Below are 124,584 nucleotides of genomic sequence, written 5' to 3' on the forward strand. Positions count from 1 at the left end.
CTACTTAATGGGATAGCAGGAAACACCAAAGAAGACTGTGCTGGAAATTCTGTTTCCTGAAAAGCCTCTGACGCTTCAGGGAAATAGATTTGGAACAGAAAACCGTCTGTTGGCTTAAAAAAATAAGTTATTTTCCTTAGAAAGACAAAAACTTGCTGCCTTGCATTTATTATCAATACTTAAAATAGATCTTTACTCAGGCAGGTTTTCTGCTTCAAGGCAAAAACAAAGAGGAAATAAATGAGCTTTTTCAAAAAGCGCAGCTTGAGCTCTTACAAGAAGAGATCTCAAGGCTCTGTAGGATCCTCTGTAAGATCTCAGGGAAGGGAAATTGCTGGGGACTTAAATTGCCTCCATTTTGCATTTCTTCTTTTTCCCTATTAAAGAAATAAGAACTATCATATGAGATCACACCGACAAAACATACCTAGGTCTCTATCTTGCTGCTCTTCAAAACAACGGTCTGTCAAAAACAAACTAAGAAGAGGATGGTGTATCCTGGTGGTCCTTACCAGTGTCAGGTGGGATGGACATTCTCAGTTTAAAGTAATTTCTTCAACAGCATCTTAAATAGTGATCAATGCATCTTTCCTTCCTAAATTCATGTCGTACCTTCTGAATCCATTCCATCATCTTTTTAGATAACTTAATCTGGCAACTAGCTTCATTTTCTATTTTTGTGAAAAAGTGTTCACTGCTTTAGTGATGAGCCTGATCTTTTCCCTATTTCCTTTATCATGTGATGTACTGGAAAATCATTCTCCATGTAATTTTGCCTCATATTAAAAGTCCTCCCTTTTCATACCTTGAGAGTGCCAGTCAATTTGTTTTACTCTTGCAGCAGAAGTGCTATGTACCTACGATATCCTGACTGCTCTTTTAGGGAACTTATTTGCTGTTATATCATTTCAGTCACTGGTGACTAAAATTACATTCAGTGCACGAGATAAGGACATGTTGCATCAGTTTAATAACATTTCCTGTTTTGTTCTCTATTCTTTTTCTAATAACTCATCACAATGTTTGCTCTCTTGGCAGCTGCTGAACATTACACTGTTCTCAGAATAAATCCAAAACTACAGCAAGATATCCTTCCCAGTTACTGAAAACTGATCAGTTTCTGCGTGTTTTTCCAAGAATAGAGCTTTATCTACATCAATGGCCAACAGCACCAAGCACTATAAAGCTAGGAACACCTATTTTAATAGTGAAAGGAATTTCCCAAATATCTTGCAAACCATGTACATCCACTTACACGATAACGAGCCAGATCACTGATATGTTCTAAGCTAATTTCCATGTAAGTAGCTGTTGGGTGCCAGAGAAGATTTTACCACTCGGAACCTTTTCTATGTTGATAGGTGGTCTAAGGAGTGGAGATGAATTTCTGAACTATAGCTGAGGATGTTCACCCAACTGCTTCATTTAAAAATAATAATAATAATAATTGAATAATTAAAAAAAAAGATTCTGGTGTTGTTTTTTGTTGTTGTTGTTGTTTGTTTGTTTGTCTGTTTTAATTCCAGAAGAAAAGGAGTTCTTGACATTTCTTTTTCACAAGAAATGTTCGGAACTTTTTTTTTTTTTTTTTTTTTTTTTTAATTGATTTCTTTCCAAAAACACTTAGAAATTTTGGAGACTGCAAACTCCAGGTTGCTGCCGGATCTGATGGTAAACTCAGAGAGCTAATTCTCATGAAAAATGTTCTTCTGAAAACTCAGTTCAACCCATAGACAAAACGTTTTGTTAAATAGTGATATTATAAATAATATAAATAGTTATTAAGACAACCTCTGCTCCTACATGCTGTCAATATGTCATGATCCTCTTTTATCAGTGAGATATTCACTTCCAGTAATTCATATACATTGGGGAACCAACAAGGCTGTTTAGTACAAAGTCACTATAAACTATATCCTCTGTCAGCAAATTATCTTGCATGGCTCTTCAGAGAATCTTATTTTGTCTTAGTCCTGTAAATTAACAAGAATTGTGTCTTTCCCATCCAAGTTATGATTTCAAGAATGTTAGGTATTTATAGAAGTTTATTCCTAAGAAATAGTAGAAAAACTTCTTGTTCCCAGTGAAGTAGTCAAACATAAACAACAATTTATGAATAATGTTTGATTTCAGTAATGCGAAATAGAATGAGTGCTGCACAGAAGGTTAGCTTTGCTGTTATACCAAGCAATGACCTCTTGCGTATAAAGATCTTTAACTTAACATTGGAAACTTTGACTTGGGCATGTGTAGTCTTTCCTTTGGACATGTTTTCTGAAATTATTTGGACACAGGATGGAGGATTTATTCCTCTTTTCTTTTGTAGATAAGCTTTAGATAGGTTTCTTGCCCAAAGATGTTTGTCTGCTCAGTCTCACTTTTATCTCTGTCCTGTCTGGCATCCAAGGCAGGTTGACAAGATTGCCAGTGGGAATGGAAGATCCCAGGGGCTCAGTGAAGTGTTTTTATTTCCATAAAAGCAACATATGTATGGAGCAGCACTCTGTCCAGTTTGTGGTCATGTACGGCAATCCTGCTGGTGGCCTGGTCACATTCAGAACATCTGCTGCTACTTTCATTCTGACTTTGCTGTATTCAGCCTCTTTAGGATGACAGCTCAACTGCTTTCCTTTTAGGGCAAAGCACGTAGCAGAGGAATTGAGTACTTTGCTGGAAAGGGAATCTGTTTTTAAGGTGCTGAGATTTTGGTGTTGGTGTTAAGAATTTTGTTTGAATAATGTCATCATGGCCTGACAAGTATATCTTGACTACCATAGTCAAGATATTCTAGAAACAATAGGTGAGGAAAGGACTTTCCAAGTAACTTATCGTCATGCAACCCAATAGCAAATACATGTCAGCATTACAAAGGGTACATTTAATTATTGGACAATTGCCTCCTTCAAGATACTCTCACCTGCATTTTGTATCCTTTGAATTTTGATACACAATCTAGGTCCCAGGAAAGAAGAACCCACAGTGGGGCAGAAGGGCTGGGGGAGCTGCTGCCCACACAGGCCCATGTGGAGCAATGCTAGGGTTGGTCCCTCTGTATGGAGCCGTGGTGGGGCGGTTCTGGGAGAACTGTAGCCTGTGGGAAGCCCACAAAATTCAGTTCAGGAAAGACAGCATTGTGGGAGGGACCCACATGGAGCAAGGACAGAGAGTGTCAGTGGAGGAGCAGCAGAATGAAGCATTATGGTCTCATTGCAGATCCCATTCTCCTGTTCAGGGGAAGGACACAGAGGAGGATGGATGAGCAGAAGGTATTTTTAGTTTGCTTTTAGTTTTTCTCTGTTCTGGTCTGTTAGTAATAGGCAATAAATGACATTAATATCCCTATACTGAGTCTGTTTAGCCTGTGACACTAATTGATGAGCAATCTTCCTGTCTTTAACTCAACCCATGGTCCTTTTTCCATTTTATTTCCCCCCACCCTGTTCTTTTGGCAAGAGGGAGTGTGAAAGCGATGTGGCAGAGTCCAACTGTCCAGCAGGGTAGAACAACCACATGCACATGCTAACCTCAACACACAGGCACAGGAAGGATGCTGCACCCTCCATAAGGTGTATTCCCACCAGCCTAGAGACATTAGACTCACTGTGGGCATGGTCAAACCTGTTACTGGTTTCCCTTGCTGTTTAGTCATTTATTGACTCCACTAGAGCTTCCTGGGTTGGCCTCAAGAACTGCGTGTAGTGAAACTTTCTCTGCCAGAGTCACTTCTATCCACACTCTACAGTGTGCACTGACAGTCTGCTAGCAAGATGTAAAAAAAAAAAAAAACAGCAACAAATGAACAGCTATTATTTCCTGGTGAATAGGGACAGGTATAAGACTAAGCTGCTTGTCTAAGCACTCTTTCTTGGCACAAAACAAATGTTGATGTTGCTGAGTTGCTGTTTACCTATCTCTGCTTTTTATCTCAGTATTTTATTTTTCTCATGTCAGTGCTTTTTTCCTTTTGACCTCTTGAGCTCCTAACTTTTTCTACTCATCTCAAAAATGTAACTTCAACTGTATTTTCACTTTTCTTATCTAGAGTGGCATTAGCTTGTGAACTTTACACAGCTCAGGAGTAATTTTGATGCACAACTGAGTTAAGTTCATCCAGCACAAAACCAACTATTGGATCATGGACATCTGAGTCTCTGGGCCATTGACTACTGGAGCTGGTAGAGACCTGTGGGCCATACACAACCAGATCCGTGTTACCAGTCCCAGATTTTTCTTTATGGAAGGTCTTCTACTGGTGGCATCTCCACTGGTTTCCCAACAAGATACTCCAGAGTGTTACTACCTTTCATGTTACTTTTTTTTACTCTGCTGTCTTGCCTATTTCCTGCTTCATATTAAGACCATTACTTCTTGATTTGTTTTCTTGGAACACTGATTACTCTCTTATTCACTGGACTGCTATGCATACAGCCTACTAAGGGAGTGCAGTGCAGCTAACTCATCAAGCAAATTTCTTGCCATTATTCTGTAAGAGCACTTTTTTTTATATGCTTATCGAATTGGAATTTTTCAGAGATTGTGTGTTGTAGTTTGACCTGGCAGGCATCTCAGCACCACGTAGCATCTTGCTCACATCCCACTCACGTCAGCGGGATGGGAGAGAGAATTGAAAAAAATAAAAAAAATGTGGTTTGAGATCATGGAATCATAGACTCATGAGGATTGAGTCCAACTCCCGGCTCCACACAGGACTACCCAAAATAGAATCATAGAACACTTTGAGTTGGAAAGAACCCATCTGGATCATTGAGATAGTTTAATAAGAAGGAAAGCAAAACAAAACAAGTGATGCACAACATAATTGCTTACCACAAGCTGACTGATGTCCAGCTTGTCCTTGATCAGCAACCACCACCTCCCATGTGTCCAGCTGCTCTCTTTGCCCGGTTTGGCTTGAAGATCTTGAGCACAAGCCTTATGAGTATTGGTGGAAGGAACTGGGATTGTCCGGTCTGGAGAAGAGGAGGCTCAGGGGAGACCACATTGCTCTCTAAAATGACATGAAAGGAAATTGTGGTCAGGTTGGGGTCTGCCTCTTCTCTCAGGTAACAGCAACAGGACAGGAGGTAATGGCCTCATGTTGTGATAGGGGAGGTTCAGGTTGGACATTCAAGGCCGGGCTGGATGTGGTTCTGGGCAGCCTGGTTTAGTGGTTGGTGACCCTGCAACTAGCATGGGGGTTGAAACTTGATGATCATTGTGGTCCTTTTCAACCCAGGCCACTCTATGATTCTATGACGTTAGGAAAGATCTTTTTTCAGAAGGAGTGGTGAAGTAATGGCACAAGCTGCCCAGGGAGGTGGTGCAGTCACTGTCCCTGGAGGTGTTCAAGGACCGTGTGGATGTGGCACTGAGGGACGTGGTCAGTGGGCATGGTGAGGATGGGCTGACTGTTGAGCTACATGATCTTAGATGTCTTAATGGTTCTATGGTTCTGTGCTCCTTACTGGCAGGACAGCATGAGGAGCAGAGAAGTCCTTGAATCTTCAACTGAATGTAGATGGTGTACCCCACATTTCTTGCCTGTCTCTGGAGAATAGCTTCAGGAAATGACGAAGGCCTTCATGCTGATGAAACTTCTTGAACCTTAGCAGGGTTCACATATTGCTGAGTGTTTGCTGTGTGCTGACTCCTGCAACTGCAGCTCATAGCAGGTTCCCAGAAACGCTGAAAGTAGCTAAGAGTATCAGCAACTCTGTCAAGGAAGACTGAAGCACTGATTCTCAGAGTGTTTTTAGGAATAGTTCTATGATGTACAAAGCTGATTCATCCTCAGGAATTTTGCTTTTTCACTGCAGAGGTCGCCCCTGTGGGCTGATGAACAGCACCGCTGGGGACCTTTGGTGGTTGAACTCAATGATCTCCAGAGTTCCCTTCCAACCACTACGATTCTGTGATTCTATGATTGGCACAGATTTGGTGCTGATGCTTGGAAGGCTGCTGAGCAGTCCTTCACAGTGCTCTTAAAATATCTCTCTGATATTTGATGGCCTGTACACCTGCTTATGGCAGGCACAGTACATTGAGCCACTGTCATCCCTGCAGAGACTTCTCCCACTCCTGCATCCTTTTCCAGTGAAACGTCTCTGCTCTTCGAGCCTTCTTTCCCTCGGAGACCTAATCTATCTGTTGGTGCAGACATCTGCTTTCTCGGGGCCCTTCTTTTATCAGTTTAGCTTCAGTGAGACAGTGTCCATCACTAAAAACTATTTCCAGTGCCTCAGCGATGTGTACAGCTGTTCCGCAGGAGTGCTACCCCAGCAAAGCCGTCACTTTTTTTCAGGCAAAACCTGTTTCAAAGCACCCTCTGCTGGCTGAGGATTCCTGCTTTGCTCTCTCCAGGCATGTGAGAAAGCCAGGAACTAGTCAGCGGGCTTATTGCAGTACAATCAAGATAAAATGGCATAGTTTGCGATTAACAGAAAACCGATGCCTTTGGCAAAAGACATCTTATTGATAGGAACTAGGAGATCCCCTCTCTGATATGCACTGAAAGCTACTACAGTCATTTGCAAGTTCTGTTCAGTGGGAGGTGTCTCAAGTGCTGCTATAAATTCTGCTCCTCCAGATATGCATTGCAGAAGCCAGTTAAAAGGCATTCCCAGTAATCTGGTACAAGCAAAGGACTCAGCCCAGAGCAAAGCACTTCTCTACTGTGTGAATTTCCAGAGGGTAGGTCAAATATTTTATTATTCAGCCAATAATAACTGATGCTGCTGGAAACTGTGTCTAGAATTTTGTAAGAAACTTTATTTCTGTTCACTTTTGCTCCTCTTTATCTCAAGAAAAATTATTAGATTCAAAATATACGATATGCTGATGTGATAGACAAATAATTTTGGGACCAACATAAACAACATATGGACTTATCCATAATGAAGGTTTATTTAGAAATGTGTTTGTCTTCAGTTTTCTGGCAGATAATTTTGTTAGTTATTCAAAAACTGAAAATAGTTGCTATGCAATTTAGTATATTTATGTAATTTCTTCCTTGAAAATATTTTCTAAAAATAATTTATATATGAATTCAACCATTTCTGTATTTTAATACTGAATTTCCTAAATTTTATGCTCATAGTTTTAATTGTTGTAGGTGTCAACTGTTGTGACTGTTCTGCAATCACATCAGAGTTACTGTTACTATTTTAGTGGTTCATTTTCAGTCAGAATGTGTTCTCTGGTTTGATGAGAGATGAAATATCTCTCAAAGTATGAATGAGGGAAGTCTCTGTGAATGTATCATCCCACACAGTCATTATTTCATGGTATTTTTATGTTGTAAAGCATGTCAAACTTTCTAAATTAGAAATTGCAAAAGCATTTTCAATTTTTCTTGGTATGCTTGGACATGGTACTTTAGTCATGTCCACAGACTTACATGAACAGCATTACAAACAGTTTGTTGGCAAATCTACTTTTGGAAAAAAATATCATGAAATGTTTCTAGAGCAGTTCCCTCTGGAGAAGCAAGGAGCTAAGCCTGATAGACTGCTACCTCTAACACAACAAGGTGGTTCTTCATCCTCCTTTAAAACTGGATTATTAGGGGCTGTTTGGTTATACTTGAGATCAACAGAACTATTGGCAAAAATTTATTTGCTTAATAAATCCCGATCCTGGCTTATAATAATCAGGATACATGAAAATCAGCTTCCTGTTCCCACTTGCCAGTCTAGTTTGCTCCTTGGTAGCGTGAGAAATAAGTTCTCAAAACAAAACTTCTGCTTGTAAATGCTTTACTGTGCTCTTGCTGTGAGCTTTCCTGTGTGCTAATTTTCTCTGTATCCTGGGTCACACAAAAGCCCAGCTCACGCTGAACCCTCTCCTGGGCCAACTCGTTAATTCCTTCCAGGGCAAAGCTGCTGATGTTTGTTATGTTGAAAAGTAATTCCAAATATCTATGAAGCTGGTCTAAGATTTTCTTAAGATTAAATAAGTCGGTAGCCCGCACATTTTTGGATGCAGTGCTTTACTCCAGCTCCAATGGAAATGAGCAGATATTCACACAGATTGTTTCTTGGAGGTCCTGGGTGGTCATTCACTTCCCGTGTCAACAACCTTGCTGGGATGCTGGATTTTTCAGGTCTGAACTTCACATTTTCCATGAACCCTGCAAATACCTACACTGAAACACTCATGCTTTTCTCTTCCAACATTAAGTTTTATTAGAGGATGTTTATTAAACCTTCTAAAAGAAGAAGCTTTCCAAATCACTACAAAGTGAATGATGTTTCAGAAAGCACAAATTTAAGTTTGTTCTGAATTTCAGACTTGGCACAGATGTAGACTTGTCAGTGTTTATTTAGTCTAGAAATCTTTGGCACCGAAATAAAATTCCTTGCAGTGTGACGGCAGTAGTTATCCTGCCTGCACATTTTTTTATGTATTTTTCACAATTCCTCCCGTGCTTGCTATCTATAGAACAGAGAACAATTCTCTTCTAACTTGCTTCCTCTTGACAACTTATTTGCTGTCTGTTGCACTGTGGGATCACTCCTTCCTCCTCTGATAGCAACAGACATTGCTCTGTAATCTGCAAGCAAAGACATCATTTAGGAGAAGGCTCTATTGATGGTAAATAAAGTGTTTAGGACTCCCTAATATATTTGTATTGCTTATCTACTATCTCTTGACATATTCACAGAATACATCCAGACCAATGTCCATAAATCAATAGCTCGTAGCCTTGATACAGTGGCTTGCTGGAGTGTGCCTGAGCCACAGCAGGTGCACGTCAATTAGACACACAAGAAAACATCAATGGGTCCTAGAATCTGTCCTACTACTACTGTATGAGGGCAATGTATATTCCTTTACCTACCCTTCAGTCCATTTCTTCACTTTCCCCTTTGGGTTTGCACTGTTGATGATGCTCATCTGCTTCCATTCTTGCCACTAAGCACTTACCTGTGAGGAGCTGTCATTGAAGGTACCTCCACTTCCACTTTCCAAAAGAAAGAAGGTGGTATGTACCCACACACTAGATTGGATGAAAGCTTAATTCACAGCCAAGGTATGTATTTTGAAATCCAAAATATGTCCTTTCCTCGATTAAGGTACAATTTTTCATTCTTGACAGTGAAGAGAATGTCATAATACATTTACCTTCCTGAAAAACAAAACAAAGAGAAACAACCAAGAAAGAAGAGGCTTCTATCTGAGGCCCACCATGGCAGAAAAATTTCCCCACCCTTAAATCAATTGAAGGCATAGCACTAGTTTTAATGTTGCATCAGTTATTGCATTGACCATGGAACAAGGAGCATCACCTCAAAGCTGCAGAAGGGTTGCCGCTTACCCACACATACATTCTGTACAGAGCAGCCCACATGACTTAGCTTATCTCTGCATGATGTTGTTGTCTGCTCATAGATGTACATCAGTAGTATATTTTGATAGTCTTTTTTTTTTTTTTTTTCCACTTAGAAATATGATGATGTATGTACATTTGATCTTCCTATCTATCTTCCTCCCGGCTTCTGTGATATCAGAATCATGTAAGTCAGATTTAAAATATTCTTTCTGATAGATTTTATTCAGCAAACTATTCCTGATTTTTTTTTTTTTAACTAAAATTGGCTAGTTTATCTCAAGGCATATATCACAGCTTAGAAGTTGGCTCTGTGTTGCTGTTTCTCCTTGTATTAAAATGCACTGAGTGCCGTCTATTTTTTAGACATTAAATCCAGGCTCTGCTTCTGCTCTAGGCATCTCTGCAGGCAGAAGGAAAAGCCTCTTTGAGGGGATTTGGGAGTAGCTTTTGTTCCTGGCTCCAGCTGGGCAAAATCCCCAGGAGCGAGCATACTTAAATTGCATTGAGCAGGGTGGTTCACATGAGCACTTTGTTGCAGCAGCTCTGCTGGCCCTGCAATCATTTCCTACCAGTGACACTGCATTATACAGCACTCATGTAGTACTAGTTTCCAGATGAGCTGTGTTGTCTGAGAAATATAGAAAGATGTTATCTCTAAATATTTCCTTGTACTCCCAGTTTTATGGAATGAATGCTAATTTTTACAAACAAAATTGATTTATTGAGAGGCTAAATTCTGCTGAAGAATTCACCAAGATAACTTTCACTGACATTGCTATGTTTAGATTAGGCCTCTCATCTTCCTGTGTTCCTCCTCCTCTTCTCTTTTTTCCTGAAGAGTACTGTATTTCCATTGCGTTGCTCCTTTGGGGCAATGCAGGACTCATGGATGGGAATTCTGTTAGAACGGTGAGTTCATGCATACTTATACCTGATGTGGGCAGTTTAGAGGGGTCTGTAAGGCCATCTGAAATGTCAGTGGAGAAGGATCTCTTCAGAAAGAACCAGGACCAGGAGACAAGCGTTAATCATGCAGAAATACTCACCACCTAATCTGCATGCCACATGTCTGAAGCCAGGTGGTGGCAATGTGCCCCCAAATATCATTTTTTGATGGAGATTCTCTGTTTCCATTGCCTATTTGGTTATCTGGTCTCATTTTTTATTGCCTTATCTTTTGTAACTCCTGTGCTGTCCTATCCAGTTTTCATCCTCATCAGTTTTCTCTTTTTTAATCTTCTCCAAAATGGAATTTGACTTTCAGACTGAAGTTTCTATTTTCAGCAGCCAGTTTACTGCTCAGGTACCACAACACTTAAATCTCTGTCAAAATTTCCTCAAGTTGCCAAGTCAAACTGTTTCAAGTTTCTCCAGATCATTTCAGTATTACATTCACTTATATTTAAAAAAAAAAAAAAAAAAAAGTTTTAATTCCTTTCTCTCAACTCCATCCTTTCTTTTCCTTTTGTGTGTGTGATTTGATTTTCTAAGTCACTGATTTCTCTCATTCCTTTTTGATGGCTTTTCAACTTTCCACCAGATCCTTCCTTTTAGTTTTTTGTTTTGCTTTGCATTGAACACTAGAGACAAGATCTTCTGGACCTCCTTTATAACAATCTTATCTACACCCTTCCTCCTGCCAGTTGTTCTTTTCTTCCATTAAAAATAAATAAAAATTCTCTATATTCCCTTTTTCTGCATTGAAAACAGAGCAAAATCTCCCTGAAAAACAAAACAAAACAAAACAAAAAACAAACACAAAAACAACAAAACAAAACAAACCGAATATACCAGGAATCAATTTGCTTTACGTTTTCTTTGAAAGCTTGAGGATGATAGATAGAGGCAAATGATCTAGAAATGCCAAGTTCTTCTCTATCTTCAGTGAGTCTAAGGCTTAATTCTCCTGAGATTTTTATCTTTTGGTCGTTTGCAGATGATGCAATTGAAGGTGAGGCTTTAGTTGTAAGATGTCCTGAAAATGATTTATCTGCAAAAGTCACCTGGTATCACACAGACACAAGGAAAAGAATTCCTGAAGAGGAAGAGGGATCACGAGTATTTTCAAAAGAACTGTTTCTTTGGTTTCTGCCAACTTCTTTAGAGGATTCTGGAAACTACACTTGTCTTATAAATTAGTAAGTGCAATATAGGAAAGAGAAAAAAATTAAGAGTTGGAAAAAAAATCATGTTTTAAAAATGCATTTTAATTGTTATCTGTGGAAATGATGTCATTTGGTGTACACCCATTTATTTAGCTTCCATTCTGCAATTGCTATTTTTGTAGCAGACCTTTAAAACAAAATGTAACTGAAATAAGCAATCATCCAGTTGCTTTTAAAACAAGACTCACATTTGCTGCAAGTATTCATTTTAGTCCCTATAATAATGCTGTCATTGAATCATCTTTATTCAATTTCTAAAGTCCAGATGGGAGCAAAAAAGAGCGCAAAATGAATGTTCAGGTGCATCCATACAAACGAGGAATGTGTTTCCCAAGCCGGATACTTTATGCAAATGAAACTAGAAAAGGAAAAATTTCTTGTCCTACATTTAAGAATTATGAGAATGCTACTATCATCCAGTGGTATAAGGTAAGTAAAGCAATGACGGTGCCAGCTGTAGGTCAGATTACTGTGGGAGCTATTTGCAACGAGCCAAAGAGAGCTTTGTTTTCCAGGACTGCAGACCTCTACAGGGAGAGAGATATTTCATGCATGATCCTTATATTTTTATTGAAAACCTGAATAAGGAGGATGATGGTTATTATACTTGTCAGTTTACTTATACTCACAGAGGAAAGGTGTTCAATGTATCAGCAACAAGGATCTTTATAAGTGAAGGTAAGACTTGCTAAAATAACAAAGACTTATGTCCCCTTAAAAAAAAGGAAATTTTTGTACATTAAAAAGAAAAATATTTTTGTTAACCTATTGTATTTTGATGAAACTTTAGATCAACATTTTTTTAGGTGAATTTTGTGGGTGGGGATCCAAATAGAGCAAGATGGCACTACATTCAGACCCAACCACATTCAGGCTTTCAGTAATAGTCTCCAATGACCCTGGTTGCATATTGTAGTTGGTAGGGCTAACTGATAGCGTGTATTGTTGACGTGAAGGGGCTCTTTCAAAGCATGCTACAAAAATTCATTTTCTATTGCTTTGATGAGGCAAGGGCCTGTAGGATCTTCTGGTAATCACTGGATTGCTGATATGCAGATGGCATGCAACTCAACACCTGCTGGTCCATCTTGGTTAAAAAAACTTTTGGATTTCTGTTGTCTGAGACAAAGATGAACACAAATGATAAATGAATGGAGCCCACAAATCACTGTAAATTTCGTTCGTGTGAAAGTGGCCAGCATGGCTGAGATGTCTGGATTTTGGGCTGCTTCTGGGATTCAGTGTCCTCAGGGAGGCCTTGTCTTTTGGTATCAGTCAGGGCAAGAACATGCCAGTAATCATCAGTTCTGGATTGTATCAATTTACCAGACTTCAAAATGTTCTTCAGTTGTGCAATCAGGTCAACAGAAAAAACAGTTTGTTCATATTTTTGTTTGCTTTCTTTGAAAAATAGATGTAGTTCATTCATGGTCTGACATCAGAACATTTTGCTGTGGAAAACTGTGCCCAGATCTGTGGAGCCTCAATTACAGTTTTTGCCTTGATCCTCAGTAGAAAAGAACGTACTTGCTATTCTGAGCTGGAGAGAATTGAGATTTGAAGTGAGAACTAGTACATTAGCTTAGGAGATATCGTGCCTTTCTTCCCCCAGTTCCATCTGATAAATACCCTGTTGGTCAATCTCTTCTTCACATTGCATTTTTCTTTGAATGTACTTTCATAAAAATTTTTCTTACTAGTCCAAAATTTTTTTCTCTCTGGTTTATAATGGAAATAGCTCTTATTTACTTGGCACACAGCTATACAAAAATACAGAAATCTTTTTGCATCCAGGCAGATTACTTCATTTCAACGCTAATTTGATTATTTTTCAATCGTTACACAGAAAGAAAGGATTGCAACATAGCATGTGAAATATCAAGTGGGTGAATTGAGTCAGCACCAGTTTTTAGCACTCAGAATACCTAACAATAACTTCTTTGAGATTTCATTAGCCTTTAAAATAAGTTTGCTGGATGAATAAACTGTTACGTGTTGTCAATATTGGCTTATGTGTGCCCCTGCTGGTCTGCAAATCCACACCAATTTAGAGGACATTCCGCATCTGCATGCTGGCAGCTAAAATCATAGCACTGTCAGCTAGCTAGAAAATTACTGTCTTTCTCTGGCTTTTTTTTTTCTTCAAGATACAGCTTGAATGAAAATTAGACACAGGATAGATAAAAAGAGTGTATTTTATAGCAGCCTGGGAAATGGGAATTAAATAAGTTCCTGCATATTTTATAGGGAAATGTGGTTACGAGATTCACAGAAGTGCCTTGATGGGAAGGATAGCAAGCAATGTGCTTTGACTGGGAAATGAGAGTTTGTCTGAATAGCAAGGAAAGATGCAACAAGGGGAATAGATCCTTCAGTTAAACCAAGTGTTTCAGTGTAGCTTGGACCTGTCCGTATCAATAATTACCAGAGATGAAATACAAATATATTGAAGGAGAAATTCCTTCTGAACGCTAATGACAAGGGATGTTCGCTGTTATAGCAAACTGATATAATTCCATTACTTCATAAAATGTATTTTCACAATTTTCTAATACATCCTTCTTTTCTCTCCTTAATCTCTAAAGCAAAGCACTCATCTCTACCTGTTGAAATTTTATTTCCAAAAGATGAAGATGTAAAAGAAGTGGAGCTTGGTAAGTAAAGACTTTCCACTGTTTTTAAACCAGCATTTTGTGGTGACCTAACGAACATCAGCAGCTTCAGGGAGAAGGTTAATTACATTTTTGCACTACAATTTTTACCAGATTTAATTCATTCCAGGCATAACGATATTAAGTTATATCTAAATGATAGGCTATATAGAAATTAAGCAGCAATTTAAAAGTTTAAATAACCTATTCTACTTTGACGAGGATAGACTAGGATTAGTCACATGGTCAATTATAACATATCAGCTGAATGCATGACAGCTTCCATCCACTTCAAAGAGGGCTGTAACTAAATCCTTTGAAACTTCCTGATGATACACTTAAGAGGGAAGAATGGACTATTCTTGCAACTAGAAATACTTCTTGCTTGTGATTTTGGTCCTGACACAACACCTGCATCTCTGTTGATGAATGAAGGAAAGCAAAGGACTGGTTGCTGGTCCTGCCTGTGCTGGCTAGGGCTGAGTGGATTGCTCTGGTTGGAAGATACTGGTTGGAATGAAAGGATAGGGAATGAAGCAACAAATAGAGGGTTGGACGGCCCTTTGTGTTCTGGAACATGCACCTAGCTTCCTTTCGTTTAAGACTGGATGTTCTCAGAGGTTCAGATTTATTCCTCATAACTTGTAGCATCAGACTCCAGGCCCAAACACTTCTACGTGGAAACTTATTCCTGTTCTTTTTTTTCTTTCCTCCAGTTTCTCTATCACTCAGAATTAGAGTGCCAGGCACCTCTCTCCTTAATGAGCTAGCTAGAATTTAATGCCCTACCTTTCTGGAAAAGTAATTAATCTCAAAATGCATGGTGCAAATGTACTTTAACTTTAGAAAACACTGTATCATTTCTATTGTCTTCTGTTTGCAGAATTGAAGGGATTTCTCCACACTCCCTAATACCAATTCAGGATGTAAATCATAAGATTTTTTAACTTTACCTAAGCCCTGTTTTGATGCGTATTAATGTGGAAACCTTTAAATTGTTTTAATTATATTTACTTCACTGCAACAGTAACTCTTATTTCTGGAATAAGTATTTCCCCATAACAAATGCATAAGAAGATATTTCCTGTTTTAATTTTATCCCATTTTTCTCTAGTTTTTCCAGCTTGAATAAAATCCAAGATAAGAATCTGCAAATAAAATTTATGATAAATACTGTATATTGAAAATTACTATTTCCATGTATGCCTATATGTAAGACAGCATTTATTTCCCATATTCCTCAATAGCTATTACATGGGTTAAGCATCACAACTAATGTCTATTTTCCTTCAGAGCGTCATATATAAGTAATTTATTTTGTAGTCTCTGTTAATGTATTAGATATTTTGTTCAAATATCCTTTTAGTATTTCTTTTCAAGACACTCCTGTAAATCATGTTCTGTGCTTTAGCTCAGGAAATGCCTAAATTGCTAAGGCAAAACTTAAAAGTGGTATGAAGATTTGTAGAAAAAGATGTTATGAGGAAAATAAATTTATTCTTATTTTTCATCAATCTTCATTAGGTACTGCTTTTTCTCTGAAATGTCAGGCCCGGTTGGGGATTAAGAAACAGCCTATAGCTGTTGTCACATGGGATGTGAATAAGATACCAGCAGAATATGCAGATGAAGAAAAAATTCATCAAGAAATTATTTAGTAAGTGCATATAATATGTAATAATCTTTTCTCTCTATGCAAATTATTCTTAACAGCAACCAGTACCACCTCTTTTTCTCTCACTGTTAGTTTTGAAGGACAGCACCAAGAGTACTATGGAGAGGCAACTTTGACCATTAGTAACATAGAACATACGGACTTGCAGTCCAGTTTCACATGTGTAGCAATGAATGAAATGGGAAACACAAGGAGCACGGTGACGTTACGACTCAAAGAAAAATGTAAGGATAAATTTTGTTTCATAGTGTCTCTTGCATACTTCACTGTTAGAAAGTTGTTGGTGATTTTATTTTTTCCCGCTTATTTCACCCTATTTTTCTTTCATTTCTTTCATTTTATTTATTATTTTCTGGTAGTATGAAAGTTTCTTCCAAAAAGAAGGAAAAAACAATCTCCCTATGTATTGAAGTCAGTGGCAAAAATCTTGTGGCTTCATTCCTTGTGAAAAGCCTTGGGGTAAATGCAGCTTTGAGGATGGTATCTTGCTGGGAGAGGGCAAAATTTCAACATGAGAGTAAATATGAATAGCAGGATGGTGCACTGTGACAAGCATGCCCCGATTCTAGGATATTCCTGTTCATTCCCCATGAACATCACTGTGCCTACTGTGTGCCACACAGTGTGTGAGTAACGCTTTGAAAGCTTCCTCTCAGCTTCAATTTTAAATTCATTGTCCCAGTCATTTCTGACAGAGAAAGAAAATTTAAGTTCAGTAAATGGTGGGGTCTGAGATGGTCTTTATCTGTTATAGGACTCTTTAATGGGGATGGTCAGATCCCCAAAAAGCACTGTTGCTGCACCACAGCATTTGAATCTTCTGGCAGAAATGGTGGTCAGTGGTTTCCTTTGTTATCCCTTTAAATGTGCAGAGCCACCAAAGATCTTGAGAGTCAACCACAAAGCCCTTAAAGAGGGATTCATTTTCTATGAGGGAATGATTCTAAGAGTAAAATAAAGTTTATTCTGATCACAGGATTTGCGTAGCTACAGATCTTACAGTATTTTTCACTGTTCATAACTGCCTTCAAGTAGAAACACATTTCCTTGTAGCCGAGATTAGAAGGGATGTAGGTGGATTATAGCAGAGGAGAGGGCATCACTGAGGAGGACAACCCAGAATTCCTGAAAGGAGTGTGAGAGGGAATGTTTTGGTTGCATGTTGCCAGGTGAGTGAGAGTTTAGCACCTCTCTGGAAGCTCAGAGAACATCAGCACTGTGATGAATTATCTGAGGGAATGTTCTTGCAAAGAAGGGGAAGGAAACTAAGTAACACTTCCTGTTAGCCATAGAGCAGGCAGTGGAAAACACTTACTGGCCCCATATTGCAAACTAGATGAGGGAAAGGAATGAGTATACTTGATATTTTGTGTTCATGAAATGATTCATTAAACCTGATTTCTGCTTCACACAAACCTTATTTTGTTTTTATCCATAGGTCCTCAGTAAATGTTCAGGAAAGCTCTTTGTTGCTGCCTGTGTTGTGTGGATGTCTATCCCCTTCTCCCTGTTGCTGCTACTGTCAAGATGCCTGCTTCTGCTGCTCGTCACTGTTGATGTGAGCAAGGCTAAACCCAGAAATGGCAGTGCTCTGCTTTAGTTGTCTTTATTTGTTCCTCTCACAGACCAGCAATTTTTGTGCTAAAACAATGATAGCTTGCCTCTGAGTAAAATAAAAATGCCTCAGGGATTCCTTATGCCTCACATCTTGTAAATGTGTAATAAAAATGTGTACTCTTCTTTTTTGCTTCTTTTTGTTTTCAATGAAAAAAAAAAAAAAACACACAGATTTTTATTTTTTAAAATATGTCTATGGTTGTTCCTTTGTTTTTCCCACAGCGTAACTCACGTCTCCTAGCTGCTGTCCATCAGTGTGCTTTTCACACATTCCTGCTTTATGTTCTGATAATTTTTCGCCAAAGCATTTAGTTTGGATTGCATTATTATTCTTTGTAGCACAAGCCTGTGATAGGAAGTAAGAGATCTGTATATGTTGTTCCATTTGCTACTGAAATTAATCTCTTTCAGGGGCATTTTATAAACTAGCTAAATAGCAGCAGAGATGACAGGGTAAGGGAAGAAACAAAGATGCTGTAGGCAACTGTATCAGAGTTGCTCTATTTGAATTGCTTCAGTCTTACAGTCATCAAAAACGTGCTGAATGAATGATTTGGCTCACAAAACATTTTCCAAGGAAGCCAGCGATTAAATCTAACATTGAGTCATAATCAAGTACTGCAAGTACCAGCTCATTGTTAGCAGTATCTTTGATTTTGTTAGATTGCTTCGATACAATTGTCATCCACATAAGAATGAAAAATTGCCAGAGAGGAGTGAAAAGCTTCTATCACAGCCAAGGGTGGTGAGAGCTGTTTGCTTTTATCTCTATGACAAACAAAAACATTCCTTAATATTGCCAGGAAAGAACGTCACTGACAAAGCACAGGGGAAAATGTGCATGTTCGATTCAGGATGTGTGCTGTGCACTTATGTGTATGTTCATATATGTGTGTGAAGAGAAGCGCAGTATGGTGAAAAAAGAGTATATCCCAAGGTTGTTTTTTTGTTGTTTGTTGTTGTTGTTGTTGTTTTTACTTGTGTTTTTAAATAGGAGATAAGTGCTGCTAAGAGAAGTTCTTGACGATCTTGGTGATTTTTTCCAGCCTTACTGCTTCTATGTTCATGTGATTCTTTGGAAATGAGCAGCATGACCCAAGTACCTCAGTTTTCAGGAGTGACACAGCGCCTGGTGTGATTTGGTGGTATTCAAACTACAGACTGTTACACTGAGAGGCTGCTGCTTCTCCTGCTGAGGAAAAGCTTTCTCTGCTTTTTCTCATCCAGCCTCTGCATGGACTTCGACCATCCCTGGTCAATACGAAACTCTTCCTTCAAGGTTATTTCCCATCCTTTCTCTCTTCTCTTTTCCTAAGTCTGCTTGGTATCTTTTGATTCCTTCGCCAACACTTTAAAAAAAAAACAAAAAACAAAAAACAAAAAACCCCATATTTTTTATATTTCATAATACTTCTGGAGGCAAACTTAAAGAATTAGCTAATGAAACAGGCTGTTATACTTCCCCCAGCTCTTTTAGTTTTATGCTCCCATATTTAATTCCAGAGATGGTGATCATCCCATATTTTACATTCCATCTTTGCCACAAGACACACCATCTCATGATCTCAGAGACCATCTGCACAACTTCTTACGTGGTGTCAGTCTCTGGTCAGCATAAGGAATTTGTGATGTCTTTTCATTACATTTTCTTCCTCTTTTCCTGGTGAGGATATAGCAAGTCTTTCTGAACACCAGGCAACAGGCATAGACTCTGATAGTGAGTTCATAGCAAGTGGAAAAACACTGGAAATGTTAACTCCTTCTACCAGCAAACAGGAACAGGAACCTGCCTTCAGCATTACCTTTATCTGCCTTCTCAGAGATACAGGGGCTGTCAGAATATCTCCCAAATGCCACTTTTTTATTAATATCTAAACCACCAGCAGCTTCTAGTTCCTCATCTTCACTCAGGGCTATTTAAATAGCTGAATATTGTGTTTCATAGGTCTGACTTACAAGCATTGTCTTATTTCAGTTCTCATCTGCAAGAAAGTGAAAAGTGCTCAGGGGACCACAAATACTTTCAGAGTGAACACTGTTCTGTAGAATGCCCCAAATTCCAGTCATTCTAACCCAGTTCAGCCCAGCACACCAGACCTCTTCTTCCTCAAAGTTATTTCTTGCTGACGTTATAGCTCATCTTCAGTAGACAGGTGTGGGCAGGAATTCCACACCCAGATCTATACTTTTACTGTCTCAAAGTGTGTTCCCTTTAGAAGCCAAAGAACTTACAAAAAGGTGCAGTTCTCCCTGCATCTGTCAGGAGAAGCCTTCAAATGTTCTTTTCTGGGTTGTTTTCCCTAGCGTCTCAAATATTGTTTCCTGAGAGCTGGTGGTTCTGTGTTCTCATTGCACTTGAATTTAAATAAACAGTACTAAATGACAGTCAGCTTGTGAACTCTCTGCCACTAAACATTGCAGTGAAGTTAAATGGAACAGCAGGATCTGATCACCCTTGTTCAAGGCCTCCAAAAGTTGCTTCTGGCCATTGCCCCCATTATGCTGAATATATCTGATTTATTCCAGAGAAATGAGAGGCTGAGTCAGCCGTACTGGGAACTGAACCTGCTCTTCCAGGAAGGCTCCAGTGGAGGTTTTGATCTGAAGCGATACAAGTTATACAAGCACAGGAAGTTTATCACTTTTTTTCAGAATTGGTCTAATCAGTGTAAAGCCAAATATAAACGGCTCCTTTTAGGTTCATTATTGCCGAAGTTGTTGTTGGAACCTGTTTACTTTTATGTTTGCTTTCTAAATGCTTGATATATTAGAACAGTATTTGTAAGGTTGTGGCAAGCCCAGGGTCAACAACTGAAACAATAAGAAAAAAAATGACCGTCTCTGTCCCTTGGATAATCCTCAGTAGGTCATGGAAGAGGTTTTCCGAGTTTATGGATCAAACCATACATTTGAACACGGACAAAGTTCCTTTGTAGGCATCATGTGATGCAGTCACAACTACAAAATAGCCAACTTTGCTATGAAGGAAACTGGTTGGTTTTCTTGTCTACTTTGATCTTATTGGAATGTATTTTTTCCTGATCTCTTAATTCTGGTGAGAGTATTCTTCATCAGATAGATACCTCACGGTTGGATGTTTCTTTCTCCCATTAAATGGGAAAGAAAGAAATAGAAAGAGTCTAAAAACACTGTTGGAGTTGCCTCATTTCCTGCTAAGTGAAGTAGTAAATACACTTGTAAGCCTTTTGTTTATCTAGCTTTTCAGTGTCATTTCTCAGAGTCTATTTCTTTAAGGTTATCTCCACCACAGTGCACTCTTTTATTCATCATTGTCCCTGAAGATGATCAAGAAATGAGTAGATGTGGTACTTCGGGACATGCTTTAGTGGACAATATTGGTGGAAGGTGAATGTTTGGGCAAAAATGATCTTAGAGATCTTTTCCAACTTTGATGATTCTATGACTTCTTGCAAAACTCAGGAACCTGTTAATTTCAATACAAGAGGCTCTTCACTGTCAAACATTTTATCTTATTTCATTCAATCAGGGCAAGTCCAAGAGAAGCTCTAGAATTGCTTTTTGGTTGTAAAGGTCAGTGCCTTCCACTGGAGTTTGCTGGCTGCACACAGTCTGCCAGCAGTTCCAATTCATCTTGTTGCCTTTTTTGTAGAGGAAATGGACTTGGCTCTTGGGGATGCTGTAACATGTAGCTCCTCAGTGGCCAGTGAATGGCCTGCTGCTGCTGCAGCCATGTGTATTTTGTCCGTTTTACAGACAGAGGGAGGTAAAGACCTGGAAGTCTGATTCCAGATCTGAAGACATAAGGCTCGTCTGGGTTGAGCTGCTACCAGTACATGTAAGCATACTCCATTAGTTGAGATGTTGTGAAGCGTGCCAAAAACTCCACTGTAATGCTGAAGGATACGTGGTTCTACTAATACTCAGAAGCAGGGTATCGCATCAGGCAATTGCTATGTGAATTGCTACACTGATCTAAAATAAAAATATAGGTGGGGCTCCCTTATGCAGATATGATGCACAACCTGTTCTTTCTCACGTGCATTTCTTTGGGATTAAACTCCATCATCCACTCTGATTCTTCTGAGGCCACGTATTATTTTAATCCAAGCTAATTCAGTGATCTGAATACAGAAAAGTCTCCAAATCACTTGTTACTGCAACTATAGGACGATGAATTACCATGATGGACTGGAATAAGTAGATAAATAAGGTGGGCTACAAATGGAATTATCTTAACTGGTTTATCAGTCAGAGAAAAACTATATGGAACTGCTCGGAATTTACATGTTAAAATCACAAGGAATCAAATTAGATATCTCTCATTTGCTTTGGGGTAGACTTCTGTAAAGCAAATAACTTTAATCTTCCATCCAAAGGAATAATGCATCCTGTATGCGTAACTGCTATTAAATTCTTTGATATATCAATTTCAAACTTGGTTATCTGGAATTCATAGTGTTTTCAATACTGAGTCTGGGTGACTTCAATACGTCCAGAACACAAGTCAAAAATTTCTTCAGCTCTGTGGCTGTAATAATCTGTGGATCAATACAGCTTTCTGTTTTCTAGGCTGGAGAGGGTACAAAATGACCTTGCTTCTGCCTCCCATCATCTCTTACTGCGCCAGAACTAGATGACATCCAGAGGCTATGCGTATCTAGATTGACTTCTGCTATATGTACCACAGAACAAGAGGGCAAATGTGCAAATATAGGAAGCCCTCTGGGCTGCTACAGAAATGTAGCTCTTTCTCAAAGGGTGATAATCACAATCTTATCCTAAACTGTAAGCATATGATAGCTCAGAGCTGATGATGGCTGTCCCTGATAGTCTTCACCTCTGAGTCTGAGGTGATCAGGTTCAAGAGCTCTTCCATGAGGGAAGGTGAAATCACAATGGGTGACTCCTTTCTTCCCAGTTTTCTTTATTTGTCATTGATGCTTTATGCTCCTTGTCCCTGAAAGGACCCTCCTCTGCTTCTGGTGTAGTTTATCTTATTTTTATGGCCAGATTCACTCTGTTTTCCTGCGTTCTTTTTGCATACTCTGATCTTATCTTGCAGATTTTATAATTTGCACAAGTTTCTTTGCACTCTCTTTGTGCAACTACGCTCAAGCCTCTGCTTGCCCCTGTGTGGATGTTTCCTATTGTCAGGCTTGGGCTCAGCTGCCTCGCAAAATGCTTTAACATCATAGCTGGTCATGTTACAAAATACAGATATCACCGCCAGCTGCGGTATTCAGTGCACTTAGGTTCAACACACGTGGATATTCAGTATGTATTGCCTAGTATGCTTCTACTTCAGGGCTGCAACAGCCCTCTGTGCTGGATACACCAGCTGGGGAAGGAAGGAGTTTCATCAGGGTGAACTCCTTAAAGCCACAGCAGAAGATAACAGAAGCTAAGACTTCAGCTAACACTTCATTTCTCTGTTTTTGTTTTGTTTTGTTTTGTTTTTTGCAGCAGGTCCTAGTGTCCTCATGATTGCTGGATTTCTAGTTCTGCTAATGTCAGTAGCAGTCTCTGTTGTACTGTATCAGTCCTTTCGAGTAGATATCATCCTGTTGTATCGGGACTTGTTTCAGGCCTATTCGGTCAAGGATGGTGAGTAAGCATTGGACAAGAAAGTTTAAATAAAAGGATAAAACAAATCATATGGAAACAGATAAATCTGATAGCTATTTACTAACTCACATGCCAGTTGAGCCCAATCCTTCCTTTTTCATTACTTCTTCAATCATTATATAAGAAGGAACAAACAGCTCTGGTAGTGCTTTGTATTCAACTTTTGCCTTGGTTCTATAGTGAGGTGTTACATATACAATAAATTCAATATTGTTTTCACTTTTAAAAACAAACAAATGCACACAAAATTGTTTGCAAAGAAACATTGAATGACGTTGAAAATCTGATTTAAGAGCCTTGTTATATTGCTGAAATAACAGATGGTGATACTCATCTCCACTTCACTGAGTCCTTACTCTATGTGCTTGGAGATACATCTTTCATGTTGCGATGGTCAAATTCTCCGAAGTGGCGAGTGCATAGGACATAACAGTTGACCGTGGAAATATGTGAACACTCTCTAATTTCCAAAGATGTATTCAGTGATGTACCTCGTTATGATTAGCAGCAAGATCTACTTAGATCTATTTCAATCTTCTTAGATCTGTTTTGCAATAGACAGCTCTAATTCATGTTAACTTAATATACTTTCCTCTTGTTCTGCCTTGCAGATGGGAAGATATATGATGCCTATGTTATTTACCCCCAGAGCCACACCAATGAAGCTACTTTTGTAGAATATTTTGTTTACCAAATGATGCCAGATATTCTGGAAAATAAATGTGGCTATAAATTATGCATTTATGGCAGAGATACATATCCTGGAGAAGGTAAGTTTCAAATTAAATAATCCACTGCATTATTTATTGCGTTGGAGCAAGCTGTGTTTCTAGACCCTCAAGGTGGGGGGAGGAGGAAAGGAGGTACCTTTGCATTCCTGAGCGGGTTGCTCATCCCAGCAGCTACTGTGCCTGATGTGTCAGGCAGGGTGACATAATGGCACTTTGTTGTTGTTGAAGTTCTAAGAAAAGCAAGCCATAGGGTTCAGCACAAGTTGTTTATCACATTCTTGGGTGATGCAGGAAATGTGACCCAGAGAGTGATTCTTTCAGATGTACACCTGCTCTTCGGATAGTGCAAGTCCGCACTGCCACTATCTGGACAAAGCATGCATGAGTAGGTCTGCAAGACACTAAAGAGAAGAGAAGAAAATCACAAATTAAGTTGAGTAATTAATCTTGCTGTTATCACTTATGTTTTTTCAACCTGTGGCAATGGTGCTAAAATTACAGGAAGTTCAGCTTCTGTATACCAAGGTGACCTACTTTCACTTCATACAATTCCCAGTGCTAATTCAAGAGACATTCTGTGTTTTTTACATCAAGTTCCTTGTTTTCTGAAGTGGAATCTTGTTAATTAATCAGTGTTAATTTTCATGTGGACATCTCTATGCTATCTCTCTCATCAGCTGTAATCTAGGTGCTATCTGCTTTCTGCTAGAGCCGACTTGTGTGTCTTGTGCTCTGGTGTTCTATGGACCAGATGTTCTTTTTTATCAGAAAAGAGGTATGAAGCCACAGGTATCTCATTTTGAGTTAAACATACCCAAAATCATCTGCATTGGGCCAGATGTGATTCATCTGCTCAGAGCTGAGCCAAGATCACTGATGTTATTCTTTTCTGGAGAGTAAGAAAAGTTCTGCCTGGACTTGAGAAAAGCCACTGCAATGAGAATGAAGACAGCTGCAAGCGTTGCTGAGGCAGACTATACCTCACTCACCTGATCCAGAACAATGAAACTCACAAATATGGCAATGGCAAAACAATATGCCATTGTTTGTTCAGGTGATTACAGGACGGTATTTTCTTATGGGACACTACTCTCAAATCTTCCTGGAGAAAACAGAGCATAGCATGCAAATGAAGTAGAAACTGCGTGACTAACAGGGGCTCTACTATGCTGGCTGAAAACCAAGACGTTTTCAGTCAGCAAATGCATTAGTGTATGCTTGTAACCCAAACACAGTGAAGACTCACCAAGCCTGCCTAGGACAATAAGTTTATATATATATATTTTTTTTTTCCCATTTGATTTTATCAGATTTTTTTATAATTTTGAAATTTAAAATTTCTTAACAATTACAGAATTGCAACTACCATAAAGTTAGTGTCAATTATATCAACAAAACTAATTTTGACAACAATGAAAAGGATGAATGATTTTTATTTTTTTTACAGTATTAACCACCAATGCATAGATATCCCAGCACAAGCCTGAGGGACATTGCTGTCTGGCACCACAGAGATCTCCCTTTCCTCTCTTCAGTCCTAGGTACTGGCAGATAGGGGACCTGGTTCTTCTGGCTACCAACATGTGAGCTCTGGGCCAAGGCAGCTCTTGCTCTTCTTAACTTGATAAGGGAGAGTATTGCTGGTGTCAACTGCCAGACCAAGTTCACTCACAGCCATCAAAGCAGCAGACATGAGCATCCCTCCTTGTCTGGCACTGACCATTGTCCTTTTCCTTTCCATGCTTACATTCCCTGCCTTCTGCAGTTGCCTTTCTTGTCCACTTTCATGCCTCAAAATGTTTCCAGCTGTGTGGAAAAGCTGTTCAGAATCAGTCTGTCACGGAGAGTGCTTAAAAACTCTCTGATTTCAGACAGATTTACTTTACCAAATACTCCCTGCTCTTGATTACTGTCTGTTCTTAAGCCTTTTGTTACCAGATTTCCAAATCACAAACCTTATAATTAAAATATGCTAACCACAGAGTAAATCAGGAGTATTTACAGCAAATGCCACTTGGAGGTACTGTGATCCTTCCTGAAAATGTAAATTACCATTTGGTGAATCATATTTTTTTCCCAGTAAAACTATGTGTATTTCCAGAAAAAAAAAATACAGTGAGGATGTAAAATGGAAGTATTATTTCAAGAATTGTTTATGACTCTAGGTTCCAGAGGAGAGCTTTAATTTTGTGCTATTCTAATAATGAAAACCAATACAAGGAATTCAAGTGATGAACAGTGCTGTATAGCTGTTGGACTCCCACTGGTTTTCCTTAATTTACATTATTTTTGTTTTTTAGTTTTATAGATTTAGGGAATTTTTTACAACTTAACAGATGCCCATGGAAATACAAACACAAGTTTGCAAAAAAACACAAGAGGTTTCACCAACATTACCTTCTGTTCCATTCTTTTCACAGTCTCATTGTCTTGTCAGCCACTTTCCTTGACACAGAATCTGACTAAACACAGAGCTGCTGTATCAGTAATAGACAGAAACATGAGAAAATAACATAAGAATGATCATACTTCACTGGATGAATGCTTTATGCAACCAAGTGTCTTACCATCAGCAGTGACCATTGGCAAATGACTGGAAAAAACCTTAAGAACAGGGCAGGTTTATAATAATACTTCATCTAGTGTACTTTCCCAGCAGTCTGTGGACTTCAGATGCTGGAATTTCTATTTGTAACAGCTGATGTTTTTCTTTCTTTTTCTTTTTTTTTTTTTTTTTTAATTCCACACTGCTTTCTGCCACTTTCTAAATTCATATGAACTTTTGATATCCACAAAATATGTTATAATGATTTCTACTGCTGAAGTATTTGCAGTCCCATCCTCAACATTGCCATAAGTGTGGCATCAGAAATCCAAATGCAGAACTAAATACCTCCCCAGGTTGCATCATCTTTCAGTCCTGAGCTCAGTGAACTGTACTTCAAAGCCGATATACATATTTTTTAAACCCGTACAGTTGTGGAAACTAAATATATACAAATAGCTGCTGATCTAAGTTTTTCTCATCTTCCAAATGACCTATTATTAGGGTTCTAATACTATGGAAATCTAATGAAAAAAAAAGAAAATGAAAGGAATTAGAAACAGTGAACTTCACAGAAAGGCAAATTGTTAGCAGAGAATGCTCTCATCATGAATAAATAGGTCAGAGAAGAGTTATCTTCCTTACCCTTCCTTATCTAGAACTTTCTCCCACAGTGTGCCAGCTCTTGAGGTTTCTAAGTACAACACCCAACACCACAGTTCTAATTGTGACTGATCAGCTGTCTCTAACATTGCAGAGGGAAAGCAAAACACCTTTAGTCATGTTGATGTATGAATGTTGAGCAGATGCCAGTCCACTGCACAGGCTTGCATATAAATTAGCATTCTATAGCTCAGGGATATTAGCACACCCTCTAAAGGAAAATAAGCTTCTTAGAAGTAAGTCACCGAAATCACAGAATCCTAGAATCATAGAACGGCCTGGGTTGAAAAGGACCACAATGATCATCTAGTTTCAACCCCTGCTATGTGCAGGGTCACCAACCACCAGACCAGGCTGCCCAGAGCCACATCCAGCCTGGCCTTGAATGCATCCGGGGATGGGGCATCCACAACCTCCTTGGGCAACCTGTTCCAGTGTGTCACCACCCTCTGTGTGAAAAACTTCCTCCTAAACTTCCTCCTAATATCTAACCTAAACCTCCCCTGTCTCCATTTAAAACTATTCCTCCTTGTCCTATCATTATCCACCCTTGAAAACAGCCATTCCTCCTCCTGTTTATATGCTTCCTTAAATAACTGGAAGGCCACAGTGAGGTCTCCAAAAGGCCAGTTTTCATGTGTAAGTACTGCAGGATCAATCCATAAAGCCTAAAACTTAAGAATATACTTTCTTACATGGAAATTACGGTTCAAGCACAAATATGGTGCAAGATCTACTAAACTTGACCAGATGAATTAGAAATTCCATACAGTTCTTAAGAGCAATGCAAACATTAAGATTTCAACTAAAGAAAACACCTGAAAGGAAACTTTGATTACTGTGAGATTTTTAAGCCTTTTTTTTTTTTTTTTTTCTAATGAATAAACTGTACCTGACTGAAGTGGTATGAAGGTTATTTCTAATTACAAAATAAAAGAAATGAAACGCCTATACAAAAGAGTCTATGAAAGAAATTTCATAGTCTTGTTGTTTTTTTGTGTGCATTGCTAGATAAAGCGAATGCAATTGAGAAGAGGATACAGAAGAGCAGACGGTTGATCATCCTTCTCACACAGCAGCTGATTAACTGTCAAGAACTTAACTACGATCAACATATTGCTTTATACAATGCCCTCATTCAAAATGATACAAAGGTGATCCTACTGGAAATGGAGAAGATGGGGACTTATGAGAATCTTCAGGAATCTCTTAGGTACATAATCAAGCAGCAAGGTACTGTCAAATGGAAAGAGCAGCACACTGTGCACCCACAGTCATCCAATTCGAAGTTCTGGAAACACGTGAGGTACCACATGCCAGTGACATTCAGGTCCTCAGACCCAGCTAATGCTGGGTGAGCAGTCTGCCCAAGAAAATGCTGGTACTTCATCAAGTTGAACCATCACCGTATGATTCTCTTTTTGCTATCAGTAGGTACATTATTTTGCAGCCTGGACATATGCCTGCATTTTTTCCCCACATCTTTCAGCCACTCAGTTGAGTAATGATAAGGGAAATGAATGGAGCAGGTCTAGGAGCTGAGGAAACTTTGTTGAAGTTCGAGAATTCAGTAAATGAATCATTCCAGGCAGACAACAGAATTTTGCAGTCACAGGAAACAGAATCTACCCATGCCCTTCCTATATATACTTGTACATATTACTGAATTTTTTGGTTCTGAATATTCTGTAGATTTACTTTATCTTTCTAATACAGTTGATTAAACATAAATGCCTTCTGTACTATTTGACTGGAAAGTATCATGTGGTGTTCTTCACTTTATCCACCATGTGTTCCTTTTTGATTCAGTAGTATTACTCATACCATGAAATTTAATCTTTCCTTAGCAGGGATGCTTCAAGAGAGGCTCTTTGGAGACTAATGTGAACACAGCATTTATTAGAAATGAAGTCTAAAGGAAAATGTATACATTCTGATCAACCAATACATATTAAATATATTCATACATAAAAGTGAAACTCAGAAAAGGAGAAATTATTTTATAGAGACATCAAAAGTGATTTTGTTTTCAAAGCTGCTACATATTTAAATTCTTATAAGTAGTAGTATTTTAGATCTATCAAGTATGATTGCCCGTGCTATAACTATTGTTACTATTTTGTACATTGATAGCATTAATTTAAGCTACTGATATAGACTCACTGCAATTTTATAATTGCCAATATTCCTCTTCTTCCCCCTTCTTTGATCTTATTCCTGGTTATTATTTGTTCTGACAGAGAATATCCTGAGATGCAAAGGTCAGAATGAAATCTCTTCTGAGTGCAGGAATGTATGAACAAAGCGTGTTTTAGTGCATATATCCTTGGGAAATCTAATCTTTTTAGCTTCTTAAATACAGATTATTACTTTTAGTCAGAGAAGACCTGGTTTTGAGCTTCAGTTAACTATAGAGATGGACTCGAAAAGTGAAAATTAGAATGTCTTATGCCACCACATCCTTTTATTGTACAGTGTAGATATTTATTGAGTATGGAATTTCAGATTCATGGATGGCTGTTGGAGTAGGAAGACTATATATGAAATACATGTGTTGATATTTTTTCAACATGACATTAAAAAGTGGAAACAAACCAGCTTTTCTCTGATTTATTATATTTTCAAGTGCCCATGTATTGATTATTCACCACAACTGTAAAACATTTAATGCTGTATTTTATCACTCTCTCATTAGATCATATTCAGTACTAGGACTCGTTCTTAAAGATCCCTCCATATACATGTCACCATCTCTTTCGAAGCTCCACAGAATGGATTTGTGCCCACCAAAGAGATTTGGTTTATTACAGACTTAGGTCAAGATTTAAATGGTTGCCACAATACAATTTCTTCCCATGGAAAGAATACTAGTACTAAGGCATGTATAAAGGCAGGATGGCCAGCTGCTTTTCACTATGAAATCTTTTACAGCAACTTCCGATGAGGACAAAATATTCCCTTTCAAGACGAAGACAAAATCAGTTTTTAATAGAATGTGTGTTCTGAGCACTTACAAGGAAGGAAGAAAGGATGATAAGTGGGAAGGAAGGAATGATGATACCTGAACTTCGGAGCTGAGAAATGGAAGAGAAGGTACAATGGGGAAATGCAGGGTGATAACAAAGAACTGGGCTGTTCTAAAATCAGGGGATATCTTACTGATACTTCTGTACACCAGCTGTGTGAGCGGGATGGTGAAAAATAAACCCACTAATCAGCTCTTGTGGTGGCAATTCTTTTGCATCAAACTTCATGGCTAACAAAAAGAAAATATAAGGAAATAATACCAGAAGTGCTCAAGAACTCTAAATGTGGTTTACCTGCCCTTAAAGAAAGAAAAGGGGTAAATTCTGAGGGTAGCAAAAACCTTTTACTGAGCCTAGAGATGAGTATGTGACTGTAGTAATGGCAGAGAAATGCAGAAGTTGTCACTGCTTTTTATATTCCTTGGTGGTTAGTGGAAAGATCAGAGATACTCACTCAGTATCTTTCTACAAATATTATCACAGTTGTAGAACTGTGGTATTCTTTTATAACACACACAACTTAGTGAGTACCTAAATTGTTTTTTTATATTTCATATTGTCTTGGATACATAGAAACTACTCCAGGCAATCTGGAATAATGAAAAGGAAGTGTGTCCTGTGTAAAAATCTCTTATGTCTCTATAAAAAGCTTACAAATCTTCAGATGCTCAAAACTTAAACTAAACAGAAAAAAAAAAAAAAATTGCTGTAGATTTAGAACTTTCATCTAGAGATTTAATGCCCTTTAACTTCTGCCCTATGCTTCCCTATTCTTGGTACCACTGAAAAAGTGAATCAGGAAACCAATTTGCTTTCACTAATTAATAGAGAAGAGTCAGTGTGGCATCTAGTGGATGAACAGCTACCAAAAGATTGTGGACAACTAGAAATAAATTAAAGAATACTGTTAGAAATAAACACAGTGAAATTTTCAGGGTGTACATACATAATCTCCTGGTACCCATACCGCAGCTCAGAATCTGACACTGAGAATTCAGTGCTGACCTTCTTATGTTTTAAAGGAACAGAAGAATCTTCTTGGCATGTGATGTGAGAGTAAGGAATGAGCTTTGATTTTGTTCACTTCTTGATGTCAGTGGTGAAGATCTTGGTAACTTCCATGGTATGATACCTAGCTCCTGTCAATATAAACTATGATAACTGTGTGGTGACTGAGCACCAGCATAGAATGCCCTGAGTGGCTGCTGAAATTCCCTTTTTGGAGATAATTCAGTTTGGACGTGGTCATGGGCCTCCTGTTCTGGCTGGCCTTGTTTGAGCAGGGGTTGGACCAGATGGACCCAGAAGTCCCTGCTAGCCTCAGCCACACTGTGATTCTGCCCTCTGCAATCTGCAGACAGCAATTAGGATGTAATTACATATACATATACATATACACTTGTCCTTTGTGTGAAGTGTTCAGACAAAATTATATTTGGATGATAATATTTTTTACTGAGAGAGTGAAACTGGGAAATTTTTCACTGAGAGAGTGGTGAGGCGCTGGCACAGACTGCCCAGGGAAGTTGTGGATGCCCTGTCCTTGGAGATACTCAATACCAGGATGAATGAGGCCTTGAGCAACCTGATCTGGAGCCTGATTTAGTGGCTGGCAACCTTGCCCACAGCAGGGGCTTGGAAGTAGATGATCTTTGAGGTCTCTTCCAACCCAAGACATTCTATGATTCTATGCATTTGTAAAACTGATATATTCTGTTGAAAAATTATACTTGTACAACCGCATGTTCCTGATCCTTTAGAGTGTCAGAAATAGAGCTATTCCATAAAACTATTTCTAGTCTTTACAGATCTCAGCCTGTTATGAAGCAATATTCCTTTCAAAATACATGAAACAGAAGATCTCAAGGAACAGAGAGTATGGATTTAGGGGATAACATACATCTCCAGCCACATTTTGAGCAATGGCAGTAAATGGGATGCTGCTCTCTTGAGTTGTGAAAGGCCTTTGACATGTTCTCAGTTTGTGATACACAGGTAAGTGGACAGTGAGTGGAAAAAGAGCGGGATGAAAGCTTATGCTGGATCAAGAGATTGTGATCAGCACACAAACTTCAGCTCACATTAAATTACTAGTGACATCCTTTGGGACCTAATTTTGGTACGAATACTCTTGAGTATCCTTATAAATGACCTTGGAAATGTGACAGATCATCATATAAACAGATTTTCAGACATAAAACGAATCCAAGAAGAGATTATTGACCCATTGGAGAGCAGGTTGAGCATTACAACAGAACAGTGATATCAACAAGGTTCAACTCAAGACACACGCAAAGTGCTGTGTCTGTGTTGAAAAATTCCCACTCAGCAATACAGCCTAGAGATCAATTCAGTACAAAACAGCTTTGCTGTAAAGACTGTACATCCCGGTGGACACTGAAGTGAGTTTGAGTCAGTAGTGTGCTTTGTGACAAAGAAGGACAACTGCTGACATACTGGAGCGAGTGCTGGGAAACACCTCCAAGAGCACAGGACGTTGAGGGTGAGAACAAGATCTCATATTTCTGTTTACAGGAATCCGTATGAAAGGTAGAGAAAAATGATGGAGCCAGATCTTCTCAAAGGACCATAGGAATGGGTTAAGAAAAAGCAAGTGATAACTTACAACATGGGAAATTTCTATAGAAATTAGGAGAAAGTTTTCACTGACAGATGGTCAAATGCTGTCCATAGAAGCTGTCAAGTTTGAAAAACATGCAGCCTGCATATTCTAAAACTTCTGAAAAACTTCTGAGGCTTCTGCAGACATATTATCAGTTGGGAACCTGCTTTTTGACATCAGAGATAGGTAATGATAAAAAAAATGTTGGAATATAACTTAATGCTTAGCTAAGAACTAATGTAGCTCATGTGTAGAGATAGTAGAAGTAAACTTAAAAGTACTACCAGTTAGAAGAAAGAACAATCATAGTCTGGGGTTACAAGAGCTGGATGTGTTGCTCTTTATCAAAGAATCAGTTTCACAGTTTCAGTTAGCACCTCCGTAATGTGTGGTGGATGGAAAAGGGTAATCAGCTAGGGCTGACTCGCTGGTGGAGCTTCACAGAAAAATCTATTTTCAATATCAGCATGAACTTCCATTTTCATCATGGCATTTTCACCCTGCCACACTGAGCTGTAGTTATTTTCACAGCTGAGTTACTTTGCTATTACAAACCTATTACTTCTCCATTAAAAATTGTATTGAAAAACTGTAGACTTGATTCTGTGTACATTCACAAAACACAAAAAGCTAGCTATGACATTAGCTGAAATGCACAGCTTTCCACAATGCAGCTGAAAGTTCAGAAACTTCAGAGTATTTCAAAAGCAAATGAATATGAGAACAACTCATGGAAAATACTGTTGTAAAAGTGAATAAAAGAGAAGTATCTGTACAGTTAGTATCAAGTCTTATCCTGTCAAAGTAAATAGCTGATGACATTTAACTTTACCAGTTCCTTGTCTGCTAAACTGCTTTCAGACTCGTGTAAAATCATTATCAGTATATAATGTAAAATGTAAAATTGTTACAGTATATGTATGCTTTCTTTTAAGTTTTAAAATCAAGCACTGAGCCTTAAGAACAATAAACACCGTGAAATATTGTGTACACATTTAAAAGCAGTTACAGTGGGCCAGATTCTCAGTTGACTTTCCTGAAGTTCTGATTTACATTGTCTAACAGCCCAATTGTGTTTATATATAGATTGTCTTAATCTCTGATGAGGAAAACTGATGACGTTTCAGCTTCACCTCAGCAGCAAAATCTGCAAAATGCCAGCTCTGTGGAATCCCTCCCTGTTTAGAGTAACTTGCCCCTTTCACCTTCACAGTGACATCTCCTGTCATTACTGGGAAATTCTGTAAAAAGGCTTAAAAGTAATAAAAACAGAAATAGGTTGACTGTTACAAGTTTCTGAAGATGAGCAGTGTAATATGAAAAATAAAGGAAATCCCAATGGGATAAATTTGTTTCTGCTGTTACCAAAATGAATTCATTTAGAAGCAGATCAGTACCTATCAGACAAACTATTGGTGTGAAGTAAACAGTGGCAGACACTCACGCAGGAACAGCACTTAAACATGAAACACAGCTCTCAGAAATCCTCGATGGAACCATAGTTTCAACAGATGAGCATTTGGCCTAGAACCAGTCAGCTGTTGGGAGGCTTGCTTAGGGGTGAATGCTCCTTTCAGAGGAATGGAATTATGAGATGTTTTGTGTCTCAAAACCTTGCGTCAATCCACCCCCAAAGGGGACATCGAGACAGAAATACAACTCTGAAATCAGGAGAATCTTGTACAGGAGCACATTTTGCCTTTTCCTGCAGATTGTAATTTGTCAGGCTTCGTGGTTTTTTATATCATTTTGCAGCATATCAGCTTTATTGTTTATCTCTTAGCACACTCTCATCCTCAAAGAGCCACTGAGGGGGGACGGAAGTCATAGCAGAGATAAAAGTTGCTATTTTTAGCCTGATATGCACACTCCTGAAGCTCCATCCTACTTTCATCACACTTCTCAGAACACAGTCCCGCCACAAGCCTTCAGCAGAAGAGCAGAGGAAGAGGTGTTTTCATCCAAAAGTACCGAAGCCATCACCTTGCACCCTCCTCTCCAGTGAGGCTGTGAGAGGGAGTCCCCTCTCTTCCTGATACCGCCCCTCTCGCCCCAAATGCAGACAGGGCCCACCGCCAGGTTTCACCTCGCAGCAACTTATAGCCGGGAGCACTCTCCAAGCAAGGTAACCCCCAACCCACAGCCCACAGCCCCTGCCCGGGCCGCTGCCTTCCAACTCAACCGGGAAGCGCCCGCCCCCTGCCGGGCTCCGCTGCCTCACGCAGGAAGGGGCGGTGCTGCGCGGGCTCCTGGCGGGTAGGGTGAGTCTCTCAAATGCTTCCTTTAGAAGAGTTCACATTCAGAAATTGCTGTTACTTTTCCGAGCGATACAAGTAAAAGTGAAAATCTCACTTCTGCCTTTTCCATTCTCCTCCCTGTGTTCAACAGTTTAAAAAAAAAAAAAAAGTGATAATTCCACTCTTGCTTTTTCGGGAGGTTTCTCAGTCTGGGCTGTTTTCGTATTGACTCACTTCGAGATCGCTGTGTTTCAGTGCTGAATTCAGAAAGTTTGTGAGTGCAGCCTGTAACTGCCTGCCGTTTGGAAGGTTCCCTCTGCATCCACTGTCAACCTGCGTTGTGAGTAAACACTTACCTTGTTTGGAAATTTAGGTGGATTTTTGTTTTAACCGATGTCTTGTTTTCCTGACAGGATGGTGTTTAGACCTACCAAGGTTCTGATAACTGCTTGCTAGATCCTTTCTCTTCATGAATCCTACATGAATTGTGGTACTATATAGTCCTGCATGAAAGAGACTGACATTCCCCAAAATGCCTTCCTGAAAGAGGTGAGGTTAGTGGCTTTCTCACTGATATTCCAGACATTTGTTCAAACAGTCTGAGGTTCAGAAGTATCTATTGTTGTTTGTTTTGCTTTGTTTTAAAGAATGCCACAATCCCTTGGGTTATGAATTCCAGTTTCCAAAAGTGCTTATCAAAATGAGTTACATGACCAAAACATCTCAGTGTATCAGCCTGTGTACTTCATAACCTAGAGTTAGTGCAGTTTGCACAATTTGAAATGCTCAAGTTTGCTTTAAGATTTCACTGTGTTAGAGATGGTACAGTAATTCTAAGAACTGTTTTTATAATTGGAAGTCCAGCTGTAGCTTTAAGCGTGTGGGAAATTTGAAAAACATGCTTGAAGCTGCTGCTCCTTTAGATACCTTACAGACAGCTTTGTGTCATTTTTGTTAACTTTTGTCTTTGAATCTCTCATCCTCTGCTATTTTGCCCTTTGAATATTTTTGTACTCCTTCTGAGAATCATTGTCCTTATATTATCTCCCCATTCCTTTCAGAAAATTAAAGACCTTATTCTGTTCTTTGAACAATATTTATTGTAGCTGAATTTTACCTAAATTATTTCATTTTTTTTTCCTCCCTGGTGTTCCACTGAAGAGTACTGCCAACCATATGGCTCAAATAAAAATACTTGTAGCCTGGACAAACTCATCAGGTCCAACAGCAGCATAAGATGAAGACTAAGGCGGTATATTTTACTTGTTATTTGTTGTCAGATATCTCAAACCGGGCTATTACTCAGTAGTTCGAATCAGACTTTGTTCTTTAATCCCTGTTCCAAGAATCAAGGGCTATACTGTGCTTTCATCAAAACATCAATTTTGTGCTGATGTGATGTGCCAATAAAGAATGGGATTTAGAATTAAAATCTGATGATATGTGATTTTATCTTAATATAGTGGATCATGGTTTCATTGTCTGTGACAATTGTATTTGTTGTAGATGTGAAAGGATGAAAATGAAAATTCAAGACAGAGAGACCCTTCTTTTTTCCCTATAAAATATAATAGTTTGATTCTCCATGTACAGAAGGGAACCAAAACCAGGTCTGAGTGCATGGCCACTTGAAGTTGCTTGTTGCAGTATTCAGCCCCCAACTTTCTGCTGCTTTCTAAATAGGGATCTGTCTACCAGTCAGTCTGAAAAAAGGGATGTGAAATAGTTCTTTCATTTTCTTACAGTTATTTATGGGATGATCGCATACTTGTAATGAGTTGATGGGAGAGCAGATACATGTCTTGATGTCATTCTGGAGTATTACTTGAAATGCAGTAGTTGACTTCATCCTGCTTGTTTATATCACAGGAAGTTTCTGGCTGTAAATTTCAGACAGGTGTCTTTCAGCAGTAAGTATGTATCTTCTCAAATTGCAAAAGTTTTAGGTTGAAAAGACAAATAAATGAGATGCTCAAAGAGATTACTTTTGATAGCTGTGTGTGAAAAATCTCTCTTGACTATGTTATATTTGTACATGCATGTTCAGGTTGATGACTAGGTTAATGACTAAGGGCATTTGTATTGGCAAAATCAGCATCTATGCTTTCTGCCTTGTTAGCAGAACTAGAGAATGGTCGTAGGACTGGCTCTGGTCTTGTTTGCCCCGAGATGAAAACATTAGCATCTCAGCTGGTACGTATTTGGTCAACAGATTAAAATGTAAGACAAAATTACAGACTTCGCTGTTTTCCAGCAGTCTAAAAAGACACCTGAGTGTCTGATCTATCTGCGCTATTCTCCTGGAAAATAAGGGAACTTATTAGCTGTGTTTCTGTAAGGTCTTGTCTTGCAAATACCATACTCTTTGTAGGAAAAAAAAACACCATCACAAAGCACTGGTACTGGATTGGAATCCAAGTGTAGATGTTCCTCAAAGACTGTCAGTTTAATCAGGAATACAAAGGACATTAAGTGGTCTTGAAAATGAAGGAAGGAAACGCGTCATTGTTTTCTGAATTTGAAATAAAATTTGAAATAAAACTTGCCAAGGAAAACCTAGGTACATTACCTGATACATACCTGTTATGGTAAAAATGAGTAACTTTCCATTTGAAAGGCCCTCTTCAATAATGGGCATTAGTTGTGCTTCTCACAATGCTCTAAGAGGTCTGTATCACTGCACTTGTCATGAACTGTGAGTATATTTTCCTTAGGCTTTCAGTGTGACCAAGAAGAACTCAGTTTCTTTTTTTTTGGAGAAAAAGTGAGAAGTAACTCAAGGAAATGAATCTCATGTTTTTTTTGTTAATTTTTATCACTGAAACAGCCACGGGTAAGTATAAATTCTCATTTCAACAGTAGAATTTTCAAAATATTTGCCAAATATAGGACATCTTGACAGTTTTTCAGACTGAAGTTTTTGTACTTTGCATTTAAGAACAACATCTTAAATTTTTTTCAGTTTCAGCCTAGCTCCAGACTTTGGAAATTTCATTTATAGTAACAAAATTATGAAGTAAGTTCACTAGAGGTGAAGATGGCTAGAGACCCCTGATTCTACTGAATGGGAGCATGGCTGTATGGAGAGCTGCAGCAAAGAGGAAAATGATCCTGACTCTGTGGCATTCACAAGTGTAGTCTCAATAATAGCTAGAGAAAGACAATCTCTAGGACAAATAGGGGTTGAAAGCTAATTTATTCTTGACTATTTGTGCTAGACCAGGGTTGCTTTTCTGTATTTCATATGACTTTCACATGCAAAATTACATTTGGAAAATTTAACTAGAAAAGCAGACTTTGAGATTAGATTTTTCACACAGAACCCTCTTTGGAGAGAAATTTTCTAAAGGTACGAAGTTTTAAAGAAATCTTAGCATGTAAGTACTGGTAAGTAATTAAGACGGAAATGTACACCTTAATTCATAGACTCTGCTTTTATGGCAGTTGATCAGTTCTGAGGATTAGCCATCTTTGTCGAGTCCAACCATATGAAGAAGTTTTCTGTTTGTCGCAGCTGCTTTATTATAAAGCCAAATTCTGCCATCTGTGCCCATTTTGGACCTGCATGAAAGAGTTTTAGGGAAATGTCCATTTTTTTATCCTTATATGTCTTCTAGTTTTGGTTCAGTAAGATAGAGTGAAATAGATTTTATTGGAACAAATAAATTATGTCAGTCTACTCTGCTAAAAAAAAAAAAAAAATTTTATAAAAGACCTGCTATGCAGCAGATCACTTTAAAGTCAAGCTGATATTATTTTCTGAAAGAGTATTGAGCCTTTTTCCCTCTTTCTCTGAAGAGAAGCTGTGTCCTCTTCGTGCCTCCATTGATGTACTAGAAGGGGAGTATTTTTACCTTTGTTTTCCTGAGTCAAAACTACAACATTCTTGGAAAGAAGAATACGCAATAAACTGGTACAAAGAAAGTGCTGGAAGGCAGAAGCGAATAAAGGAGACACACAGAATTGTATCCCAAATGAATTTTCTGGAATTTTGGCCAGCTGAACTTGGTGACTCTGGGAATTACTTTGTCACTCAAAGGTGGGTACACAGCGAGTGGATGAGCATCCTGCCTTTGCCATTATCTATGAATGTGGTAATTTCTTTGTCTTGCTTTGTATCGTTTGTGGTATCCACACAAAGGAAGTGTGGAGAACTACATTAATTGTGGTGTCACAGTTTCTCGGTCACCACCCAGAGGGACCTATGGTACATGCATATAGCTGTAGGCAGACACTGCCTTTCAAAGATTGGATAAAACAGGTAGCGTTTTTGCTGTTTTATGGCTTATTCCCTAAGCATAAGGAGAGACAGACACTCCTGTCAACTGCCAAGTAAAAGAAAATGTTTTTAGGAAATAATTCTTCACTATGAGGATAGTGAGGCAATGGAAGAGATTGCTCAGAGAAGTGGTGGTTGTCTTATCTTTGAAAGTGGTTTAAGCCAGGTCAGATGGGGCTTTGAGCAGCCCCCCTTTTATAGTATTTTGCATTTCATGCTGTTGCTGAAGTAATCTTTTCAAGATTCTTTCCTGGCTCATAAAGATTGCTGTTTCATTATAGAGCTGCAAATACTGTGAAATGCTACCCACATTTCGCCAGCAGCATCGCAGACAGACATTTGATAGCATAATGTAATATAGATTTCGTCCTGGTGGACGACAGGTTGGCCATGAGCCAGCAGTGTGCCCTCGTGGCCAAAAAGGCCAATGGCATTCTGGGGTGCATTAAGAAGAGCGCGTCCAGCAGGTCGAGGGAGGTGATCCTCCCCCTCTACTCTGCCCTGGTAAGGCCTCATCTGGAGTACTGTGTCCAGTTCTGGGCTCCCCAGTACAAAAAAGACAGGGATCTCTTGGAAAGAGTCCAGCGGAGGGCCACAAAGATGGTGAAGGGCCTGGAGCATCTCCCCTATGAAGAAAGGCTAAGTGAACTGGGTCTATTTAGCCTTGAGAAAAGAAGACTGAGAGGGGACCTGATCCAGGTTTATAAATATCTGAGGTGTGGCGGCCATAGTGGTGAGGCCAGTCTCTTTTCAGTGGTACGTGGAGACAGGACGAGGGGAAACGGACATAAGCTGCAGCATAGGAAGTTTCGCACGAATGTGCGTAAGAACTTCTTTATGGTGAGGTGACGGAGCACTGGAACAGGCTGCCCAGGGAGGTTGTGGAGTCTCCTTCTCTGGAGATATTCAAGTCTCGCCTGGACACCTACCTGTGCGAGCTGGTGTAGGGAACCTGCTTTGGCAGGGGGGTTGGTCTCGATGATCTCTAGAGGTCCCTTCCAACCCCTACAATTCTGTGATTCTGTGATTCTGTGATTTTAATTGTTAACTTGTTACTTAGTTAAGGTTCAAGTTAACATAGAAGATGAAAATTTCATGTTATACTTTTCCATGTACGGCTATTTTTTTTATTGAGTCACCATATCTGAAATGCTGAATATTGTAAATGAGAAGTCTGTAAGTAGAGCGAATATACACATGAATATTATTTTTGTTTTTAAGAGATTTCCTTTTAATGGCAAGCTGTTCTTTCTCCAACTAGTAGGTAAAGTTTGAGAAATATTTTCCTAGTGTGTGTTGAACCCAGTCTGAAGAGAATTGGCTTTAGGGATGATGACAGTGGTAATCTGGCTACTTTGTTCTTCAAAGTAGTACATATTTAGCATGTTACTGAGTACAGGTATATGTCTAAATTAGCAGAGGTAAAAAGCAAACTGATCAGTTGTGGTATACAGAGATGAGATACTGCTTGGCTTGCTGGTAGACCTATACTTTTCATATCAAATCTGGACTTGCCACAAAATTTTATTACTTTATTAATGGCCTTGAGCAGTCATCCATACAGTAACTTCACTAAATATGATTCTAAAATGTTATTAAAATCTAACAGCTTGCTCTACAGCCAGTACCTAAATAATGCTGAAAAATGCATGCTCTGGCTTGTTTTGGCATGGAATTAGCAGCATACCTGAACCACAGTACTACCAAAGGAGATTTTCATAATAAGCCCTTTGAGAGGAAATCTGTGGTAACACAGCTGCAAAAGCTTTGAGGAGTTAGAGTAATGATAGTAAACCTACAGTACATTACATCAATTGTATAAAATGAATACATGTATGAGATGGAAGTGATGGAAAAAGATCCTGAATAAAATTATTAGGATAGAGTTTGTTAAAATGATTATTTGTTCAAAAACACAGAAGTGATCCTTTGTAAAATGTTGTGATTAACTGATGTATCTAAGAAGGAAACTCAGAAGAAAGTTTTTGATTTTATCAAAGTATTCATTTGCAATTGAATTTTGATTCTGTTACGAAACCCTTTTTCGTTTTCTAAAACGCTGTATTATGATACTACCTTTGAAAAATGTGTTATAGAAGAAAGCATTTTTATTTAGAAAAAAAGTTTCTGAATCAAAAGAAAATATTTTGGCCACCCTGAAACAATGTTTAAGTTATTTATTTATTTATTTAGAATTTCTCCATGTTAGACCCATGCAGATATTTAGGGTTTTTTTTTGTTTGTTCGTTTTTAAGGTTAGAATGAAGGCTATTGGAACAATAAGTTTTGTGGTTTTTCTTTTTTTCTTTTTTTTTTTTAATAGGAATTTCATTGTATCTTGGGATTAGTTTTTCTGATGGTTCTCAGTATAGGAAAGCATACTAAGAGCAGTTGAAGACTACTTGCAGAATCAGTTTTCTGCGGTGAAGGAGGACTTTTAGGAATAAATTGACATTGAAGAACTGTGGATTATTGTGGGCTACTGAATTGGTTTAAGATTTAATAAGATTGACAGAATGAAGTTTGTTTCAGAACATTTATATTAGGCTAAAATTTTGGTTTAAAAGTAAACAAGCTAAGCATATTTTCACTTATTTGTTTGATAATTAATAATTCGTAATAATTAATTTAGATATGAGAATGTGTAAGGTATACGGGAAATGATTTTTTAGCTGCATAGGTAAACAGTTTTAATTAACCAAAGTGTCAATCAAATTTACTGTAGGATTTCAGGAACTATATGACAGCACAGTATACATATTTTGCAAGCTAATTAATTATTTCCTGCTCTGTTGCAACTGACAATGTGCAAGGAGAGAGAGGTGAAAATGTTGTAACAGTGTATGTATATTGTGTTATTCGTTTATTTTTGACTTAAAGAATAATCAGAAGTTTTCTAGTTCAACAGAATTGTTCTGCTGAGACATAGCATATATAGCCAAAGATGTATATGTTGATGTGTTTGCACATTTATTAGTGCAGTAGGCTGAGGACATAATTTCAGGAATTAATGGACATCACCTGAAAGTCTGAATGTGTCCATCTTCAGCAACATCTCTTGAACATAAAGGATTTCATAGACACTGGGTGTGGGAGTGGTAAGCAGAAATCTGTGTCACAAATTTTTGGCAGGATATCTAATTTGTGTATTTTTTATACCTATTTCCTGTGGTTGGCAGAGAAAAAAATAACAACAAAGAAACCAACGAGAAAGCAGGTCATCTTGTGGCTCTGTACTGGTGACCTTGAAATAAAGGGTTCCTGAAAAAAATTAGTGTGTGGAGATTCATGGCGGACACCTGAAATGTAATAAGTTCCTAATACTGCTTATTCTTAAGGTGCTTAGAGCTGTTGAAAGCAGTGGGAATGCACACAAGTAGAGATAATATTGTATTGAAGGCTGAGTGTCAGCTTTGTTTTGTAGGTTGAAATACTGATATAACACTGGATTGTTGCACTGAAATAGCTTAGAACTGTGTATTTATGCAGTCTCTATGGTAAACTTGGATTATATGCCCTAAGGGCTTTCACTTCCCTGTATACTTTCCTGAGTCAAGCTGGTTTTTGTTCCTTTTTTGTGGGTTTGGTGGGTGAGGTGGAAAGTTTGTTAAGCCAGAAGTTGTTGTGTATGCCCAAAAACTATCACAAAAGAATCACAAGTGATAGAAATGTAACAGCTCAGCAAGGAATATTACAGCTATAATCTTTAGAGAAAAATGCAAGTAGAATATAGTAGATATCTAGATGGTCATGATCTGCTTCTAGAGATTTAGAAGAGGCATTTTTACAGCATATTTACATTTCCTTTTATGGATATAAGATGTAATGAAATTGCTCTTCTATCCACCTGTGCTGGCCAGCAAACTGTAGAGCTCTGTTCAGTGGAGACTATGTGAAAACGAGATTAATCCTTTCCAAAATGCTTTCTTTTGCAGGCATGCTTAAATTTGTAAGTGATTCAGTAATTCATGAGACTTGCAGAGTTCAGAAACATTTCCAAAAATTTGGTGATTATCTCCACAGTATTAAATAATGAAAAAAATGGGACTTTGTGAACAAAATGAGAGTTGCCTATTTTATTTTTAATATTTTTATAATAAATAGATTTCTCAGTTACTACTTTGGACCTTATCAAAGCATGGGAAATGAAACCTGCAAGATCAGTAGCTGGTTCAAGCTACTTAAACTCTTTTATTTCCATGTTTAACTATGTATGATGCCACAGATATTTGATTTCTTGTTCTGGTAGATGTAGCTATGAAGTGTTGTCACATTTCATAGACATAATTTTATTGTCAAATGCGTTATGATAGGTAATTTAGTTTAGATAACTTCTTTTACTGTGGGAAATAACACATTTGAGATAGAAGAGTAATAAAGGGAATGTAGATAATCAGTTCACAGTACGTGTATTTTTACCTATTAGAGCTTAAAGGACTTACTTTTATTTTGTTGCATAGCTTGCTAAGCTGAATTCCTTTAAAAAGCTCTTAAAACTGGTTTTGCAAATCTTTTTTTCACAGCAGTGGAAAACGAAATTTCACAATTCAAAAGTGGACTTTGAATGTACTTGAAAGGAATAGAAGCAGCTGTTTCAATCAAAATCATTTAACAACTGAAATTCAAAATGCTGGAACTGGTCATTCATTGAAATGCAATGATCTGTCTGTCAATGCAAATGACAGCATAACATGGTATAAGGTAATCAAAAAATCAAAGCATTGGCTATAGATAGAACAGCTATTGATAGAACGTCTAATTGCAGGAAAAGTGAATTATAGAGATTTTCAGAACCATCAAAAACCCAATAATGCTTTAATTTTTCAAATTATTGTGGAAATAAGCCTTCAGAGAGATACACAGAATAAAGTTTCTCTCTGCTCTCAAGTTTGTTAGAAATAATACCTGTAATCAGAAATTACTGGTAGTTTAGAATGGAAGAAGATCTGATGTGCATGTCTGTTAGCCTGTTTATCTGTTTTGCCAATATAGGTGTCATCCTGACACTAAATGAATTGCCAAGGTATTTGTTTAACAGTTGACATGTGCTTGTAAAGTTACTGAGAGGCTTTAAAATTTTACTGTTTCTGACCATGTTTTACAGAATGTGTATCAGACCCAGTTCTGGTCGCTTTAGGCAAATCTGATCTTTGGAACAGTTTTGCTGGTGCACAGACAACAGATGAGGCACCTGTAACTGTGGAGCGTTGGTATAATCAGCCATTAGATTTAGGAAGCCCCCTGCTTGCCACTTTGACCATTCATAATGTAAGGTAATTCAGGCAGTGCTCTCAACTTTTAGTGGATTGGATGTTCAGATATTGCCTTTAAATGACTAATTGGAAATTGGGGCCCTACCTCCTTTGGGTCAGGTAAATGCTGTTGAGATAGTAAGAGTGATTCTTCATTCTGAAGATTGTTTTTGTCTTTTTTAAGGTGTTGAATATATGTTTCATACATTATAATATTTTCTTGCTTCATTGATGCAGGACTGTAAGAACTATGAAAATGAAAGGGGACGGGAACTGGATTTTAAAACCTTGTCAGTTCAGCACTCTGGTATATATACCTGCAAAATTTCCATCAGTCATGAAGGAAAGATCTACCACAGCACCAATACAATTAGGCTGGTAGTAGAAGAAGGTAAGAAAACTTGAAACTGAAGCATATTTTCTGTTTACTTCACTGTGGGAAATTTCTCTACTAAATCTGTTTGTGATTGGATGTCATTCATCATCTCTTAATTACAATTCTTTCTTGATAAGTATTTCGATGTAATTAGATCTGGAAATCTGATATACCTTGCAATAATTCAAAAATAAAAAGCAGAAATTCATGTATTACCAAGTTTGGAAAATTTAGTAAGTTTTCCCTGCAGTTTTAGGTGGTTATTTATTTATTTATTTATTTATTTTTTAATTGCTGTAAGTCATACAAACTTACGAATTTTGGGGAAGGAGCCCTTCCAACCATTGTAAACTATCTGCTCTGTACGTATTGAAATGCAGAAAATTTGTCAGGAAATACTGCTTTTTTACTGCTCGATAATGATGGGTCGAGATATTTCTCTTTGAATTAGGAATCTATGTGATTAGTTCCAGAAATGTGTCATTTTTACTGTTGTAGAATGTAAGAAAGCTTCAACAGCAAAACTTCTTTATATATATATATATTTTTTTTAGATGCACCAGAGACTGTAACTTTGGAGATAGTTGGACGCAATGAAGAAATTCAAACAGAAATAGGTATCAAATTAATATGAGTATTTTTATACATGTTCATATACATGTTTTAGTCCTGAGCTCTTTATGGCTGATGGTCTGGTTAAGTTTAACTGAAATAGTTGTCTGTACACCCTGCTGGATCTAATACATCTTCACAAATGGTTATGTTTTCACTAGTGAATTCCATGACCTATCTACAAGTACACTAAATTCACCCTTGCAGAGGTAGAAGAGGAGGTTGTTGCTATGACCATCAAGAAAAAGTGGCGGTAATGACAAACCAGCCCTCTATGGCTTTATTTTTAGACAGCAAACAACACAAAACAATGTGGTTCTGGTTGTTTTTTTTTCAGTGAGCAACAATAATAAGTAATCCCTTTCATATCTGCACGTTGCTCTGCAGTGCAGTGTGAAATTTGAGGGATGACAGTCCTATCAATGAAAGCATGCAGATCTCTTACTGCTGCAAAGAATCCATGACTATGTTCCTAGCTGGGGGTTAGATAACATGGTCTGTAGGACTCACACAGTATTGGAAACCGTCCGAGATTTTCCTGTTGAGACTGTATATAATTCTCAAGAACATAAATTTGTCTGTCTGTTTCCTGTCCTGTGTCAGAGGGCTTCTCCCATTCCATTACCCAGTCTTCCCTTGCACCATTTTCCAAATTCAACACCTCTGTTGCTCATATGTGAATCTCATTTGCTCAGCCAAGGCACCAGATGTTGGTTTACCTTCAGCATGATGGCATGGTGGAGAATGAAGGGAATTTGGGATGAATTTGGTGCATGGACTTTCAAAACTTGTGTTGTTTAGAGAGTGTTCTATAAAATTTTCCTGAAAATAGCAGTTATGCACAGTAAGGCTCGAGTTGCAAAGTAGTTGAAACATAGATCTAAACGTTTATTATCAAACTGTGATTTGGATTCAGATGGTCTAAATTTAAAGCTGGCATACTTTCAGCTAGACTTGCTTTAGAGATTCTTGAACTGTTCAACTGGAAGAGAAGACAGCTTCTTCTGTGAGAGGTCATCACAAGCCATAGCAGGTTTTGTTATTTCTTTGTGTTGTTGTATACAGTTTAGTTAGCCCCGTGAGTTGGTTTAATTCCCCTTACCTGGCCCTGGGGTACTGGTGAGTTGTCCTTTTCTCTTCCAGCAGCATGCAGTTTAGTTCACTAAAGTCTTTGACCTATTTAAACTTTTCTGCCTGTTACAGAGTTAATCTGACAAAAGATCCTCACTATGCAATGGAGTGCAACAGTGCAGATGGAACATGTATAAAACTTTGTGCTAGGACTACTAGGTCCAGAAAGGAGGATAGCAACTTGGATATCTGACCTGTAAAGCTCATACTTTGCTGCACTGTAAATCTGAATGCTGCTTTTGATTAGATCTTCTTATGTTATGCTTTGTTTAGGTAAAGAAGAGACGCTCAACTGCACAGGTTTCTTGGGTTATTATATACAAGAAGATGCCAACCTCTACTGGTGGTTTAATGATACATTTCCAAAAGAATGTTCAGGTATTCCCGAGGCTGACCCACCAATATGTGAAGAAGATTTAAAAAAATCACAGTAGGTTTCCAAAAAATACTGATCTTCTGTCATATGCTGTGGACTGCAAATTAATTAAAATGCCTGAGGCTCTTCTACAACCTTTTCCTCAAATTCTGCTTCTCAACTTATTGTAGATTTCTATGCAGATAGTGTTGCTAACATCATTCCTTATTGCAGCTTGGGAAACAAGTTTTATATCACAAGACTTCTACGGATTAAAAAAGTAAGAGAGGAGGACTTGCATCACAATTTCACCTGCACACTGCAAGCTGATGAAATAACGCACGTAAAAGTAGTGAAACTGAAAAAAGGTACAGTATAATCTATGAATCATGTTTCTCATTTTTAATTATTATTTGTGCCAGCCCCCTTTGCAATGGTGGCACAGCACTGATTTCAGAATATCAGTCCAGACACACATGCATGCTTGTGAAGGCCTTGGCCCCTCTAATGCTGGACTTAACATACCACCAGGTGATTCCTTCTGCACTGAGCTGGGGCAGTAGGGATTGTAGCAGCTGTCTGGGGCTCCCTGGGTAAACCACTGCTGCCATGTGTACATCTTGAGGAGGCAGAGCTGAGCTCTGGCTGACAAATCCTTTGTAGTAGTTTGTTAGAAAGGGCAGTCTTTGATATTCCCACTAATGCCTCAGGCATTCTGGTCGAAGATCTCTCTCGTCAGGGATTTTCTCTCTCTAGCACTGGAAAACTGACTTCTACCTTACAGTAACGCTATATATGTATTGTTTAGACAGCTTGGAGATTCCTGAAAAATGGACATTCCCCTCTTTTTTTCCATCTCAAACCTTTCCAATCTTTATTTGGAGGAAATATTTAACGTTAAGTGTGTAGATAAACTAGTTGATATTAAAATACGCAGCAGATAATAGAGCAAATGAAGTACAGACTACAGTGAGCATGACATGACAGTGCTTTCACAAAGGACTTCACAAACATTTAATCCATATTTGGAATTCAAATACATATTTGGAATTTAAAATAAGAGTGTAACAATAAACTAAAAAAAAAAAAAGCTTGAAAGAGTAAAGACAACAACAAAAAAAAAAGACTAAAAAGGACATTAAGTGCTGTTATTGATGAGCTGAGAAAGGAGTAGCAAATAAGAGGGAACAATAAAGATCCTGAAGAGAACTCATCATAAAAGCAGTTGACCTAGTATAGCTCTCCAATTTGAGATGTACATTTTTGATGAGTTTTATGTGTATCTAGGGTGTGTGCGCAAAACAAATTTGTTTTTAGAGTAATCTATGTTCTTCAGTTCTTTTCCATCTCAGGATTAATGGTGTACATGTCTGCCTGAAATATTAGCAGGAAAGGATTCACATCAACATTTCAGTTTGGGTGATTTTAAGATGTCACGAGTATTTACTATCATAATTTTATCGTATAATACTCTTTGTTAAGGCTGTAATTGCCTGGGTTTCTCTTTTACAGGAAACACCCGAGATCTGCCTATGCACATATTTACAACTGGAATGATCCTTGCTGTACTGTTTCCATGTGTTGCTATGGCTGTGGTAGTTGTCTGTGTGGTGTTCAGGGTAGACTTAGTTCTATTCTACAGGAACATAAGCCAAAAAGATGACACTGCTGGAGGTAGGACTTGGCTAATGCTGACATTGAAGTAGAGCATTAATTGAAAAATAGCTACTGATAGGTTCTATAAAATGGCCATCTTTGAGGAAGTGGCAAAATAAATGCAGGAGTTCTGTGAGTAGAAAGAAGAAAGAGTACATAAAAGATAATGATAGGTGCTAAAATGATGTCATCCTCTTAGGGTAGTAAAGCAGATAAGTACAGAGAAGCTGCCTCTAGAGCAGGCAGTAGGAGGGATGTAATTGGGTGCTGTTCAAGTATGCTTTATTTTGTAGTGATCTCCATCACAAAAGTTGGAGAGTTGTTGGTATAGGTGGAGAAATGTACAAGTATCTATCCACAGTGAGCATTCTGCAGTTGTCAAAGTGATAGATCGATAGAAATTTGTTTTCACCTCAGTGGTGCCCTTCTGCTTGCTATTAAAATGCTTCTTTATCTGTAGCAGTCTAGACTCTAAATCAACTTGACTATAGTTTGAATAAACTGCAGTGGTTGGAGATTTTTCAGTAATGGGTAAATGTCATCGTTTCCTGTGAGAGTTATTTATCTTTTTGTTAATGCTAAGGAAGAAGTATAGTTGATGCAAAGCTATGTGTTTTGTATCAATCCAGATAACTGTTTGTGGCAAGGTTCAATTAGGGATTAATCAATGTGGTAAATCTAGTTTTGGAATTGGTCTTTTTTGAGTTTTATGCTTATAGATTGCTTCCTGGTATATGACCAAATGTGGTATATTCTTGTAACTCTTAACTCGTTAAAATAATAAATTGGCTTATTTTATTGTTCAACAGACCTACACGGTAGCACTAGACAAAGAGTAAAATAAGTGTGACTTATTTAATATTCTCATCAAGTTATAAACATGTTTTTTCTATTAGTTTCTAGTAAGATGCTTCTTTTTTCTGATCATCGTAAGTATCACATTGACTGGTTAAATTAATCTGATTTAAAAATATAATGGGGAGAGGATATATTATTTTCAAATATTTGCAAAAATGCAAACAAAATCAAATACAAATTTTTGAAGTATCTATTGTCAAGAAAAAAAGAGCAGAAGCTTCTAAATGCTTTGCAACTAAAACAGTAATTTTGTAAACCAGAATGATGGATCAGATAGGTTTTTTTTTTTTTCGAATCATTGCCAACAAGACAAAAATGGGTGTTTCTTTCCAGATGGAAAAGAATATGATGCTTTTGTATCTTACCTGAAAGATTGTGTTTCTACTAGTAAAGAAGAGAGAGAATTTGCTTTGAGGATATTACCAATGATATTAGAAGAAAACTTTGGGTACAAGTTATGTATATTTGAGAGAGATGTATCTCCTGGAGGAGGTAAGTGTATTGAATATTCTTGTCATTAAATGAACACATCCTTTTCATGCAAAGCTAAAGAAAGGATTCTATCAAAAGTTCTTTACATTGAAGTGGTACTTTTTCATTTTATATAGGCTATGTTTGCTCACAGAGGCAGCACAAAGACATTTTATTGATTTTATGTAATGTTATGAATTCATATACATGCATATATACCCTTAATTATGCAGTCAAGATAAATAGGTGGAAAAGCTGCCGTGGAGAAAGGGTGAGAACAGAGAATATAAGGTGCTTCATGATTGTAGAGCTCTTTCTCTGCTTTTGCTGAGGGCAGCTGTCTGTGAATTAACTTACATTTATTGCACAGAGAAATTGATGGTTCTGGTATTAAGTATTTTCAGGTAACACATATGTTTCTATCCTTGTTTCAGCAGTTGATAGCTTTTTTTTTTTTTTTTTAATCCAATAGATGACAAATGGGTAGGAAAATATACATGAGAACATGACATTTTGTTTCTTTAAATGACCTATGAGCAGATAGCTTTTTACAGATGATTGCAAAAAAATTCATTTCATTAATTTGAAGGCCTGTTTGGGGAGTAGGATTCATGTTAAAATCTCAAAACAGTAAGCTCTCTCATCTTCCTTTTCAAGGCCGGATCTTCTGTCCACATATCCTTTCCTGACATATTTTTCAGATCTGTGAGAAATACCACAAATTTCCCAATAAGTTCTGAGTATTATAAAAAAGGCTTTCCTGTGTGCTCAATTTGAAGTGTTGTAGTTTATTTCATTTTCTCTGGTGTGATCTATTGTGAATATAGAAAACAGATGGTTTGCTTCTATTTACAGGAGCCTTCTATTTGCAGTACCCTTGCCAGTCTCCTTCTCCTTTCAGTTTTCTCTTCTTTTGGTTACTTCTGCAGTTTGCTTTCTCTTTCCCTATGAGGCATGTTTTCTAGATTTGTAGTTTCTGTAGACCTTGTTGTCTCATAGTTGTGGAGATCATGCTGGAACTCATTCTACCATCTCATCATGCTAGCCTTCTCAGCCTTGAATTACCAGCAGTAGATTTGGATTCCAGTGGAAGAAAAGGAGTGAGCTGGTGTTTATTGAATAATCGGGGAGAGGTGACTGTTGGTGACTTTGGGTGGAATCACTCTAATGGCATCAGTGGATGAAAAATAAATTTTACTGTCACCTTCTGTACGTATGATTACAGATAGATAGCTGGAGATTGTATGTAGATTTTTATCTGCTGCAGAGATTAAGCTTTGACTATAGGAGAGCTTATTTTCACAAATTCATTATCTGTAATGAATATTAATCTATTCTTAAGGACAGGATGATTCTTCACAAGAATATTTTGGTACATGTGCAATTGTTAAAGGAGAAGTCAGCTCAGTGCCTGCCCTTTCAATTTAGTTTAATAACATATTTATTTTTTAATTTGCAGCTGTTGTTGATGATATCCATTCATTCATTGACAAAAGCCGAAGATTAATCATTATACTGAGTCAGAACTACATTTCTGACAGAGCCATATATGAACTTGAGAGTGGACTGCATAAAGCTCTAGTAGAAAAGAAAACAAAGATTATATTAATTGAGTATATGCCTATACGTGACTACAATTTCTTGCCAGAATCACTGTCTCTTTTGCCATCAAAGAGGGTAGTGAAGTGGAAAAAAGATAAATCTCTCCCTGTGAATTCCAGATTTTGGAAGAACCTTCGGTACCTCATGCCAGCAAAACCTACCAAGTCAAACACCAAAGGACACTGTCTGAATCTAGATCTAGGTTCAGAAGGGACTCAACCATGGAGTGGAGGCTGTGACTTTAATACAGTCATATAGGAATTCTGGAGATGGAATTTGCTGCAGAAAGCTACCAGCTTCAATAAATTCAAATAGAAAACACAAACTGCAATTACTTTTGAGAAACACTGTTCATAGCAGTCTGAGATTTGAGAAGAATGTAAGAATCATCACATTGGCTAGAATCATGTTAACTCCAATACTAAATTATATCCCAAAGGATGTTTCCTCAGCAGTCTGCATAAGGAGCTGAACTCTTATTCCACAACAACTTAATTGTGTAAACTTTTGATATTACATTTTCCTACTTGCAGAATGACGTTGGTTAAACTTGCATTTTTCCAATATTTAGGTGCTTTTGGTTTTGTGTTTTGGTATTTTCTAAGGATCCTGCTTGGAAGTAAAAACAAATGGCTCCTACTCTGGAAAGTTTGGCAGACAGGCCTTGGGCAGCACTGAGCAGGGAAGTGAAAATGGAGAAAGGCAGAGACGGAAAGAGTCAGATGTAATCAGGCTGGCTGTATTCACTGCTGAGTAGTGTGCCGTGGTAAAAGGAGACAAGGGAAAATAGGACTATGCATACTTAAATTAACATCAGTTCTTATCACTCTTGGATCCCAAATTGCTGACTTTAACCAAGGCTTAGAAATGCCTACTTTCTGTTTGCCACTCTCTAGGGAAATGAGGCTACTAGTAAGGCTTTTATAGACTTTAGTTCTTTTGGTTTTCCTGATGATGTTTGTGTCAATTAATGTGTGCATTGACATGATTGTTGTTTTGAGATCATTTCAGTGATTCCTTTAACATTTTTGTACCATTTTTTGCACTTAATAAAAATTTATTTTCCCCTCTGTACAACAATGGCTTCTGTTTTTGCTGCAGTTACTCAACAGTAAGTGGCAAAAATCAAACTTTGAGTAAGGAAAAAATATGCAAGAATAAGCAGGAGTGTTGTTAGACCTATTCTACACAAGCAGTAAGTGTTATACTGTAAAATAGGTAAATAAACCAAGCTGAATCAGAACAAGCTTCTGGAATAAATAATTTTCCAGAGAATGCAGAGGGGATCAGTAAGGAGACAGCTGTTGTGAGATAGCAGTCTTTAAGATCCTTGTCTCATCAGTACTGACTGTGAAACCATAGTCTCTGTGTTTTTTACCATTCCTTCCTATACCTGACTCCTGCTGTACAATGTAGGGAAGAAAAAAAAAAAAAAAAAAGGGTGCCAAAATCTTCTTGTCTACTGAACATAAGTGTTGGGAAGTGTTGGTACTGTCCTATATAGTATCAGTATAATAGTGTGTAAGGGCTTGCAAATGTAGAAGGTTTATGACTGTTTGTTGTCAATGAATTTTACCCTGTATGGCTATCATCAATGTCTGCACCAAATCTGCAGAAATTTGAGTCTGCAGAGAAAAGAGATCCTTCTAAATCAACACCACATTTAATACCATATCCAGAAATATATTTTCCTGTAAGCATTTCTGTTCTTCCATTGCCTTCTGCATTCTTTACAGAGACAGAAGGAGAGGTATAACTTGAAAAGCAGGGATGAATGAGGAGGTATGTGAGCCTGTATCCAAGCTTCAAGACAAATACTGTCTCTTCCACTAGTCTCAGATCGAAGGACTGGAGGACAGAAGAAAGATTTGCAGGTTATGTTGCAGATAAACTGAAGATGTGTGCAGAAACAAGCTGTCAGTAGCACGTTTACAAAACAAGAAGCTAAAATGAAATTTTGAAGTCAGCCCCAAATTGAGATCTCCAATGCTTGGGCACATGCCTATCATGTGTGCAGACCAAGGGTATTTTATGCTGGTCTTGTCAAACCTAGAAGCAATTTGCAGCTGATTTGTGCATTATGGTCCAATATTCTAAGTATCACATCCAGAAAATAGTAGATTCATGCCTTGTGTCATTAAAGACCATAAAAACTGGAAGAAAGTGAAGACTGACAGGTATGAAGATAGATCATAGAATCAATCATTAAGGTTGGAGGAGACCTCTAAGAACAGCTAGTCCAACCATCGACCCATCACCATCATGCCCACTAATCCATGTCCCTCAAGTGATGTGTGAGAAGGTTACTCTAGAACCAGTAGATGTTTAAATTACTTTTTCTATCATGTTCTCTCGGAGAATTTGAAAAAAGAAGACTTAAAAAAGACTTTGTTCTACCTTGCATGGAAGGGGCAAATTTTACCTCATTAAATCTTTTGTATGTTTAATAAAATGTTTGCACTGTTACCCTCTTAGTGAGATGCTTGTGGTATATCTGAAGAGCATTCTGTATTTTAAAAGAAAAAATGTGATTGGGATTTTTCTGAAAGGGTTTTCTGATTTAGTAGCTATATTTAGATAAAATGCCTGTGTGAAACAATATTTATCAAGCTTTCTGCAACAGCCACAAGCTACATTGGGTACAATATTGAAAGACACTGCACGAATCTGTTCCAGTTTTGACCAACTCGTGACAATTTTCTGTGGTTCAGTATACCAAATTTCCTGAACTTCAGAGAAAACAGGTGCAAATAGAGCTCAGCAGTCTCATTTTTGAGTTTGCTAGATATGCCATCAACTCATCAGGGGGATTTGTCTCTTATATTGCATTGTTTCATCTTCCTTTTGGCCTCTGTTACTGGGGTATAGTATGTAAAACAAGTGAGATACACTGCAGACCAGTGTAATATATTTATTGTGTATTATTCATCAAATTCAGAGGTGAAAGTACAGTTACCTTGATGGCCTAAGTTATTCGTGACACAGATTTACATTTCATAGCTCTAATTATTTTGGCAACTACCATAGTTAAGTCAGTTCCAGTCATGTGCTGGAGACGTTTAAGATGTGGTTAGAAAATATTGACTATACAGTGCAGGAAAAATGTAGCTGTTTGTGATTTTCTGACTGTGGTAAAGGAATGCTGTTCTACAAGTGTATTTAAAACTATTTGTGAAGCTGTACAAATCTAAAAAAAGGCAAATTTACAAGTGACTGGTGCTGTTCACGAAGACATGTAATTATATACTAGGAGCAGTCTGAATCTCCTTTGCGAAGACAGCTCTTGTAGGATATTGTATTATGGGGTACTCCTCATTTCTGTAGCTACTTATTCACTTGGAGATTAAAGCCTAAATACCCAGCTCAGCTGTGAAAGCAATGTCTCTGTGTGTTGTGACTTATAATGTAGTATATCAAGAATAATTACATTTATAGTACTTAAAGAAGATACTGCTCTTGGGAATAACAACAAAAATCAGCTACAAGGAAGAAACTCATACTTTGGAAATGAAAATGAGAAGAATGCATTTGCTGATTGTTGCCAGCTGCCAGTATGATGAAAGGAAGTCAAATGATGCAGTGCAAATCTTGATGAAATGCCGTCACCAAAGTGAGACCTTGAGAGATGCAAGGCAGAGAATCACTGGGTGAAGCATGTGAAAGGGCTCAGGAAGAATTTAAATTGTTCAAGCTGATTGAATGAATGGGAAAAGGAATAGGAGCATTGTAAAGAAATCTATCCAGGAAGAGAAAAACAAAACAAAACGCTAAAAGAAAAAGAATTGCTGTTGAGTGTTAAAGCCATCATAATAGTAAAATCTCCTGTAGGACTAACAAAGAAATTATGCTGACCTATTTCAGTGCTAGAACACAGTGAGTTTCTGCATGAAAACGCTGAATGCAGTGGTGGACATCTTGCACTTCTTGGTTTCCAGAGGGTGGGATACACTATCAAGAAAGGTTTGCTGTCAAATTTGAGGTACTAAGCAATCCTTTCTGATTAACAGTGTGAAAAGTTATGAGAAAAAAGATTTTAAAGGCCTGGTTCATAAGTATACGCTTTGCATTTTTCTTTGCCTACAGGTGATCTGTTCAGTTGTTATTTCATCAGTGTGACACTAGTCTTACTGCACTCTAATGACTAAGGAAAACTGTGTTGTAGTGCAACAGATCTAGGTAGATAACAAGACTTTCCCTTATTTCACAGGGAAGTAATAGGTGAATTACGCCACTGCTCCATAAGCCACTCTTGACTTATGCCATTCCACTGGCCATATAATCCAGTACAAGGTGAACAGAAGTTCATGTTCAGATATTGTTCAGACATCTGTGACAGCAGAACCAACACCACTGACACAGTGTAGAAGATAGTCAGAGTGGAAAATATCTTACACAGTCAGTGTTAACCATAGCTAGGGAGGCAAGGATGTGGTGTATGAATGTGTCAAGCCAGAATAGTACAAGAATGGTAAAGAGACTTAATTCTTCCTACTAGCATAAGATTACATGCTGAGATGGTGAGATGATGATGAGAAGTACATTTTCCCCTCTGCTTCTTATCTGTCAGAAGGCTTGAGCAGATGTGAGATGAACAAGGTAGGATATGGACTGTTGCCTTGACTTTCCATGGGGATGGAGAGGTACTACTGAGTGTGGAGCCTGCAGTTTCCTATGGCCATAGCCTAAAATATGCTGAGTGAGTGAGTGGAGAGGAAGCAGAGAGGGAATTCTGGATCAGTTCCTTTGTAAACATGCTCTAGCAAAGGGAAAGGAGGAGCCTGATAAGTAGTGTGTGAGACTGGTTTTTAGAATATATATTACTTTTACAGAAGAGGATGGGTGAGTCTGGGCAGAAGCTGAGCCAAATAGTTGGTACTATTTGACAAGATTTTCATCCATCTGGCCTCATTCAAAACTCTGGGTGACTGGTGTTTTATCAAGTGATTGGACTACTTCATTTTTTATTATTATTTATTTTAATCAACCTGTTAGTACTTGAAAAGGCTGACGTATATTTTATGTCTGGAAGATTTGTATTTGGAAAACAGCCCTCTTCCTGATTGTCTGAGCAATGGCTTTAGGTTAGTGAGCATGGTGGTGGTGGGTCTACAGTTGGACTAGACAATCTTAGATATCTTTTCCAATATTAATGATTCTATGATTTTGTGATTCTATGAAGGTAGCATGGGCTTTGTCTGTGTTGCACTCCATTATTCCTTAAAGGGAAAAGTGAACTGCTTTTTTTTCTCCCCCCAGTCAGAAAGGACAACTACAAAAGGCCTATAAAGAATCATTGGAGTCTCTTGTAACTTAGAAATCAAAAATATATTTTGCACTGGGGCTAAACACTGAAGATATTGGAGGAGACAACCACTAAGCTTAATCACCAGTTGTGGAATCTGAGAATACCCATCTTATATTTCCACATGCTCAGGACCCAACATAAACAAACATTAGTACTGGCTATTGCCTAAAAGAATGTGTCTATTTTTAGGTTGGATGGGGCTCTGAGCAACCTGACTGAGCTGCATATGTTCATTGCAGGGGAGTTGGACATGGTGACCTTTAACGTTTTCTTCCAACTGAAATGATTCTATGATTATCTGAGCAGAGGCAATATTACATTTACTTGCTCTACAGCAAAAAGCCTTTCTTATCTTCTTCTTGTGGAACCTGAATGAAATAGAATAATTGCCCCGAACTGCAGTAAAGAGAGTGAGTCTCATACAGGGGAAGGGCAAACAAGTTCTACTGCTCTTGAAATGTCTGGCATAAGCTTAGAGACCTGTATATCCCAATGACATCTATTGAAATGTTCATATGCTTTTACGTAGTCAGAGTCAATATGCAGCCTGTCTTTTAACGATTTCACATCCTTAAAGGAACCTTGGAAGAGGAGCTGGACCATGTGGGATTGTATATGCTGAAGTGCTCTGCCTGCCTAGCAGGTCCAGTGGGGATGTCACAGACAGCTCGTATTCATAAGAGCTACATTTTTCACTTTCTGCTAAGCCCCACTAGGATTGCCAACAAGTTTGAAGTGTGAGGGCACAGAAAGATAATAATAGTGTGTCACAGCCCTCATACAGTGCCTCTTCGCATCATGCAGAAAGTGACTAAGGACTTGATGATCTTGAAGGTCTTTTCCAACCTGAGCAATTCTATGATTCTATGATTCTACGGACAGTAAGAACTTGCCGGGTATAGTGAATATACTCCCAGTGTACTGGGAAGATGTATGGCTGGCTTACAGATTTTGGAAATTATGTACCCTTTTCACCCATCCAGTAGCAGCACTTAGGAAAAAAAAAAAAAAAAAAAAAAAAAAGATAGAGAGAGAAAAGAATATTCTACCATTCCTCCTCTTAAATGAAGCAAACTAAAAAGTCCAATGCATTTCTAAACGCAGTGCAAGTAAAGGATTTAAAGCTCAGAAAGCTTTGATCTTTTAGTAGAGGCAACCCTTTTTTCCCCTATCTTTTTACAAGAAAATTACCCGGAAACTTTGAACCTAAAGCAATTAAACCGAAAAAGGAAGGGATGATGACACTCAAGTAGAGGAAATTCCTGTAAAGGAAACAGTCTCAATAGCGTTCAGCTAAACCTTACCACAATTCGTACCACGTAGTGTAAGATGTGCAGGTAAGATTTTCAGATTCTCTCTCTTTTTTTAATTCTAGATTTTAGTCTGTTCCCCACCCTCTGCCCCCACCCCCACTAACAGGTGAGTTAGTTTTACTGTCTTTTAATATGCGTTTTAAAGTAAAGTATTCTTAATTACTTGAGCAAAAGAAAAAAAAAGCCTTAGTAAGTAGCTTCACTAGACTATATTTCACTTTATAGACTCGGTGAAGTTTTTTCTTCTCTTGTGTGACTATTTGTAATCTTACATTTAGAATCAGATTATCTTTGCATTTGTGATGTAAATCCATGACAACTGATAGAAACTGATAACTCCGAGGCTGAAGTGGCTTTCATCAATTTTATTTTTTTCTGAGAGTTTTACAGGAGTTAAAACACAGGCAAAAGTAAACAGCTCTTATTCTTCTCTTTTGCATTGTTTTACCACAGGAAATTACTTTAAAACCACATTAGCCTCCTTTGCATATATATTGATTTCCAGTGAAACGGCATCCTAAATTGCTGAATTAAGGATATGACAGTAGGTATGCACACATGGCTGGAGAAGACAAAGAGGCAGATAATGTTATCCAGGGAAAGACTGTCTTGATTTTTCTGGCAAATACTGACAAGATAAAAGCAAGTCACTGAATATTTTAAGTCACTGAATCACCTTGAATCTACCCACAGTGTAAACCAATGTAGACGGTCATTTAAGATTATCCTTTTTCAAGAACCCCCTTCTTTTGGTAACTGTTGTTTGCTTCAGCTGTGAATTTCCCTCTCCCTGTCTAGCACATTTACAAGATCGCACTTCTTACCCTCACGTGCTGTCATGATGGCACTTCTGTAATAAATGTTAACTCATATTTGGTGGCGATGTACCTTATTAAGGCTAGCAGAATGCAACAGTTATGCAAATTGCTGACCAAAGCTATTAAATTCATTAGTTAATCCTCCTTTTCCCACTTCTTCCCATTCACAGTGACCCTTTGAATGTGACCTGAGGGTTATTAGCATGGAATTAAACTGGAGAACATAGACATTATATGTCATTTGTATTACTCAATGCCTTGTATCACTTCATATGGTTTTGCTACATATAGCTTGCTTGTCCCTTTTTACAGACAAAGGAACAACTGGAAAATCAGCAGTCCCAGAGCTTATCAAATTGAACTGAGGCATGAAAGAGAACTGCAGCAGTCACCATAGAGGGGCTGGACCATTTGTTTAGGGTGAAGAGAGATGGGTGTGGTAGGACAGAGTGACAGATGAGACCACCTCTCTTTGGCAACAATGACCCATCAACTTTCCTGCTCAAGGGAGTTCAGTGCTGAATCACAAACAAGACTCTTGGGTTCTGCTAGTGACTGACAACAGTATGCTTTTGCCACATGGATTGGTGGGTGACATAACTCAGAGCACCGCCTTTGCTTTATACAAAGTTGCAGAACTAATGGATGTTTTGAGAGAGATCTTTATGACTGCCTTAAAATCAAATCCAAGAGTGTTGGGATCCATTCATCTTTATGCAGTGGATAAGATAGTCTTTCTAAAGTTTAGAAGGGCTTTCACCCAGTGAAACTCAGTCTCTTTATTCAGATTGACTTACTGGCTTGGAGTTTCAGTATGTTTTTAAGATGTATACAGGGTAATGACATTTGACAGTTGACAGTCTATAAGAAAGCACCAGGATGGGTTAAGGCAAACAAATGAGTCTTTATGACCTCTGAGTGTAAAAATAGATTGTTCCACTCACTTGTAGGGAATAGAGATGTGTTGAACAGAACAGTGACTAACGTGCTCCTCTCTATGTGGGGTAGCTTCCTGAAAAAATGTAGTGTGAGTTCTCCTCATCTAGCCTGCCAACTCATGGTGCCCTGGATGATCTCTTGATGCCCGCCTGTTTGAGTTGTGTCTAATTTGCATGAGATGCTCACAGACTAGGGACTAGCCCTTGCCTGACCTTTTTTTCCCTCAGGCTGACTCAGTATCTCTCTAGCCACTGCGTAAATGCAGAGTCACTTAACAGCCCAAGGAGCAAAGAAAAATCTTTGAGGTCTCAATTGCATAGTGTGAGCATCAGTAAAGGGTGTGTATTTACTTGCTGAGATCCTGAATGAGACACGTCAGTCACAGGTGTTGGAGATGTTCTAACTAAATATCCAAATTCATCTGGGGTTGTTGAATACGCATGCTGGATAGCTTGCCTTCTCTCTAGCCTCACAGCTGGTAAGGCTGTGGGACACAGCTCGAGCCTCTGTGTAGTAGAGGCAGAATAATTCCTACAACAGGGTTCGAGGTTTCACTTTGGTGAGGAGGCTGTAATGTAAGACTCTTGAGTGCTTTGTGGACCTACTCCCAGATCTCCTGGATGTTAGAAGCTCCCCACTTTATGCTCACAAATGGCACAGAACAGAGCTGCTACCTGACGATGGTGTGGATGTTGGCTTGTTCTGCAATTCTCTAAGGTCATTCAGGCAGCACAGCATCACGATGCAGAAGATATGTGTATATGTAATGCTTACCTGTACTGCATGTAAGATACATGATAAATATATCATTGGAAGATAAGATATTTTAAAGTTTTTCTGTATTCTTGTATACTATTTATCTTGCATTTGTATGAAATGATACAAGCAGGAAGAGCACTGCAAATCTCATTTTTAAAACACACTTTATCTACAAAATACTGTCTGCTAATGTTCATAGAGCTACACAATGAGTTATATATTTAACCTTCTGTCTTATCATTTTATCATTTGCCAAAAAAAGTCTGTTTTTCTCTTTTACAGAAAGCAAGATGGTTCTTAAAGAAAATATCTCAGAATACCAACCAAAATTAATAAAGACAATGATACTCACTTTTTACTGGATTCTAGTATTGTTTGGAACAGAAGTTAGTGGGATTAATTTGCCAGGTAAGAAATCTGCTTTGGTGGGTTTTGGTGGTCATAATACTTGCTGAAAACTTAGAGAGGCAAATCTACTTCTTGCCACGACTTCATGGGAGGTAAAGGAAAATTTCTGGTAACCTAATGGAACACATTAGTTGTTTTTATGACTCCTTGAAGTCTCCAGCAGCTGGTCCAACCAGGGGGGATGTGGAAAACAAGGTCAGGTGAGATCAATATATCAGAGCCTTCCATTCATCTGTCTATCTGGAAGAACTTAGTTAATTCCACTTGCAGAGAAACCAAAACTGCAAAGGATTTCTCATGGGGGCATGTGAGGAACCAAAGAGCTCATGTGTTCCCTTCTACTGGTATGAAATTCTGTCACCCTTCTTTCAGGGGTTGCTACATCTGATTCTACCAGGAGGTTGGTCAGCCTTTTGAGAATTTGGGGTTAGGATGTGTGACCACAGCATTCAGAATCTGAAAATTCATTTGATTTAGACATAGTAACTGAAATGTATGAGGGAAAAGATTTGAAAGCAATGAGATGATAATGAAATATTTGTCAGTCTTACTTTAATTAAGGAGTGAGGCATGCAGGCTCTACTTATTCAGGTTTATCTCACTCCCTTCACCGTTAATATGAGGGAAGCTAGGAGAGCTACACTGTTTTTTTTCTACAGAGCAGAGGTTTAACAGATTAGTATCCACATGAAAATCTTTGGTTCACTAAAAATCTTAAGCTATTTTCATGTTAAGCTTTTGAAAAAGGTCCGATAAACATTTGGCAACAACTTTTGAACAAGTCCTTGAGAACTCTGATCAATTCCATGTTTAAGAAAATTATTTTGTCAAAGTTGGTCATTAGTCCAAAGGTCGCATAAAGAAATTATTAGCATGAAGAAAGGGAAAACTATATATTTTTTAGTATTCTTATTTTTCTTTTTTTTTTTTTTTTTTTTTTTTTTTTAGACATGACTGCTGTGTGTGCTTTTCAGGTGGTACTGATATTATATTTTCCTGCTTTTCAGGATGTTCCCATGTAAAGCCTCAAGTACGGTATCGTGCAATTAGCGATGAAGAGTTTGTTTTACAATGTTCTTTGCCACATAAACATGCTACCAACATTTATAACAACTCAGTTCTAAAGCAACATGAGGTGAAATGGTTCTGGTGTCAGAAAGACAAAGGACATCTTAAAGCTGTCGAGGAAAGCTCTAACATTACTCTGCAAGGGGATGCACTTTGGTTTAAACCAGTAAGGGAGAATGCTTCTGGAATCTACATCTGTATGATACAGTATGTAATGGGGGAAAGGGCTTCTATTTCTAGGTAAGAATTGATGTAGTTATTTTGCTTTTATATTAAAAGTTTAACTTTTTTTCTGTATCACTCAGTGAAAAAATTCCGTGTCTCAAAATTGTTCTGGAGGTTCAAACAAAGGCAGAGGCAAAATGTGCAGGCTATGGTACAAACACACTGCATCTTCTTGCTGGCAGTGGGAATTCAATAGCTTGTCCTGGGACAAAATGCTACAGCCATATAGATAAAGTGGATGTAAGATGGTACAAGGTAAGAATCAGTCTTTTAAGTATTCAGAAGTGCAGTGGAGGTATGGAATTTGGCATAGTTTCTTTTCAACTAGTTGTAGTAATTGAGAATCAAAATTGGTTATTTACAAAATTGACACTGATGAAATTTAAAATTTTAAAGTTTTGTTTTGATTTTAAATTTTGAAAATATCAAATGTATGAAAGAAAAAATTGGCTTTGTTAGAAACAAATTTATTTTAATATTAATATTACAAACTGTTCTTTCCAAGACATCTGTTTCTAATGAAACACCATCCCACAGAGAAATTATTGACTTAGTCTTTTTCAAATGACTGCTAAATTACCTTGAAGTTAAAATTTATCCCTACTTTGTCTGTAATAATTGTAATATGCTATAGAATCATAGAGTCATAGTATCACCAAGGTTGGAAAAGACCTTCAAGATCATCCCATTCAACCATCCACCTATCACCAATAGTTCTCACTAAAGTGAGATAATACTATTATCACTAATAGTTATATACTATACTCACTAATAGTTCCATCTAAGCTTGTACTATATAAGCAAACAAAAATGACTGAAAATTCAACGTTCATTTTACTACCTGGTACTATTTACAGTATTTATTCATCAAACAAAATGATCATCCAGTCAAAGTTACTCTTCACTTACTTCCAAGCTTTTATGAGGTATGTCTTTACCTCATTTTGCATTTATCTTAAGGAAAATTCCTTGTACCCCTAGAGATTTTACCTAAACAAAACTGTGAAAACTAGGTACGCTTTTCAAAAAGCAGCATTCATCCTTTTGAAAATAGTGACAATGTTATCAATCTCATACAATCCAAAACCATATTTTTTCCTGTAAAAGCTTGTGGAACTGGTTTCAAAATCATTTACTTATGAAAATAAAAATACCTAGTCAGTAAATGTTCAAAACAGCGATCCTTTTCTTTGACCTTTAGTAATGTGAATTAAATTTATACTTAGTTTCATTATTTTACGTATCTCTCAGCAGCCACAAAAGTTAAATTGTTGTTGTTGTTGTTGTTGTTTTTAACATGTACTGATATTCACATATTATAGCCCACAATTTTAAAAAATGTAAATAGCAAAAAGTTTTTGTTTTCAGTGAAAAAGTTTGGCTTAACCCTACTGTTATGGCAATTCCATCCGAATATCTTATATTATAGTTTCACAGCAGCAGTAACAACAACAATAAGGATACATTTAATTCTTTGATACTTTTTTATTGTTGTTAGGATGGCCGTCAGATAGAATACAGGAAAACGAGGAAAAGCCTAAAGTTTGTGGATAATGAAATCTACTTGAAAACGACTTATGTTCAAGACGCTGGAATATACGTATGCGATTACACCATATTTGACAACACTACTCGGTGGACAATGAGAACAGCAATTACAGTAGAAGTCATTGGTGAGTAATATTTTAACTATTATAAAATACTTCAAAAATATGTTATGTTTTCCCTATTCTTTAGTACTCTATCAATATATTTTGTTCAGGATCTTGTTCTGAAAAATTATAAACTAGACTAGCTACACTTTCATTAAAATTCACTTCCAAGTACTCTGAGGACATCTCTGGACAGTGTCTAGGACCTTCAGTGTTTAGTAATAAATTTAGTAATAGCATAGATGTCAAGATCTTATTCTGCCTTGATTCCTAACAGCGGTAATCAAATCTACACAAGGATTTAAATAACTTAATTTGAGAGTAGAATTCATGAAACCACCGCTGGTGCCAGTGTTCTCCATGAACTCTATGTGCAGTGTTAGAAAGATATTTAATACCAAGAGGAAAGAATGCTAATCTTGCTTGGCAGCCGTGGAGTATAACGCTGTATCTCAATCCTACACATGTCCCTGAAGTGGTGGCTTGAGTTAACGTACGAGTTATAGAGAATTCCCTTCTACAGTTGGATGACACGGTGTTTCGTTCTGCAATGCAGATCTTCATTTTTTCACTTAAAAATGGTGATGTGACATTTTGTGTCAGAGGGAATATGGGACTTGAGAGCAATCTTAACAGCAAAGACAACAACGCTCTTTGTTTTTGCATGCTATCTGGGGACAGCATCACTACCTGTATGACCTGTTGTTTCAGGCCTAGTCTTTTAGGCTGGAACACCAGCAATGTGGCACAGCTGCATCTATTTTGTATTCAGAAGTAGATGGGTTGCAGCTTTCTCTGCTTCAGCATAGTTCAACGTTTAAAAAAAAAAAAAAAAAAAAAAGTGTTTGTGTGGCAACATTTCAACATTTCCTGTAGTATGGGATTTCCCAAGAATATCAGAGCTGTGCATTTTAGGCCCTTCATGCTATGTTCTCACAGCCTGGGTATCTGTTTATCACATTGCGCAAACTAGGTGTCGTTATCCTTGCTCTTTGTCAACTCTTGCTTAGAAAAAAAATCTAACAACATGGTATTTTAATGCAAATACCTGTGTTGTGTATTTAAAGTGCGAATAAGGAGTTAGTGTGCTGAATGCATGCTTAGTGGATGTGGAATGGAGCTTGTCAGGGAACTCGTATGGGGATTGGGTACCGCAGGGGATTTTGCAAAGGGGATCCTTGTTTCTGAATCCTAAATTACCTCAGGTGCAGTGCTGATGCTGAGCTCCCCAGTTCAACTACTGACATAGCAGTTTAAGTAGCTATGTAAATTTTGTAGAGAAAGCTTTCATACTGTGAACTCTCAGACAGCTTAACAACCATAAATCATCCTCTTGGACCATGATGTCAAAATTCCACCTAACATCAGAGAAAGATAAACCTTTGAAATGTTTTCTCTAGCCTTTGGCATCGACAGTAGCACTTATTAATAGCAGTCCTGTTAATTGCAGCAAAAAACACTATCCATCCACCAAACATCTTGCATCCCAGTGGTGTGACGATTCTCGAAGCAGAACTTGGTAAGTTTATTCTTTCTCTGATACTAAAAGAAAATGAGCTAACTGTAGATGATGATAGACCTTGATAAAACAAAATAACTTTGCTCTCTTGGAGCAAAGCTCCAGAGAATTTTCTATAATTTTTTTTTCTTAATTAATATATTTGTGAATATTAAAATAAATATTTTATATTATATATATCCCAGTCTATTAAAGGGAAAAACATTCCAGTGACCTGCATGCATGCTTTTCCTGTATTAATTTGTTTCAGGAAAGCCCCTTGAACTGGAATGCCGTGTACAGTTTGGGTTTGAAAGAGGTACTCAGAAGAGAGTAATATGGAAAAGAGACAATGAAAATATAAATGAGAAATTGAACCAGGAAACAAGGTAAGAAAGCAGTACAATAGTAGTGTTATTATGCTGTTGGCAACTGTAAAAATCCTTCCACAAGAGCTTTACTTAATATGTAATTTTTCTGAAGGGAGCTCAGAACTATCTGTCCTTCAACATGTTATTGTGTCTGTCCATGAGCACATTTACATACAGAAGCACATGTTCAAAATATGATATGGCCATAAATTCAAGAATTCAGTATTTTTTGTGTAGTCTTAACTCTTTTTTCCCAAAGCTTTATCTCACAGGGAATTTCAGCATGAATGGTGCTTGGCCCCTTGTGCCTGCATCAGCAGTGTGCTCCCTCTGTTGTGCCTTGCTGACAATTCACTCCATCTCTCTGAAAACTGTCTCTAAGTGGGGAATAAACTGGATCCAGTGAAACAGTACTGTATACAAGTTCTCTGTGACATAGAAATGAGTTTGTGTGCCTCAAAAGTTGGGCTGTTTTTATTGAGTTATGTGCATTAGGTCAGCCTGAGGGCATGCAGAATTGAATTTCAGGACCGTTTAAGTCTTCCCTGGCAGGAATTAAGCAGACTCCACAGAGAAGTGACATACAGGGGAAAGGTTTCCTGTGACCTTAAAGAATGGAATAGAATAGAACAGAACAGAACAGAATAGTTAATTAGAAGGGACTTTCAAAGACCAATGAGTCCAACTGCCTGACCACATCAGGATTATCCAAAAATGAAAGGATGTTATTGAGGACATTATCCAAATGCCTCTTCAACACTAGCAGGCATGAGGCATGAACCACTTCTCTAGTGTTCCAGTGTTTGAGCTCTCTCACAATAAAGAAATTGTTCCTAATGCCCAGCCTGATACCCCCCGGTGCAGCTCTGTGCCATTTCCCTTTTGCCATCAGTTGTCAGGAGCAGAGCCCTGTGCCTCCCTCTGCTTCCCCTCCTCAGGGTACTGCAGGGAGCAATGAGGTCAACTCTTGGCCTTCTGCTCTCCAAACTGCACAGCTCAGTGCCCTCAGCCTCTCCTCACAGGACATGCCTTCAGCCCTGCTACCAGCTTTGATGTCCTCCTCTGGGTCCTTTCAAGGATGTTAACATTAATAGCATACAATACAGAAGATGAGGCCGCACCAACCCTAATATGTAACAGGAGAATCACTTCTTATGACTGGCTGGCTATACTGTACCTAATGTATGCCAAAATACAGTTTACCCTCTTGGCTACCAGTGAAAGCTGCTGACTCATGTTGAGCATGCTGTCAATTGAGATGACTTGAATTGTCTCCATGCCCCCCTTTCCTTCCTGTATTTTCCTGTCTCATTCAGTTATACAGTGTCCAACTTGGGCAAGGAATCTATGCAATACAAGCATATCTTTTACTTCTCAGTTCTTAGTCATAGAATCATAGAATGGTTTGGGTTGGAAAAGACCTTTAAGACCATCTATTACCAATCACCTTGCTATAAACCATTCTCAACAGATCTTTAGCACATGTTGAATCCTAAAATTAACTGCCCGTATTCATACCCATGACTCTTGATTTAGTGGAGGTAGTTCATTGTCATATTGGCACACTGGCCAGCAGTGGCATGACATGAGGTGTACTTGAGATGACCCACAGACACATGTACTATGGCTTCCAAAGAGAAACATTGAGACTCAGAAGCACTGGGTATTCCTAAGAGTGCCCCAAAGGCACTTTTTTGTCACCATTTCGTTTTCTGTTCTTCAGTTCCTCATTTTTGTTTTATTTTATTTGTCTGTCCTGTCCTTGGGACTTTTATCCCTTGAAAAGAGATAGTGCTTTTCTATATTTTTGCTCAGCTTATTGTCTCTCAGGGCTCCTTTTTGAAGCTTAATTTCTCTACATTTCTCCTGCGGGGGGTATTCAAAGTCTTAGGAAAATTCAAATAATCTTATTGAAGTCAAAAAGAACTACATATTTAAAGCTAAGCAAGAGATTAATTATTTTGCTGAGCTGATGAAATAAGAATAAACTTTTCAGTCTGCAAACCTTTGCTGTCATTATCTTCTTATGACGCAAATAAAACGCAAATGGAGGCTCCAAACCAGAGTTTTGCGTCTCTGTTAAAACTTCAATTTAAATGTTCAGAGTTTGCTAAGATCTTCTTTCTCTGTATTTAAAACGTTTGGGGATTGTATGAATGAGCTGCAAAGTTGACATGCAAATACATACTTTTTAGTGTTTGTCCAAGATGTTTAAAGGGACATGTACTTCGTCATGTTGCTAAACTGGAAGAAGTTACTGAGAAGGACCTAAGAAGCAACTTCATCTGCTTTGCTCAAAATTCTGTGGGGAATGCTACCGCTGTGATCCAACTGAAAAAAAAACGGAGAGGTAAGCACAGATGGAAGACTGCTTGCCCTTAAAGATTTTCATAGGATGTTTCTGTTTTCCCAATTCTTAGCATGCATGTCTATGCTGTACCTGATACGAATATGGCAGCCTTTCAAGCAAGGGCCAAAAATAGAATCAATGTGGAAATTAAACCATTTTCTCATTTGAACCATAGCTCACAGTGGACATTCATCACTAAGGTGGCACAGGAAGTCTCCAGCAGGGTTCTTTGTGCAGCTATGTATATATTTTCCATTTTAAGCAGTTTTTATTTTCAGCCCCACTGAGTGTACAATAAACCATTTTCTTTCATCTCAAATTGGCTTTTCGTACTAACAGGGAGATACAGTTCAAGCACTATCCCTCGTAGTAGACTGAAACACTGTGCTGAAATTTGCAGGTAAATGAATTCTGTCTTCTCTAAAGTTTGCTAGAAGGGAAGGAATGAAGATTGTGAGCTAGTTTGTCTCCTTTTGTGAATTGAGCTTTTTATCTAAGTTGGAAAGTCTGACTTATGATAAACCCTTTTCTTTTCACAGTGTTTTTCTTGTACATACTGTGCAGTGCCATTTCTATTCTCTTTGCATTTCTTCTGTGCACTGCCTTTATTTATCAGCACTGGATTGAAATAGTACTGATGTACCGAAGCTATGTGGCCCACAACGAAACTACAGAAGGTAAGAAATATGGTATAAAATTACTATTCTTCACTTTTTTTCCTATTGTCTTTTGTTCTGTGAGTTAATCTGGTGTGGGCTAATCCCTTAATTCAATTCTCTTAATAACGCTGTTCTGCAGCTCTGCTGAAAAGGACCTGTGGGTCCTGATGGACACCAGGTTGAACGCGAATCAACTATGTGCCCTAGCTGCTAAGAATGCTTAGTATTCTTGGCTGCACTCAGCAAAGTATTGCCAGCTGGTCAAGAGGTGATCTTTCTGCTTCAGTCAGCTTTGGTGAAGCCTCACTTGGAGCACTGTGTCCAGTTCTGGCCCTCCCAGTATGAGGAACATGGATGTACTGGGAAGAGTCCAACGGAGGGTCACAAAGATGATCAAAGGAGTAGGTTATCTTCTGAGGAGGGACTGAGAGATCTGGACCTGTTCAGCCTGGAGAAGAGGCAATTCAGGGGGATCTAGTCAATGTGTACAAATACTTGAGAGTAGGGTGCACAAAAGTTGAAGCTAGGCTCTTTTCAGTGGTGACCAGTGCCAGGACAGGGGCACAATCTGAAGCACAGGGATTCCTTCTGAACACAGGGCAGCACTTCTGTGCTGTGCAGGTAACAGAACACTGGCAAAGGCTGCTCAGAGTCTGTGGGATCTGCTCCTTGGAGATGGAGCCAACAGCTGCCTGGCCATGAACCTGGGCACCCTGCTCTGGGTGGCTCTGCTGAGCAGGGCCAGAGGGACACAGAGGGCCCTGCCAGCATCAGCCATCCTGTGGTTATGTGAAATAAGATAACGAGGAACACAAACTTAGTTCACTTTGGGGTAGTTTTTGCTTTCTGAAAGTTACGTTGACTATCATGATTTTATATCAGCGATCAACTTTTTCAAATTTCAAGTCTCTGTAGCAGCATTGCCACATCATCTCATCTAAAATGGGCCTCTGACATATTAGGCAGTAAAAAATGTATCAGAAATTACAGTGCCTACTTCAATGAATTTAGCATTTAATTTTCTTACGTGGATTTAAATAAATCTGATAGAAATTACCCAAGGAAATTTTTCTAAAAATCCTTGAGTCTTGATGCATCTTGAGACATATATTATATGAGTTTACTTTCGTGTTTCCATAGGTGTATTTCAATTATGTGTGAATATAGCATACGTTTATCTATATATCTATAAATACATACACGGTGAAACAATTGACTGCCTTTTCGGAAAGTATTGTTGTAAGCTCTAGGACATCTATCAAAAGTTATTTGGGAAATCACTTAAAATTTCCCCTCTGCTTGGTAGCAGATTGCTTTAAGAACCTCTGGAAAGTCCCCTTCGACCTTACAACGTTTGTCAGTAGGACAGAGACAGGCCTGGGAAGATTCGTACATTGAAGTTTAAGACCCCTTTGTATCTCTTGCACCTTCTGTTCTACTCCTTAACTCCAATGTACTGCATGTGCACAGCCCCATTTATGGCATGGTGGGCATGAAGCGTGCAGACTAGCTATGCCTATCCAGCAGGTTTTATGCCTGCAGATGACTCACCCCAAAGATGTTCCCAGCTGTAGGATTATGTCCTTCTCACTTCATGTGGATGCGTATCAATTTACTTGAGATTTGAAACAGCTTGCTCATAAAGCAAAAAAGCAAAAGTGTGATGTCATTTTGCCGTTTCTTCCTTTCCATCATTCCTTCTCTCCCACTCCTCTTAGCACAGCATTAGAAAATTGCAGAACCACATAAGCTGGTAGGGACCCTGGAAGTCATTTGATTCAAGATACTGCTGAAAGCAGAGCCAGCCTATGTTGGATGGCTCCGGATCTTGTTCATCCATGTTTTGCATGCCTCCAAAGATAGACAATTCACAGTGTCTCAGAACAACCTGCTCCAGTGCTTGACCATTTTTGCATTGATAAGTTTTTTTACTAACTTCTAATGGGGATTTTAATTATTGCTGCTTGTGTCTGTAGCCTTCTCTGCTATCACTCTGCGCCTCAGAGAAATCTCTCTCCATCATCTCTGTACCCTTTCATTAGTTAGCTAAAAACAGCAGTGAGCTCATTCTTTATCTCACACCTTTCTAACCCTTGAGCTTCCTCCATAGCTAATTAAGACATACTTCTTAAAAATCTTGCCTCTCCCACAGGGAGAAAGAAACAGCGAAAAAGCTGGGGAATTAACTTTTATAGACAAATTTTACAGTAACTTTGCTTAACTAACATCATTTCCAACATTTTGAGCATCTGAAACATATGTCCCAAAAGTTTCTCAGGGTGTAACTGTTCTCCTGTACTGTTCTGGAAAAAAAATCCTAATTGTGCTTACTATGTATGCATTTTTAAATTGTTTTTGCAGTCGTGATGCTAAAAAGAAAACAACAACAAAAAAAAAACCGTGATGTATTTATCAATGGTGGTTGTCTAATAAGATTGCAGTGACCTCTATGGGTGAAATGAGGAAAATATCTGGCTTGTTTTGCAAAGAATTTGTCATTTAAAAGTGGCATTCAAAGGATCCTTAGATCAGAGTGTAGCTAGACATTTCAGCTAAACCAGTCTAGTGACCCACTGCCCCACCTCCAAGCCATGTATGTTTGCTGTTGCTGATTCATTCTTTTGGGCCTACATTGGCTCAAGTTAGCAGTAAAATAGCCCAGCAGAAGGTAATAGGTAACTAGAGAGCTAGTTCTGTGGTAAGAACTTCTTTTGTTACCACAAGAGTTTCAACGGTCTTACAAGGAAATGGCAGAAGTGTATGGCCAGGAGCACTGGGGATAGTCTCAGCCTCTAAGCCGAATTTTTACACCCATGTTTTCTTCTGATAATATACTTTCTGTTATCTGCTAGTTATGAATGTAGTTGTTCAACCCCAACTCACGCAGGTCATTAATTTTCAACATGCATTTCCTTTGCTCCCAGGGTTCCATATGATTTCTTCTGATCCTTATGATCCTAATCTAACATCTAGGGGTAGAAATCAAGATGTTAGCATGGAGGGGTAAGATTCAATGCTATTATCTATGTGATTGTGTAGGGGGTTAGATGTCTCAGTTCCCATTCTGTGCAGTGTGATCAGTACGGTGAAATCTAGAGCACTTTTCAGCTCATTCTGCAGAAACACCCCATGCTGAACAGCTGAATTACTTTATGGTTTCTCTTGACTATACTGACATGGAATATGAATCAGCTGATTAAACAAAAAGATATCTGCTGTCGTTTGACTTGCCTGAGCATATCCTACAATATTCCAAAATATTTGGGTCTCCAGTAGTGCCTATGTAAAATTTGGCAATCTCATCAACCAACCTTAGGGCAACTCCAATGGCATTAGGAGCATTCATATTCATATTGTACTGAGATCAGTGTACCTTTTGCATCATGAGCAATTTCTTATGTTCTCTTTCATCTTCCCTCAAGTGCAGTTCAAATTTCATTTAGCAAATAGATTTCTTTTGTTTTGTAGATAGGAATGGGTGAAATTTGGGACATTGGTACCAGAATGTTTCAGAGCTGAGAGTTCTTTATGTATTCAGCAGCAGCACTTTGCAAACATTCTTTAAATGAGACTGGAACAAAGTTCAGGAGCTGGATAGCATTCTGTTTCTGAGCTTATATTTGAATCAGATTTAATCTTTGCCAACTCCACCCTTCTCTCTCATTAGAAATAGCAGTGTACAAAAAGAGCGTATCTTTCACAACAGCTAATGTCCATGGACATTGTTCCTCCCATCTTTTTAAAGTAAAATTCACTATATTTATAAAGCAGGTTGTGCATTTGTGACTATCTTTGGACTCAGCATTTGGGCGAATGACAGAAAAGGTTGGGAATCATTTCCTAGAGCATAGCATTTTCCTGGGAGATGCCAAATCTCCCACTGGTTAAAATTGGCACATATATGTAAAAATACAAAAAATAAAGGTGCCTAATTTAAACTTTCTTGCACTGGTCATCTGCAATATCCTCATTTACTTTGGTAGCATATGTCTACAGAGAAGAAAATGGACAGACAGGCTTGGCTTTGCGTAACTGAACTGCTGTTTTTCATGATAGCTTTGTAAGTTTCAATTTGTATTGGGTCTATTTAAATAGGTAGCAAATATATAGAACATAAACGGAAATGTTGCATTAAATAAGAAGCTGAATACTTCAGACACCTGTTAATGTATGCTGTGTTACTTATGATATATATTTATTTCTTTTAGATGGCAAAGAATTTGATGCCTTTGTATCTTATGCAAAAACAGACTCTTCTGAAAGTGACTCTGCTTTTATTAGCGAGGAAAAATTTGCCCTGGAGATCCTTCCAGACATGCTTGAAAACAAATACGGATACAAGTTATGCATTCTTGAAAGAGATATTCTTCCAGGAGGAGGTAAGGTTCCTGTAGTTGGTAGAAAGTCTTCAGTTCCTTATAAAATTATTTTCTTCTTTCCTAAAAACCTTATGCACTAGTTCAACAAATGATATGTTTTGGCACTGGAGTTTCTGCTCATATCTTGCCATGTTTGGTCTTTTTATCTGGTCTCTGCAACCAAGGAATGTGTATATTTGAGTGTGGTTGTTGAGGAGGCTCTGGGCAGCCTGATCTAGTAGTTGGCGACCCTGCACATAACAGAGGGTTTGAAACTAGATGGTCATTATGATCCTTTTCAACCCATTCCATTCCATTCTATGAGGTACTTGGCTGAGACAAAGGTTCTCATCCAAGAATTTCTTCACAGGCAGGCTCCGTTCTGTGAAAAGAATACCCTGAATTTTTCATTAGTTACTTTCTGACTCACCTTGGTCAGTGCCACCAGCAATAACTGGAAGTCCTCAGTATCTCTCCCTGGGAGAGACAGAGACAAATCCAAGTGTCCTTTGAGAACTTGCTTGAATGTGCTGTGGTTGTGATTTCAGCTGTGCCCTCCACCTTTTGAGCATCCAGTTATGTTCTCAAGACTGCATAAAAATGGCAGAGATACCCTCTGATCATGAACGGTTTTAAGGATAATATGGTTGCTCAGTACTTCTATTTCTGGTTTTCTGTATTTCTGGTGACTACCCATTCTTAAATGAACTAATTTGGATAAAAAGTCCAATACACTTTGCAATAACATTGTAATTTCTTCTCCAGCATACACAGATGAAGTTGTTACAGCTATTAAACAAAGTAGAAGAGCAATCATTATTCTGAGCCCAGCCTATGTCAGCGGACCAAAAATCTTTGAACTGCAGGCAGCAGTGAACTGTGCACTGGAAGACAAAAAGATCAAATTGGTTTTAATAAAGTTCCAGGCTTTCCAAGAGCCAGAGACCTTGCCTCCAGTAGTTAAGAAGGCTCTTCGGATTTTACCAGTCATTACCTGGAAGTCTTCTGTTTCTACTGCTCCAAACAAGAAGTTCTGGAAATACATGCACTACCACATGCCCGTGAATACCACTAAGGTGTTGGGAAATTGCAGCCTAAAGGGCTTTTTCCAAAGGTTATTCAGCCTGGTACGTCGATAGCATAAATTTAACAGAGGAATGACTGCTATCCTAGGAGTTAATGGATTTAAACACCTTTTTTTTTTTTTTTACATCAGCAGACTACTCTGGACTGTCACTTGAGCCAGCAATAGCTCACTCTAGAACTCTGAGTAGGGCTGCAGTGCAAACATGCACACAGGAAAAATATGTGGCACTTCACACATGTGTATATGTAAGCTATCTTCAGTAAATTATTATTAGGATATTTATTATGTTGTTTTGCAATGATGTTGAGACGTGAATGTTCTCTTCTTTGCATTGTTTTTCTGTTGAAGCATTTTTATACTTTTTCTTTTTTTCTAGAAAAAAGATTAAAAAAAAAAAACAAACAAACTCCTGAGAAATCTTGTAGTTTAATTTTCTGTGCAGTTCTGCAGGAAAAAATCCAAGCTCTATATATGAAAGCTCTAGGAGGCTCCCACATCTAGATATGCTGAAGGGGTTGAAACAAGGAGGAATGCTGTGTCAGGGCTGATCCCAGGAACCACCATCCTTCATGAAGTGGGATAAGGCATTTCTACCAGCCCTGAAACATTTCACACTCAGAAACATCTGCACACTGCTGATCCCATGTGGCAAAGGTCACTCATGGGTCCTACCAAAACTGTTGAGCATCATGGCTGTAAATCCCATGATTCTTACAGCTAGTGAGCTTCCAAGGGCTCTGAAAATCTGCTTTTTTTCTTGCAGACGTCTGCCAAGGTTCATACCACTTACCCTCAGTGCAACTTGCAGTCTGTGTGTATGGCTATACCTAAGCGAAAAGCAATGGTTCCTGTTCAGAAGAAAATCTTCTTCTGTTGTCTTCTTTTGGACTCCAAGTGGTCAAATCACATCAGCTGAAATAATCATCCTTTTTTTTAAAATAACGTTTGTTATTATGTGCCAAGTGAAATACATGCCTTTATAAGAGATTACAAGTTTCTAAAGGAGAATGTAATTTGCGTGGTCCTCCACCAGATGTCCCAACTGCAAACCCTGCCGATCACGTTTATTTGCACACCCAGTGGTTTTCTAACAAGGTGAGACAGAAGCAGGGAGCAGTGCCAAGAGTGGTACCTGCAGTGCAGCTGCTCTAGGGAGGCAGACAGGGACTGAAGGAAGAAGAAGAAGGCATGGAGTCTGTCCTGCCCGTCTGATACTATTTTCCTATGCTGCCCTTACTGCCTGAATGCTGCACATTGGTGATTTTTATAGTTATTAGTGGGAAAAATATCAAAGTGGCTTGAAAAATAATGTGTCCGGAAAGCTCGTTACTCTTCAGCAGAGTGATGCTGTGTCTGGGGTTTATCTGGGTCTGAGGAACCTGCAGAACTGGTATCTTCATATAAACTTCAGGTTCATCTGTAACACAAGGAGCAGTGCAGGTACGTTAGGGCTTTTAAAATGGCCTCTAATAGGCAACTGAAGGAGTAGCAAGGAAGAAATGACCGTGGCTATGAGCAGTGGGAATCAACAGGTGTGAGTGTTGTGTGCTTTCTTGCAGCCACCGTATCCTCTATCTGTAATAACAGATAGCCACAGCCCTCGACATGGGCTCTCCTGCCTTTGAACATATGAAGATGCTGAGTTACTTGCTGTCACTGTTGACTCTGGTATGCCCTTCTGCTGCTGCTTATTTGGATGAGCCTAGCCTGGGTAGTAGTTTGTTGCCTCACTATGAACATGACCGCGCTGATGCTGTTGGCTCTTCACAAAATAAGAGGCTGCAGGTTTTCACGGTGGACTACAACAACGTGCAGATTCCATATGAAGTCACTCTTTGGATACTCCTTGCCTCTCTTGCAAAAATAGGTAAGTGGAAATGGTATTTTGGATCCTCCTTTATTGGTAAGAATTTAAAAACATATCATGTAACCAAGTATCTTGCATATGCTTTTGTGCCAGGGCCTGTTTTTCTGTCTTATCCTGGAAAGAACAGGTCATTATTATGACAACGACAAACTTTCACCTCTTAATGCTTCCAAATTGTTGAAATAAGTATATGACTTCTAACTCCCATTTCCCTTGGGCTGTCTATGCTAATGAGTAGCAATGGATGTCCTCCTCACAGTGCTGTCCATCCTTTGTTCTAATATTTAAATATCTTGTGATGAATATTAAATATCACAAGACTATGCAATCTGACACAGCTGCAGAAATCAGGAAAACAGCTGACTGAAACTTCAGCTGTACTTACTTTGGGAAGGAGGAAAGTAAGAACCCTTCTGTCATGTGAAAAATAGGAAGCAATTTCCTATAAACCTTTGTTTTAAATGTTCGTTGTTTAAAGTTGCTCAGAAAGTAACATCAGAGGAGAGAGGTGAAGCCTGAATGGATATTGGTCATAAGAAAAGCAGCATAAATGCCTGTAGAATATACTCCAATACATCTAGCTTCTCCTGGGACTCAGTGTACATATCTGAAAGAAGAAAGACAACTCTTGGAGAAATAGGGATTGTAATTAATACAGAAAAAAATGCTCACCCGGTGTCTTATGCATCTATATGACTGGAATTAAGTTGATTTTGGCTTTTTGGAACTAATGCAGCAATATGAAATAAATGAAGATGACTGCAATAGTGAAGAGCTACACATAAGTGATTTCCCTACTCTTTTGAAGTTCAGTGTGATTTTCAGGCACTCCTATAGAATGGGCAGAAGAATGGGAAGAATCCCTTTGTTTGATAAAACTGATAGAAATCTTGAACATGATGTAAAAATGAAATTAAAATTAATTAAATTTATTTTTAATCAAAATAATTAAAATGAGATAGTAGTGTTATGCTCATAGCATACTTTTTGATAAAGTTAAGTGCGTTTCCCAAATAAATAATATTAAATTTCAGAAAATATGTTTTTGTTTCCTTTACTTTTGAACATGAATAATTCACACATCACAAAAATGCAAACTTGTCATTGGCTGCTGAAGTTATGAGATAAAATTTCATCTTGCTTTGACAGACCCTTGGATTGCACGCAGAAGCATAGAATGGCTGAGGTTGGAAGGTACCTCAGGAGGCCATCTGGTCCAAGCACCATTCAACAGGGATACCTAGAGCTAGATGACCATTTATGACTGTCTTTGTCTCATTCTCATTCATGTAAACTCTGAACAACTCCTTACATTTTGAGATAAGGCATCTCTTATTCACAATATGACTAATTATACAATCCCTAATACAGCAACTGGATGAGGCATTATTAGATGCTACCTTAGTGTTGGTACCAACATTCATGTCAAATGAGAAGAATTACATAAACCCACAGTAGCAAGGCATCAAGGTAGGTTGGAAGAGATTCATACCCATAACATTTATAAGTTAAATGTAACCCTTTCTCTCTAAAATGTCCTGGCTGCATCTATATTTTAAAGTGAAGGCACACTGTGGCAGCAAGCTGTATCCAACTATTCATACAGCATCAATGTAGATGAGCTCTTTCTGAACTTCTGCCCATGTCCAACAGCCTTTTCCCAGGCAGCGTCCAGGTAGCCTATGGGTCAGGGTCTGTTCTTGCAGGCAAAACTTGTTTGCTTTCTGGGGCAGAGAAGAGCATCTGGCTGTCTGGATGTAAGCTGAAACTTTCAGACGGGAAAACTATTTGGACTGCTTCATTTGGTAGTGTAGACTGAACCTTTATTTTTAGCAAGGAAAAAACCTTCCCAGGATCCATTGTTTTCTATTATTTGATGTCAGTAGTTCTTTCAACTCAGCTGAAACCACTGTTGTTTTTTTGTGTTTTTTTTTTCCCCACTAAACTAGCTCATAAAGTTCTTTACAGAGCGCTGTTTACCTTATGTAGAAACTAGAATTCCCAGAAAAGCAAGGTTAGTCAGCTTGTACAAAGCATTATGTGGCCATACCTTGATTCCTGGTGATAACCGAGCTGCTTTGTATTTTGTGGTGTTCATGAGTATTAACTTGCTCAGCCTGTGGGTCATCTGGAGTCTGGGAAATTATTCAAGTGCTTCTGGAAGTGGAAGGAGATGGGCAGACCTTAGCATCTGAGCTGCTTGCTCTCTGCTCCCTTGGGTTCGTGGTCAGCCCAAACCCAGGATTGTTTCATTTTGAAGGGAATGGTTCTACTTGTGCATTTACTTTTGTAATACTAAAACCAGAACCTGACAATATGAAGACTAAGTGTTTGAAGGCAGGTGAAACACATCTGACTTCAGGCTAATTTAAATGTTTTATTAAAGGTTTCCATCTCTATCACCGATTACCAAGACTCATGCCTGAAAGCTGCATCCTGATTGCCATTGGAGCACTAGTTGGAGCGATCATCTTTGGTACTGACCACAAATCCCCACCAGTGATGAACACAAGTATTTACTTCTTGTATCTCCTTCCACCCATTGTGCTGGAAGAGGGTTATTTCATGCCAACTCGTCCATTCTTTGAAAACCTTGGGTCCATCTTGTGGTGGTCTGTGCTAGGATCTCTGCTGAACTCATTTGGGATTGGCCTCTCCCTCTATGGCATCTGCCAGATTGAAGTCTTTGGTCTGACTGACCTGAACCTGCTGCAGAACCTGCTCTTTGGCAGCATGATCTCAGCTGTGGATCCTGTGGCAGCTCTGGCAGTTTTTGAAGAAGCTTCTGTTAATGAGCAGCTTCACATGATGATTTTTGGAGAATCATTGCTAAATGATGGCATAACTGTGGTGAGTTTCTTTCCATTCTTCATCTGCTTCTCTTAGGGCTCTTATTGCTTGTAGGGTTATTGGATGCAGAGCACGGGCAACTTTGTGGAGATCTCTGATACAGTACAATATGCATATTCTACTGGCAACTCACAATTAATTTTGATGTATGTAAAAACTACATCTTATATTAATTATTTCATAAACATTTTGTTTTCAAGCCACTGGAAGAGATATTGCTTCTAGTTAGACATTAAGAAAACACACCCTACTCTTGCATTCACTAAAGTGAAAAGATAAGTGAAAGCAGATTTTGCTGATAGGAACACACTCAGTGTTGTGCAAGCAAATAAACAGAAAACTGTACTCCTTAAGGACTGAGTGCAGCAGGGATAGCAATGCAGGAGACCCTCCTGCGTCTTATGCCTTAGAGAGCACTCAGCAAAAAAATGGACAGTCTCTGGTAGCCTTGATCCCTTCCAGGAAATTCTCCAGAGACCTTAGACAGGAATTTCAGAAACCCATGAATGACTTTGCTAAACTGTTTCTATTGATAAAATAATTGTCATCAGATAAGTACTCACCTTTCTTGAAAATCTTGTTCCAAGTACTCAAAACAATGCTTTGCTTTTCATTTTTAAAAAAGAGTGTTTTTTTGTGATTTCTTTTTGACAGAGATCCTTTCTCTATTACTTTCCCCATTTTCCCTCTGCTTTTACTGAAGCGTGGAGCAACTTGAAATTCTAGCTGTGGACTAGTAGAATCCACATGTTTTTCAAACAAGACATTTTGAGCAGGAAATTAATTAGACAAAGATCAACAGGACTGTTCATGTGCTGAAAGTTAAGTACAGGTTAAGGAGTTTTGCTAGATATGATCTTTACAGAATTTAAATCACAGGAATCTAAAACACATAAAAAGTATTGAGATACTGTTATACATTGGGTACAGCAGAACCTGGACTTGTAAAAGCTGTACGGAGTTCACTGCTCAAAGGCTTCATGGGAGAAATACAGCTCATGAGTAATGTTTAATGGAAAAAGAATGAAATAATTTATTGCAGCCATAGCCCAGTGATCATAAATCGTTCACCTTGGTGAATCAGAGATATAAGGCAAAAGTAGAATTAAGGGACAAGGGTTATTTAACCTTGCATATATACTGCTTATGCGTTATAGCTGTAACTAACAATGCACAGTGCGTCTATCACTGCCACCTGTCTTTTGATTCCTTCCAGTGTAGACTTCAGAAAGTAGTATCTGTTCTTCATTCTGGAATAACTTGTTTGGTCTGTTGTCTGCCTGACTCTCTACCCTGTCTTTCCTTTGTTCCCATCTGTGTTTATCGTGTGAGTCTAACTCATGATGTGAGAATTTATGTGAACTTTCAGTCAGGATCCTGTTACAGTCTAAATCTATAGTGTTAGAAGGTCTTAAAAAACAGAGGTGTTTAGGTATTCTTGTACAATACAAGGTGTGTTAGCAAAAGAAACAAAAGGGAGGTCTCTCTACATGACTGTGAGGTCCCTTTGCCCCATGCACCTCCTCACTAAATCTCTTAAAGCAGCTACATCACAATCCATTTCTTGACTTCTCTGTTACATTTCTGTATCAGTCACCTCTCAAGACATTTTCTGGGCGTTCACATTTGCAAAATCTCTACCAGGCCATATGCAAGAGAAGTCTAGACTATTTATCCTGTTGATGGAGCCCAAATAGATTGTTTTTTCCTCTTACTATTTTTTTATTACTTACTATTTTGAAATCTTTAAAACTGTTCTTACCTTACCATTTCCTCCTTGTTTCTCTCTTACCAGCTTTATTTGACTTAACTCAATGTGTCTAAAAGGCAGTACCACCTAGATACAATAAATATATATTTTTTCTGTTATTAAAATACAAATATCCCTTGGTTCTGTCTAGCCTCTTATCAGCTATTTTCTCACTGGCAGGATAAGCAGGTATGATTTTTGCTGAACTATTATACCTGAGGCAGCAATAGCTTTCCCTCTCCCATACTGAGTTTAATACCTTAGTACACAAAATTCCTAAACCGCGGAGTTAGAACAGTGATTGAAGAGACTGGAACAAAATAATAACTGTATCTTTTGATGCATATAACTGTGATAATTGTACCCTTTGAACTCATTTATATCCTTTCCCATTCTCTTCACTAGAGTTGTGTGTCAATGGAATAAGAAGGCACTAGGTCCTGCTAATCGTTTCTTTTCCCAGTATCTTCTCAGCAGACTTTTAGTAACAGAATAGTGTAAGCAACAACAGGATTCGTCCCACTGTGAGAGTTTCAAAGCCCTGAATGAAACAATGATGTTGGTAAATACAGCTCAAATGTCATTCAAGCTTGAACGAGTGAAGGACCCTGATTTTGCTGCAAAGGGTTTCAAGTTTCTGTAACTCAACTCCTGCACATGCCCAGTCCATTTCATCTTGACAGGAGCTGAGCACATGTGCATCAGAAAACTTGATATTTCCCCTGTCCACTTCATTTATGATTTCAGAAACCCTGAGAACACCTGTGTACCATGCCATACTGAAAATGAAGCTGCAGAGACCATTTTCTCTAATGGTGTCCTCTCTTTGTGTGCAGTCACAGAGCTGTTAAAAAAATCTCAAGCATGATGGAGATCCAATAAAAATAATCTCTCTGTTTGAATGAATTTGAGTTTACCTCTCTGATGTCTCTAGGAAAGCTTTGACTATTAGATGTGTGGATGTTAGGGAGGGGAATGGAGATACTCCACCTGTCGCTGAAGCTGACACATTGTGTTTAAAATAAATTAAAATTCATGTGATATAGAATAGGAAAGAAAGTGTTTTCAAGGCTGCATATGTTAGTAGTTAAGGAAGTCACCTGAAAATCTTTGCTTCCAGAGCTCCTGATGTGAGCACTGTGTGCAATGTTCGAGTCATGTCGACCGCTGAAGCAGCAGCTGGAGCAGAGAATCCAGCCCCAGGAGACATGCATGAAAATGTAATGCTTGCTCTTCTTCCCTGGCTCTATCAGTCATTTAGTGGTACACTGCTACATGGTAGTGTCCCCTCCAAAAAACTCAAAGCATGACATTCACAAAGTTCTTAAGTGAGGACAACTATCAATCCATGCCTTCTCTGTGAACGAGCCAAGGCATCCTGAGCTGTTCCAAGCTTTTCTGCCATATAAAGAAATATGGTATTTCTTCTGCTAGTAGAAACACCCCAAGTTGTTTGTCAAACAACTTTTATATGGAGGTTTACTTCTGTGATGCCCAAAGTAAATTGTTGTACAGAACAGTTTATTCTCACAAAGCACACTACCAGGAGGAAAAAAAAAAAAAAAAAAAGGAAATAATGTCACATTTCAATAATTTTCACTTTTATGCTGATTCACTTATACGGATCCATTAGAAGGCAGAAAAGGAGGGACAAACTTACAAAGTCATTTGGTGATGATAATTTACATTATTCAAAAGACTACACAGGTCAGTACCTTGGTATCACTTATAAAGAATTTCAAGTCTTAAGAAGAGGTTGAAATCAGCAAGAAAGGGGAACAGAAAGAGAATAGACTTTGTAATCAGACATTGCATGATAAGTACAGGATATTTTACTTGCTGTGGGACACAAACCCTCTTTTTTTTACATATCACTGAAGAGACTACTTTCATGCATAGTCAAAAGGAAAAATGAGGCTCAGTACTTTGGAATGCTCTCATGAAATATTTTTTGTGCTTTGTCTGTCCCCCAGAAATATTATCAGTGAGACTCCTGGAGAACAGCCTGTTTGACAGCTCAAGGTCATACACTCCCAGCTGCAATTTAAGATTGGTTAGTAGCTGGGGAATAATTACTATCCTAATGAGTTTGATTCTTCTATCTGAAAATATCTGCTTTAATCTTCTTAATAGTCTCCTGAAATTAACTGTATGAAGAAGAAAGAACAAAGAAGAACAGATTAGATCAATGACTTTCCTCTATTTTGATGGAACTAATGCTTTAGTACAACAGCTACAGCAGACCGGAGTCTTTAGTTGTTCCCCAAATCCTCTTGAAAACTGAAAGATGACTCCCATATACTAGACATTCCCTGTAGACAGATCTGACAGGACTTAATGGTAGCTAACTGTCAGCAGCTTCTAAGAGCTTTTTTATTACTAACCCATTCTTTCAATTAGTTTTTAAAAGATGGATGAAATCAGAACATAATTGAGATTTTTCAACGTGAACTTCTGCAGAAGAGAGTTATTAATAATATGAGCATGGTAAACTTATCTGATCTAAACTACGTAAATGGAATTATCTTTTATTTCCTACTTGAGGTTGTGAAGAAGGTAAGTGGCATTAAATACAAAACGTGAGACTAGAGAGACTGTGAACTTCCCCTTCCCACACAACATTAACAGAAAACATGCAGGGATCAGTGTGGGTGGGGCAACTGAGTGTAGCTCTGAAAGAGAGTATTAGAAGTGAGGTTTAAAGTGGGACCAGTGCCTATTTCAGTCAGACTGGGAAAGTGTCTTTTGGGTATTTCTTTGTGTAAATGCAGTTGTGACAGCCATTTTCTCTGGATTATTCAGTGTCAATCAGCATAGACTATAATTATTATATTAAGAAGGCAATTCATTAAAACTTTGATTAACTAAGTGTTCTACTTTAACACCAATAACAGAACTGTAATAACTGTACTTATCTAGCTAGAAGCAATCTGAATCTGAGGTTGCCATTTACTTCCCTTCCCTTCCCTTCCCTTCCCTTCCCTCTTCCCTTCCCTTCCCTTCCCTTCCCTTCCCTTCCCTTCCCTTCCCTTCCCTTCCCTTCCCTTCCCTTCCTTCCCTTCCCTTCCCTTCCCTTCCCTTCCCTTCCCTTCCCTTCCCTTCCCTTCCCATTGGAGATGTGATGTTATACGATTTTTATGCATCAAGCACTACTGAAGGACATTTGATATTTCAGAGTCCACCCAATGAAGTGCATTCAATTTACAGATCATACAGACCAGCTAAACAGGATTTATGTAAGAAGTACATTTTGGAGTTTCTGTCCTGCCCTATCATGAGTCAGAAAGAGAATGTGAGAGTGCACGTGGGCTTGGTAAGGTACCCAGCTGGGCTTTGAACTTCTGATACAAAAACTAAAAAAGCATGAGTATTTTTCAGCTACATTAATTACATTTGATCCCTGAGAGTTTTACTTTTTACATAACCATCAAACTACTCTCCGTTTTTTTTTTTTGCCATTTTCAGAACACTTGGAAAGCACCTAATTTGGGATGTGTTATGAGCCATCTGAGATTTCAATATTACTTTGCTGATTTGCCTAAAGCAATATCTGACACACATATGTACATAGATATATGTATCAAACGAGTAAGTCTGCAAGCTTCTGAAAGATGCCTGGCAGCTGTCTCCTCATTTTGCACATAGGTGTTATACAACATCTTCATCGCCTTCACCCAGATGCACAAGTATGAAGAGATTGAATCCATTGATATCCTCGCTGGCTTTGCTCGCTTCTTCGTTGTGGGACTGGGTGGCATGCTGTTCGGCATTGTCTTCGGGTTTGTTTCAGCCCTCATGACTCGATTCACCCACAATGTCTCTGCTATCGAACCCCTGCTGGTCTTCATGTTCAGCTACCTGTCATACTTGTGTGCTGAAATCCTTTACATCTCAGGCATCTTGGCGTGAGTATTCCTTATGCCTTCCCAGATGCTCTCTTGGGGAAGGGGGCAGTGTTTCATGGAGGTGGTTTACTTGAGATTGAGGTTGTACTAATATCAACATTTTCAGCCTGTGGCCTACAAATTGTCAGTAAACAGCTTCTAAGTGGTCTGTAAGTGCAGTGATAATTAGGAGAAGCAAGCCTACACTCAATGTAGGCAGAGATGTACTACTGAGGAATAGATATCTGTGCTGACAATTTTTTTTTATTTTTGCCCACTGGAAAAAAAATCTTGCAAACTGTGAGTATGATGTCTGCTGTTGCCACCAGTTGACAGTTTTTTGTTCCTCAGAGCATGAGGGAACAGTCTACCTCTGGTAGAACCAGTTCAGTGAGAGAATGGATTGATAATAGACTTGTGTATGTCTAATGCTTAGCCTTTACTACTAAGCATTCAACACTGGATAAGAATAGAGATGAAAAGTAATGAGTGGAAACTTAAAAACTTAGGAATGTCAGGGTTATTGCTCTTGCGTATAGTTGTGAAAATCATTTCTGACATGATTTATTGGAATTACACTAGGTTTGAGTAGCATTACTGGAAGAAGAGAAAGGAATAGGGGGTAAAGGTGAGAGACATTAGGGTAAGACTGCTGGTAAGGAGATTCAAAGGATTCTGCACCTAACAACTCTTCAGAAGAGGGAAATGTAAAGAACAGGTCACTTGGCAAGGTGGCAAAACCTGTAGCTAGTGGTGTGAGATGCTATGGAGCTCACTGATCAGCTAGTGGGTGGCTTTGAGCTCATGTGCCAGTAGAGTCTTTGTGGATTTTGGTGCTCTTGGAGGACAGGAATCTCCAGAAAAATGCTTCCTGTTGGAGGCAATCCAGTTGACAAAGGTAATAAATAAAATTATGTGACTGTTGAGGTATTTACATCTGCTCATTTCTACCTGTCAAACTCAGGTTTGGTTAGCTTCAGAGAAAGACTGGCTTTGTGCTAACTCTGGAAAGCCAGATTAGAATATTATCCATATTAAACAACTATTTAGATAGGAGGTGAGTTTCTCTGAGCTATGAGACAAAGGAATTGAGTCATGGCCTCTGTTTTGTGTCTCCAACATCTTTGCTCTTAGGTATCTGAGATACTTAACCCTAACCCTAATCCGAAAGTTAGGGGGGTGAACAGGATGAGACCTACTGCACAGTGAGCACTAATACCACATGGGCTCTTTCCTACCTGCACTGCCCAGAATACTGCTTCCTTGCCTACCCATTACACTATACTACACAGCTCTATATTCTCTTACTTCTGATTTTCATTAGGACACTGAAATTGTTAGTAATAAAAAATGTTAATATAATTGGGATTTATTATTCTTACTGCTTCATTAAGGAAATTATTGCTTGTTTTGGGGATGGGAACTTATTGTCACCCTTCTAAATTATTGAGGAATTCATTCATTTCTCACTTGTATCATGAAAGTTGATTATGCATGTGTCTCTGAAAGTCAACAGTATTAAAATTTAATGCCTAATGGCATTGCCTTAGAATGTCCTTGGACCTGCCCAGTTCTACCAGAATACCCTTGAGATTTCTTCAACAGAAATTAAAAGAACAGAAGCTAGATAAAGGCTTATTTAATGAGCAGTCAATATTCTCCAAATTTACAAGTTTGGAAAAATATCATCACAAGGAGCCCCCAAAGACTAAATAATATCAACAGGAATTAGATAGATGATGGAATATATTATTAGCCTTGCACTAAATCTATCTAATTATCTACAGCTGTAGAAAATTAAGGAGATAAGAGTAAATTGTTCAGTAGTCCTGCTTGAAGACTACTGCTCAACATGAATATGACAAGTGTCTGTGTTGGGTCATGGCTGATACCTCTGAAGCTGGCTCTAGCTTGAGTAACAAGGACTAAAGAGGTGGAAAAAAATTCCTTTCCTTCCTTAGGAGCATTTCCCACACCCTGGTTAACTAAAAGGAACGAAGGACGTATCTATAAGGTAATTAAATTTTCCCCTGCTGTGCAGCAGTGGACTTCTATGGGAGGAGAATTTCTGAAGCTTGTCCTGGTCCTGCTGATTTGCCAACCAGCTGGCAAGGACTCACTGGAGTCTTTGACTCCTGCATAGAACTACAGCTGTGTTCTCCCACCAGCACCTCAAGGCAAAGATCAGTCACAGGCAGGTTATGTCCCTCTAATTAATACAGTCACAGCCTGGTACAAAATTGACTGCCCTTTGTTTGATACTCAAACATTTGATGCTTGGTGATTGTGCATTATGCATTCAGAATAAAAAGGACTTTGAACAGGAACGTGATATCCTCATTTCCCCTCAAGGGAAGCTGACTGATTTGCTTCCTTTTTCCTGTATACAAAATGGATTCATAAAGCTGAATGAAGTTCTTTTACTTAACTGACATAGCTAGCATTATTGAAGAAGTAAAATGCTACATTATACTAGGAAGGTTAAAATTTGATAATGAAGACTATAAATGCATTCTCAAGTTGCTATTAAATCAAAAACAAACAAACAAACAACAACAAAAGCAGTTTGTGGTTGATCTCTGATGTTTTACCTCCTACAGGATGACAGCATGTGCAGTGACTATGAAAAAATATGTGGAGGAGAATGTTTCCCAGAATTCCTACACGACAATAAAATACTTCATGAAGATGTTGAGCAGCGTCAGCGAGACCCTGATCTTTGTTTTCATGGGAGTGTCTACAGTGGGGAAAAATCATGAGTGGAACTGGGCTTTTATTTGCTTCACTCTGCTTTTCTGCCTCATTTGGCGGACACTGAGTAAGTCAGTTTTTGCAGACAACCTGGTCTGCATCTCTGAAAGAAATCTTTCGGTGCAAAGGTGTGTTTGAAAAGCTGGTGCAGACTGGTATAACCAGTTTAATAATGAATTTAGTAGGCACGCATTACAGACAACTTCATTTCACAAATCCACACATGCAGAAAAAGAAAGAAAAACATCAAACAAATCTTAATGTCAGTTTTCAAGCACAGACTATATGATTAGGTAAGAATAGAAAATATTTAGCAAAATTGAAACATTGCCATGATTATACCTATATAGAAGCAGACATCTTAGTTAACTATATGCCTGTGGATAAGTGGGCTTCACAGTATTTTCATCACATTGTGTAACTATTTAGCCAGCTGCCAACCAGCACCCCAGGTCCTTTTCTTCTAGGCAGATTTCCAGCTGCATTTCCTCAAGCTGATACTACTGCATAAGGTTGCAATCCACGCTATACTAATGATCTTCACAAGTCAGTTTGGACACTGAGGTTTTAAACCACTAGAAAGTAGTGCCTATGAAACTATTCAATTTCTGCACGCAGTATTTTCCTGTCCCTACAAAGGTCTCCTACTTCCTCGTCTATGCGACCATGATTCCTTGAGCATGGGCAGAGGATTTCCTAGAGGATGTTACAATAGCTGTGGGACACCATTTCTCATCTTCTCCTGATGACAAGGATGGGCCAGCAGAAACTTTGAAAAGTTGAGAAAGACAGAATAGGACGACAAGGAAGATGAACTGTGCTCTTTATAAAAGTACAGATTTAATGTATGGAGCTTTCCCTTGGCAAAGGTGAGGAGCCAACAGAAAGTATGTGCATAATAATTGGAGGACCAGTGGTTCAGAGAGACCAGTACATCTGATGTTTTAATACCTGTCTACTGCAGATCTTCTGATCTAGAAAAGGAGACAGACAAAGCATTGCTTATGCACTGGAGAAAGTGTTATAGGCCCTGATACTCATGGGAGACTTTAACTATGCCAGTATTTGTTAGAAGGGCGATATGGCTATCCAGGAGTTTTCTGAAAAATGTTGAAGAAAATTTCTTGATGCATTTGTCAATGAGACAACCATGAATCATGCTTTGTCTTTTCTTCAACTCGCATAGAAGGAAGGAACATCTGAAGATGTGAAGATCAAGGGCAGCTCTGACTGCAGTGACAATGAGACTGTGAAATATTAGATCCTGAGAAGTGCAAGCTAGTAGACAAACATCAGGATTACGGCCAACCGTATCCTGGGTTGCATCAAGATAAGTGTGACCAGCAGGTCAAAGGAGGTGATTCTGCCCCTCTACTCTGCTCTCATGAGATCCCACCTGAAGTACTATGTCCAGTTCTGGTCCTCCAACACAAGAAGGACATGAAGCTCTTGGAGTGGGTCCAGAGGAGGGCCACGAAGATGATCAGAAGGCTGGAGCATCTCCCCTACAGCAACAGGCCAAAAGACATGGGGCTTTCCAGATTGGAGAAGAGAAGGCTCTGGGAGGACTATATAGTGGCCTTGCAGTACCTGAAGGGGGCCTCCAGGAAGGCTGGAGAGGGAATTTTTGTGGGGAAATGTGGCAACAAGACAAGGGGGAATGACTTTAAACTGGAACAGAGTAGATTTAGACTAGATATTAGGAAGGAATTCTTTTCTGTGAGGGTGGTGAGACACTAGAAACTTTGGCCAAGGGAGGCTGTGAATGTGTTCAAGGCTAGACTGGATGTGGCTTTGAGCAACCTGGTCTAGTGGGAGGTGTCCCTGTCTATAGCATGGGGTTGGAACTAGATGATCTTAAGGGTCCCTTTCAACTTAGACTATTCTGTGATTCTATTATTCTGTGATTCTAGAGACATCCCTCAGGGCTCAGTGAAGGGATCAGCATAGCTTTCATTAATGACCTGGAGAGTGGAATGGAGTGTACACTCAGCAAGTTTGCAGCTGACAAGTTGAGGAGAGTAGTCAGTATAATGGATGGCAAGGCTAGTATTCAATGAGAACTGAACAGACTGGAAAAAAGTTCTGACGGAGAGCTCACAAAGCTCAGAAAAAGCAAATGTAGGGGTTGGCATGTTGGTTGCACTCACTCTATGTACTAACACAGGCTGGAATTAGCTTTGTAGAGAAGGACCTCCCTAGGTAGACAGCAGGCTGAACAAAAGTCAGAAGTGTGCCTTTTTGGTAAAGAGGATCAACTGCATCCTGCACTTCACTAGGAAGTGTGTAGCCAGTAGGTCCAAGGAAGAATTTCTTCCTCTCTTTTCAGCAACAGTAAGAGTATTAGCTGTGCCTGGAGTGCTGTGCTCAGTTTTGGACTTCCTGGTAAAAAGGTCATGGATGAAGTGCAGTAGAGGCTGCCAAAGTGGTGAACACTGGACATACAAGAAGAATCTGAGAGCTGGTTCTGTTCAGCCTGAAAAAGAGGTAGCTTGGAGTAGACCCTATTGATATCTACAAGTACTCAGTCAGAGGATAGAGAAATGATGAAGCCAGACTTCACAGAGGGGCATTCCAGTAGGATAAGAGACAACAGACACAAGCTGGAACACTAAATACTTTAAATTGAGAGTAGGAACTAATTTCTTAATGTATGAGTGCTCCATTATTATAAATGCAGCACAGCTCTCAGACCTTGAATGCATTCAAGACCAGATTGGAACTCTGAACAGCCTGATCTGATTAGATTTGCTTTGAGCAGGAGTTTGAACTAGATGACCTTCAAAGTTCCTTTCCAAGCTACAGTACTCTGAGTCTGGGACCAAGTAAGTGTTGGCACTGAGGATCTGACGTTCAGATGATATTTTGTAGAACTCTGAGGTGGTTCATTCCAAACTCAAATAGAATAATAAAGTAGGAAGAAATATTGGTTTGATCCTCAAAGTTGATAAAAGTTTCAAGATCTTTGAAATTCAAGACCTGGAGGAAGGTGATATGACTTGTGGGCTGACAGCAAAAAGGCAGTAATTATTAAATATTTTCTTGCTAATTTTGGGCAAAGCATAGTCTGTACGTTTTTAAAAGCTTAATTTTGGAGTCCATATAGAAATATTCTTCAGACAAAGACAGAAAAATTGCTTTTGTAATATAAAAGTCACTTTTCTGCCACATGTTCATTTATCTGTTGGACATCTAGGTGAGTGCTAGAGTTTTGTTGAGGAAGGCCAAAATATTTGTCTTGAACTTGCTTGCCAAAATGACTGCATCATTTTCTCTGTAGCTTGAATAAGGTAAAAAGAATTGGCCCAGAGGTGACACCTCACATAACACAGTTTCAGTGTGAGTAGCTGATGTCTAGCATAGTGTAGTAGGTTTGTCTGTCCAATATTCAACATTTATTTCTGCAGCGTAACAGTTTGCACAAAATCATAAGACATGTCTTACGATAAAGAAGATTAAGAGAAACTCAAGCAGTTCACTAAATGTACTCTATAAAGCAAAAACTGCAGTCCTTATACAGCCACAGACTGTCTGATTGACTTTATATTAACAAGGAAATGAAAGCAAAGTAATAAACAGAATTACAGAAACAATAAACTGGGGGATTCAAAATTAAAATGCTATTACTTTCTGCCTTTCAGTAAACCTGTCCACAGGACATGTTAATAAATAACTGTTCAAACACTGTGGGCAGATCATGTGCAGAAAGCAGGAAACATCGCAAGGGAAAGCACACGAAAAAATGTTTTCTAGTGGTTTACCTCTTTTTCACATCATTTCAGAGAACTGTGTAACATAAATATAGGAAGTAAATCTTTTCCCCTAATCTCACTTCAAAACCCATACGTACATTTAAAACTTGAAACAGTTAGTAAATATACTCTTTTTCTAAGATATTTTTTCACATAAGGCAGATACAGCAGTTGATCAAAGAGAACTTACAAGAACCAAAAATCAAAAGAAATGTCTGTCAACAGCATCCTGGGACAAGATGTCGTTTTGCTTTAAATATTGTCTTTTCCTGCTTGCCTAATAGTGATGCTTTTTTGTTAATTTGTTTGTTTTTGTTTTTGTTTGTTTTTTTGGTCTTTCTAGGTGTATTTGCCCTCTTCTACATTAGTAACAAGTTCCGAATGTACCCTTTCACCTTCAAAGATCAACTCATTATTTCCTACAGTGGTCTTCGAGGAGCCAGCAGCTTTTCTCTTGCATTCTTGCTTCCAGTGAAACTTTTCCCAAGAAAAAAATTGTTCATTACTGCTACACTTGTAGTTATATATTTCACCGTGTTTATTCAGGTAACTATTTCTTAATGAGTTGCTTTCACATATCTGAGGTGACTAGTTTATTCCACTTGGCTTACAGTGCCCTGCAAGGAGGAACTGGATCTTCTGGATGCCCCATGCTCTTTATTTACACATACAAAGATTTCATACACTTTAGAGTGCCCATGGAACTCTACAGACTTGTGGTTAGGCACTTAGATCCCATCAGAATGTTTCAAGAAACCAGTTTTGTTGTTCAATAAACCAGATTCTCTATTTGTGCAATAGGGAATTGAAAGCAGCTGCAAATGGTTTCGACATTAAAAAAAATAATAATTTTGAAAATATTGAAGTAAAAAGTTTCAGGATTGTAGGGACCTCAAAAAGACAATGTTTTCATTCAAGTGAAGTTTTTTTTTGTGAGAAATTTGACAAGGAGTCACTTACCTTACGTAGTTAAAATGCCTTGATAAATATGATATTGATTTTAAAAATAGCCATATATATATATATATAAGTTTTTGAGTTTTAATCCTCTTCTGGTTTAACCCCTAATTACTCTAAGAGAAAAATTTTCTGACAGATTAAAATAAAATCCATTTGCTTGTTTTCTCTCTCTCTCTCTCTCTTTTTTTTTTTTTTTGGAAAGTTTATTAACATTTTAACATTTCAACTCATTTTTTTCCAAATGCAGGGAATCACAATTGGACCATTGGTCAGATATCTGGATGTTAAAAAGACCAACAAAAAGGAGTCCATCAATGAAGAAATTCACATGCGAGTAAGTTTTTGATATCAGTTGCTGGTACCCTAAAAAGAAGAAAAGAAAGGGTGTTTTAACTCTGGATGCAGTTTAGAACATTTGGAGGAAATCCTAGGCATAATATTTAAAACATGATTTTTCATTTGAACCCATAATAACTGTCATATTTGTACCATAACAATCACAGCATAGTAGATCTCTTACATCTGGATATTGTGACTGTGGCAAGAAGGACACATAAAAGTAGAATTTATTAAATGCACTTATCATCCTTTCCAGCTAGATTTGTCAGATATCTTTGTTGTCATCTTTTGATTGATTATAAACACACTGACACCTTCAAAGTCTTTAATAAAATTTTACTGAACTGAAATGTGTCGAACCATTGGTCTGCAAATTTCACTCCAAATTATTCTGAATAATGGTCTTTCTCCCTTTGCTTTAGCTCTCAAGTTACCAATATACAAAATAACAAAAAACTACTCAAACCGATAGTAGCACTAAACAAAATATAAGTACATGCTTTCCTTTTCACAGTAGGGAATATGTCCAAAATTAACAAAAATGTTGTGCCTTAAACACATTCAAGGACACTGGCAAAATCAGAAAATCTCAACTGATTTCAAATTGAGGTGAACTTAATTCTTGCTATTTCAGCTTTTACACTTAACTTTGAACAAAACTAAGTTTTGTTTAAAAGCAAAATGTATGACTATATGTATTCAAGAATTGGCCATTTTCTATCTATTTATTTCTGTAATGCTGGAAACACAAACACAAAAAATTGATGTTTGAAAATTCTGATTGTAGTGATGCTGTTCTCATGACAATAGGCAACATCATCAGAGGATTTGCAATCTCTAGGTAAAAGTTATAGTGTAGAGTACCTGCCCCCATGCACGTGGAAGGATGTCACATAGGCTGAGAGGAGACTTGAGTGACAAACCCAATAATTTAGGTTTTGATCATAGTAGACAAAACAAAATGCTGCTTGGATGCTCAGTACTGTTTTCTACCGGGAACAGTCCTTTACATGGGTCTGTGTTTTGCTAGGTGATGGTAAGATGATGGTATATTGACAGAATTACCACTTCAATCAAAATATTGACACAGCAGCCAAGCACAGCACCTGTGACAGTGCATAATGGGATACTGGACTTGATTTTTAGATGTTTTCAGAATTAACTCAACCTCCCCATTTAAAAATCTCAAAATCTTGTCAACAGTTGCATATTTGTGGTGACACCATTTTTTCATAATGGCCACTTTTTTTTTTCTCTAGTTGATGGATCACTTGAAGGCTGGTATTGAAGATATATGTGGACATTGGAGTCATTACCAGCTGAGAGATAAGTAAGCATATCTTACTCAGACTGTTACAATAAAATAGCCTATCATCTGTGATGTAAAATAAAAAAAGTAAATAAAATAAGAGGTCCATCTTATGCCCCACAAGGTGAAAAATAGCATGAAAATATTTGAGATGTTCAGTATCTCTTTTTAAAGGTGAACTCCTGAATAACAAATATCTCTTGGGAGTGCAGTGCCTATATGCTGTCTGCTAAACTGCTTCTGCACAAACAGCGAGAAAATGAACCCTTCTTAAAGAAAAACACAGAAGATAAACTCATGTTGCAGGCATCAGCCTGTGTGTACGCTTTGGCATAAATCTTTGATCTGTCGCAGTGCTTCCTTAGGATTTAGATTGGATTTGGAATAGGGAGTGGTGTTTCACCGCCTCTCTCTTTAAGCCTCTTTGGTAAATATTATCCTTTGTAGGTGAAAACGAATTCAGTAATAGTTACCCATTTGTTCTTACAGATCTTTGTACTCAATCAGCTTTAAATACATAGAATGTAATATATATAACCCTGAAGGAAATAGTGGAATATAAGTATCTATTAGCACAAGTTGATAGTTTCAAGATAGTCTTTACTCAGAAACCTCAGAACCTTTGATAAGTCTTCTATGAGCAAGATAAGGTGATTTTTTTTGAAACTTTGTGGACCCAGGCATTGCTCAGAAGAGACCAACCCAACATTCTGAGCCGCCTTCTTCCCCAGGTGATTGCAGTGGTCATGCTGGCCAACACCTCAGCATGTGAATGGAGGTGTAGAGACATACTCACCTTCCTTTTTCTCAGAAGCCATGGGCTAAATGTTATCCTTTAGGCTTTGCTTAGACTTCTGTGCCTGAGTCCTTTGGCTTACTTTTCAGCACTGGAATCCCTTAATCCAGATTGGTGTCTGCTGGCACATGTGGCAGCACCCATTATTACGACTGGGTTTTTCCCTATGGGAGTGCAAAGAAGGCTAGTTTACATATAGTTCTTGTCCCATCAGGGTATGAGGATGCAGATAGGGCACATACCTGGACCTGGATGCCGAAATGTCTTTCTGGTTCTCAAAGCTATCCTCTGAGGCCACATCAATGCCTGTGCAGCCAATAGGCTGAACAAATCACTCCTGAAGCAGTAATTCCATTCAAATAACTGTATTTCCACATTCCAGTGAGAAAAAAGATTTATTTCCTCTAGAATGCATATCTCGGCAACTATGATAATTTTGTCCAATTTTTTTCGTAAATGTAATGTTTCAGTTCAGAAGCAGAATCAAATAGCACATTGTATGTGAAAACATTTAATGTAAGATAATCGTATTCACTAGATTTTTCTCTGTAGCTTTAAAGATGCCTAGCATATGTGTATCAGAATTAATTACTTAAGAGATAACACTCCAAGTAGCTCTCTGGTACACAGAAAAACATAAAGAGCTCCATTTCCAGTGGAAACTTTTATATACCTCTCTTTTATATTAAAGTATAAAGACCAGATTTTAAGAAAAGAAAACGTGCAAACTCCATTGCTTTTTCTTAGCATTGTGGAATGCATTACCTTGCTGTGATAATATGTTCCTTTGATAGAAAGCTGTAAGAGAATCTGCTGCTGTGCTGATAAACATCTGCCTGAAAGGACATACCTGTTCCAAAACACACACATACATTCACATTTAAATTATGCCAGACATTAGAGATATTTTTCAATCTGCAACATGCGTGTACATAGCACTTTGAGGTCCATTCAACTCCTCTGACATTCAGAATACAAAGAAATATATTTTCTCCGCTCTAATTGTCAGGATTCAAAATTATCAGCAGTATAATGGGCCCAAAATACTGTAACTACAGGGGCATTTGGAGCATTATTGGTGGCTGAATGAATAGGCCAGGATTACTGTAAGAGCAGCTGCTGCTGTTATGCTCTGTTAGAATACAGCGTTTGTACAAAAGCATGGAATCTGGCCACATTCTTTTCTTACAAATGTGGTAGGGTTACATGCAAACACATTCCCAGCATTTTTTTTTTGTTTGTTTTGTTTGTTTCTTTGATTGATTGTTTGTTTTGTTTTGATTGCAGCTTTACTCTTTCTTTTATCCAGTGGGTTTCATAATCTCTATGAACCAGCAAACCAAATTTGCCCCTAAAAGTCTTTGCTCACTTGTACTTCAGGAGTCCACAGGTGCCTCCAATTTGGATTCAGTTTCTACTGCCGATTTATATGTGTGCACATTTGAAAAAAACATCAGCTTATTTCCACAGAAATAGTAACAAAAAAAAAAAAAAAAAAAAAAAAAAAAAAAAATCCTTTTCCTACCCTTTATTTTGGCATCTCTTTTACAGGTTTAAGAAGTTTGACAATAAGTATTTGAAGAAAATCTTAATTCGGGAACATCAACCCAAATCCAGCATTGTGTCATTGTATAAAAAGATGGAAATAAAACTGGCCATCGAGATGGCTGAGAATGCCATGAAAATTTCAGAATCATCCACAGCTTCTTTACAGTGAGTATGGGATTCTTTATCCTTTGCAGACTAAGGACAGGATGGAAGGAGAGAAAAAAGAGGAACCACCCAAGAAATTTTATGATTTTAACAGAGAAGTAAGATAAAGACAGTAATGAGGAGAGAAGGTATTTTTTGGGCCAGCACTTTGGCACTCATCTTATTTGCACATTGATTCTTTGTTCATAGAGTGAAAATTAAGAATAATTACCTTTTTTTTGTTCTTTCCTTTCTATATTTTTCTTCAGTGATGGGCAGTTTGGAAGAGACATCACGAGTCAGGTGTGGAAGGGTTTTGCTCATCACTGCCAGCTGCTGAGAGAAGTGAAGGAGAGGATAGAGGAAAGGCCTTCATTCCACTATCTCAAACAGAAGAGAACAAATTTCCTTCTAGCATTTGCAGGTTTTTTTACTTCAGACTTCAGTCCCTCAAATTTTCTTATATTTTGGTACTTCTGTACCCAGCATTAGCCAGAACATGGTTGCAGAGAAGACAAGAAAATGGAAAGAAAAACAGGAGGGGACACAGAGAACGCTTTCTGAACCTTACTCTGGATTTTCAGCAGGGAAAATAAGGAATTTACCTCAGTAAGGTTTCCTCATTTTCTCAGTACACTAAATGAATACTAGTTCTCCCAAGGCATATGCCCTTTCATTCTGCAGCAGCCTTTGGCATGGCCCAGCATATCTTCTTTAGTGAATGCTCTTCTCACATCACCCCAAAAAGTTCAAGTAACAACTGGAATTTAAACTAAAATCTCTCTTAAAACTGACATAATCATGTCAAGATTCATCTACTTCCTTGAAACTGAAGTCAGGTTGCTGTGTAAGACCTAGCCCTTCTCTTTCTAAGTCATTCTTTGCCAAATGGATCATATTAAAAGAGATTGTGTGACCACCAGGCTCCTTTCTGTCTGCTGTATTCCCTTAACTGCTCTGAGTCTAGAGTAAATGTGCAAGATTGGTAGACTGTCTATGGTAAACAAACCATTTTCCTTTCTTTTCTTGACAGAAAGAGAAAATAAGACAAATTGCTTCAGATTAGTTCAGAAATTCTCTCCTGAGATAAGTATTCAGATCGAAAAATATTCTACAAGAAACAGCTGATATGATAGACTAAGATTTTGCCAGCTCTACTTCAATCCGCGATGTACAGTTTTTCCTACTGAGATAGCCTTTTTGAAAATAAAATGTCACCTTTAAAAAAGGTGTAGCTTTCCTGTAGCTTGGAAACTTTCTGGTCCTTGGGGCTACAAGAGTGTTTCAGGAAAATACAAGCTTTCCCTACTCTGTTCTTCAAAAGTTGTCTAGTGCCAAGCCCTGGAGGAGACAGGATACTGAGCTAATTGGATCTGTGGTCTGAGCCAATGCCGCAGTCCTTAAACCTCCGTTCTTTTGAGTAATTAAGTAAACTTGCCTATGACTAACATGTTTCTGAATGAAAGCATGTGTAAATAGTTTTATTAAATATTGTGTCTGTCCTTAGATGGGATACAAAAATCTGGCCATGAGCCAGTAGCAATTTGAAGCCAATTTCCACCTCATACCATATAAAGCAGTATTTGCAGTGCTACGGTAGTGAGAAAAATGATCAGCACTTCTGGCCACTTCTGTCATGTTAGAGACACATGGGGAAATACTCTATAACAATCAAGGCAGATGTCCAATGCTGTGGATTAGCTCTGTGCTCAGGTATTGAATTCAAGTGGGTGGGAGTCCTGGAGGTGAAGTTAGTATTCAATATGCACTAAGCATTTTCAGTGTGAACTGGAGAAATGGAAATAGAACATTATGTTATGATGGCTTGGAAAATATCAATCTTAGAAATAAGGATTTTAAAGGCAAAAACATAACCAAGCAAATACAATTAAAACTGTGTTTTTATGGTTGCATTCTGGGAAAATACTCCTTATAAATACCCATTAGAGAGATGTTTCATCTCTGACATTCTATTTTTTTAACTTCAAGAGATAGGCTATCAGCTTTCAAATGACTTAGGGCTGGTCACTTTTTCTCTAATGGCATGTGGACAAGTATGCAACTGGAAATGTAAAGAGGTAACCTGATGTCTTCTGCTGGAGTTCTGCTCATTATTTCCTGCTGTTTGTTCCCACCTTCAAGTTGCAAAGGCCTAGTGGAGACACTGGGTGAAATGAGGATCAGAAAGGTTATTCCCTATGACATCAACATCGTTTGTATCAGCTACGCTTATTCAATTTGCTGTACAAAAACAATCCAACGCTGTGTTCTAGAGAGCAGTATGAGTTAACAGGCTGATTGCCATTAGTCCCCAAGGGCTGTGCTCATGTTTGCTTTCACAGTTGTGCCCGAGCTTCTCAGTCCCTGTCTTGTCCAAAGTGACTGCAACTAGGGGCCGCTGAAAGACTAGTTTACTTGCTGTGGAAAGTAGCATACATGGGCTGTCCTACAGCCTGGAATATGCCAGACTCAATATGGGAGAAAGGTGCATTGAAATTGCTCACGTAAGCCTGGGAATTTGGAAACATATCTGGATCCTCTCAGTGTTATCCCTGAGAGCTGGAAGCAAGTAAAACCTATCCAAGCAACCAACTAACCAACAAATCAAACAAAAATGTTAGTTGGATTGAAATTAGGTGTCGGTGTTGGTCTGTTTTCCCTGCTGGTAAATATCTAGGTTTGTTGTTGCTGGTGCTGGGAATTGATCAGTGTCAATCATATATAATTTGGGATAGATTTCTTGAAGCTGAGATAAGATTTATGGTAGAATTCAGAAAAAGAGTACTTTTCTTTCCCTCTGTCTTTTTTATTATAGCACAAAATGTGGTAATCTTGTTAAACTAGCTATGATTGCAAAATTCAAACATTCAAGCAACATTCAGATGATTACAGCATATTCTTAATTAAGTTTCCATCTACCTTCCTTTGCTGTTAAAATTTATTACAGAGGGAGTAAAAATCAGGTAAAAATCAGTACTCTGTCAGTACTGTACATTGATAATAATCCATTCTTTAATTGCACAGTTTGCAGGCAGAACTTTAAGGACATCACTTAGTTGAGAATAAAAACATGATAAAAGTTTAAATAAGAGAAAAGAAGGAAAATGGAGAAAGGAAAAAAAAAACAGAAACAAAAAGATGAACTCAACTGATTCATCCTGGATAATGACTTTCTTTCTTCTTTTCTTTTATTTTCTTGGGAACCAAACACTGTCTCTCGCACAGACTGATTTAGTAAACCCAGTTAACGTTTCACAGCAGCTTTCATCTTTGTTTTGCTAGTGAAAAGGCCAGGCACTTACAAATGACTATGCACTTCTTGTCCCAGTTTGCTAAAAAATGCAAAGATTACTATCTTTTAGGTAGTTCTTTCATTTTAAATAGAGAAATAGGCACAACACCAAGGAAACCCTACATGTTCTGCTAGCCACAGAGCAGATCTCTCAGACTTTTTAGTTAAGATGTGCTTTATTTCTTAAGGAGGAGAAGAGGAGTTAAAGCCAGCAGGATAGCAAGGCCCAGACCTAATGAAGAACAGATTCAAACAGAGGAAGAAACTGAAATGCCTTCCTGTTGGCTGCTCAGTCCAACATATGGGTAGTTTCTGAACACCCGTGTGTATTGATAAAGCTCAGGAAAGAGTCAAGCCTGTTGTAATTCATTCAGCTTTGAATGATTTTGTGGCAACACTGCTCACTGAAAGGCTCTTCACAGTCTTAATGCTGAAAGCAGATCATGCTCCATTTGATGACAAGAGCATTTAATCGGCTTAATATTGTATTTAAACTTTTTTTATTTACAGGCACTGTAGGAACCGGCGTGATAACAAGCTCTCCCCTGGAGAAGTGGAGTCCATGAGGAATGTCCTGGCCCATAACCTGTACCAAGTGCGACAAAGGGTGTGTGAGCAATCTGCTATCATGCAGTATTTGCTGACTGAAGGCTTTTGTTTGCCCTCCCCACCTCATGGCAAGGGTGATGGTAGTGGTGGGACCAGCAGCAGCTGGGCAGAGAAGGCAAGGAGTCTTGCCTGATTGGAAAAATGGAAAGCGGGGTTTTCTACTAGCTCTGACAGCAGTGGGAAAAGCCAGGAATATCCAGGAGTGAGCTGTAGAGGTCAGGCTTCCCTCGCTGAACCTGCAACTCAGAAACAGCCTTTGAGGCTGACCTTCCAACCCTGGACCCAACCCCATGGGTCCTTGCAGGCACCCATGGCCTGTAGCCTGCTCCTGCTGAAGTCCACCCGTCCCTACAGCCACGTGTGCCACCTGCCTCACCCTGTAGTTTAGCCCGTGTATTTGAAGCAGCAGGCACAGGCATGTTTTATGTGTCGCACCAAAAAGGCATAGCACAGCCTCTCAGGGACCCAGCACTCCAGGTCTGGGGAGTTGGGCAGGTGCCTTGCATGTCAGGGCAGTAGATGGTCGCAGATGGCACTGGCAGCTGCTGAGGAACCCTGGGGTAGCAAGGCTTTTTTGGGGAACAGGATGGCAGGTCACCAGCAGCCATGAAACTGCAGTGCAGAGGTGGTAAACATCATGTAACTCAAAGTCAGTTGGGAGGCAGGCTGCTGCATCCTCCCTCTGTGTGGGAGTTGCAGTTTCCCCTCGCCAAAGGAGGAAAAAAGAAAAATTCCACATCCTCTGGAGCTTTGTCTGACAGGCTTTTGTTATTCCCCTCAAAAATAATACCTTAGTGGGGATTTGTTTTACAGAAATTTGTACAGATTCTGATGCAGCCCAAGACATCCTATCTACTTAATTCAATCTTGAACCCAGAATATGCAACTGTTCAACTGAGTGATCTCATGCAGTAAAGAGTTGGAGAGGATATATTACAGTAACCTTGAAATTATGCAGATAAACTAAGCTAACTCGCGTAACACACATTAGCTAGAAAACACTATGCCCTGCTATTTAAATATGTCACTATTAATATGATATTCATTCTCAATTTTGTTTGATTTGCCATGGCCAATTATCCTTATAATATTAATTTCTTATCTTTCCAGTAACAATTTGCATATATGGCTGCCTTCATTTAGATAGCTGAAATGAACTCTCTCTCTTCAAAATCAATTACAATAATGACCATTAGTGCCAGTCACTTCCTATGTGGCATTGAAAACTCTGTGCTTTGGAAATGAAAGATTGGAAGTAAAGTAATACTGCTTCTAATACTTCATTTTAAACTTTGAAGGCATGGGGATACGTTGCCCTGCCAGAGCAATTTCAGAAGGAACCAGCTCAAGTGAGATTTAGACTAGATTTTGCACTTAAGTTTCTCATCTTAAACTCCTCTGTTAAACTTTTTTTTTATTATTTTTTTAAGGCAGTGAATTATTATCTTTTCCTCTGTTTCACAAGATATTAGCAATAAATTAAGAAGCTTATCCTAAAAAAAAAAAAGTTCAGTGTTAGGGTAATATTGAGGTGTAATATTAAGGGATTAAGTTCCAAATATGGAAAGCAAACTGAGCTGTACATTGCTTTCAGGAGATACACTCTAAGCATTATCTTTACATCTCAACATATCTGCAACTTGCTCTGGCTCAGTAATATTAGTATCAAAGTTCAGAGATGTGTTAACAAGCTATCTGTTTCCTGAGACCTACCTCAGATCTGTTACTTCCAATTCCATAACCAGAAGAGGGCTGAGAAAGGGAGGCCAAGCTCAGAGGTGCTGACAGAATTGTGCAGGTGGATATGTTTTATGGTGCACTTTGAGCTGACATGAGTCTACCAAAAAGGACATTGAAATCATAGAATCAAGGTTGGAAAAAACACTAAGATCACCTCATCCAACCATCAATCTACCTCCACCATGCCCACTAAACTATGTTCCACAGTGCCACATCCACATGTTTTTTGAAGACTTCTAGGAACAGTGACTCCACCAGCCCCCTGGGCAGCCTGTGCCACTACCTCACCACTCTTTCTGAGAAGGAATTTTTCCTGATATCCAACCTGAAACGCACCCTTGCTGAGCAGGAGCAAGGTTAGTGTGAGGCTGCCTTTTTGCTCACGGTACAGAAGAGACTCTTATCAAGTTGGTAGTGTGCCCTTGGCCATGCTATCTTTGGTCTGCACAGTTTCTCCTTATTAACATCACATGTGCAAAGGGAAACTAACAGGGTGTGTTTTTTGTTACAGGCGCCATCATACAACCGCCACAACCTACCTTCCAACACCAGCGAGAAACAGGCCCAAGAAATCCTCATCCGTCGACAGCACAGCCTGAGGCAGAGTTGCAGGAAGGGGAATAGCTTACCTTGGGGTAGACCGGTACCTGTTATGCAAACTGCTATTCCTGTAATCAAAAAACTAAAAAGTGCCTCTGCTTCTCTGTAAACAGGGAAAGAGGCATCTATCTGTATATGCTTTTTGCAACAACTAAAGTGGATGCTCTCTTCAACATGGTCATGGAGCACCTTAGCAAAAAAAGTCCTTTGCTTAGCATGTGGACAGCAGCATTTCTTATGCCCTACCTCTCTATATCTTGGTCAGAAATCACCTACTGTGGCTGTAAGAAGTAACGTAACTTGCATTGCTTTCTCACGTACAAAATAAGAGTAAGATTTTTCTGATCAAATGTGGACATTGGATAGCATAGACATTTACAGCTGAGATAATCACAGTTCAAGAAGAAAAGTAAGTTCTTGCTGGACAAAGTTCCATTTAATTCTTAATTGTTACCTGAAATAGGATAGGTGAATCTTAGAAGAGCATATTCCTATCTTTTGACAAACACTGATTTTCATCAGAGATGAAGTTGAGTTAAACTCATTTTTGTCTGTACACAGGTTAATGCCACAAGTGTACGCTACCTCTCCTTGCCGCAGGGCCACAGTGGCCAGCCCACTAGGAAGAAAGCCAGGCATGTTACTTTTACAGGTAATGGAAATGTTTTGCGCTGTATTCTGCACTAGCAGTGAGATAATTGGCCAGTTGTTTGATGGATTTAACAGTACTCAATGAATACTCACAAGGAAGTCACTGGTCTCTTTAAATGAGCTACACCCTTCTCTCCTATCTTTTTATCTCGACTGTTTATATGGTTATGACTGTTGCAGTTTCTGTCTTGTTCCAGCACCGCCTACTTTTCTGCAATTTCCTCTTGCACAAATACTCCTGTGATCCCTGCAATTTAACACATGCATGATGACTTCCGTGTAAGCCCAAGAAAGGAAACCGTTTTCTCCAGCTCCATGGACAAAATTGTAAGCGGAGTTCTTAGGAGATTCTTATGTCACTAGCCTGATAAGGCTGAAGATGACACCCTTCCTTGCCCACATCTCTATGTCCCAGGACAGTGAGGCTGAGAAGGAGTTCCTGGTAGCACACCCACATACCATAATTCAACGTACACACACACACACACAGCCAGCCACCCCAAGTAGCACAGCACTCACACAATCACACAGCACTAACAGCCTCTTCCTGTTTCCTTTTCTGGCTGAACATGATGAAAGGCTGGTAGTGGAAAACTGTTCATACACATGCACACATGTGAACACATGGTCCCCCAACATGAACATGCACAGAGTAGATCCCTCTGTAACTGGCACTTGCCCCTATCTGGCTCCTGGTTCTCCTAGTTTCCCCTTGCTTTGCACACTTGGGGCTACATGCATTCAAACCAGTCTCGCCGGTACCTTGTCCAGGCTATGGCCCTACCAATAGCCAGCCACAGATCCCATGCTCTCTCTAATCACTGATCTGGACCTCCTGGTCCACCCAATAGCTAACTCACAGACTTGATCTCTTCAGTGTATGCTATGGTTGCTCCAACATTTACTTCCCAAGCCTCTTATCCTACTGTCTTGATGATAGCTAGCAATTTTGCAGTGATGTGCATCTACACATTATGTATGAACCCCAGTCTTTCTAACTGCTATACTCAGACCTTCGTACACACATATGCACACTGTTCAGGGAGTTGCACTCTCAGGAAAAAAGAAGTAGAGTTTAACAACAATATGGACCAGACAGTCTCAATATGGCATATGGCATGGCTGCACACACATACTGATCAGCCTATGTTTATATGCCACCATCTCCTTTGTATCCCATTCTTCCTCTGTCTTTTTCTGCTCTTGTTCCTCCCCAAACCACTCTCATCCCTTACATTACTCGCTTATGATTCCTTCCCTAAATATCCTACTGTAAGTAGTGTATGATCCCAAAATACTCTCCCATGGTATCCCAGCAATTATTTCATATCTTCTTTCTTTTTCCCAGCTTGCTCTCTGTGAACATTTCTGTAGTAATTATTGGACAAACTAACCAGCTAGTCATATTACTTTTTCAGGTGGTCAGGGGTGTAGCAAATGGAATTGCCCAATGAAACACAACAGTAGTGTCAGAGAAAACATGGAATTTAGGACACTTGAATAGTCATCAGTATCTCCTTATGTAATGTCTCTGACTCCGTTCTGAGCTTTCATTGTGATTCTGAAATATAATCAACTACCCCTGAAAATCACTCTTCATTTCTGGCCAAATTAACTGGAAGAGATTAAAACCATGTTTTTAATCATCATCTTTATATCAAACATTGGATGACAAAGATATTCCATGCAGGTGCAAAATTATTTTCTTCCTTTTCTTTTTGTTTTGTTCTGAAATAAATTAAATCAGAAGAGATTTCTGTAGATAAACTATCCCCCTGGTGCTAGGCACCTACACATGTGGTGGAGGCAGAGCAGAAACCCATCTATTTAGAAGTGAAGATCAAAATTATTCTAGGGAGGGGGTTCAATTTTAATTTTTTTTTTTTTTTTCTTGAAGAACAAATTCTTTCAAGTTTGGTTGTCAGGACATCATGGTGGGGAATATGTGTTTTTTTGTGTCTTTCTAAAAGACTCAAATTTTTCTACACATCAGCCTCAAACCTGGAAGCCTTTCAGACACTTTCAAAGGTCCAAGTCTTGCTAGCACAGATAGGTACATTATTTGAGTGGAGTGATGAGTAAATCCTGAAGCATTTAACATAGATATGTTTTTACTAGTAGCTAGGCCTGCATTTGAGACCTGTCTTGTGATGTATTTGAATAATTAGACTTCTTGGTATTGTTGCTGACTTCATAAAACTCCACAAAATATTTTGTAATGCTCTTATGAATATCAATTATATATGAAATTCAAGGCTGAACACATTGTGCTATAGTCTCTGTACAACAAATAATTCAAAATGAACTCATCTAAATATAGTCTTGTTACTTCTTGTTTCTACTAGAGCATAAAGATTTTCCTGCAGTTAAAGGTGGCTTTTTAAAAATTATCAGATGGAAGGGAAAGCAGGGTGGGGAGTCATAAAGGCATAGAAATCAAATGCTTCAAATAATTTAGAGTTTTATTTATTCTGAAATGAACATCCGGTTACATTTTATGATTCTCTGATCTGTTGTAGAATGGTTTGGTTTGGAAGAGACCTTAGCATTCATACCACTTGAAATGCCTACAGCAGGAGGGAGACCTAGAGGTCTTTTCTGGAGTCAGCACCCTCCAGCAAGCTTGGTTTAACTTATACATAGCACAAGCAAAAATTTTAGCAAATGAGAGGACAGAAATGACTGTGAATATATAGATCCTTAAACTAACAGCTCTTCCCGTCTTTCATTAAATAAGTCATTTCTTTGGCAGAATATATCAGTCATAGTTTGTGGCACTGCTGTCCTCAACGAACTAAGTAGAAACTCTTTAAATCGGAAAATGTCTGTCCTGTCTTATTGCTCATGGGTGATTGTTATATGTCCACGTGGTCTAACAGAAGAAGCTTCTGCTGTTAAAAATTTGTGCTCCTACTCAGTGGAATTAAGTGCAGGTGCATGTCGTCTTGTTTTAGGCCAGTGATCTAGTCAACATTAAATGTAGATAACTTAATAGTTATTAAGTTGTAATAATTTTGTAAGTTTTGACTGTGTGACTATACCTAATGCCTGCAAGCTTTACAGGATCTGGTCTAATTTTATTCTTCATGTAGCTTTATCTCCCAAAACTTCCTAGATTTTTATGAATTGTTTCTTAAATTAACTAATTTGCTAGTGAGTAGTCAGACTATACGTGGCCTTAAAAAGAGTAAAAGAAGTACATTTCGTAAACTCATCAGGATAAAAGGGAGAGTTAGGGACTACTGCAGTCACATTTTTATTGTGTACTTGCAGCACTGCAAACTGGTAGGAGTAGGTTTGACACACCCAAAGTAATCAAAGCACCATAAAGTCAAACTCCTGGTTTCAAGTGAAACTGTTTTCTTCCCAGTTTTTAATAATAGGTGACTGGTTATCTTGATTTTCAGTGGTTCTAGGGTCTTTGTAGTCACTCTTTGATTTCTGGTGTGAGCTTTACAATGTTTTTCAACCATTGCACTAGATATATTCATGAAATCAGTAGCAAGTTGAAAGATACATGAAGGAATGCTCTTGTCTAAGGAAGTATGAGTTGCTTCATTAGATACAGAAAGATATCTGAGTGTGTTTTCTCAGTAGGGTTTCAGAATAGAGGCAAGATCAATAAGATCTTTTAAACATCAGCACTGGGATGAAAGTAAAGATTATTTTTAGATCTTGTCTGTTCTCTTATTCTATAACAATTACTTAAAATCTTTCCATTTCAAGATTTAAAACCATTATGTTGTACAATACTGAATACCATTTAACCGCCCTTGTCAACACCATGGTGTTTCTCTTTTTTTTTCCTTCATCATAAGAATTCTGTATTTTCTTTCAGATCACCCCAGAAGTATCTCTGAGACTGGGATCCCAGTAAAGTTCAAACCCCAGCCCCGACTACGGCCACTCGTAGCAAAGCATTGCCAGGAGGAGCTGGTTCCAATGGCACACTTGGATAGATGTGACCATTCATCCCATTTGTCAGGTCGAAGAGGAAATACGATCAATCGTCACCATTACACCAGAGCAGACAATCGAGCTGCAATACCAAAGCCTCGAGGCATTGTGAAAAAACTACAGGGGTATGAGTCAGAAGAAGAGACAGAAATGATGGCACCAGCCAGGCCATTAGATATATGAGGAGCAGAGAAGAGCAATGTTTGCATCTCAAGGGCCCTTTGTGCACTGTTCCAGAGAAAATAACAAAGCTCTCATATGAACTAAACCACAATTTTCCTTTTGGGATCAGTGCAGTCATTCTCATATCACTTTTAAGTACTGTATCAAGGTACTTAGCAGCTCGAGGAAGATTTAAATTCTTATATGTTTATATTAAACTGGCTTTTTGGCAAAACAATGCAGGAAAGAGAGGAACATGATCTTTGTAGGGATTTGGGTATGGATTTAGGTAACAACAGTTGGACATATGCAGTGTTCTAGTTGAGAGCTGATATTGCCTTCTTCTGTTCTAAACTATGGATTAAATCCAGGGGAAAGAATAACAAGGATGTGGTTTAGACATGGGTGCTCAGATTGGTAACTTCAGAGCTCTAGGCAAGTTGAACCTCAGAGTAGCTGAGATGTTCCAAGTAAGAGTGGGGAAAAAGGCTTTTTTAGGGTTCCTAAATACCACTGAAGATGCCTAGAACATAAATGAAACATAAATGAAAATAATTACTTAGTGGTCATTCTAAGCTCTTGGATATCCACCAGCATTTCAGGTTTTGGCTTTGGAAAAATGCCTGAAGTGAGTTATAGGATGGTCTGGGATTCCTGCAACTTCAGTACAGAGGCATCACCCACCTACAACATTTTTAGATGAAGAAAGGAGATATCCTAGTACTAACAAATCCAGAGAGAACTCTTCTGGGAGGGGTGCAGTTTGGAGACTAACACAAAGCTCATATTTTTCAAATATGAGACAGCAAGGTTGTGCAAAATAGACTTGTGCTTATAGCTCTGGTCTAGTGAGGCAGAGGTTTTTGTCATGGAGAAGCTAACCTCCATCTCTCACTTCCACCTTGCTGAGGGTGCCCAAATCACTAGGCTACTCTTTGCACTGAAGCTGGATCTGCACTTCGGTGGGAAACAAGAGTTGGACAAAAAGGAAAAGAGAGTCTAGTCTGACTTTGTATCCTGCTGGCTAGCAGGAAATAAAGGCTCTATGTTGTGCTGCCAGGTTTTTAAGATTGTAGAAGCATAGAATCCTCAGAGCTGAAAGGGACCTTTAAAGGTCATCTAGTCTGACTCTCCTGCAATGAAAAGGGATATCCACAAGTAGTTAACACTGCCTGGAGCCTGGTCTGTCCTGGCCTTGAATGTCTCCAGGGACAGGGCATCCACCACCTCTCTGGGCAATCTGTTCCAGTGCCTTAGCACCCCCACTGCAAGAGACTTTTTCCTTATATCCAACCTGAATCTCCCCTCTTTAAGTTTGAAACAATTTCCCCTTTCCCTGTCACTATAGACCCTGCTAAAGAGTTTGTGCTCTGCTTTCCTGTAGCTCCCCTTTAGGAAAGGATAGAAGTCCTTTCTAATTCTCAATAGAAAGAATGTTTGCCTGTACGTTGCACAGAGAAGTGTTTGCTAAAAAGACAGAAATAACCAGGGGCACCTTCACTTGAGCCCCTGGCCTCCCACCTCTTCTGCTGAGCATCCTTTTCAGTTGACTCCATGCACTCGTGCTAATTTCAACAGCAGATATTCCTAATGGTAAGAACAGGGGAAGCACGAAGCTGTGGGCCTGGGATATATTAGTTGAAGTCTAAACTGCCAATTAAAAATACTGGTCACCTAGTGCCTCTGTCTGAGCTTCTTTTTGCAAGATGGAAGAGCTGTCACCAGTGTTGTAAAACTGTATGTGAGCAGATTTTAAACAAAGGAATAATTTGAGTCCAGAAGTGCATAAACTCATTCTTACAGCTGCACTAAAATCTGCAGTTGAAAAAATGCACTGAGTTTGGTCACTTTCTTCAAGTTTCTCTCTTCTATTCAAAGCTTGCTTAGCTATCCAACATGAGATCTGTAAATGTACTGCAGGAAGCAGAAAGATAAAAGATAGTGATGACAGTGACGCCTTTCTGATTTTGGGGGAAGATCTTACTGTTAAGCACTTGTCCAAGACATCTTTGAAGAGTAAGTTATGATTGCATCACATTTTGTACAATGGATTTCTGATTCAGGGGTGGTAGCATCTAAACTAACAAATTTGGAAGGCATTATGGAAGAAAGATAAATAAAAGCTTTCTTTTTTTCCCATATTTGAAGTTTTTTTTTTATATTTAGCAGATCATAATGAATCATCTGTACTGAAACTGTACTCAGCTTTCTGAATCTTAAATTCTGTTTGCATTTCCTCACTGTGCCAGACAAATTATCCAACTTCCTTTTATGAAAGGGTAAGCTTCGTCTTTTGTACTGCCAATAAGCAAACAAACACGGTTCTGTATCGGAAAATCAACAAACAAACCCTGCTCATGTGTGTTCCATATAGTCTTTAAATAAAAACTTTATGCCAGCTGTCAATCCTACAGCGAATTATACCAACAAATAATGAATCTCAATGAAAACATTATTTTAAGGAAGAAAAAGAGTTATCATAATGCAATTTAAGACTTGATTTTCTGTGGAATACCCAGTTGCAATATGAAGTTTAACTGAGAGCAAAATCGGCTGAGTGGTTGTACAGCTGATGTAAGTGCATAGAAGGGGAATAGAGAGATGGGATCTGCTTCTGTGTCACGGGGTCAAGAGGAGGTGGGATCTCCGAAACCAGCAGTGAGTGATGTGGATTGGAGGCAAACACTGAGAATAGTAATGGACGGAAAATGGTACCTCTGAGAGAACAGTGAAGAGAGGATACTATCCTTTCTTCAAAGGGAGACTCAGGAAAGAGATTAAATAGGAATTATTGTGTGCTGCAAATTCAGCATGTCCTCTTAAGAAGATTTAATCAACAGTTTGTCTGGGGAAACTGGAGAGTTACAAAATCTGTGTGAGATGAGGAAGGTGAATAGAACTGTAGCATGGAACAGAACTAGACATGGATCATGAGAAAATATATAAAAAGACATGCTTAAAAATGACTCCCAGATTTTTAATTGAATTTAATAAAAGTTGTAGAGCATTTTTCTAGATACCCATTGTAAGTAGGGAGCAAAGCATTCAATTTCCAGTGACCATTCATATCAGAACTGGATAAAAATAATCAAGTCTTTCTAAAATATAAATCAAGCTAGAACATAGCAGGAGGCATATCTCCCACTTTTGTTTCATTTCCTAATCTTTCCTCTCAGGAAATCAGTGAGCCAGATCTTCAGAGAGTGTAAAGCCTTAGAGCATACGGAAGTTAATAGAGCTCTCCCAGCTTTTGCAGTCTGGTCCCCAGACGTGTAAAGTCTATTTTTAATTTGCTTTCCTAGCAATGAGAAAGTAGTCCTGGAAGAAAATTTCTTTCTGCGCCATTAGTTGCAGATAATGGGCCTGCTGGCCATTAGCCAAGAAACCATGCTGCAGATACCTATACAAAATATGTTCCAATGTATAAAGTTGCACTGTTTGTTCGTTTTTGTGGTTATTTCATACTTGTGGAAGTGGAATTCTCCTTGAAGAATCATATCACTTATGTTTTAAATGGCAATAACTGCAGTAATGTTTCATTGCAGGTAACTAATACTGTGACAGTAGACTCTCAGACCTGGTCTGTAGAGAAAATTAAAGTGTTTTAGGGCAGGAGTTTAGACCCTCTGCTGGTTTGTAAGTCCTCATGTGTGGGGGCATTCCTAAACACTAGCCTGAGCCACATCTTGGAAATGTGTAAGTCACTTCAAGGTCTCCTTTTCAGACTGGTACAGAGCTACTGTTTACCCAGGGATTTAAATTGCACTGTGATTTAAGTTGAATTGGCACAGGAAACTCAGAAAAAACAGGCAGAAAAGCGCTGTGCGTATTAACCTAGCAAGAGGCAAACTAAAAGACAGACTAAGTTTGGATGTACTTAGATCAATTAAGGAAGGTTTGATGGGATTCAGAAAAGTTGGCCAGGGTTTCAGGCTGGATACTTGTAGAGAAGAAGTGACTGTGATCATTTTCAGCATGCAAACGATAGCTTAATCTGTGTTGACGAGTGAGGTAGTTAGAGTTTAGAGGACAAGTGATATCTAATGTTAAATCATCAAATCACTATTGATAAATCTATTGACTTTTAAGTAAGAGACAATGAAAATAATCGTGATTATTATTTTATTGCTGGTATGTGGGTTTTGAATGTCAACATTTTCAGGGGTTTTCCTGTAGCCTTTAGAACCTTTTAATTGTCATATCTGAATAGAAACTGCTATTTAAATGCCTGTGTGAGACTCTGGAAAGTCTGTTAAATGTTTCTAAGCTTCCTTTCTTCATAGCCTCCTTTTCTAATTTTCTGTCTACGTATATGAATCAAACTCAAACATTAAGAGTGGAAAAACAGATTACCCTATCTTTATATTTTGTTTGCTTTTTAGGTAGGACAATTACGTTTATTGTTTTATCAAACTCACCTTAAAATTTAGGGTGTCACGGTAACATGAGTAATACTCTGAATCAGTTAGGACTGGAAATATACTGGACTAAGTTAGCTAATTTATTTCCTTTTGATAATCTCTCTTAATGTTACGCACAAGTGAAACTCTTTTTTTCTTTCCTGCTTTGGTTTCATGAGTGAACTTTCATGGTTAACAATAGTTCTTATTTATTCCTAGCCCATCCTTCCTCCTGGAACAATGGGATTTTTTGCTACCTTTCAATCATAAGAAATGAGAACATAGTCTGAATGCAAGAGTGCCAAGCTCAGATTTTGAGGCTACCTTTTTTTTGGGAAATGGTAATTGTGCCACTAGAGGACAGCTGGTCAGTAGTAGATATTCAAACTGAACATCAGCCATGACTTCTTTCACACTGTCCTTGTGGGAGCAAGAGACAGCTTGCAAGAAGTGAGCCACATTGAGCTGAGGGCACTAGGTATTAGTCATCCACATCTGCAAGCATGGTTGGGTCACTGGACGTCTGCCCAATGCCTTCCCATCAGAAACTTATTCTGATAACTACAAAATTGTCAAGAATTGTAGAATCACAGAATGGTTTGGGTTGGAAGGTCATGAGCTTCTCCGGGGATGGGACACCACAGCTTCTCTGGGCAGCACCTCAAGAAGACTGAAATCTGTTTTTTTGCTAGCATGTACCTCAAGTACTATTTTTGACTTGCTAGTAGATACTGGATTGAACACCATTTGTTCCTTACTTTATTGTATTATGAGCAGAGATAAGGAGTGAAAATCATAATATGCAAATATCAAAATAAAAGAGCTCTTTTTGTTTTGTTTTGTTTTGTTTTGTTTTCTTATAATCTTGGAATAAAACTTCTAGCCCTCTAGCTAGCCTTATTCATGCCTTTCTTATGGATATTTTTTCCATCACGGAAGATTCCACTGGGTGAGGAAAAAAGTGCAAACAGAAACCAGCTGCCCAAATATATTCAGTTTCAATTTTATACTGAGAATACTTGCACAGTGTCTTCCAGGTCTGCGTGCACACAAAACACAGATAGCTCAGAGAGGCGGCATCTTGAGAATTATGTCAATGTTAAAAGCCCGTGCAAAAGGTGGAGAAACTTGCACAGAACAAATGAGCCGTGGGCGTATCTCATACAGGAACAGTGCCAGGAACCAAACATGAGACTCTGGTCCCTTGACCCTATGTCTGCCTTTACTTGGGCTTCAGGTGACTGAAACCAACAGAAAGGAACAAAGGAACAAGCTGGAACTGTTCCTTCAGCTCTTTCCCCACAGACACACACAGGAGAGAAACAATCTGCACAGAAGTGACATTGTACACCACCTGAAGACAGGCATCTTCAAAGATCAAAAAAAAAAAAAAAAGATCTGCTGCTTAAAGTATTTTGTGTCCTAAAATCACCAAAAATTTTGTCATATTTAAAATACATAAAGAAAATAAAATCTTCACTTATTTTTCCCATGGTTGTTCTTTTCCAAAAACGATGTATGCTCTGCATATTTTCCAGAGCAACAAAAAATACTGAAAGAAACTAGTGAGAGGTAAGTTTATTATGGGAAATACACTTTTTTCATTTGAAGCTGAATCAGAAACTCTTGAATTTGTTTCTCCTTCTCTACTTTTGTTGAGTAAGGAACAGAGACTACAGGTATTTGGTTTGTGTTAGAACTAGGACAAATCTCTTCAGCTTTCTACATGTCAATTTTCTCACATGTAAAATAGAGATAAAGTCACTCAGGGCTATGTCATATAGATGTGACTTAAGCTATGAGAGATGCTAGATTTGGCATGGGAACTCCAGGAACCTTCCGCTCATTGGATCAGCAGCTGGAGGACAGAGATGGACTTGGAGCAGCCTTATGGCAGCTGGACTGCACTGCTGGGGCTAGAGACATGGGCATCAGTTCAAGGCAGCCAGTGGCTCACATCCCTTGAACAAATGTGGATGGCTGCTTTGCAATGTTCTGGCAAGAAATTTAGACTCCATTAGTCCAATTGGAGCTCAGACACCTACCCCACTGGTAGACATTTTCATGGTGAACATCTAAACACATCTGTCTGAAGCGGAAATCCACTGCCCTGATCCTTTAAGCAGTTTTGACAACTATGAATGAATATCTTCTTTTCAAAAGTAGATACTATGACTGCTTTGGTTCTGACATGAGTTTTATTTTCCTGATAAATAAGCTGAGGTATTTCTTCTTATATGCATAAAAAGGTAATTTATATTTTTAACAGTGTCTCACTGTGTACAACTCCTATATTCTCTTTAGTTCTGAAGGAGCTTTGTCTGCATTTTTGGCTCAATCTACTGGATTTTGCAATAGAAAACTGCAAGGCTCACATTACTGCTAGCTCAAATGGACCTTTTGGCTTGAATTCCTCTTAATGATAGATATTGCCAAATTTTTCTTCATCATTTGCTTAGTTATGCAAACGTGGATTTAGATGAAAATGATGACTGCTGACAAATTTGTTAGCAAGCCTTAGCAATTTGAAAGTGCTCTTTCATAAATTTTTCTCTTATTCTTCCCTGGTGCAAAAATGTTTGATCCTGAATTACCAAGAGCTGCAGAGCAGATATGAGTGATGGTGCCAAGACCAGATTTGCAGGTCTTGCTTGTAGGAAACTAAAAGAAAGAGAAATATAACAACAAAGCTTAAAGTATCACTGTAATAAGAACTGCATAAATTACATTGAGTTCCAAGGATCAAAAGAGACTCTTTTCAATATTTTCCTATCAATTATTATTATTGTTGCTTTTATTTGGTTTTCAACCTTACAAAATTATGCATGAATTTTCTCAAACTAGTCTTAAAGAGTAAACCAAAACTCTGCTAGAAGAGAGCATTAGTTGTTCTGCGTTATCTCTGGAAAAGGCATGCTTTCACCAAAGAGGAAAAGAGCGGCAGTGACCTCTGTTGATGGAATTAAGCAACATATTTAAAGAGTCAAAAAGGGTAGGCGACACATTTAAATCCTTTGCTAGGACTGAAGGCCAAAAGTAAACCGTGCAAAGAGAAGTGGCTTTCAGGTCAGACATGAAAAAGAGTATTTCCCAACACTCTCTGAAGTCAGATTCTTCACGAGGATGGCTGCTTTTTTTTAGATAATTAGTTCACTTTTAGAGTGGAATTCTCACTATTGGCATAAAGATTAATGTAACACACTAGCAGAGATGTTTTTTCAAATGTCGTATTACATTCCAGTAGCTTTCATTGCCAAAAGAAAAACATCGTGCTTGTATGTATTCCGTGATATGAATTTAGTGACCAGTTCTTTGTGCCAGCCTGACACACTCGATTCTTGAAGTTTTGAGGCAAATAAGCCTACCACTTGGCAGGCTGCCTGGTTCAGAGACAAGTGTCTAGGAACTGTCATGCCCTTATGGCCAAGAATTTGGAACATGTCTTTATCTGCTAGTTCTGATGTGGGAAAATAATTAAACACGTAAATGCCCGCAAGGATCTGAACCTTAATGCTTAACTTCAAGGTTGGGAGTAGTTTCAATAAAGCAAAGCATATAAAGATTGATTTTATACAGCTCGAGTTATTGAAATCAATAAGAAAATTTCCATCAAAGGCCAAGTACATCATTGAAATCAGGGTATTACATCCTTGGCTTTTTTTAGACTTGTGCTTTTTCTAAGGACAGCACAAATCACAAACATAAATTAGGAGGATCAGAGTTCCAAACTGTTAAATTTATTTTGTGGTTTCATGCTGTCCAGTAAATAACTGGTACCCACACTTTTGGCTTTTCCAGGAGCCACAGCAATACAGATTATTGTATTTTTCCTTCTATATCTAGTATTATGGATGGAAGGTCTAACCATGATCACAAAGTTAGTGGTCTCCTCAACTCAGGTATTTTAGTTTCTTAATGCCTCCACCTGGGCATCAGAATCTTTAATTTTAGTCTACTTTTCAGAACTAGTGCTATCCCCCAATCCTAAAATATCCTTCTCATGAAAAAACAAATGCATATTGATAATGGCACATTACTATTAAGATGATTCATTATCGTATCTTCATTCAGACTTCATAAATAATTACTTCTACAAATGTAAGAAGAAATGAAAATATCAGTTTATTTTGTTTTTAATATAGATAAATTCAATCAGAAATCGAAATAATAAACCAGTGCACCATGATTAACTGGATCTTAGAGTTGTACTTGCGGTGCCAGTGTAAGAGAATTGATCCTGGTTTGCATACATTGTAGATAATGAAAATGTTATGGCACATTATAAAAAATACACAATAAGACCAAATATTGTAGCTACTTATTTGAGGATTTTGTGCTGTCATCAAGGCATCAAGGCATCAAGGAAACGTTGATGTATCTTCCATATATAACTAACCATACTGAAAAACATCTCTGGGGACTTCTGGGGAATTATGTCTGTGTTTTTTGCTCTGCATAAATCCGATAAATTTTTGTGATGAGTAGTCAGGATGGCAAACACAGCTGGATGAACCTTGGATCAATCATTTCTTTCACTCAATACACTGAGCATCTTACAAAGACCTCTACATGTTAAGGTGTCCAGTTACTCAGCCACTTCTCTCATGAAGCCCCAGGACTCTATTCCTGGGATAACTTATATACAAGTAAACCAATTCTTTATTAGTAAATGAGTAAATTAATTCTTTATTCAGAACCATTCTATATAAAGAATAACTACTTTCTTCCAAGTTTGCCTTGCGATAGAATAATTAATATATATTTTTAAGTTGATTGACGCATTCCAAGAAACATTTGTGATATTGAATTTAGCCACAATTTTTGCACTGGAAGTTGAAATAACCCATGCTCTGATACCTATGTGGTGCCCCAGTTCCATATGTACTATCTTTACTGTCTCAGGTTTAGGCAGAAGATTGAGAATCAAAATGAATTTAAGTATCTCATTGTCATTTTTCTACTGTTCATTCTTATTACCCGCCATTCAGGCTTAATAATGTAAGCTTTTTTTCCACTTTAATTTTCTTGTCCATTTATGAACAAGTTCCTGAGTGATTACTTATATACTGTTCTTCAGAGGTCAGCACTCATGGCTTATCTTGTAGGAAAGAAATAAAAAAGTCAGCAGTCATCTTTTTCTTACATCTGGCAAAGTATCTTTTTTCATACAATTATAACTCAAACTGTTTGACAGGAATTTGTCCAAAGTTAAAGAATATCTTTGGATGGAGATTAAAATGGAAAATTACATCTTCAGAGATGTACTTTTCTTTAAATTACTAGTATGTGAAAACTGTTTTGGAACTTTAATTGCTGCTACAGACTTACTACAAAATAAACTTTGTTATAAACCCTGGCTGATCCTTATCTATAACCAAAAATCTCCACAATGGCAAGAATATAATACAGGGTGAAATCATGCTTGAATTTGGAATTTTTTTGCCATCAAATTTAATGAGACAAAATTTCCTCTTTCCAACAAAACTTTCCCTAAACTTCTCCTATTGCGTGCATGTACAGATTATCCAGATCCTGTAATAATTTCTTGATTTTTTACAGTGAGGAGACTTACATATTTTCTGGTTTTGGCACCACACAGAAACACTTGGGCATGATTTCTCAGAGAAAACTGGACAGTCCAAACCCAGAGTTTGAGTGACCTCCTGAGTTGGAAGCTAGCTCCTCTGCTCAGTGCCAGCTCTGAACCCTAACAATTATGCCTGTTTCCATAAACTGCAGCTGAACCTGCCATTTTTTTTTATTTTTTTTTTTCCCCGACCATTGGGATTTTGGCAACTTTCATCTCTCCGCTTGTGCTGTTTCAGCATGTTCCAGGTGGGACAAACCTGGAGAGAAGGCTTCCTCAAAAGCCACCAGAGTAGCAACCACAGCAAAGTGGATAGATAAAATCTCTTCTAATCACAGAAACGTGGAACAGTTGAGGTTGGAACGGACCTCTGGAGGTCATCTAGTTCAACTCCTAAATGATGTCTCTTTTCTCCTTCCTGTGAATTGTCACTTGGAGAGGACCCGGGCAACATACACAGCCACATCTCTTCTTAGCAACAGTCAAAACTCAAATTTCTTCCCAGCACTGTAAGAGAAAGTTATGAATGGTTATAAAGTGGTACATGCAGTGAATGATGAGGGAAGAGGCACCATATTCATCTGGACCTGTGATTGTAATAACAGCAGTAGGAGAAAATAAGGGTTTAAAATCCACCACATCTGGCTTCAGATATGTCAGCGCTGAGCTCCTTTCATGATCAGCAGTAAGAATCAGTACTGGGGGCAGAGACTGATGGCCCTATAGTGTGATGATTTCCAGGAGTCCTAAATAGAACTCAGGATAACAAGCTGGGCTATAGGGGCACATGAACCATGTGGAAAATAAAATAATATCTACCTTTTACTTATGCACTGGAGGTGTTTAAATAGAGTTTTGTGTCTCCACGAGCAGTATCATCTGTACACACATTCTGTGATTCCAAGACTGGACCTGTAAGGAGTTGTTAAAAGCATATTGATAGTTGGTGTCATAGATTTCCATTAGCTCTAGAAAATGCAATTTCCAGATCAGCTTTATCAACATTTGTATCATGGATGCTGTACCTATAAAATAGCCCAGCTATTTTACTCAAATAACATATCGTTCCTATGTGAATTGTCCTGAGCTTGTCTGAGAATCCCTCTGCCAGGGCTGAAGGACATGGAGGATCGAAGATATTAGCCTTCTGCTACTGGAATTCAAGCAACTTCAACTTCTAAGTTTTAACTTCTGCAATAGAAAACACAGATCAGACCTTTCTTTTTCCTCCCTGAAAACTCCCTCAGAAAACTAGCTGCTCTGCTTTGTTTCTAAACCGTGTGGGATGGCTTTGCTGCCATTACAGGACCAGCACCACTACACTCATCTAGCTGAGAAACATATCATTTATGTGACACATTTCTATCCCCATAAAGCAACCCAAAGGTGATTACACAGGACAGACTGTAGCCTCTGCTCCTCTCCTTGGAACTGTTATTGCTATTTTCCTGGCATTTCACCTGAGAATGAAGAAGCTGGTTTATTTATCTCCTTGTATCAACAGATGATCTAATCCATTGGTCAATCTTATCACTAGGAATTTTTCTTTTTTCTCTCTCTCTTTCTCTCTCTCTTTCTTTTTCTTTCTTTCTTTCTTTCTTTTCTTTCTTTCTTTCTTTCTTCTTTCTTTCTTTCTTTCTTTCTTTCTTCCTTCCTTCCTTCCTTCCTTCCTTCCTTCCTTCCTTCCTTCTTCCTTCCTTCCTTTCCTTCTTCTTTCTTCCTTTCTTCTTTCTTCCTTTCTTCCTTTCTTTCCTTTCTTTCTTTCTTCTTTCTTTCTTCTTTCTTTCTTCTTTTTCTTTCTTTCTTTCTCTTTCTTTCTTTCTTTCTTTCTTTCTTTCTTTCTTTCTTTCTTTCTTTCTTTCTTTCTTTTTCTTTCTTTCTCTTTCTTTCTTTCTTTCTCTTTCTTTCTTTCTTTCTTTCTTTTCTTTCTTTCTTTCTTTCTTTCTTTCTTTCTTTTTTCTTTCTTTCTTTCTTTTTCTTTCTTTCTTCTTCTTCTTTTCCTGCACAGTCCTTTGTCAGGAGATACAGATGGAACATCATTCAGGAAAAATTAAAAAAAAAAAATATATAGGATGCCAACTAAGAATCTAGTCAGTGATCATGAACACCATTGCTCCACCTTTTTTTCCACAGGGAAATGTTCCAAGAAAGACTGTTGCACAAGACAGCAGAGAACCAGGGTCAAATACAAGGAAATGGGTACAAGCTTCTCAATAAAGCAACACTGTCTTGACATTGAGTACATTCATTTGTTCTAAACACTGGGATGCACTCTACCATTCTTTCGAACTCTCCTATTTTACTTTCTGTAACAATGACTAGGACTGAGATCTCTATGAAAACACAAGGGATTCCACCACACCCTTGCCATTACCTTTAGGACGGCCAAGAAACCTGCAAGGAATCAATATTTTTCTTTACCTAATTACATATACAAACATATTTTAAGAGCTATATATAACACAAATAATTATTCCAAAGTACAATCATTCATGTTGAAGTCTAATATTATCAAGTACGTAGGTGGCAAAGTGCTTCTCCTTTTTTGGTCAAGTACAACCTATCAGAATGGGGCCACTCTTGCCTGTGGTTAGAATTTTTTTTCTTTTGCTGTACAGCTCTTTCTCTGATTAAAAGATATACTCACATTTTGATCTCCATATGTCATTTTGGGATCAAATTCTGCTTTTTTTTATTCTTTACTTTTTTTAATATAACTTGCAAATGCTTGAGATTAAGTCAGTCAGGAACTTTGACATTTAAGTTTCTACGCTGAGCTAAATGATTTAAAAATACAGGAGCAGGTTCCAATTGCTATATCAGCATTCATGAAGAAAGAGAGGAATCCTTTAAATTGTAGCTGTGTCAATCAAAGCTAATTACATGGAGAGTATGTAAGATATAAATAAAATTTTACACGCACATGTGCATGGAAATTTATAGTATTTATATAAAACACCTATACATAAAAAGAAAAGAGGCTGAGTGTTAGACCATGCAGAAGCAGTGAACTTGTTCTCCACCCAACTACAGGCAGCATGCCACTGTAGTCAAATGCAGAGTGTAGGTAGGTACAGGAGGTATGAGAGCCAAGCGATACTGATGATGAACGAAGGACCTTGATCTCTGAAGGCACAATTAAAACTTGTTCTATGAAAAGGCTGATCTATCTTTCCAGTGATATGCTACAAATCTTGCATTTCACAGGCTTATCAAGTGTCATTGAGATTAACTGAAGTCATTTCACTGATACAAAGAAAATTTGCCATCTTCCTCATGGTGCTAATGCATACTGTACATTTCTACAATAGCCAGCAACCATTAGTTAACTAAATTTTCACTCATCTGAAAGATTTCCAATAAAGTTCTCATGTTTTGTATTCTTCTTGGTTTCCATGTGCCTCTTCCCCCCTAAAACATCATCAAATCTATTTGAAAACTTTCTTAATATTGCTAAATTTTACTATTACTATTGATTTTTTATTTGGAAAACTCTGATAATGGCAATATTTTACATTTTCTCTGCACTCTTTTGAAAAGTTACAAGGCATTGTGTCCAGCCTTGTTATCTCTGAGTTCAAGCAGAAGGTCTTTCTACTAAAAAACAGAATAAAATAAGGATTTTTCTGCTTGACAGGAACTGCAATTATTTCAGATAGAGGCTCTGTTTAACATCATTTAACATGCTTACAGTACCTATAATGAAACTCAAACCTCCTGTTCTTTTTTGGGTGATCATCAACATAAAGCCAACATTCTAAGCAAAATAAAAAATTAAAAAAAAAATAATAAATAATTTAAAAGAAAAGTATTTTTCATTACTTTCTGACCGGATTGTTCTGTTCTAACTTCCCCAAGGACCACGTTGTGTGAGGAGGTGAAGAAGGTTTTAGTTTTACACATGACCTGGGAACAACAAAACTGCACTAATTTCTTTCAAAAACAAGGGATCTACGACATTCCATGTAAAATTTAAAGCCAGACTTCCACCAAGTCATGTGGAAAACCTATGTGCTAACAACAGCTGTCTACTGCTCATAAAACCAATCAGCTGAGATCGACAGTGAAATATTCTGCGAGGATTTTTTAACCCTCTACAATGAAAACAGTGACATAAGAGTTGCCAGCAATGACCAATGAACTTCAGTGACCAAAACAAAACAAACAGCAACAACAAAAACAAAACAGAAAATCAAGGGGATAACCAGGGCATAAACTTAAATCACAGAAAAGAAGTAAGTTTCATCAACTGTTGAAATGCGTATTTCCAAACCTGGAAAATTATAGATAATATAAGCAAAATATCACCTACTGTGTCTTTCTGCTTGTCCTGGATAACATGCACTCACCTCTGACCTTTGCAAATATAGTATTGTATACAGACGGTTAATTTTTTGAGGGCTGTGGAGGATTTAAGCAATTTCTTTTGTGTGTTCTTGCTAAAGGATGGTTCCGAGTTCTCAGTGATGACCAGTGCTTTTCAGCCCTGAACCAGCACAGAGTGAGTGTATCCATGTTTCACATGTAGGTTCTTGGCAAAAAGGGGTGAGACAAGAGGGTGGGAGAAACAAGGGGAAGGTGAGAAATGAGCTTGGTTATAGAGTAGTCTGCAACTCTGACTATAGCGTGATGTTCTTGTAGTTTCTAAACTCTTCCTGAAAATCTCAGTCCTTTAATAAAAGCACTTACCAAGGGCCTACATCTAACCCACCATGTCTATACAGGAGAGCTCATGGCAGTGGAGGTAGAGGCCAACCTCAGGTTCTGCTGATGAGTTGGGTGCAAGTATACAGAAGAAGGCTCCTGGGCCAGAGGAACTGGTCATGATGGGCAAGACTGGGAATAAGGCAGCAGTCAGTTTCATTCAAGACAGACCATGCCTTGGACATAATTTTACTTGCTTCATAACTGCTTAATAAACAAGACAACATTTATAATTATTTTTTCTTTAGGTGAAAAAAACCCCACAACATCTAAAACCCACTGCATTTTGGAAGGAAGTGTTTGTCCTACATGCCTGTGCCATCTGTCTGCTAACAAAAGCAAGCATGAAATGTACCTTAGCAGAAAGTCTCAGAATCCAGAACATGGGCAGCCTTTGCCTTGCCAAGTCACCAAATCCAATGCTTGAACTCACAGGGACGCATTTAAAATTACACTTCCCAAGAAGTTAAACATTTAAACTGGTATTTCTGTATTCATGGCAGTGACAATTCCAGGCTAGAGAGCAGTGACTATTTCTGACACCTCATGTGGGGACACAGTCTCAGAAATCATTCAACAACCAAGTGTCCTGGTGCAGAATGAGCTAAAGAGGGAATTTACCATTTAAACATTAAACCTGTCGCTTAGCTATTAAACAATGAGATTGTTCTAATCCCTAAGGGATGGAGAACAGCTTGTCATCTCTGGTTTTGGGTTTCCAGCAAATGCGCACAACAATGTAGTTTTCCACTGATATCAAGGTCACTTAAAGCACAAGTAATAAAAGAAAGGAGAAACTGCACAAAAATCCCTTCACTTTTGCCTGTGTTATCATGAGCAGAATGAGTACACTTTTCTTACAAGAAACAAGCAAAAAACTAACTTCACAGATTATTAGCCCTCTTGGGTTATAACATCCCTCTAGAAATACCACTGATCTCTCCTGCAGTAGTTGACGGAGAGTGCAATGTGTGTTCTTCCAGATTACATTTAATTCTGATGCCCTGTAGCACCACAAAACCGTCTCCATTATTTGTCACAAAGCAAGAAGTGCCCTCCCAGGGCTGAACCTGCCAGAGGTGATTACTCAAGGGGACCAGAAACCATGAGCATGAAGATCCTGGGCTGGGGAAGGCCTGGGGAGAACACTTTAGGAGAGCACCCACATGCAAAGCAATTGCCCTGACACCAGCTTAGCTCTGCCCTGAACCACAAACGGAGCAGCTCTGCAGGCTGCTCCTGCCTTCACTCCCCAACCTCTGGCAAATGAGGTACCCATCCCCTTTCTCAATCTCTTCCAATATAAATTCAAGGTTGAGGAGAAACTACCGTTAACGTCGTAAAGGCATTAAATCGGCTTACCAAAGTTCAGGCTCACACACCTAAATTGCTGCCATTAAAGTGACTATCTCTGGAAGGCACAGCACCTTGGCAGAACTGATTTATGGGGACAGTTGCCAAGCAGCCCTGGAAAGAGCTGTGGAAAAAGAACACATCCTCAATAGGCTATTGATTTCACAAAATAAATCACTTAATAGCCGAGATACACTTCTACTAATTAATGGATTTAGAGACAAAGTTACATGGTCAAGGCCATGATGGCACAGCCCTAGGAAAAAGAACCTTGACTCTAGTGGAAGAGAGATTTCAAGAAATGTTTGCTAAGATAATTCTGAGGTTGCGTTGCTGGTGCCCCTCCCCAAATAAAACTCTCAGTCAAGCATGTTTGTGTTTTATAATCCTTAGATTTCCCCTGAAGCTATTTCTGTATAAGTAAAAAAGTCTCCCTCACCTCTTTGGTGTTTGTTTTCTCTTAACTTGGAGCATTTTTGTTTACATGTGTCACAGATACATCTCTTCCATGCAGTACTGCCCTTCCCATGCAGTTGCAGATGTTGAAAAGATCTCCCTTTTACCTGAGGTAACATGAAAACCTCCTTCTTTGTTCACACAGAAATACTTCAATTGTTAACAACTTTATTTTAGTAATGCACTAATGCATTTTAGCAAAATGTCCTGTGTTTAAGTCTCTTGTATTACACTTCAGGAGAAAATAGAGAAAACCTTTCTGTCTGTTTTAGAGAAGTGGCTAAAAAGGATGAAGTTTATTCCTCTCTTCTAAACCAGGAAAACAGACACTCAAGCTCAGGCTGGACGGGGCTCTGAGCACACTGATGTAGCTGTAGGCTTCCCTGTTCATTGCAGAGGAGTTGGACTAGATGGCCTTTAAGAGTCCCTCCAACTCATTCTATGATTCTATGAGAGTTACAATACTGTAATGTGGACGGTCAGAGAAATCTTAGTACTAAGTAATCTCAAAGATCCTCTGAACAGAATTCATTGTAATATTTCTATAGAATACCACCAGAATGTCTTTTTCTTTCTTTCTATTTCTTTTTTCAATCTGCTGAAAATGTCTGTATAAAACAACAATTAAAATGGTGGACAAGCATTTATTAATAAATTTATAATTTCACTGCAGTCATTTTTATTTTTATTTTTATCATGTTTACTAGAGATCACCAAAGATATTGCTCCCAGGAGATCCACTTTTTGAAATAGTCAGAGTATCTTTTCCTAGAAAAGTTTTCTTGATATCAAAGGTCAGAAAATAAGAACAAAAAGCTGAGGGAGCTAGAGCTGTTCAGACTGGAGCAGA

The 124,584-nt window shown here is 38.4% G+C and overlaps 4 protein-coding genes across 13 annotated transcripts; all 4 read left to right on the plus strand.

Annotated features, from left to right (window-relative positions):
- Nucleotides 1-6,583: 6,583 nt before the first annotated feature.
- Nucleotides 6,584-29,579, plus strand: IL1RL1 (interleukin 1 receptor like 1). 3 transcript variants are annotated; one of them, XM_010727886.4, is made up of 11 exons: nt 6,584-6,690; nt 9,445-9,515; nt 11,268-11,469; nt 11,757-11,925; nt 12,012-12,174; nt 14,082-14,150; nt 15,672-15,804; nt 15,895-16,046; nt 22,885-23,025; nt 23,658-23,816; nt 27,997-29,579. In XM_010727886.4, the coding sequence occupies exons 2-11, from the start codon at nt 9,449-9,451 to the stop codon at nt 28,341-28,343; spliced, it is 1,602 nt and encodes a 533-aa protein (XP_010726188.2). In that variant the 5' UTR covers nt 6,584-6,690; nt 9,445-9,448; the 3' UTR covers nt 28,344-29,579. The 3 variants fall into 3 exon arrangements, with proteins under 3 accessions (XP_010726188.2, XP_085070500.1, XP_085070507.1); XM_085214374.1 differs by lacking the exon at nt 9,445-9,515 and having other exon boundaries at nt 6,591-6,690; XM_085214381.1 differs by lacking the exon at nt 9,445-9,515 and having other exon boundaries at nt 6,591-6,690; nt 11,762-11,925.
- A 5,132-nt stretch (nt 29,580-34,711) lies between these two features.
- On the plus strand, nt 34,712-52,543 carry IL18R1 (interleukin 18 receptor 1). 7 transcript variants are annotated; one of them, XM_010727917.4, is made up of 15 exons: nt 34,712-34,759; nt 35,127-35,211; nt 35,285-35,420; nt 36,033-36,123; nt 36,617-36,781; nt 37,586-37,704; nt 38,670-38,910; nt 43,674-43,851; nt 44,640-44,793; nt 45,333-45,395; nt 46,795-46,951; nt 47,111-47,244; nt 48,389-48,550; nt 49,724-49,882; nt 51,321-52,543. In XM_010727917.4, exons 6-15 carry the CDS (start codon nt 37,656-37,658, stop codon nt 51,719-51,721), a joined length of 1,698 nt encoding a protein of 565 aa, XP_010726219.1. In that variant the 5' UTR covers nt 34,712-34,759; nt 35,127-35,211; nt 35,285-35,420; nt 36,033-36,123; nt 36,617-36,781; nt 37,586-37,655; the 3' UTR covers nt 51,722-52,543. The 7 variants fall into 7 exon arrangements, with proteins under 7 accessions (XP_010726219.1, XP_010726209.1, XP_085070554.1 ...); XM_010727907.4 differs by lacking the exon at nt 34,712-34,759 and adding an exon at nt 34,843-34,895; XM_085214428.1 differs by lacking the exon at nt 34,712-34,759 and adding an exon at nt 36,991-37,064 and having other exon boundaries at nt 34,902-35,211.
- Nucleotides 52,544-55,859: 3,316 nt separating this feature from the next.
- On the plus strand, nt 55,860-74,696 carry IL18RAP (interleukin 18 receptor accessory protein). 2 transcript variants are annotated; one of them, XM_085214399.1, is made up of 11 exons: nt 55,860-56,059; nt 60,880-61,005; nt 62,013-62,280; nt 62,379-62,553; nt 63,797-63,971; nt 65,401-65,469; nt 65,720-65,837; nt 68,015-68,169; nt 68,709-68,846; nt 73,037-73,207; nt 73,952-74,696. In XM_085214399.1, exons 2-11 carry the CDS (start codon nt 60,888-60,890, stop codon nt 74,323-74,325), a joined length of 1,761 nt encoding a protein of 586 aa, XP_085070525.1. In that variant the 5' UTR covers nt 55,860-56,059; nt 60,880-60,887; the 3' UTR covers nt 74,326-74,696. The 2 variants fall into 2 exon arrangements, with proteins under 2 accessions (XP_085070525.1, XP_010726280.2); XM_010727978.4 differs by lacking the exon at nt 55,860-56,059 and adding an exon at nt 57,886-58,105.
- A 1,152-nt stretch (nt 74,697-75,848) lies between these two features.
- On the plus strand, nt 75,849-109,909 carry SLC9A4 (solute carrier family 9 member A4). Its single transcript, XM_003203170.5, has 12 exons — nt 75,849-76,140; nt 78,527-78,990; nt 84,386-84,645; nt 87,225-87,442; nt 91,471-91,673; nt 92,335-92,421; nt 93,686-93,756; nt 96,083-96,244; nt 100,026-100,122; nt 102,376-102,507; nt 103,026-103,116; nt 106,954-109,909. Exons 1-12 carry the CDS (start codon nt 75,879-75,881, stop codon nt 107,253-107,255), a joined length of 2,349 nt encoding a protein of 782 aa, XP_003203218.2. The 5' UTR covers nt 75,849-75,878; the 3' UTR covers nt 107,256-109,909.
- Nucleotides 109,910-124,584: the final 14,675 nt, after the last annotated feature.

The sequence above is a fragment of the Meleagris gallopavo genome, chromosome 1, assembly GCF_905368555.1.
Source record: "Meleagris gallopavo chromosome 1, MGAL_WU_HG_1.1, whole genome shotgun sequence".
In the NCBI taxonomy this organism is placed as follows: domain Eukaryota; kingdom Metazoa; phylum Chordata; class Aves; order Galliformes; family Phasianidae; genus Meleagris; species Meleagris gallopavo.

Bases quoted from the DNA above. Each gene is read 5' to 3' on its own strand.
- IL18RAP (XM_085214399.1), top strand. From the start codon at position 60,888: ATGGTTCTTAAAGAAAATATCTCAGAATACCAACCAAAATTAATAAAG. The intron at 68,847-73,036 runs GTAAGAAATATG...TATTTCTTTTAG, and splicing joins CCACAACGAAACTACAGAAG to ATGGCAAAGAATTTGATGCC. The intron at 73,208-73,951 runs GTAAGGTTCCTG...TTTCTTCTCCAG, and splicing joins AGATATTCTTCCAGGAGGAG to CATACACAGATGAAGTTGTT.
- IL18R1 (XM_010727917.4), top strand. From the start codon at position 37,656: ATGAATCTCATGTTTTTTTTGTTAATTTTTATCACTGAAACAGCCACG. The intron at 47,245-48,388 runs GTACAGTATAAT...TCTCTTTTACAG, and splicing joins AGTAGTGAAACTGAAAAAAG to GAAACACCCGAGATCTGCCT. The intron at 49,883-51,320 runs GTAAGTGTATTG...TTTAATTTGCAG, and splicing joins AGATGTATCTCCTGGAGGAG to CTGTTGTTGATGATATCCAT.
- SLC9A4 (XM_003203170.5), top strand. From the start codon at position 75,879: ATGGGCTCTCCTGCCTTTGAACATATGAAGATGCTGAGTTACTTGCTG. The intron at 91,674-92,334 runs GTAACTATTTCT...TTCCAAATGCAG, and splicing joins ATTTCACCGTGTTTATTCAG to GGAATCACAATTGGACCATT. The intron at 102,508-103,025 runs GTACCTGTTATG...GTCTGTACACAG, and splicing joins GCTTACCTTGGGGTAGACCG to GTTAATGCCACAAGTGTACG.
- IL1RL1 (XM_010727886.4), top strand. From the start codon at position 9,449: ATGATGATGTATGTACATTTGATCTTCCTATCTATCTTCCTCCCGGCT. The intron at 14,151-15,671 runs GTAAGTAAAGAC...AATCTTCATTAG, and splicing joins TGTAAAAGAAGTGGAGCTTG to GTACTGCTTTTTCTCTGAAA. The intron at 23,026-23,657 runs GTGAGTAAGCAT...TCTGCCTTGCAG, and splicing joins GGCCTATTCGGTCAAGGATG to ATGGGAAGATATATGATGCC.